This window comes from Trachurus trachurus (genome assembly GCF_905171665.1).
Source record: "Trachurus trachurus genome assembly, chromosome: 16".
In the NCBI taxonomy this organism is placed as follows: Eukaryota; Metazoa; Chordata; class Actinopteri; order Carangiformes; family Carangidae; genus Trachurus; species Trachurus trachurus.
In genome coordinates, this window is record NC_139902.1 from 32,313,349 (window position 1) to 32,430,229 (window position 116,881).

General features: G+C 42.0%; 3 protein-coding genes across 4 annotated transcripts; 1 reads left to right on the forward strand and 2 right to left on the reverse strand.

The window, feature by feature from the left end:
- The first annotated feature begins 964 nt into the window (after positions 1-964).
- aldh5a1 (aldehyde dehydrogenase 5 family, member A1 (succinate-semialdehyde dehydrogenase)) lies at positions 965-14,073 on the forward strand. Of its 2 annotated transcripts, XM_083989322.1 has the most exons (12): positions 965-1,081; positions 1,194-1,460; positions 3,917-4,000; positions 4,931-5,101; positions 5,940-6,056; positions 8,036-8,179; positions 9,356-9,499; positions 10,512-10,670; positions 12,023-12,186; positions 12,935-12,993; positions 13,225-13,698; positions 13,810-14,073. In XM_083989322.1, exons 2-11 carry the CDS (start codon positions 1,215-1,217, stop codon positions 13,434-13,436), a joined length of 1,500 nt encoding a protein of 499 aa, XP_083845448.1. In that variant the 5' UTR covers positions 965-1,081; positions 1,194-1,214; the 3' UTR covers positions 13,437-13,698; positions 13,810-14,073. The 2 variants fall into 2 exon arrangements, with proteins under 2 accessions (XP_083845448.1, XP_083845447.1); XM_083989321.1 differs by lacking the exon at positions 965-1,081 and having other exon boundaries at positions 1,100-1,460.
- A 2,355-nt stretch (positions 14,074-16,428) lies between these two features.
- On the reverse strand, positions 16,429-34,725 carry kiaa0319 (KIAA0319). The gene is made up of 16 exons (XM_083990374.1): positions 34,677-34,725; positions 33,932-34,148; positions 32,287-32,671; positions 30,886-31,036; positions 30,683-30,778; positions 29,385-29,534; positions 28,748-28,895; positions 26,505-26,653; positions 26,258-26,409; positions 25,497-25,635; positions 22,532-22,691; positions 21,438-21,574; positions 19,496-19,618; positions 18,571-18,661; positions 17,801-17,892; positions 16,429-16,963 (listed from the first exon to the last, which is right to left on the reverse strand). The coding sequence occupies exons 1-16, from the start codon at positions 34,717-34,719 to the stop codon at positions 16,806-16,808; spliced, it is 2,391 nt and encodes a 796-aa protein (XP_083846500.1). The 5' UTR covers positions 34,720-34,725; the 3' UTR covers positions 16,429-16,805.
- An 8,353-nt stretch (positions 34,726-43,078) lies between these two features.
- dennd4b (DENN/MADD domain containing 4B) lies at positions 43,079-111,593 on the reverse strand. Its single transcript, XM_083989283.1, has 29 exons — positions 111,460-111,593; positions 89,430-89,807; positions 80,979-81,234; positions 78,678-78,747; positions 77,777-77,946; positions 75,219-75,460; positions 72,978-73,044; positions 71,541-71,599; positions 70,447-70,591; positions 69,125-69,300; positions 68,514-68,614; positions 65,801-66,016; positions 65,038-65,183; positions 63,297-63,430; positions 61,859-61,979; positions 60,465-60,671; positions 59,169-59,297; positions 58,264-58,408; positions 57,648-57,803; positions 57,290-57,533; positions 56,576-56,888; positions 55,937-56,041; positions 54,770-54,945; positions 54,045-54,204; positions 50,326-50,565; positions 46,190-46,286; positions 44,748-44,913; positions 43,880-43,938; positions 43,079-43,342 (listed from the first exon to the last, which is right to left on the reverse strand). Exons 2-29 carry the CDS (start codon positions 89,786-89,788, stop codon positions 43,197-43,199), a joined length of 4,605 nt encoding a protein of 1,534 aa, XP_083845409.1. The 5' UTR covers positions 89,789-89,807; positions 111,460-111,593; the 3' UTR covers positions 43,079-43,196.
- Between the last annotated feature and the right edge of the window lie 5,288 nt (positions 111,594-116,881).

A 116,881-nucleotide genomic window follows, 5' to 3' on the forward strand; every position in this document is an offset into this window, starting at 1 on the left:
CCAATGAATCAATGATACTTTTTGTAATCAATAATAAAGACTTAAAGGGACAACGAGGAGTTTCGTGGACGCCGAATCACCGTTTATGGTCGGAACTACGGCGGTATCTGAACCTCTTTGAATTTCTGACTTTCATTGTTGATGAATGAAAACATTCTTGGCCAGACGTCCGTCTTGCGCCGGTCCAAAAATTTCACCGTGCGCGCGGAGGCTCATGGTAAACACTTCGCTTTCCAAAACTCCTCGTTGTCCCTTTAATGATGAATGATTAATTTTGAACTTGATTGTAATAATAAACATGGGGTATGTAAAACAAAATGTAATATTTGACTTCATCCCACTGTGTCTGTCACGTTCAGATCAATCAGTGAAAGAAAAAATGATCATGTAACCCATATATTCAAAACTAAAAGTGTACATAATATAACCAATCAATAATAAACTTTATAAATTGTTATTTTTTTATGGTCATCATTCTTGTGTTCATCATCTATCACCCAATTATCCTACTGTTCATGTACCTATCCGATCCGATGTTGTGAAACATTCTGCAGTACCGCACTTTGACCAGCAGAGGTCTCTCCACCGACCTGACTTCCGGTAATTAAACCCACAGCTCCACTACTTCCTGAACTTAGACCTAAACAAGCTCCTTTATTTCCTTTCTTACATTATTGACTAATTCATCTCAGCAGTCACAACAATAGTCAGACACACCTGGATTAATCAGTTTGTCCAATAATGTAAGACAGGAAATAAAGGAGCTGGTTTAAGTTCAGGAAGTGGTGGAGCTGTGCATAAAGCCTATTGAAATCACGATTAAAATGCACCAGTGATCTTTGCATGGGGGGGTTGTAGTGTGTGTGTGTGTGTGTGTGTGTGTGTGTGTGTGTGTGTGTGTGTGTGTGTGTGTGTGTGTGTGTGTGTGTGTGTGTGTGTGTTGTGGGTGTAAAGTGCTCTAGGATTGTGTTTGTGAAGTCAGTGTCACGTGGTTAACGCGCCCTCCTCCGGACTGGTTGGAACCGACGGGAAGCAGCTGAGCTCCGGCTGCAGAGGAGGAATAAAACATCGGAGCTGCACCGTGAGACCCGAACACAACACAACACAACAACACACACACCCCGCTGCACACACACACTCCCCCCGGTATGTCGGCTGTCTGTGTGCTGAGGGCTGGCTGCTTCCTCCGGCAGGTTGTCCCGGGCCTGTCCACCATGCAGTCCGCCATGCAGCCTCTGCAGCGCGGCTACAGCCTGGACGTGGCGGCGCCGCTGCTCCGGACGCAGGGCTACGTGGACGGCCGCTGGGTGTCCGCCGCCTCGGCCTCGGTGTTCCCGGTGCTGGACCCGGCCACCGGCCAGGAGCTCTGCCGGGTGGCGGACTGCGGTCCGGCCGAGGCCCAGCAGGCGGTGCAGGCTGCACACCGGGCGTTTCAGTCCTGGAAGCAGACCACGGCCAAGGTAAGAGCTGGTGGCCCGGAGCTCCGCATGGAAACTGGGGGTTTTTAGAATAAAAGCTGAATTTCTGCTCAGAATAACAATAAAACATTGACATGAAGGACATTTTCTGAACGGACGGGAATCAGACTTTAATTCGGCTCAGACAGTTTTCACACAGAAACACACAGTTTGGAACTTTCTCTTTGGTCTCTTATCGTATAACGAGCTGTTTCCTCTAATGACCTCTTCAAAACACTCAGGTTAATGTGAATGTTGTAAGACAGAAAAGGATGAGACAGAAGCTGTTTCCTCCACTGTAATAAACCTCCACGAACTGGAACTCGATCCAATGAAACAGACTCTGCTCCACAAACTATCGATTTAATATTAAACATAAAAATATGAAAACAGTGTAGGCTATGAGAATATTTTCCCCGGAGCTCCGGCTGGAAACGGTCTGATTTTAGATTAAAAGCTGAATTTTTGCTCAGAATGAAAATATAACATTGACATAGACATTTTCTGAACGGACAGGAGACAGACTTTAATTCGGCTCAGACAGTTTTCACACAGAAACACACAGTTTGGATTGAAACACAACTTTCTCTTTGGTGCTGTTTCCTTCCAGGTCTGAACCTATGACTTCTTCATATAAGACTCAGGTTAATGTGAATGTTGTAATAAAGACAGAAAAGGATGAAAACAGTGAGACAGAAGCTGTTTCCTCCATAGTAATGAACCTCCACTGTGTTTTTATATCATTGTCACTTAGGTTGCAATATTTATACACCATATTAGTCACTTTACCTATCAATACTTTTATATCGGGCCACTTTATATCCTTATATCCTCAGTACTTGTTTTTGCACATTGCCTGGTTGAGGGTTGTTTTTGTTTTCATTGTTTATTATTTTCTGTCTGTTGAGTTTGTGTCTTTAGTGTTTTTTAGCCCTCTCTACTTTCTTTTTTAACTTGGCTGATGTAACAACTGAATTTCCCGGTTGTGGGATGAATAAATCTACATCTAATCTAATTCACACAGAGAAACAAACTGGAACTCAAACCCATGAAACAAACTTTTGTCCACAAACTATCAATTTAGATTAAACTCTGCATGTGCATCCATAAAAATATGAAAACAGTGTATGAGAATACTTTTCTCTAACAGTCAGAAACCACAGTTAAATTGTGGCTGAAACAACACTGAGAAGGAAACTCACAGTTTAGATTAAATGTTTACTGATCACCTGTCATTTCTGCTGCACAAATGCAAACTGTGATTAAATAAATAGATCAATAAACAGGTGTGAATATTCACCAATAAACACAACAACATTTTAGTGCAAGTGTTTTGAATGGAGTTATGTTGGTTATCTGTATTTGAACATTATCAGCCTAGAGGTCAAAGGTCGGAGCAATAACCCCGGTGTTGTGAGAACATTAACTTCATGTGTAGAAATGAAACGGTTTAACTGGACCTGAGCTGGTGATTGATTGATTATTAGTTTCCTCAGTTATTAAACTTCATCACTTTCGCTGGTTAATTTTTCCTCCAGAATAAAACACAAAGTCCAGTTGTTGTAGTTGTTGTTTGGTTCCTTAAAGCTACAAAACTAAAACACATTTAATATTAACAGTAAAACATCTGAGCTATTCATTATTGATCAACCTGTTTGTTATTTTCTGATTATAGATAAAAGATAATGTTATTATAACAATGTGACAGTGGTCGTTGCTGTGTTTCAGACTGAAGAGTCTGAAGAGATGTTTATGTCAAAGATGGTCTGTGCTGAGCTGATAACTATGGGATGAATGCATAGTAATACTAATATTTTATATTATTAGTATATTTATAGGTATATTCATATCTATATTTATATCATTGTCACTTATGTTGCAATATTTTTACACCATAGTCACTTTACCTATCAATACTTTTGTTTCAAGCCACCTTATATCCTCACTACTTGTTTTACACATTGCCTGGTTGAAGGTTAATTTGTTTTATTGTCTGTTGAGTTGTGTTGTGTTCTATCTAATCTAATATTGTGAAATTCATATATTTTTAATTTATTTCTTATTTGAGACAGAAAACATGTGATATACAGAGGTGTATGTGTAACCGGTGTGTGTGTGTGTGTACTCTGCGTTGTGAAGTGGAGTTCAGTGAACCACATTATAACCTCTGTTACATATGTGTGTAATAAAATGTTATTTTTTATAGATCATCACATTCAGATTTAAAATTGGTGACTCATTTAAATCTAGTAGTATTATCTATTTCTATATTTACATTGTTGTTAATGACATAGACATTTTGTGTCTCAGATCGGAGGATAATGAGCTGAATATTCACAACCAGATAAAAACAGAAGTTTGATCTTCAGCGTCCGACAGAGAACCAGAGGACAGATGTGTGTTGATGATGTGTTTATTTGTGTGTGTGTGTGTGTGTTGTTGTTGTTGTTGTTGACCAGGAGCGCAGCGTCCTGCTGAGGAAGTGGTTCGACCTGTTGACGCTGCACAAAGACGACCTCGCTAAACTCATCACGTTCGAGTGTGTGAGTATCGATGAGACGAGTCCAACATGAGGCGTTCAAGTGTTCAGTCTGAATGTAGGCCATTGCCATAATCCCTATAGTCATAGCAGTAGGTTCGTTACCTTTAGTTGTCGGTGCAAGCTGTTGGATTTCTTGGTTTCCCTCATCAAACTCATCAAATACACAATCCAACAACTCCAAAACGCTCTGGTGGACAAGTTGTGACCTGCACATTCACCACGCTATGAGATAATAACACAACGTTACCACACAGAGTTGTTTTAGAGGGAAATACATGCAAAACCACTGATGCGTGTTGCCTTCAGGGACAGTTTTTCATCAACAGTCTCTGTATTTACCTCTAAAACAACTCTGTGTGGTAACGTTGTGTTATTATCTCATAGCGTGGTGAATGTGCAGCTCACAACTTGTCCACCAGAGCGTTGTGGAGTTGTTGGATTGTGTATTTGATGAGTTTGATGAGGGAAACCAAGAAATCCCATAATGAGCCTCCGTAGCGTAGCTCTGAGCAGCTCACGGCTCTGCTCCGCCGTTCTAAAAACAGCTTGCACCGACAATTAAAGGTAACGAACCTACTGCTATGACTATAGGGATTATGGCAATGGAACAATTTGACAACATGTTGAACTATCCCTTTAAATCCAGCTGTTTTTCAGTTTCCTTGCCTCTGTCCACTCATCCAAGCGTGTAGTTCAATGTCCTCAGGATTTTAGAAATAACATTTTAACAGCAGCGTGAATCATCCACAGACGGCGGTTTCAGCCGGATCTACTTCCCACCTGAGGAACTAGTTTCTCTCGGTGGAGGAGTGGATGGATCATTGTCTGTGGACGATTTAAACATTAACGTGTGGTCAGTGTGGTCCGATGATGATGATGTCGTCATGGCGCCGAGCGTCCTCAGACTGACCCCGGGTCTGTCTGTTTCCAGGGGAAGCCCCTGAAGGAGTCTCTGGGGGAGATCGGCTACTCGGCCTCGTTCCTGGAGTGGTTCTCTGAGGAGGCGCGCCGAGTCTACGGCGACATCGTCCCCTCGCCCGCCAAGGACCGCAAGATCCTGCTGCTCAAACAGCCGGTGGGCGTGGCCTCCATCATCACGCCGGTGAGCAGCCAATCACAGGCTTCAGAAATTACCGTAATAATCAGTCACAGTTCAGTTGAAGGTGTTGACCGTAGGGATGTCACGATTATACACTGCTCAAAAAAATAAAGGGAACACTTAAACAACACATCTTAGATCTCAATTAATGAAATATAGCAGTTTAAAATCGTTATTCAATATATAGTAGAGTGTGTTGAGAACAAAATAACATACAAATGATCAATGTAAATCAAAATGATCATCCCAGGTTGATTTCACACAGGTGTGATATACTTGGAGTTACAATGTGTTCCCTTTATTTTTTTGAGCAGTGTAGATTTTCGTGGTACAATTATTGTCAGAGAAATAATCACGATGTTACGATTATCACGATTATTATGCATTAATTTCACAACACTATTAATGTGTAAAATCAAATATAGTCAAAATATAATTACATTACTCATTGTTTACACAAAATATTTCAAGTGTTATTATGTCATATAATATATGACTAATTATTAATCCCCCAGGGGAAGTATTTGAAATATTAAGGTCATAAATTGTTATTTATACCAAATGTTTACACTTATTTTAATCATTTTTTTGTTTTTTAATTACAAATGACAAGCCTACCAATTCAATGTTACGTACCTTTATTTTGGCTCACGTCTGCCGATTTGGTTCCAAAATCATCTTTTTTGGACAACGGTATTTAGGAATCTTTACGATTAATTAATTAATTGTGGCGTTTAATACCACGATTAATTGTGACATCCCTAGAAATGACCATAATAATCAGTCACGGTTCAGTTGAAGGAGTTGACCGTGTCCACTCTTCCTGTTGTGTCCGTCTCAGTGGAACTTCCCCAGCGCCATGATCACCAGGAAGGTGGGGGCCGCGCTGGCCGCCGGCTGCACCGTGGTGGTCAAACCGGCCGAGGACACGCCGCTGTCGGCGCTCGCTCTGGCCGAGGTCGGTACAGTAGCTCACTTCCTGTTTCTGTGTCCCCGCCCCCTTTTTTTAATATAAAAAACAATATTTACATGTTTTTAAAGAGGAACTATGCAGGATTTATCGATTAAAGGTCCAGTCTGTAAAATATTGGTAAAACTGTGAACTGTGCCTACTATATGTCTGCTGTTTCCTCCTCCTTCTTCTTCTTCATTGGTTTATGTCTTAAAGCAGAAGTAAGCGATCCGGTCGTTTTGGCTAATGCTGCGTTCCAGGCAGGCTTTTGAAACCGTAAATTACAGCTTCAAGTCACAACTTACGACTTTGTAGCGTTCCAGGCAACCCACTCGTGTTTTTCCGACCTGTTTTACCTGTGAAAGTCACTATAACGGCCACTCGTAACTTCTGACCCGTGAACTCGTACCAGATCGAACTGGTACGACTTCACAGGTCGGAAAAACACGAGTTACGAGTTGCCTTGAACGCACCATAACTTCTTGTCAGCCGATGGAGTTAGCAGCCCCCGCCCTCGTCATGGATCTATTGGTCCTCGTCCCTACGTCACCACATTCACGGCGTCCCTTGGCTGCACACACAGAGAGGACCGCCCCTTTATGCCGTTCTCTCTCCTCATTGGATAAAAACTGTAGGATACGATAAATGTTTTCTCCTCGGCTCAGAGCAGAGCAGAGTGACTGACAGACCCGTGTTTCAGACCAAACACTCTATAGAAGTGATTGCTGTCGGAAGATACAACTATTTAAGACTTATATTAACACAAAAATATCGCTTACTTCTGCTTTAACGTGAAACTCTTGAAACGTGCTCTCTGATTGGCTGGATTTTCCCTTCAGGCTGCCGTACAAACATGGCGGCGCAAGATGGCGACACTCTCTAAAGCCAGACCCTTCTTATATGTAGATATAAAAGAAGAATTATAAGGCTACGGAAACCAAACACATTTTATTTTATAGCGATTATACACTTATACTAATATATTCATGGGGAGTAGATTCAGATTTTAACAATAACCTTTCAAATGAGCTACAGTGTTGGTGGCAATAATATAGAATACACTATGGCTCTACATAAAAAGTCAAAAATGGTCTAAATTGCCGGTACACTTGACTAAAACTTTGGAAAGGAGCGTGGCACTCAATGAGTTAACTCTGCTACACTTTTACCATCCTAGACGACTCATTTTTTGGCAAAATTATAAAACTCTGAGTATATCTGGTTAGTATTAGACAATAATCAATGACATAAGTGGCTTGACATATCAATGGTGAAATCTGGTCGTCTGTGTGAAGAGCAGGGGCCAGAATCTGGCCGACCAATCAAATTAGTCTCAGACAACTTTGGTTAGACGCACTCTGTCATTCAACATGCATTATATTCTGTGCATGCGTGCAAACGTAATCTCTTGTTTATGACAGATGAAACTACACAGATATACATGTGGTAACATCATATATGATATATAAAGTTGTGTACTGCTTTGTTGTAAACAACGCACACGGCCGGGTGAGGGTTAGCAACACGGAGGGAAAGTGACCAGGGCAGCAACTGCAGGAGGAGAAGTAGGAGAGCAGGCATCACTCTGCAGAGCAGGACTCCTACTTGTTGTATCTTAGGTTTTTAATTTTTTTTATTGTACAACAACTACATGTTTTTGAAAATGAAAACGGATAAATTACTGTTTTTCTTGAGAGACTCTCTTTCTTTTCGGTGCAACCAACCAGGCTCTATTTGACTTAAGATAAATGGAACAAGGTACAAACAAATGTTTTTTTCCCTAGTTAAACAGAGAGTTTCCTCTTTCCTTTGAGCTGTTTGCTGTTTTCAGAGTCATAGTACAAAATATTCTCTGGGTCTGGGTCAATATTAACTCAAAATGCCCTGAAACGCTGGCACATGGCACTGAGCATTTTATAAAAAAGGGCTGGCACTCAATGAGTTAATGATGTAGTAACTCTAGTTGTGTGTGTGGTGACTGACAGCTGGCGGAGCAGGCGGGGATCCCAGCCGGGGTCTTCAACGTGGTCCCCTGCTCCAGGGAGAGGACGCCGTCGGTGGGAGAGGTCCTCTGCACCGACCCGCTGGTGGCCAAGATCTCCTTCACCGGCTCCACGGCAACGGGGAAGGTGAGACCAGAACGGCGGGACTACGGACGGAAATGAGACAGGGTTCTTACAGATCCTTAAAAAGTCTTAAAAGGCATTGAATCCATTCATCTAAAAACAAGGCCTTAATTGGCATTAAAATGTCTTAAAGGGACAACGAGGAGTTTTGGAAAAGCGAAGTGTTTCCACACTACATTTATGAGCCTCCGCACCGTGAAATTCTTTTGACCGGCGCAAGACAGACTCATGTTTTCATTCATCAAGAATTAAAGTCAGAGGTTCAAAGAGGTTCACATACCGTCGTAGTTCTGACCATAAACGGCGATTCAGCTGCGTTATTCTCATGATTCGTTGCGAAACCGAAAGTAAAGAAACGCTGGTCGGCTCGACCTGCATCTCCGCCACCACTAATAATAACAAAATAACGATAGAGACAGAACGATATATTTATCGAAAATGGACCATTAACAAGTGTGGGTAGCGGAGATTCATCCACATTAACGTGAGACTTTTTTATAACCGAATAGAAACTCCTCGTTGTCCCTTTAAATCAATTTTTCAAAAGTCTTAATAATGTAAACACATGGTGAGTGGTATTTTATGGTTGTAATTAGTCTCAAATCTCAAAATAATTGGTAACATTTCGACATAGAGAAGTTAGTGGCGGCCGTCAACGCTAAGTTTCTCACCGCCACCAGCTCCTGAGTCAGTGTTTTTTTTTTTTTCAGACTTTTTATGCATTTATTTTGAAAGGACAGCTGGAAAGAGACACAATCCAATGTTCATGTAGCAGTCACTTTACCTTGGATCACATAGGAAAGTGGGTAAAATTGTCCCTAACCCTATGTAATTGATGTGGTGTTTTTTTTATTATGAAGTCGGTCTTAAATTTCATTTCAAGTGGCTTTAAAAAAGTCTTAAAAAGTCTTAATTTTAACTTGGTTTAAGCTGTAGGAACCCTGTTAGCCTCGAGCTAAATCTGCTGTATTTACATTTTGGATGTTCATGAATATGCAGAGTCCCGTTACAAATAAACAAATAAATGAAACAAAAAAGAAAGAAATTAAATGAACGCTCCTGGTCCTGGTCCTGGTCCTGGTTCTGGTTCTGGTCCTGGTCCTGGTGCTGGTCCTGGTTCTGGTCTAGGTCTTGTTCCTTTGTCTCTCTAGAGCCTGACGTGGTCATGTTTCCTCTCAGGTTTTGCTGAAAATGGGCGCCGACACGGTGAAGAAGGCGTCCATGGAGCTGGGAGGCCACGCCCCCTTCATCGTGTTCGACAGCGCCGACGTGGACCAGGCGGTGGGCGGAGCCATGGCCTCCAAGTTCAGGAACTCAGGACAGGTAACAACCAAAAATGAATTAATATTTATTTATTAATATGTAGGATTATCTAAAACTGTTCAAACAAGGAGCGCTTCGTGGACTCGGAGCTCAATAGAGCTGCTCTTTGGAGAGAGAGGGATATGGAGACATAAAAAACTCCAAGTCTCTCTCTTTAAATCAATGAAATGCCTTTATTTATATGGCTTTGTCACAGTGACATTTTTAGTTATATAATATGTGGGGCTGTCAGACGTTTAATTTTTTTTAATCGCATTTTTTCCATAGTTAACTCTGGGGTTTTTTCTATTTTCTGGCCTCAATTGGATCAACATGATTTGTTTCCTCTTCCATTCAAAGTCACAGGGTTTTGACCATCAAGTCATTTATTCTGTGTATTAACCAGACCATAATAAGTAACCTTGGTGAATATGAGCATGTTTCCTCTTTCACAGCCAAACTTACAAATTATTTCAGACTGTCTTTTCTGCCTTTTAAGTAATACACAAAAATGTAACACGTTATTTTTTTCGCATTGATGTTCCCATTTATGGTAATAAAAAGTTGAACCAATCAGAAAATGACCAGGTAGTTGATGTGGACTGAAGCAGAGTACAACACTATCATCTCCTCTGGGTGTCAATAAGCAGAAATGAAACCACACTGCACCCTTGTGGTCAAAAAGTAAAATACATGCACAACATAAAGAATGGCTTCCTAATAACATGTCATTGTGACCATCATCATGCCATATGAATATGCTCCAGTTTCTGCTTTTATTCTGAAGCTGATTTAACCGTCAAAAATATTTATATACTTGAATTTATAATGATAGTAACTCTGAGTCACATCGTCACAGTTTCAGTGTCTGAACGAAGGTGAATGTGTCAGTGTTTGTTGGACATTTTGATGAATAAGAAATCACTTGTGTTTTGACTGTGAACAAGAATAAAAGATAAAACTCCTCCTCCTCCTCCTCCTCCTCCTCCTCCTCCTCCTCCTTCCCCTCCTCCTCCTCTTCCTCCTCCTGCAGACGTGTGTGTGTTCCAACCGGTTCCTGGTTCAGGACGGGATCTACGAGCGCTTCATGGACAAACTGGGCCGAGCGATGGACGCTGAGCTGCGTGTGGGTCACGGCTCGGAGCCCGACACCACGCAGGGACCGCTCATCAACACCAGAGCTGCAGACAAGGTCAGACCTGTAGACCTGCAGAGTCCTGGACCTGCAGAGTCCTAGACCTGCAGAGTCCTAGACCTGCAGAGTCCTGGACCTGCAGAGTCCTAGACCTGCAGAGTCCTAGACCTGCAGAGTCCTAGACCTGCAGAGTCCTAGACCTGCAGACCTGCAGAGTCCTAGACCTGCAGACCTGGGTCTCATTTATCAACCGTGATGGAATTTATCAACTTTATACTTGTGCTTAGGAACGTGTGTAAATTTAAGCACAAGTCTGACCATGCTTACACACAAAATCTAGTGGAAGAACAGTGAAACTACAAATAGAACGCATTAAAGAGTCACAGTGTTCAGCAATCTCAAACTTCACACATGTTCCCTGTTTCCTAATTTAAAAAAAATCCCAATGAGTAATTTAGCAGACATATTGAATGATTGGTGTGACAAGCTATACAAGACAGCTTTTTTATTCCTCAGAGTCATCTTTCTACTGACCCAACAGAATGAACAGCAGTTGTTACTTTCTCCTACGCAGCATTTTATCTTTTGTTGGTCACACCTGTATTTAGTGTTCTAAACTGTATTTTTTGGTTTGTTTTAAAGCAGAAGTGAGTGATATATTTGTGTTAATATAAGTCTTAAATAGTTATATCTTCCGACAGCAATCACTTCTATAGAGTGTTTGGACTGAAACACGGGTCTGTCAGTCACTCTGCTCTGCTCTGAGCCGAAGAGAAAACATTTATCGTATCCTACAGTTTTTATCCAATGAGGAGAGAGAACGGCATGCAGGGCTGTGTGTGCAGCCAAGGGACGCCGTGAATGTGGTGACGTAGCGACGAGGACTGTTATGGTGCGTTCAAGGAAACCCGTAACTCTTGTTTTTCCGACCTGTGAAGTGGTACCAGTTCGATCTGGTACGAGTTCACGGGTCAGAAGTTACGAGTGGTCGTTATAGTGACTTTCACCGGTAAAACAGGTCGGAGAAACACGAGTGGGTTGCCTGAAACGCTACAAAGTCGTAAGTTGTGACTTGAAGCTGTAATTTACGATTTCAAAAGCCTGCCTGGAACGCAGCATTAGCCAAAACGACCGGATCGCTCACTTCTGCTTTAACTTCTTCTACTAGTACCTCAATCTCCGTATCAGAGAAATTCCTCTTCTCCGCCCTCTTTGCCATGGTTTTGGTGTGGGGGGGGGGAATCCATTCACGCATTATTAAAGGGATTGTTGCTACCATATATGGTCAATTGGAGGCGTTTCTGAATGTAAATGACCCGAACATAAGCATGGTAGTTAGGAACAGGTGGGATTTATCATCACTGATTACTTACTGTGTGTGTGTGTGTGTGTGTGTGTGTGTGTGTCAGGTGGTGCAGCAGATTTCCGACGCGGTGTCCCGCGGGGCGACGGTGGTGAAGGGGGGGAAGCGTCTGGAGGGGTCGTTCATGCAGCCCACGCTGCTGGCTGGCGTTACCACGGAGATGCTCTGCACCCGGGAGGAGACGTTCGGACCGCTGCTGCCCGTCATCAGGTCGGTGCAGACACACACACACACACACACACACACACACACACACACACACACTAGTAGGAACCAACGTCTCAGACAGAGGAGCAGTCAGGAAGCTTTTGGAGACGGACCGTCAGGAACATGTTAGTTTAGCTCCTGGTGAACACTATTATCCTGGTATGGCACATTGATTTAATGTGATATTTTATCCTTTGACAACATAAGTTGCTCAGACATAATTGATCTGCAGGTCGTTGATGAGAATCATAGATAAATTTGCTTTACATTGGTCAAACTGAATGAATGCTGACATCAAGCATTAAACATTCAAGTGTAAATCATAAAACTGATTAGATGATGTTTGTTACAAGTGCAGACTACCTGCAGCATCATCAGAGATCATTGACCAATCAGATCGAGAGCTGCAACAATTGATTAATCGATTATTCAATTAATTGTCAACTCTTCTGATAATCTAATAATCAGTTTGAGTTGTTTTTAAAGAAAAAAGTCCAGATTCTCTGATTTCAGCTTCTTCAATGTGAATATTTCTGGTTTCTTTGTTCCTTTATGACAATAAACTGAGACTCTCTTTGGTTTGTGGACAAAACGAGACATTTGAGGACGTCGTCTTCTTCTCAAATTGACATTTTTCAACATTTTATTGTTTAAACAACTAATTGATTAATCGTTTACATAATCAACAGATTAATCGATAATGATAATAATCGTTAGTTGCAGCTCTAAATGGTCTGTTTCTGTCCCACAGGTTCAAGGCGGAGGAGGAGGCTCTGAGCATCGCCAACGCCTCCAACGTTGGACTGGCAGGTGAGGGCGGAGCTACGAGGGGGGCGGGGGGCGGATGTTAATGAATAGACGAATCAGTTCACTTTGTTTTAACAGGGTTTTTATTAAGGTAAAAACACAAAAGTCACAGATTTTCCCCCAAAAAACGTCTAAACAGGGAATAAAAAGTGAGAAGGCCACTTTTGCATGTCCTGTTCAGATGGTTTCCATGTAAACAGCCTCAGTGAAACTGTTTCTCTCTCTCCCTCTCAGGTTACTTCTACTCTCAGGACCTCAGTCAGACGTGGCGCGTGGCCGAGGCGTTGGAGACGGGGATCGTCGGCGTGAACGAGGGTCTGCTGTCCACGCCCGAGGCCACGTTCGGCGGCGTCAAACAGTCCGGTCTGGGCCGCGAGGGCTCCAAGTACGGCATCGACGAGTACCTGGACGTCAAGTACGTCTGCTTCGGTGGCCTGAAGCCCTGAACCCGGACCGAGACCGGGACCGAGCCACCACTTCAGCTACTATTGGTGTTTGTAGATTCAATCCACTGGTCAATAATAAGAAATTTAAAAAAAAAAAACAAGTGGAGGAGGCGGAGTCGACATCTGCAGTACGATAAAGTTTCTAATGCTGCTAATTCAACATTAAAACCACAACTTTAGGAATCTGGTTGAGTAATGTAGTTCAGAGAGAGAACCTGCTCGTCTTATTTCTCATGTTGCCTTTTTCTAAGAAGATGTTCATGTGAAGAAGAAGAAGAAGAAGAAGAAGAAGAAGAAGAAGAAGAAGAAGAAGAAGAAGAAGAAGAAGAAGAAGAAGAAGAAGAAGAAGAAGAAGAAGAAGAAGAAGAAGAAGAAGAAGGGAAAAATATTTCAGGCAATAATCAGCTGTTGCTGTTTGACTGTTGTCGCCTTTTTGTCTAAATCTTTAACTCAATCACATCACACACGAAGGTTGAGCAGAATATTTTTTTGAAGAGACACAAAATACATTTTTATAATCAGTATGTTTCAATCTGAGTAAATGCTTACCTCTGATTGGCTCGACGACAGCCACCATCCACCAATCAAAACAAACTGGTTCGTCATGTTGTTAATTTTTGACTCTACTCATTTCCAACCAGTAACGATGGCAGTTAAACAATGGAAACTCGTGAATTACTTAATTTAACATGTAACATGGATAAAGAGGATGCTCTGTTGCCAAGCAACTTCGTCACCTGAAAATAAGAAATTAGCATTTTCCGTGGCGTGAGTTGGTGCTGTGTGATGATCTGGACGGAGGTGGAGGCTAACAGGCTAAAGCTAACAGTTCCCATGTAAACACTCAGCCTCTTAATCAGTTAAAAACACAGGTAGCTTTTCTTGGTTCTGCTGTTTAAAGGGGAATTTCTGTGTTTTTTTACACATTATTTCTAGCATAAAATACGAAATTAGCTCCAGCCGAGAGCCGCGTATATCCAGCGTATTCATGCTAGAAATAAGATCCAGATTGTAAAAAACGTAAATTCCCCTTTAAGCTAGCTCACCCTGGTACTACAGAGCTTAATACAACAGCTAAGAAACTGTGTGTGTTTTTAAAGCCAATTATCCAGTAGTCGTTTTCCATTTAAATACATAATTTATTTGTACAAGCAAAACAAAAGTTCGATATGTTTTGATTTCCATTTTTCTTTTTCAAGCAACAGGTTTTTTTTTTACTTTTACAAGACAAGTAGATCGGAGAATAATGACCAAGGTGACGACAAAGCCGCTAACTTTAACCCAAACTCTGATTGGATATCGTCCTAAATGTTGGTTGTGAATGAGGCGTTTTTCTTATCCTGCCAAAATAATGTAGTTAAGCGCTAATGTAAGTTAGCGCTGGAAGGTTTTAAGCTAGTTTTAAGCTAGTTAGCACTGACGTTTCTTGTGCTATAACTCGTTTATCTTTGGTTGTTAGGACGAAAAAAGACACAACTCTCCAGAGCCTCACACAGCTGCTGTGCTAAGTAACAGTTGCTAAGCTATGATTGGACAATCAACTGTTGGGGGCGGGGCTTAGCAAACAGTCAGTATAGAAATGTGAAGATGCTACAAAAAGTAGCAAACTTTGAGCCAATCAGCATCTAGCATTCTGTCACCATGGTAAAGGAACATCTAATTGTCTCTATGGCACATAATAATAAACATAAAAGACACTGACTGTGGACGAAAAGGCAAATTTACTGTGATTTAGAAAATAAAAAGCACAAAAACAAAAGCGCCAGATTTTTGTAAATCCATTGTTTGTATTGAACTTCCTTGATGCCCTGTCGCACTCCGCTGAAAATGTTCAAGTCCAGTCTAAAACATCTCATATCGGCCATTTAAAATATTAATTAATAGCTGTATAAAGAACTATCTCTAAAACTTGTTCATGATAGATTAATATGAATATTCCACGGCCTAATGTGAGTGTTTGGAGAAACAGGGTTGAACATGTCTGCATGCTCTTATGTTTTTGTTGCTGTATTTCTGTACGGAGGTAAATTAGGTAAAAACCATTCAAATATGTTATTAATTGTAATATAGTGGTTTAATTTAAAAAAAAAAAACCTTGTTATGTGTCTAATGTTAATTTTCCTGACAGCGTCAAGTGCCATGTAACTGATCTGATTTGATTTTGTTATGAACTGTTTGTACAGCAGATAGTGTTTCTAACATGATTTTGTGTAATTTGTCTTAATTGTAATATATTTTCTTGTAGTCAGCGTTAATGTAAAGAAAGTCTAGATTTTTGTATTTCTGACTCGAAATAAAAAATGATGGAATCTGGAAAATCTGGAGTCCAATTTGTTCAGATTTTAATGTTTTTCATCCATTAGCTTCCTCTTTCTGTTTTAGCTCATTACATCATCAGAGTTGTGGTAAAGTTGGCTTCTACGTCATCATGACCTCTGACCCCACTCACTGACGGACCAGTGAGAAGCTCGTTAGCTAATGAGATACAACATGTAAATCACAAATCCCTGGACTAGTTAGCAGGTGGGTATAGTCTCGGTTGACAATGCTAAAGGGATAGTTCACTCAAAATTGAAATTTCACTCATCTCCTCCCCCTCATGTGGACTAAGGGCTGGGAGAAGTTTCAGAGTCCTCCATGGCTTCTCTGAGTTACAGGGGGTCTCGGCGTAGCAGTGCATGTCCATATAACGGTTGCAAATGGATACCAACTGTCCAAATCTCGCTAGACTTATTTAACTTTTTTCGGAACAATTTCGCATTTCGGGTCTTCAATACAAGACGGACATTACATACGAGCAGCATGGAGGTATTTGGATGTTTTTTGGTGTGTCTTTTTGTTACGAAGACAGTTGGTATCCATTTGCAACCGTTATATGGACATGCACTGCTACGCCGAGACCCCCTGTAACTCAGAGAAGGCACGGAGGACTCTGAAACTTCTCCCAGCCCTTAGTCCACATGAGGGGGAGGAGATAATGAGTGAAATTTGAATTTTGGGTGAACTATTCTTTAAGCTAGCACAGAACTGGACTGGACTGAACCGGTCCTGCACCCAGCTCGTCTCATCTGTCGATTGTTTTTATCCATTTTTCCTGCAACATCTCCACACAGGTTGTAAAATTCCTCCTGCTCTGAAGCGTCGTCCAAACGTTGCAGCGTTCGGCCCAAGTTTTCCCGCCTGTCCGTGTTGTTAAGGACCAGGAGAGTCTGTCCTCTGGTCCTCAAAGAGTCTGAACCCGGTGTGGTTCGTTGTGGTTCGTTGTGGTTCGTTGTGGTTGGACCGAGTCCTTCAACAACCTTTAAGAAGCCTTGTGTGTCTCGGGGCCGCTCGGCTCCTTCCGTCCTTCCTGTCTGCCGGTCCCTCCCGTCATCCGAAGGCGTTCCCGTTGCGGGCGGCGTGGGCGCTGAGCCGCCGGCCGCTCCGTGCCGGTCGGTCCCGGCTGAAGATGGTGTCCTGGTCGCTGTCCAGCTCCGACTCCGACATCATGAGGCTGGAGTTGTGCTCCGTGCTGCGGTGTTTGATGCCTGCACAGGAAGGAGAGGAGGGGGAACACTGAACTCCCAGAATGCACTCTGCCTGACATCCATGCTGAAGCTTTAACTATGTTTTCACAGTATGTATGTATGTATGAACGAATTAATAAAAGTATGTGTTTATGTAAGTTTGTATGTATGTATGTGAGTATGGATGTATGTGTCAATGAAAATATGTATGTAATAATGTACAGTTTTACAGAGTTTTTACTGTATGAATGAAAGTATGTATGTTAGTATGTTTTTATGTTATATATGTATGAATGTATTAAAGCTTTTATGTATAATATACATGTGTATGTAAGTATGTATATATGTATGAAAATATGTAAGTATTTACTGTATGTTTGTATGTATATATGTACCGTAAGTATTTATGAAAGTAAGTAGGTATGTATGTAATTATGTATGTATGAATGAAAGTATGTATGTTTTAATGTAAGTATATATAAATATGTATATATGAACGTATGTATGTATGAAAGTTTTTATGTATATGTATGTCTGTATGTGTATGTAAGTATGTATGTACTGTATGTATGTGTGAATGAAAGTATGTAAGCATGTACAGTATCAAAGTATATATGGATGAATGTATGTATGAATAAAACTATGTATGTATATATGAAAGTATTTATGTATGAATGGAAGTATGCAAATATGTATGAAAGTGTGTGTATTATCAGATATGAAGGTGACTCATTTCAACAGGTTTGAACTAAAACACAGATCTTCCACCACACACACACTCTCTCTCTCTCTCTAACCAGTTTAACCAGTTTAATCAGGTTGATTAATTAAATTAATTAACACTCGGGTCCAACTCACTGAACTTGGGCCTGAGCTCCACTCGCTCCTGTTCATCCATGTTGTCCAGGATGGTGTACTTGGTTTTCTTCCTCACTTTGGTTTGTTTCCTCCTGAACAACAAGTCAACACAACACACACCTTCTGTTCTGTGCTGCTGTAAAACGACAGTATAGGGGATATGTGTACAGTATAATATACAGCTCTGGAAAAAACTAAGAGGCCGCTCCCACAAAAGCATCTCTACATGTATGACAGTCATTCTTTTCTTTTCTTTTTTAAACACAAACACAACTCATACTCCTTAATGAGACACTGATGAGGTCATCACCTGAACCACATCTGGTTTTATAGGAAGATTATAAATAAAAACCACTGCTGGGATTAAACATCGACATTATCCCACTAAAAAAGAGTTAAAATATTATTGCTGTGTTGTTGAGGAATAAATATGAACATGTTTTCTTTGCATTATTATTATTATTATTATTATTCAAGGTCTGAAAAGATTTGATATTTTTGTTATTTAGACTAGTTTAGTCATTAGCCAATAAAAGCTCTAAATGACAATTCTTTTTTTCAATTTTGGGAGAAATGTTGTCGGTAGTTGATAGAATGAAACAAAAGCAAAAAAAATTGAAATTTTACTCAAACACAAACCTATAAACAGTAAAACCAGAGAAACTGATCATTTTGGGAGTGGTCTCTTAATTTTTTCCAGAGCTGTATATAGATGTGTGTCAATATGTGTATATATGCAGTTTATGCAGTAGTATGTGAGTGTGTTTGACCTCCTGCAGCAGCAGATGAAGGTCCAGCTGACCGACAGGATGAAGACCATCAGCATGAAGCTGGTCAGGATCACATACAGGACCCTCCACTCTGACACACACACAGAGACACACACAGAGACACACACACACACACACACACACACACACACACACACACACACACACACACACACACACACACACACACACACACACACACACTCACACACACACACACACACACAGCAGCATCAGTAACACACCTGCACCTGTGTGACATCATCAATGACATCAACCAACCCCTGGCCTTGCAGTCTGTTTATGAGACTTCTGTAATCAGACCGGCCCGTCCCATGTGTTGATCTCGGAATAGGAATTGTTACCCTCAGGGAAACGTTTTAGAGCATCCGCTGCAAAAGCCACCGCCTTAAACTTTCCTTTCTACCCACCTCCATTTCTCTTCTTAACAAATTGCGCCCGTCTACTTAGTAGGGTAGTTACTTACTACTATGTTTTACTTATACAAATACAATGTGTATTATTAACAGTGGTGCCTTATCTTTTATTATAGTACTGTTCAAATTGTCTGCTCTTACTCGTGTATTCTGTGTTGTTCTTGTATATTTTAGCAAGTATCGGGTTGTGCAATAGTTTATTATTGTGTATCGGTGCTGTCTGTCCTTCTTGCTCTCGCTGCCACTGTGTGTCATCGTACGTTTGGTGCTCTGTCGTTATCATGTGCTTGTACTGTGTTGTTGTCATGTGGTTGTTGTGTGCTACCATGTGTTTCCTGTGTTGTGTCTGTTCGTATGGCGATACAGTCTATAGTCTGCACTTCTGCCCACAATGAATTTCCCTCTGGGACAATAAAGTATATCTTATCTTATCTTATCTTATCTTATCTTATCTTATCTTATTATCTTATCTTATCACCAACACTCACCACAGTTGCTCTCCCCGTCTCCAAGGTAACGGCGGACCAGGTTCTCGGTCCAGAAGGGGTCACAGCTGCACTCCTTGGTGAGCGGGTCACACTGGCCTCGGCCCGAACAGCGCAGCAGACACACTGATGCATCATGGGAAAAAAACACAGAGAGTCAGGTGATCGATCAGTTTAATGAGACGATCATTAGTTTTTCTGTCGTCACCGTCAGAAACAAACTAAACATATGAAACTCTGTCAAATAAAAAACTGAGGAGCAGCTCACACTGCACGGTGCGACTGATGAGAAACTACCGGAGAATATTGACTTAGTTTTACGCCGGGAGATTAAATTAAGATTAAATAGCCGATTAGTAATCGATTAGTATCCCGCAATTATTGAATAGTACTTTAGCTTGAAGTGGCCTTCCCTAAAACATAGAAACCTCTTCATTTCACTGTCGTTGTTTTGTTGTTTAACCAATAAAACGTCTTTGATTTGAATTGTTTTCGTTTATAAAGGGACGAGAGAGTTTAGTGTGACACATTTTTCCAGTTTTTCCCTGTTAAAAGGGTTTTCCTGGAGTTTCTCCTCAGTGGATGTGAGGGTCTAAGGACAGAGGATGTTGTCATGACGCCATGTAAAGCCCTTTGAGACAAACTGGTGGTAAAAATGGTCTATACAAATAAAATTGCCTTGCCTTATTTGTGTATTTTCGTCATTTGGATATGAAACGTTTTAAAAATCTGTGAAAATCATGATTTATAAAAATGAATAGAAATGTGTGTGTGTGTGTGTGTGTGTGTGAGTGTGTGTGAGTGTGTGTGTGTGTGAGTGTGTGTGTGTGTGTGTGTGTGTGTGTGTGTGTGTGTGTGTGTGTGTGTGTGTGTGTGTTAGGGCCCGACCGATTTATCGGCCGATTATAGCCCGTTTGAAACTAATCGGTAATCGGCCAAAACTTGCCGATTGTCGCCGATATTTTCAGGAATAAAATGCAGGGAATAAAACTTGGTTTTACTTTGAAAAGATTCCCCCGCACCGGCGCCGACCTCATGACAAACTCCATCCACTACCACCTCAGTCACAGCACACAGCAGAGTGACTGATCTGTCTCAAAACCAGTGTTGCCACTGGCTTTCTGTTTCCCTTTTTTTTTTTTTTTTTTTTACCGCGGTTGGGTTGTGAATTAATTAATTAATGCTCGTCTCCGGCCGTGTTGGGTCCGAGATTCAACAAGCCGGTCGGGGTCGGGTTTTACCGTTATATACCGGCACGGCAGTATGCTCATTTATCACCAATAAACACATAGATGAGGGAGGGAGTGACTGAGCTGAGGCTGCGTGACGGGTGGGGGGGTCCGCGGCGTGGAGCGGTGCGGGACTCTGACTGCAGCGGGGACTATCATGTCTCTGCTCCGTGACACTGTGAGACTGACCGCCGGTGAGCGCTTTGACACGGTGCCGGGCACGGCAGCAACCGCTGATCGCTTTTAATTGAAAAGAGAGAGAGAGAGAGAGAGAGAGAGACGCCGTGCCGTGTAAAAAAAACAACAACAAAAAAGTATCACGTGTCATGACTTCCTGTATTTGGCCCTTCAAAATAAAAGCCCATATTGATTTTGACTTCATTTTGACAAGACAGGGCTTCAAATGTTTGTTTTTTTTCATGCAACCAATCGACCAATGAAATTTTAGTCGGCTAATGATTTTTTGGTCGACCAGGCAGCCCTAATTTATATATAATATAATATATATAGATATATTATTATAGTAATACAATTTTAAAACTTAATAAAAAATAAAAAATAATCGGCCGATTAATCGGTTATCGGGTTTTTTTCCCCCCTAATAATCGTAATCGGCATCGGCCCCAAAAAATCCATATCGGTCGGGCCCTAGTGTGTGTGTGTGTGTGTGTGTGTGTGTGTGTGTGTGTGTGTGTGTGTGTGTGTGTGTGACTCACAGACGGTGTCGACCCTCAGCACTCTGAACAGCAGGTAGTCGCTCTTCTCTCGGAGCAGCTGGTTCCTCAGCAGGACCACCAGTCTGGAGCCGGGGACGGGGCCCGAGGGGCCGCGCACCGAGAACCTCAGCACCGTGCTGCACACACACATATCCTTGTAAATATATCTTTGTGAGGACATGTCATTGACATAATGTATTCCCTAGCCCCTTACCCTAACCTTAAAGCAGAAGTAAGCGATCCGGTCGTTTTGGCTAATGCTGCGTTCCAGGCAGGCTTTTGAAACCGTAAATTACAGCTTCAAGTCACAATTTACGACTTTGTAGCGTTCCAGGCAACCCACTCGTGTTTTTCCGACCTGTTTTACCTGTGAAAGTCACTATAACGGCCACTCGTAACTTCTGACCCGTGAACTCGTACCAGATCGAACTGGTACGACTTCACAGGACGGAAAAACACGAGTTACGGGTTTCCTTGAACGCACCATAACGTCTTGTCAGCAGATGGAGTTAGCAGCCCCCGCCCTCGTCATGGATCTATTGGTCCTCGTCCCTACGTCGCCACATTCACGGCGTTCCTTGGCTGCACACACAGAGAGGACCGCCCCTTTACGCCGTTCTCTCTCCTCATTGGATAAAAATTGTAGGATACGAGAAAAGTTTTCTCCTCGGCTCAGAGCAGAGCAGAGTGACTGACAGACCCGTGTTTCGGTCCAAACACTCTATGTAAGTGATTGCTGTCGGAAGATACAACTATTTTAGACTTATATTAACACAAATATATCACGTACTTCTGCTTTAACCATCCAAAACAAATGCCTAAACTTAACCATCACTCTAAACCTAATTTAAACCTAATTATAATCTAACGTCTTAACCCTCAAACAGCCCTTGGAAAAAGTGAGGACCGGCCAAAATGTCCTCAGTCTGTTGGTTAAAAACTCGTTCCGGTCCTCACAACGTAGCATGTACAAGAACACACACACACAGAGACACACACAGACAGATGTCAGTCAGTCAGTAGCAGTGAAGCGGCGTGAAGCGGCGTGCTGCGGCAGCGGCTGTGTGGCGCAGTGGGTCAGACTGGGCCGGTACCTGAGGTGTGAGTGTCCCTGCAGCGCTCGGACCTGGATGTCCCCGTCCAGGACGTGCAGCAGCGCGGCGAGCTGCCGCAGCACCGTGTCCCTCTGGGCCAGACTGACCTGGGACACCGAGACCAGCATCTCCAGCTCCACCTCCTCCCCCCCGCCCGGCTCTACGAGACAGGAGACACACTGAGGACACTACGGCTGGAGGATGTTAAAGGGATAGTTCACCCAAAATTCAAATTTCACTCATTATCTCCTCCCCCTCATGTGGACTAAGGGCTGGGAGAAGTTTCAGAGTCCTCCGTGGCTTCTCTGAGTTACAGGGGGTCTCGGCGTAGCAGTGCATGTCCATATAACGGTTGCAAATGGATACCAACTGTCTTCGTAACAAAAAGACACACCAAAAAACATCCAAATACCTCCATGCTGCTCGTATGTAATGTCCGTCTTGTATTGAAGCCCCGACATGAGAAACTGTTCCGTCTGACACAGGAAGAGCAGTGAACTGAAACACTGGGAGCTTCCGCTACAAACAAGCTTAAAATATAGACTTATTTAATTTTTTTCAGAACAGTTTCTCATTCCAGGGCTTCAATACAAGAGGGACATTACATACGAGCAGCATGGAGGTATTTGGATGTTTTTTGGTGTGTCTTTTTGTTACGAAGACAGTTGGTATCCATTTGCAACCATCATATGGACATGCACTGCTACGCCGAGACCCCCTGTAACTCAGAGAAGCCACGGAGGACTCTGAAACTTCTCCCAGCCCTTAGTCCACATGAGGGGAAGGAGATCATGAGTGCAATTTGAATTTTGGGTGAACTATCCCTTTAAAGGTCATAGCTACAACTTTTTTCATCAAAAATAATAAATCCACAGAACGTCTAGAGCGGTGCAGAATAAAAGTATTAATGTTAGGAAGGAATTAAACTTGTAGCTATTAACACCTTAGTATCTCAAATGGCAACAATAGACAGAACGTGAGGCTGAAGGAGAGAAAATGACGTCACTGAAACACTCGATGGAGTCTCTGATTAAATACACTGAGCCACCAGCGTCTCATCTCACTAGGTAGAGACGTGAGTTCGATTCCACCTCGCGGCCCCTTTGCTGCGTGTCAATCACTGACATTGATTGGTCTGTTCTGTTCAATAAAACTGCACTTTCCACTTCCTTTGCTGTTATAAAGTCGCTTTTTATTTTGTTTTGTTGAAGAATGCTCAGTTTTCCCTCATGCAACAAAATGAGTCACAGTGATTTTGGTATCAATGTAAAGAGGAGAAATAAGCTTTAAAAAGATACCCTAGTCAAAGTCATACATTGGATAGTTTTCAAGATATGACCATTTATATGAGATATGACCAACATTATGGTCTTCAACTCTCTATTTCTGATTGAAAACCAGAAAAAAGTTGCGTTTATATTTCAAATTTCAAATATTTCAAATAGCCTTTATTGTCATTGCAACAGACAAGTGCAACGAAATTTGTGGTGCCACATCCATTCCAGGGCTAAAACAGACTAAAACAAGCTAAAAAGGACAACCTCAATGACACACATGTACACTCACACAAGAAAAAGATAAATAAGTAAGTCATCCAGTATTAGAAATCTGTACTATAATAAAAACCTGTAGGAATAAATAGATATTGCACAATAACATTAAGAAAGTGCTGTTTGGTGCAGTGGTGCAGGGTTATTTATTTTGGCTGGTTGCTGTGGTTAATAAGTCTGATGGCCCAGGGGTAGAAGCTGTTTCTGTGTCTGTTGGTGCGTGACTTGAGACTTCTGTATCTTCTGCCAGAAGGAAGGAGGGAGAACAGACTGTGGCCTGGGTGTGACTGGTCCTTTCTTATATTCCGGGCTCTGCGGAGGCAGCGAGAGGTTGCAGTGTCTTCCAGGGTGGGCAGAGTGCGGCCGATGGTTCTCTCTGCCATCTTTATCACCTGTAGGGCTTTTTTATCTGCAGCCGAACAGCCACAATACCACAGAGAGATGCATTGCGTCAGCACGCTCTCTATGGTGGAGCGGTAGAAGGTGATATAATATAGAATGTCTCTGGTTTAAAGGCCAGCGGTCTCTGGCGTCTGTTCCTGTACCACGTGATTACACGCACCCTACACGGTCCCTTGTTGTATCATAGAGGCGCCATTCAATGACCCTCGGAAAGCGGAGAATCTCACAATTGAGATGCAGTTTACAGTTTACTCCTGCTAACATTTCCATATTTTGCACATTCTGTGACATAAACTGTAAACTGTTTTCTTGTCTGTAACAACATCTCTGTCCTGGGTGAGGGATCCCTCCTCTGTTGCTCACCCTGAGCTTTCTCCTGGTTTTCCCTGTTAAAAGGGTTTCCATGGAGTTTTTCCTCAGTGGATGTGAGGGTCTAAGGACAGAGGATGTTGTTATGATGCCATGTAAAGCCCTTTGAGACAAACTGTTAAATACAAATAAAATTGCCTTGCCTTGCCTACAGCTCGTCTCTATTTCATGTTGTGCTCGTCTAGAGGGTTAAAAGTTGCAAGTCGACTTTAATCGTCATTTACCTGCCTTTTCTCAATTATCTGGACTATGAAACTTTGGGAGATTGTTTTTGAACGTCATTTCTTTGAAATTAGCTAAAAAAAAATTGTCACTGCTAGGAAAGGTATAGTTGGTAAGGGTAGGTAGGTGAAGTTAGGTAGTTAGTGTGCGTGGTTAGCTGGGGGCTCGTGATCCCAAATTGCATATAAGACGCAAAATGTTTATTTTCAATTTTACTTGTGTTTGTATTGTTGTCTGTGTTGTATGATGAACTCCTTAATAAAAAGAAAAGAGAGATGAAAAAAAATTGAGATTTTTACATTAGCAGCTGATTATCTAAAAAAAGAACGGTGCTACTAACGACTCATTTCGCCAGAGCGCATCAACATATTATTGCATCAATATGGAGATTATGACATGCTGAGGTGCTGGTGGCGTCCTACCTGGACGAACCTCCACGGTGGCGGTGGCGGTGCTGCAGCGACCCTGAGCGTCCGTCACCCGCAGCTGGAACAGGTAGGTTCCCTCCACCAGGTTGGCCAGGTACAGAGACGCCTGGGAGTCTGAGCCGTACAGGACGTCCTGACCACAGAGACACAGCTCAACGGATCATACAACTATGATTGACAATAACAATCTATGTAGTTTTACAGTCCAAGTCTTTAAAGGCCGTTTCCTCAGAAAGAGTTTTTCAGACTCAGACTCTGAGCTAGAAATCTCCACTTCAGCAGCACTTACAGACACCAAACCTTCCACTTTGATCCCTTTCTATATTCTGAAGGTTTTTACAGAGGGGATTGTTGATATATCATTCACAGCCTCATTTATACAACATTTTATTACTAGAACCTTGGAGAAAGTAGATTTTTTTTAGGGCTGGCGACAGTATTTTCTCATTTACAGAGTGATAAAAAGAGATATCGAGAATCCTCTCAGTAAAAACTTCTGATACTAATGTGTCAACAAAATAAAACAAGAATTTTGAAAGTAGCTTTATCTATTATTCAGATTTCTGTTCTGGAAATATATGCAAATTAGCGCATATTTAATGAGATATTACCTCATTTACATATTTAAACATAAAATTTGACAAAACTTGTGATACAAAAAATATTTGTCTTAATGTGAGTGATAAACTTGTGAAGTTTCATGGTGATATCTCCCAGTTAAAGGAGCATTCTGCTGTAATGAGGCGTTCACTGACCCCGGCTGCAGGACTCTGCCGGTCTCGGACCCACAGGAAGTGGACCTCGGTCTGGTCGCCGTCGGTGACGGAGCCTCTGAGCACCAGGGAGTTGTTGGGCAGCGCGAGGCTGTGGCTGCCGCTGCCGTGGGCGACCGGAGGGAGAGTCCGGGCTGCGGGGGGAGGAAGGACGAGGCGTTCAGGTGCCGTCAGAATAAGCAGCGTTCAGATCTGGATCATTAGTTAACAACAGTTAAACCCCGCCCACCTTCCTGCACCCGGACCGCCAGCGCGGCGCTGTCCGTCGCCCCCTGCTGGTCGGAGACCGTCAGTCTGAAGGTGTAGCGCCCCGCCCTCAGGCCTGTCGCCACGGCAACGGCCCGGTCCACGTCCTCCAGCTTCAACCCAGGAGGACCGCTGGAAACACAGAGGAGTCAGTTCACAGCGTGTGAGGTAGGGGTTGAACAGACTAGTCGATAGTACGCCAACTTTTTTTTTTTCTTGTCTTGCCTCACTCCCGAGTCCATGACCAGCAGATAGACACCATCCTTTCAACTGTGCGTGCAGTAACAAGGGAGATACGGGCAGAGTTGGCGCACCACTAATAGTACTAATCAGTCCCTGCAGGATTTCGCGGCCTAAAATGCCTGATTTTGCGGCCACATTTTGAAAAAATTGCGGTGAATGTTGCGATGTTTTAAGCGCTTTTGTTGCGATTAAATTGCGGGAGACAGCGAAAGTTGCAAAAAAAAAGTTGCAGTTTTGTTCTGAATAATTAGAAATCAAAGGAAAATTGAAAATTTTGAAATGTCCCAAAATAATGTGAGGTCCTGTTATACCAGCAATTTTCCACTTGTTAAGAAAGGCACAGGAAAATTAGAGTTGAAAGTTGTTTTACTTTTAATTAAAATGTCTGTTTAAAAATCGTGGTAAAAGAACTGTTTTAAAATGCCATTAAAACAGTCCAGTCTTTGAATAAAAAGGGGAGGGTGGCTACTCAAGTCCAGGGCCAGGGCCTTAGGATGGGGGAAGGGGCACCTGGCCGCCGGCTGCTCCGCTCCGGCCCTGCAGTGGCGCACTCACTGGATTCCCCCTCGGCGAGTGCTGTGGGGTTGACACAGCCTCGGGTGGTCAACCAGGACAACTCACACACTCAACACATTCAACTCAGCTTGTGTTCCTTTACTTATCACTTTGTGCACGTTGTATCAAGTTTCTTGCCGTCAGCCCAGCCACGCTGTTCCTCCGTGGACTCACTTTCAACCACCGCTCCGTCCAGACTCGCACTCTCTGCTGTATAACTCGCGGAAAGCACTGACAATTGGTCTAATTTGCGGAAAAGTTGCGGTGATTGTACAAAATTGCAAGATCGCAAAAATTTGCGGTGATTGGCTGAATTTGCGTTAATTGTTGCAATCGCAACATCGCGAATTCCTGGAGGGACTGACTAATACTACTAGCTTAGCTCAAACACTGGAAGTGTATAGGTAGTGTTAGCCTGCGTCCACCTAAAGTCACTAATTAGCTTAGCTCAAACACTGGAAGTGTATGGGTAGTGTTAGCCTGCCTCCACCTAAAGTCATCAGAGAAACTCTTCAGCAACTCTAAACGGAAACCGGTGGGCCGATCTTCGTCTCAGAGCTGACAAAACTCTCCGGTAAGGCATCTTGAGCGGTCAAATGCCGCTAACGGGACGAGATCGGTCACAAAGACGGTTTATTTTGGTTCAAGCTAGCTACATCGAGGGTAGGTTAGCTTCCTATTTCAAAGTAAAAGCACAAATTCTATCGCCATGGTTTTCTGTATGTAAAGGGCAACGGGTGTTTTATTTTGTGAAAGTAACCAGAAGTGCGTTGGTCACAACGGCTAGCTTGAGTAGCGCCGAATTCGTCTGAACAAAATAGTAAACAGCTGGTATTTAGACAAATTAACGACACACTGCTGATCTAAACGGCTACTTTCTCACCTAAACATGTTTGAAATGATGATAAAGTGATATATTTACAGAGTTTAGAGCTAAAATGAAATCAGCTTCTGACTGCTGATTTCAGCTCAGGTAGCAGGCAGGCTAACACTACCTATACACTTCCAGCGTTTGAGCTAAGCTAATTAGCGACTTTAGGTGGAGGCAGGCTAACACTACCCATACACTTCCAGTGTTTGAGCTAAGCTAATTACGGGCGATACGGCTCTATCTCCCTTGTTACTGCACACACAGTTGAAAGGATGGTGTCTATCTGCTGGTCATGGACTCAGGAGTGAGGCAAGACACAGAAAAAATAATTTTCTTTTACACTTACGTATATAAGAGTGTATATTACTGATTTACAGCTTGTTGTTTATAAACCTGCTGTTCTGTGAACTGTCAGTGACAGATTGTTCCAAAGCGTTTCCCTCCTGTCATTTTATATACACGATTTTACATTAGAGTCGACTTTAAAGTTATGCAGGTGTGTGTGTGTGTGTGTGTGTGTGTGTGTGTGTGTGTGTGTGTGTGTGTGTGTGTGTGACCTGATGGCGTCCCAGTGGAAGCTGACGATGCCGCGGTCGTCGGTGCTTCCGCTGCCGTTGAGCAACAGGCTGGAAACCGGGAGCAGCAACTTCCTGTCTGGACCCACCACGGCAACGGGGCCGCGGTTCGATCCCGTGACCTCCGACACTGGAGGAGAGACGGGTCGTTTAAAACGTTAAAAAAAAACAAAAAAACATGCTGAATTTAAAGGGACAACGAGGAGTTTCTATTTGGTTATAAAAAGTCTCATATTAATGTGGATGAATCTCCGTTACCACTTGTTAATGGTCCATTTTAGATAAATCTATGGTTTTGTCTCTATGGTTATTTTGTTATTATTAGTGGTGGTGGAAATGCTGGTCGAGCCGACCAGCGTTTCTTTACTTTCGGTTTTGTGGCGAGTCATGAGAATAACGCCACCGAATCTCCGTTTATGGTGGGAACTACGACGGTATGTGATCGTCTTCCAACCTCTGACTTTAATTCTTGATGAATGAAAACATGAGTCTGTCTTGCGCCGGTCAAAGAATTTCACGGTGCGGAGGCTCATAAATGTAGTGTGGAGACACTTTGCTTTTCCAAAACTCCTCGTTGTCCCTTTAATTTGACAGAAACAAAGTTTGGTTTCAGATTTACCTGTGGCGGCAGCAGGTGAGGGGGCGGGGCTTGTGGTGGGAGGGGCGGGGCTAAGGGCTGAGGCGGCGGTGGTGGTGGTTTTGGGGTCAGAGGTCGTGGCTCTGGTCTGGTCGGGGGTGGAGCTTCTGCTGCTGGTGGGCGGAGCTCCGGCTGGAATCACAGCAGAATGATGTCATCGTTAAAGCAGAAGTAAGTGATATTTTTGTGTTAATATAAGTCTTAAATAGTTATATCTTCCGACAGCAATCACTTACATAGAGTGTTTGGACTGAAACACGGGTCTGTCAGTCCCTCTGCTCTGCTCTGAGCCGAAGAGAAAACATTTATCGTATCCTACAGTTTTTATCCAATGAGGAGAGAGAACGGCATGAAGGGCTGTGTGTGCAGCCAAGGAACGCCATGAATGTGGCGACGTAGGGACGAGGACTGTTATGGTGCGTTCAAGGAAACTCGTATTTTTCCGACCGTGAAGTGGTACCAGTTCGATCTGGTACGAGTTCACGGGTCAGAAGTTACGAGTGGCCGTTATAGTGACTTTCACCGGTAAAACAGGTCGGAGAAACACGAGTGGGTTGCCTGGAACGCTACAAAGTCGTAAGTTGTGACTTGAAGCTGTAATTTACGATTTCAAAAGCCTGCCTGGAACGCAGCATTAGCCAAAACGACCGGACCACTTACTTCTGCTTTAACTACAGGAAACTACGGAAGCCTCCGAGGGCAAAATGGTAAAACTGTCCCTCAGGGGCTTCCATCCAATCTGTGATTACTGAATACGGAATGAACCAAGAAACAAGAGAAAATATAATTAATTATAAATGATAAAATACTTTTACTCACAGGATTAAAATTAGAACTTAAAGGGATAGTTCACCCAAAATTCAAATTTCACTCATTATCTCCTCCCCCTCATGTGGACTAAGGGCTGGGAGAAGTTTCAGAGTCCTCCGTGGCTTCTCTGAGTTAGCTATTTGTCCATATAATGGTTGTGAATGGGGCTCACTTTTCTTTTTCCAAAAAGACACACCAAAAAACTTCTCCCAGCCCTTAGTTGACATGAGGGGGAGTAGATAATGAGTGAAATTTGAATTTTGGGTGAACTATCCCTTTAAATTAAAAGAAAAATAAAAGTTATTAAAGAAAATTAAAATATTCTGTTTTCAATATTTTAGCTATTATTAATTTGTAATATTTTGATGTGTACATGTATGATTGTGTGTGTGTGTGTGTGTGTGTGTGTGTGTGTGTGTGTGTGTGTGTGTGTGTGTGTGTGTGTGTGTGTGTGTGTGTGTGTGTGTTACCAGGTGTTGTCTCAGGTGAAACTGAAGTTTCAGGTTTAACTGTGGGCGCCGTCTGTTCTACAGGGTTTCCTGTGGACATCACCAGGGGCTGAGGAGCTGGAGGAGGGGAAGAAGAAGAAACTGATTAATCACTTATTGATCGATATCTATTGATTACAACTTTTTTTTTTTTGTGGTGTTTTGTGATGACATCATCCCGTCACCTGGCTGCGAGGTCGTGGTCGTGGTCGTGCTGCTGCTCGGCCAATGGGACGAGGCCTCGGTGGGCGCCAAAGTCCTTATATGGTCTTGTTGGGTGGAGTCGGGGGTCGATGATGTCAGCGATGTTGCCGCGGCGACGCTCTGTGATGTCATCTGAAACCCCAAAACATTGAAAAAATTAAAAGCGTGATTAAAAGAGACAAAGGAACTGATTATAAATTATAAAATGTATTTCTTACTTTATTCATGTTAAATATTGGGGCAATTCAGATTAGTGAGCAAACTTTGTTAAAATGTTTTTATACCGGTAATATAATATTGTATATGATAATATAACAATATAATTTATAGACCATCCTCTGTTAATTTGTCTTGTTTTATTTAAAAGAAACATGTGGTACACATACTAATAATGATGAAATATTAAATCCAATGTGCTTTTAAAGCTTATTATATTATAATTATTTATTACTAAAAACATGGAGACATTTGATTTTTTTTAGGGCTAGTGACAGTATTTTCTCATTTACAGAGTGATAAAAAGAGATATCCACAATCCCCTCTGTAAAAACTAAAGACTCTAATATGTCAACAAAATAAAACAAGACTTTTGAAAGTAGCTTTATCCATAGTTCAGATTTCTGTTCTGGAAATATATGCAAATTAGCGCATATTTAATTAGATATTAGCTCAATTACATATTTAAACATAAAATTTGACAGAACTTGTAATACAAAAAATATTTGTCTTAATGTGAGTGATAAACTTGTGAAGTTTCATGGTGATATCTCCCAGTTAAATGGTCATTCTGCTCTAATGAGGCATTCACTGACCCCGGCTGCAGGACTCTGGCGGGGATATTATAACTGTGACAAAACATGACATATTATATATGTATATTATTAGTTACTAATTATTATAGTTAAAGCCTTTTACAACGATTTACACTGGGTTAAACATGATTCATATTCTTGTATCTCTTCTGTTTTTATGCTGTAGTTTTCACAGTGTTTATGGCAGTGGTTCTCAAAATGTGGTCCCCTAGGGGTCCCTGAGAGGGTTCAAGGGGTCCCCAACTTTTTCTCAAAATTTTACCATTTCTTTTTCTAGAATTTAAAAAACTTTCTTTCTCGAAATTTTACCACTTTTTTCTAGAAATTTTGCTAATTTTTTTTCCAAATATACACAACATCGGCCCTGATTTGAACGTAGATTGACTAAGAAGGTGATGTTATTCAGTCTTAGAACAAATATTTGTGTATTTCTGGTGTTTCTTTCAAAATTCTGTCCAACAGGGCGCCATGGTCTAATTTCTGTCAGTTTCAGGTCCTTGATGTGAAGAAGTTTCAGAGCCGCTGGTTTATGTTACTTGATGTGAACGGGTCAGAAGCAGCTGAACTCACCGTTTCCTCCGCGGCGCCGCTCGGCCTCGTGGCTCCGACCTCGTCTCCTCGGCTCGTGTTCGTTGGCCCCGCCCCCGGCGCCGCCCCCACCTCGGCCTCTGATTGGTTGAACCCGTCTCGTCCCCTCAGCGGCGTCCGGTCGCCCTCACCGGTCTCCTCCGAGTACTCCAGCTCCAGCGGGTCGGAGAAGTCCCGCCGGGCGCCGTCGAACAGCGCCAGGTCCTTGAGCGCCTGCAGGTCGCCGGGCGCCTCGGAGGACACGGGCGCCGCCGCCGGCCGCCAGCGGGCGCCGTACGGCTCGCCGCGCACCAGCGACTGCAGCACCAGCGTCTGGGGCGATGCGCGGCGCAGGAAGGCCAGGAAGGAGTCGGCGCCGGGACGTTCCCTGGTGGTGGACATGCAGTCGTTTCTTCAATTTATATTGAAATACATGCTTTTATTTTGAAATTAGAAAAAAAAACAGGAAGTAGCCTAGCGTCTGTTAGCTCCGTAAGCTTCACACAGAGACAGAGGCGCATGAATTTCATATCCATAAATCCAAATTTCAGAATTCTTCACCATCATTTAAGTTGTTTTGATTGAAGTTGATTATTATTTTAAGTCTTAATTTAATTTACAAACAAGAAATGTATATCAATAATGAACATACAATCAGAAATGTTTAACAAATGATCCGTCACAATAACTATAATTATAATTTTCATGGGATACGAGGTCTGTCACCAAAATGTATTTTCCTTTATTGTTAATTTGATTGTTTTTTTCTTTTGCTTAACCTTTGTTATACTGTCATATAATTGTAACTTTACCGTACTGTTACTGCTGGAAAGACTGAAATGTTGTTGTTTTGCTAAGCAATGCTATTTCTGTGATAACTGCAATAACTGATGTTGTCCTTTATTTTGTCTACTTGACCATTTAGTTCTACGGTGTTGATACGATGTTGGCGTTAAAGGGATAATGGCATTTTTTTTAAAGTGGGGTTGTATGATCTACAAATAGCCCCTAAGTACTTTGATTGCAGTAGAAGACTCTCTGCACTCCTCCCGTTAGCAACGCCAGCCCATAATAGCCCTGCCCAGAGATTTACAACATACAGTGTTGTGAACAGACCCAAAGAAACGGCCTATTTTCGTGGCCTAAAAGAGGTTTTACCTGGAAAGAATACACAGTTCCATTGTTCACTATAATATAATTTTTTCCAGCCCTTCAAAGTGCAGGAAAAACACAGTTTTTATTTGGACCTAACCAACTCACGTATCCCTCCGCCCAGGGTTAGCGCCCGCCGATCAGCAGTTGGTTCGGTCCAAATAAAAACGGTGTTTTTCCTGCACTTTGAAGGGCTGGAAAAAATTATATTATAGCAAACAATAGAACTGTGTATTTTTTTCCAGGTAAAACCTCTTTTAGGCCGTGAAAATAGGCCGTTTCTTTGGGTCTGTTCACAACACTGTATGTTGTAAATCTCTGGGCAGGGCTATTATGGGCTGGCGTTGCTAACGGGAGGAGTGCAGAGAGTCTTCTACTGCAATTAAAGTACTTAGGGGCTATTTGTAGATCATACAGCCCCACTTTAAAAAAAAATGATACTATCCCTTTAATAAACATCTGTGAAAGGAGCCAATCAGTGTGCAGCGTACTGTACCGGGGCTGACAGTTGTCCCTCTGCTGGCAGCTCAGCACGTAGCATCGGCCCTCGAACAGCCAGGCCAGGTCGTAGCCCGGCAGGTCGCAGCAGGCCGCCACGCACTGCGGCAGCGTGGCCACTCCGGGGATCCGCATGATGCCGCTGCTCTCCACCGCCGGAGACACCACCGCCTCCGAGAAGGTCGCCCCCTGCCAGCACCCAGACGCCACTGCAGCTGCAACACAGACACAGAGAGGGACGTTGGAGACTCGGTTCTGCACTGCAAAAACTCAATATCTTACCATGAATATTTGTCTTATTTTTAGTCAAAATGTCCAATTTCTAGTCAAAACTAATCTCATTATACTTAAAATAAGACTCATCACATAAAAAGCAGCTTGTTTTTAGACACTTTTTACTTCTTTCAAGCAGATTTTCACTTTAAATAAGTAGAAGAATCTGATAGTGGAGCAAGTTTTTCATTCTTATTACAAGCACAAAAGAACCTGCTTTCACTGGCAGATTTTTCTATTTATTTCAAATGAAAATTAGTTTGAAACAAGTGAAAATGATCTAAAAACAAGTTAATTTTTAGGTGATGAGTCTTATTTTAAGTGGAAAGAGATTAGTTTTGACTAGAAATGAGACATTTTGACAAGAAATAAGACAAATATTCTTGGAAAGATTTTGAGTTTTTGCAGTGTGGGTTCAGTTGGTTTTATTCAGTGTTAATGAAAACATGAATCATGTTGTTTGTTTTTACCTTCAACACTGTGAAGCAGCAGCAGGAACATCTTCTCCCACATGGTGTGAGTCTGAAACACACAAAACATCTGTAAACTTCTGTACTTCAGCCTGTATGAATAGACAATGACTCATACACATACTGTGTACAAAAGCAAAATTCAATATCTTATCATTAAATATCATTCAATATTTTGTCAATATTTTCAATATCGTACGACCGAGTATTAGGGCCAAATTGAAAAAAAACAAAAAACATACAAACTTAGAGAATAAAGTCATACATTTACCACTTTATTCTCTAAGATTCTCTAAGAGTGATTTTTTTATTTGTCAATGTGGCCCTAATACTCTGTCATAATATCATATTTTTCTCTTACAAAATAAGAGAAAGAATGAAATAGAAACAATTATTGAATAAAACTATTTATATATATATATATAATTGTTTACAGATTTCTACATTTAAATCTGAGGCTGCAGATAAAATTAACTTGTTGCATCAAATACACATTTTTATGATGTGGGACTAAAAGAGACAAAGGAACTGGTTATAAATTTAAAAATCTGCTTCTATTTTATTCATCATGTTAAATATCGCTCAAGGCTGTTTTTAATGTTTATATAATTTAATATTGTATTAAATATGAAAATATAACAATATATCATATAGAGCATCCTCTGTTTTTCATAGCTGGTTGGTATCAATTAAATTAAATAAAACAGTCTGATCAAAAAAAATAGAAAATAGTGAATATTTAGCTTCTTTTTTTCATTTTTAATGTCACAAATTTGAAATAAAGTGAGTTGAACTGAACACACACACACACACACACACACACACACACACACACACACACACACACACACACACACACACACACACACACACACACACACACACACACACAAACACACACACACACACACACTCCTCTCCATGTTCACATATGACAGGTCCAGTTTCAGCACCACGCCGCCGGACAGCTCCACCGGAAGCCCCGCCCGCCCGCTCCGCCCGGGCCTGGAAATAAACGCACCTCGGTCGCTATGACACCGCAGAGATGTGACGTGTTTTTAAATATTAAATACATATTAATTGTCTGTTTGTTTGTTTGTTTGTTTGTTTGTGTGTATAGTTGTACCTGTATCTTCCTGGCTGACCCTCCTCTCCTCTCCTCTCCTCTCAGCAGCGCGATGTCGTCACCACTTCACTCCGATGGAAATTTTACCAATTTAAAGTTTAATCGCTTCTAATTAAAAACATAAAGCTGGCAGCGTGTTGGTTAAAACTGATCCTGGATCTGTATTCATCACTTTTAAATTCGGCCTCAAGTTTTTACTCTTTATTTCACGTCTTAAGGTTGAAACATCCAGCTTTATGAGCAGGTCTCTGCAGCATCTGGTCCAATATCAGCTGTTATGGTCCCGTTCCGAACCCGGAAATGAGTTAAAACCAGGTCCAGTCAACACAATAAAACATATTTAAATAAACCCAATCGATAAGAGTCGACAGGTGCAGGAAAAACCTCCCGGAAACAGCTGCTGTTGCTTGTTTTTGTTTTTTTAAGTATTTTTTTTTTTTTACTTTATTAACAATTTTATGCATAACAAAACTGTTAAAAATAAAGTATAAATAGTATAAAAAAGTGTATAAAAGGATCATGTATACAAAATGCATCGATGTAAAGAAAAGCTTATTAATTAAATAAATTTTTTTCCTAAATAAAGTTTGTTTTTAAAACCTTTGGCATTTTTAGTCCATTGATGTCGGTGCTGTATTGATAAAGTTCCTTAAAAAAAAAAAAAAGTGTAAAATTTGGTTTGCTGTCAGTCCATTTCTTTTTGTGGATATGAAATTTACAAAATAAATTAAATCATTTTCCATTTGGTTGTTTTCAAAGTAAAGAAAAATGTCCTTTTCATGCAGATGTAGCAGATGTAAGAAGCAACTGACTGTTTTTTCAGTTTTCATTTAACCAAAAATCTTTCTAATGTTTTTGTTTTGTTTTGTTTTTTTGCTGGATATAGGCCTATTTTATTGTTTATACAATCTTATTGTTTAGACAAAATTTATTACTGATCAACCACATTTTTTTCCATTCCACATCTCTATAAAGAGATCCCCCCCCCCCCCCCCCCCCCCCCCCCAAAAAAAAAAAAAAATAGCATAAGGAATAGCCTGCATTTACCAAAAGATGTCTAATGTATTTATTTCTAACAGCTGCTGTTGCTGCAGGTTAAAACGAGCGGATTTATGGACGGGGTCCTCCGAGGCGGGCGGTGCTTAGTCCGCTCTCCGCTCTCTGCCATGACAGCGACATGTTCCGCATCATCACCGTGTAAATGACAAACAGCGACAACAACACTGTGGTTTAATCATCTGGGCGCATAAATTCACTATAAATAAACTGAACGCACCTGGTTTCCGTCGCTGCTCCCAGTCCTCTTCCTCCTCCTCTTCCTCCTCCTCCTCCTCCTCCTCTCCGGTTCTCCTCAGCAGGTCCAGTCCGGTCCCGGTCCAGTCGGTTCTGGTGTTCACATCCTGGACCAGAGAGTCTGCCTGGTGCCTGCTGCCTGGTGTCGGTGGTTTAATTGGTTTCACAGCGATGCTGCTGAACTGGAGCCGAGAGAATCACGACTAGTGTCGAGTCAGCGGAAATTACACAGCTGACATCCGGTCAGGACTTTCAGAATAAAAGGTTAAAAAAAAAAAAAAAAACTGTATTTGAGGAGTGAGTGAGTAGGCCCATAATTTTCCAAAATTAAAAAAGGTCGTTTCAGAGGAAAATCAAAGTGATTTCATGACTGGATAATATTTAAAGCAATACTTACCTTTCTGGAACTTTTGCACATTTCTTTGTCTAAGTTAAAATGCTATTAATAATCTGATGATACATTAAAATGTAAGAGAAACCCAACAGGGTTAAAAACTCATCATTTTTTAATTCTCATATAATTCTGAGAAAAGTCTGACCAATAATATTATTCGGTCCGATTAATAAGATTTGACGAGCGACCGAACCTACTTAATATGTAATCACTTTGTGCACCGCTCTCCTCCTCTCCCCCCTCCCGACCAGGAAGAACGCTTATTGACAGAGCAGTAGCAGGACACAGAGAGCAGAGGAGACTAGAGTCACAACACACAAGAAAGAAGGTTTTTGGAAATAAATCGTTTTTTAAAAGACCAATAACTGCAGCCGCAGCTGGTCATGGAGTTTCATGTCTGATATTGTAACGTTATAGTGAGCAGCAGCCCCGAGTCAGAGCGATAGATATACGTAAACACAGGAAGTCACATGTGTCCTACTGTTAGCTCTGTGAGTTCTCAGCGGTCCGGACCCGGTTGAACTCCGGACCGGCGCGGCTCGACTCGGCTCGGTCTGGATTTATTTTCGGCCTGAACCAGCGCATCAGGTGGCGCTGGTCCGGCCGCCAGCCCGGCTCGTTGAGAACTGTAATCTGTAACAATCACTTCCCCTGCGTCTCCAGTAGCAGTAGCCTAGCAACAGTTTATTATAAAACTCATCACTGAGTCCGTTTATACGGTTTAAAACTCCGGTGTTGTGTTTGTTTGTGTTGTTCCCGTTTCACTCGCGTTCCTGTTCTGTTTACCGTTGCCATGCCAACGCATGCAGCAGGGAGGGAGGGGGCTCGTGGAGCTGCGCAGGAGGGAGAGGTGGGTGGGACTTGTGAGGGAGGTGGAGCTGTTGATTTTCAAATGTTTGTGCTGTGCTGAGTGAAATGCCAGATCGGTAAGTATTGCTTTAATTGGTTTCAAAAGGACAAACACTTACAATAATTTAACAATCATCTACTTACCGTCATGCCAAGGAAGGGTTCGGAGAAATTTCGGAGTCATCAAAACCCTTTTTTCCCCCTTTTTAAATTTTTTTTAACATGTCTTTATTAGAGGAATTGCAAAGCATGTGACATGTGAAACGTAACAACAGAAAAAGACTTCCATTTTCCACTTTTCCACAAAAGTAAACACCCTCGCCCCTGTTCCCTTCCACAGTTCCTACTCAAAATAAAGAAGACAGCAGGAACGGGAGAACTGAATTGAGAGAACAATGGGGTTAGACAACAATAATAAAATCAAAAACGCTTTAGTAGTTCCAGGGGGGGTCCGGCTGGTAACGGGTTTTTATATAATGGCGGCGGATAGAGTTCACTTTTGAATCGTCCAAAACACACACTGGTGCTACAACAAGAATAAAAACAAACAGAGATCAATTTTTTTTTTCCCAAACAATTTTTCCATGTGGCGGCTTCAGGACACTTGGGTCAGTACAGACGAGCAGTATGGAGCTATCTGGATGTTTCATAGTGTGTGTTTCCCTTCCCTTTATATCCCTTTAACATTCAACATTTGTTTTTGTTTTTTTCAGAGTCAGCTGTTGTGAAATAGGGGTCACAGGAACTGTTTATATGATGAATAAAGAAGAAATAAAATTGACATTGAAGCACAGTGAGGGCAGAATCATGTTATTAATGTAACATCGTAACAGAAGTGGACCAAGGATCGATCCCTGTGGAGCTCCACGTCTGATCGTGATCACTTTGCTTTGTCATTTAGGTCAATGGACTGGAATTAAAAAAAACACAGACAGAACAAACAGTTAAAGCCATTATGTTGATAAAATATAATGAAATGTATTAATGTGTTTGTTCTGTTTTGTTATGACGGGTAATTCATTCGAGTATAAAAAGAATAGTAACTTAGAAACTAATAGAGGGGTGTGAGAGCTTAATTCTAATGTTATTGTTATTTTTAAATTAATATTTTATATACAGTAGGCCTAAAAAAGCAGGTTGATTATATGAGATTAACAACTAGAAATAACAAACGCATTGATTTCTATGAATACTTTTATTTTGAAGGCGGACTTTCACTTCCGGTTCAGACTGCCCCAGCTGAGTGAAGATGTGATCGGTGCAGAGAGAATGAAAGTAAAGTCATTTACTACACACTAACCCTAACCCTAAATTAATAAAAGAACCAATCAATATTTTTACAAAGACGACAAAAACATTTCACTTCGTCTTTATCTTTTATTTTTGTGTTTTCTTAAAAAAAAAACATTTACAACTGAAATCACAGCCATATATAAATTACAACAGCAAACACAGTTATCTATTTTAAATTACACTCCTCTGCTCTGAAACCATCCCATAAAACAACGAGGTGAGCTGCAGTCGCTGCATTCAAATGTTCAGGTGAAGAAAGAAAACGCCGTTTCAGCTTCACTTCTCTTTCTTCTTTTTCTTCACTCACAGTTCAAATAAAAACAAGAAACTTTTCACTTTTCTCCAGTTTGACTCGACATTTTCACGTAAAATAAGTTTGAATTCTGCTTTTTGTTTGCTCCAGGGCGACTTCTGCTGCAGCGGGGAATCGAACCTGCAACCTGTCAGTCTGCACGCCGCGTCATTCACTCATTATTGATGTGGATCAATAATAATAATGATTAAAATGATCCTAATCTGACCTCAAACAAGCATTTTTAAGATGCTGAATGTTTCTTTTAAAGCGTCACCTGACACTCGGTGATAATGTCACCGTGTCCCTGTGGGCGTGGCCTGCTCGTTGTGACATCATCACCGTGTTACATGTTGTTCGGTTCAGTCAAAGATCGTTTGTCGTCAACGAGATTAAAGAGGAAGAGGAAGTTGTTGAGACAGAACTCAAAGATAATTTTAAATATTGTGTTTCTTGAAATAAAAACGTTCCTTTTTGTTTTATTTTTAATATCTGTAAAGAAATTGAAATTTTGGGTAGAAAATGTTTTTGAAACTGAAACTTGAATGAAACTAAAATAATTATATTCAGGGACAAGATGGAAAAAGAAACTAGTAACACAATATATAATTTCTGTAAATCTGGTTTATGAACCTTCATTATTGCTTCTTTATGTTTCTGTTGATTTCTACTTTTATCTCCATCTTGTCCCTTTAAACCTGTGACTTTGTTTTATTCCGTCGTTCGTTTCTCTGATTTCCATTTATTTCTCAAACCTAATAATGTTCCTTTTTGTTTTCTTTTCAATAACTGTAAATAAATTGAAATTTTGGGTAGAATTTTTTTTTTTTTTAATTGAATTTTAATAAATTGAAGTATTTTTAATGAATGAAACTGTGTGAATGAAACTAAAATAATAATATTCAGGGACTAGATGGAAAAAGAAACTAGTAACACGGTATTTTCATTATTTTATCTGCCCATTATTTTTATTTCCTCTAATATAATTTCTGTAAATCTGATTCATGAACCTTCATTATTGCTTCTTTATGTTTCTACTTTTATCTCCGTCTTGTCCCTTTAAACCTGTGACTCAGTTTTATTCTGCCGTTCGTTTCTCTGGTTTTCTTTTCTTTCTCAAACCTAACGATGTGAATATCAACGGTGTCGGTGCCGTAATTAAAAGTCGTTCACGTGACGACCTTTAGAATGGAAGTGCAGACTGTGTTGACTGAAGCTGAGTGAGCGTGAGTTCGAATCCCGGTGACGCTGCTGCTGCTGCCGCCGCCGCTTTGCCCTGGAGCAAACGGAGAGTGGAGCTGCTGCTGCTGATGATGGACAATCAAACTAATGAGACTTGTTCTGTCCAGTGTTTAAATCCAGTGTTTCACAAACATCACGAGGCGTCGACAGCTGAACGTCTTCCTCTAGTTTCTAAATTTCCCTTTAATCAAATAAAAAAAGAAAAAGAAACAAATTAAAAAACCTTTGACTTCGTCAGTGAGCAGCAGCTGTAACATCGTTAGTCGTTTTTCATCGTGGTTGTTACATGGAAACATAAAATCCTAACCCTGCTGAAAACAACCACCTGACTAACAAACCCCTTAGAGTTAGTTAAGGCTTTCCTTAAAGTCTGAGTTCAGTTTCCTTTAAACAGCTGCACAAACATCCTTAAGTTTCACCCCTTAAATATTTAAGGGTTTCACTCATTAACACTTAATTCAGTTAAAACTGTTTCACAAAAACACCTCAGTGACCAAAGAACTGCAATTCCCCGTGACCGACCGGCAACATGAAGAGTTTAAGGGTGAAATTTAAGGGAGTTCTGTTCAACATTTAAGGAAATGTCACGTTAGACTGTAAGGAAAAGCTTAATTTAAAGGGATAGTTCAACATTTTCTGCAAACTGGCCCTAACTTGCCATAATCCCTATAGTCCTAGCAGTAGGTTCGTTACCTTTAATTGTCGGTGCAAGCTGTTTTTAGAACGGCGGAGCAGAGCCGTGAGCCTACTGCTATGACTATAGGGGATTATGGCAATGGGCCAATTTGCAGAAAATGTTGAACTATCCCTTTAAGTGAGACTTTAAGGAAAATCTTAATTTAAAGGTGTTGGGTGAATATTGATCGTTAACAGGTCGACAGGTTCAGATCTGGAGGAGGATTAATGGACCAAAAAAAAAAGAAAAAAAAAGAAACAACAAACGTTAAACACTCAGTTCTGTTCACAGGAAGAAAGGCCACGCCCCCTCCCTCCATCCTCGGCTCTGATTGGCTCACGCCCCCTCCCTCCATCCTCGGCTCTGATTGGCTCAGCTGTTTCTACAGAACGGTGGTGAGAGGATCCAGGTGTGAAGAAGGTGTGAAACAAAAACCTCGTCAGCTTCCTGTTTGGTTCTGCTCTGCTTCCTGATTGGAGGATTGAGAGCAGGAAAAGGAAAAGGGGGCGGGGCCAGACCCTCGTTCCCTTTAAGCTCCGCCCACACGACACAAACTAACAGACAAAGAAACAAACAGACGACGACGTGTCCCGACGGCGAAGTTTGTTGATCCTTCCCGGTGTTGCACAGTTGCCACGGAAACAGCTGGTTCCTCCTCTTGCACATGCACCCGACAGACAGCTCGCTACAGACGCGCGGTTAAAGGGATACGCCAACATTTTTTTTTTCTTCCTGTCTTGCCTCACTCCCGAGTCCATGACCAGCAGATAGACACCATCCTTTCGACTGTGCGTGCAGTAACAAGGGAGATACGCTTTGCTTATACGTATGCTTTTACTTTGAAATAGGAAGCTAACCTGCCCTCGATGTAGCTAGCTTGAACCAAAATAAACCGTCTTCTTTGCTTGAACCCTCCGTTTTGACCGATCTCGTCCCGTTAGCGGCATTTGACCGCTCAAGATGCCTTACCGGAGAGTTTTGTCAGCTCTGAGACGAAGATCGGTCCGTTTAGAGTTGCTGAAGAGTTTCTCTGATGACTTTAGGTGGAGGCAGGCTAACACTACCCATACACTTCCAGTGTTTGAGCTAAGCTAATTAGCGGTGCGCTTGCTCTGCCCGTATCTCCCTTGTTACTGCACGCACAGTTGAAAGGATGGTGTCTATCTGCTGGTCATGGACTCGGGAGTGAGGCAAGACACGTAAAAAAAATAAAAATATTTCAGTTGGCATATCCCTTTAAGCCCCGCCCACCGCCGCTGGCTCTGACGTCCACCAGGAGGCAGCAGAGAGTGACGACAACAAGCAGGTGAAGGCAGCTCAGTCCTGGCCCCTCCCCCTCCTGAAAGGGGGGCGGCTCAGCACTCGAGGGGGGGGTGGAAGCTCCGTCTGCAGTCGATGGCTTTGGGACTCGGGGGCTGGACTCTCTTCCTCCGCAGCTCATCACGGCCCAGAGAGCTGGAGAGACGAGAGTAGGCCGCTTTGTACTTCTTATCGAAGGCAGCTGGAGGGGGGAGGACAATGGGGGGGGGTTAACCTGTGATCACTGCACCTAGAGCACTGTAAAAGAGAGTAAGAACACCACCATTGACTCCCGTGGTAAGGGTTTAAGGGTTTAAGGGTTTTGCGCCCCTAGTGGCAGGATATGGGTATTGCAAAAGCGCCCAGAAAACCCATTCACTCCAATGTATGTGTGTTGGCCACTTGCTTGTAAATTGATGAAAACTGCCGTGCTTTTGTTTTTAGGTGTCTTGGTCATATCAAATTATACTTATAATTTGTTTATTACAAAATGTAGATTGAAACATTAACGTAGACAACTGTATTTTTTTTACTAGCATATGTGTTAATGTTTATCTGTAAAGGATCCTCAATGATGCTATTAACGTGGGTGATCTATAAATGTCCTTAAATTATTGAAAACAAAAACCCATATTCCTCCATCAGGAGGCGCTTCCATTGGACCAATGCTGTCCTTACTCTCTTTTCCAGTGCTCTAACTGCACCAAGCTGAAAATTACCCAGAATGCTTCAGTCTTACCAACGTGGTCTTTGCCCATAGCTGCCAGAGTGAGGAAGAGGAACTCTCTGTACAGACTCCTGCAACACAAAACACAAACATCTTCATCATTCAGTGCGTTTACATGGAGGTTACGATTATATCCAGGAGCAGTGACGGCTGCTATCAATGGGCTAGCGGGGCTGAGCCCTTCCTGCATTACAGGGACAAACTTCTTTTTGGGCTTGTACACTCAGCTAATGGAAGTGTGAAAAATAAATATTTATTTGGAATACTGAGTCTAGCTGCTAGAAAAGCAATGACAAAGAAATGGCTCAAGCCAGACGTCCTACCTGTAGATGAATGGTATGATATTATATATATGATGTGTATGTAATGGAAAGATTCACTTTTTCAATGAGGCTCCAGCAATCTAAATTCAGTGACATCTGGAAGCAGTGGAAAATGTACATTTCCCTGAAACGCCCTTCTTTTGTTTAAGTTTCTTTTCTATATCAAGATGTACTTGATTGGTTAATCACTTTGCTGTAATATTGTGACAGAAAACACCATGTTGTGTTACTTTATAAAATGCTTTGTAAAGGAAAAACAATAAATATATATATATATAATATAAAAAAAAGCCCTCCCCCCCATTACACAACAAAAGATGAGAAAGAATATTCTCTAAATAATAGAAGAATAAAGAGTAAAAGATTTTTGTAAGTCTTAGTAAAATCAGAAGTGGAAACAATATTAAATAGTTGAAAGAAAAACAGGATATCTCTGGGGGCTAATTTTAAGCAGCCGGTCACAGGTAGCATTCGCCTACTTTACTGCTCTGAACTGTGTTTGCTAACATGAACGAAGTGGAGAATCATCCTCACGCTCGGACCCCCTGTGCTCTCACCTCTGTATCCGTGGCGACCCCGGCTGCTTGGCCAGCGTGTCCAGCAGCAGCGTGACGGCCTTGTGCACCTCGTTCATGCCGACCCAGCGCAGCACCTCCTCCAGGAAGGAGAGGGTGAACGGGTGGTTGTGTCTCCTCCAGCCGTAGCTCCGCATCGGAACGCCGCCTGAAGGAACGCACACACACGTTAACACGCGTTAATTAACACGCGTTAACATCCTTATTCATGTTAGTAACATCGGCTCAGTACGACACATTTACAACAGTCGCTTAGTCTGCGTTTTTCTAATCCGACACCCGACGCAGTCTGATGTGTTTTATTACCATGCATTTTTATTTTCTGTTCCAAACATCGTAAAGGAGACGATCGTTGTTATGTGTTGAGGATGACTTTGTAAAAAGGGAAAAAGAAAATGTTGTGTCCATCCGAGAGTTGATTGTTACTGAGCTGCAGAATCATCCATAGTTTATTTCAGGATGTCGGTGCTCCAGTTTGATAGATTATTGATTATTAGCTCAACTGGAGCCACACATTAAAAAGAAGACGACCAATTTCCATGATTCTGAACAGCAGCTGGCGGTATGTTTAGTACACATACACACACACACACTGATGTGATTGGTCAGAATCAGAAAAGCTTTTTTGTTTTTACAGATGCGAAAAACAGATGCGAAAATCAAACCTGTTCTTAAAACTTTAAAGACGGACGAAAGTTTCAGAGTCGGTGTAGAAACAAGATCGACACAACATGAGGCCGAATTTATTTTGAAACGCGCAGCAATTTAGGACAAAAACAAAAACCCGTCCTTGGTGTGTGGAGACCGTTAGTGTGACGTGAGCAACATGAGCCGAGTTGAGTTAGTAAGTAGTGAGTTAACCACATTAACATTCTGAACGCTGTCATCCTGAGCGACCTGAGTGGGTCGGTGTCTTACAAGGGGGCAGTTGTCGGTCTGAGAAGTGAAGCTCACTTCCGCATTCAAAAAGCTGCAATCCCCCCGGCTTCCTCTGGGGGCTGGTACCAGAAGGGAACAACTCCAATCGAGCCCCATGTTAAAATAGCCGATTTTACAGCTTAAAAAAACATATTTACAGCCTGGTACATTTTATTTTTTTGGTCTCAACCGATAGTTTCTACCCCCGCACACACTCTGAGGGGGGTGAATTTTTTTTTAACTCTACCGTTTTACTGTTATTAGGTTTAAAGTTCTGGCCAATTAGGGCGCAGAACCGTTGAGTGACAGGTCCGGAGACCGCTGCTACGAGGCCAGTGGGCGGGCTCTCGGCCGGCCAACGGCCGCACCGCTCCAAATATGGCAAGTAGAATCCAACATGGCGCAGCTCAAACCCCCGTAGTAGCGGCACAAAACAGACTCCTCCAAACCAATGGGTGACGTCACGGACGCTACGTCCATTCTTTTTACAGTCTATGGTGTCTTACTGTGGATCCTCCAGAGGATGTAGAGGGGGGGCCACTGGTCGGTGTCGGGGGTCAGAGTGTCCCACAGCAGCCGCACCCGCACTGCTGAGCTGTCAGTCTGAGAAACAACACAACAACAACACAACAACAACACCGTTAGTGTTAACATGCAACATTTTCAACTTTGTGCAAAGATACATGTGACTGTTTTGTTCTGCGTATTTTGTGCATTTTCCACAGAAATCGGCGATTTTCCGACTGACCTGGCTTCACTTGCTAACTGCCCCTTTAAATTGTCCCCCACAGGCTTCACCTACCTTGGGATAAAAGTCTCACCAGACCTGACTGAGCTATGGAAGCTTAACTTTTCTCCCATAGTAACTAAAATAAAGAAGGACCATTCGTAAAAAAAACACACACAAAAAAACATCCAAATACCTCCATGATGCTCGTATGTAATGTCCGTCTTGTGCTGAAGCCCCAAATTGCGGAATTGTCCCGAAAAAAATTAAATAAGTCCACATTCCAAGCATGTTTGTAGCATTAGCTCCCAGTGTTGTTGTCCGGTCTTCCGCTGCCAGCGCGCATGCGCAAGAGCACATGAGAGCACTGAGACCGACTCGAGTCTCAGTGCGAACGTTGCGCATGCGCGCTGGCAGCGGAAGACCGGACAACAACACTGGGAGCTAATGCTACAAACATGCTTGGAATGTGGACTTATTTAATTTTTTTCGGGACAATTCCGCAATTTGGGGCTTCAGCACAAGACGGACATTACATACGAGCATCATGGAGGTATTTGGATGTTTTTTTGTGTGTGTTTTTTTTACGAAGAGCTCTGGTGTCCCTTTGCTACCATGGCATTGAAATGCACTGCTACGCTAAGACCCCCTGTAACTCAGAGAAGGGACGGTGGGCTCCGAAACTTCTTCCAGCCCTTAGTCAACATGAGGGTGAGTAGATAATGAGCGAAATATCATTCTAGGGTGAACTATCCCTTTAAGTGTCCTTGTTTGCAGTGTGGCATTTACACCAGAGGAGGCTGGTCCATTGAGGCAGAGGAGGTTGGTCCTCCTCTATTTTTGAGAGGCAAAAGGAAAATTTATTTTTTATTTAAGAAAGAGTAACTGGTTGAAATAAATCATTACCAAATCTCAGTATAATTTATAAAATATTATATATGTATTTTATCATAAAAAAAGTTTGTTTTTTGGAAGAAAATCCACTTAAAACGGCTCAACTGCGCCGCCAGCAGGCTCAGGAGACAGAGCAGGCTGTGTGAGGAGCAGGGAGCAGGAAGGTGGGGGCTCTACGGAGGTGGCAAGATTTTTACCTCCCTAACTGGCCTCGGGGCGGGATCTTCTTCCATTGACTCAATGCATTTAGGATGTCTTCATCCTGACCTGTGATTGGCTAAGACACGTAAAATGACGTCATGACGGAGGAGGCTCTTCTGTACCAATCAGCAATCAGAACACAAGATTGACAGCAGGTTGGTCCAATGACAGTTCTCCAACCCCCCTTGGTTACTGTTGCTATGTGCGCCAAACTTTCACTCCCAGCCGTGCTGCTTATGCTGCTCCTAGCACAAGAAATACGGAGTTTTCAGAGATATTGGCATCGATTTGAAAGGAAATATCAGCAGATTTCTGGATAAACTGTTAGGAGATATCAGAGAGAAGCAGTCAGAGAGATTGTTAATAGTTTTCAGTTACGTGACCTGGGCAGCTGGAGGGTAAACAAAGACACGACCGGACTTTTTTTTTTTTTCTCCGCCATCAGCTCAGGTAAAAGCATAGCTATATCTAAGAGGTAAAAGCCAAATATGTATGTAATTTGAGTGGAACACTTTGTTTTGTTATTAATAATTACAGATTTTCATGGTTTTTGTTTTTCCTTTTTAAATCAGAGGGTGTAAATCCCCACTGTGGCATTTACAGGTGTTGAACACTGGCCTGCTTTTTTTTTTTTTTACATCCCACATCCAAGATCATGGCTCTGTCTTTTTCATTAGGCCTGTGTTAATCTGAAAACAGTAAGATTTAATAAAATTATGTTGTTTTTAAGAAATCTTGTAAGACATTGTTTTACTGTTTAATTTTCATTGAATATAATAAAGTAGGGAGAAGTAGTGCTATAAAATAAAATGAGGCCGTGGACTGGTGTTCCTCCTGTCCTCCCTAATTTTTTCGGTCACCAGCCGCCACTGATTTACACACTACCATATTGTTTTGTTTTTAATCTGTTTGATTTATCACTGCTTACTGCATAGGATACTGATATGACTGTGACTACATTAATGGGTGAAATCTGTGTGTACGCGGAGCAATATGGGGAGGGGCACCAATATATGTTGTGAGGGTGTATAGGGGGCGGTCGGCTAGAAGAATTGATGGATGGCAATACTGTATTTTATTTTATTTTATTTTATTTTATCTATTTCTGTAACTGACATGATGGCAAATTGTATGTTCTGTGTCTTTGTTGAAAAACAATAAAAAATTTGTTCAAAAAAAAAAAAAAGAAATCGGCGATTTATGCAGCAAAAGTGCAGCGAAAAAATGCAACTGGCTGATTTTATGCATCTCACATCAGGTTTTCCTGGAGGGACTGTGTCATATATTTTAAACATGTGGATTATATTATTCATTTTCATTTTCATTGTGACACAAAACAGTTTCCCTCGGGAGATTAATTAAGTATTTCTGATTCTATCAAGAACTGTGGGTTCAAATTTCTTACTCAAACTCAGACTCCAGAAACAATAAGTTTGATAATAAATATTGACCTTCTCTCATGTTTCATCATCTTGTAAAAGTCTGTGAATGTTTCTACTAAACTTCCTGTCTGGTGTTATGTAAAATATTTGTGTTATTTTATTTTATACAACAGTTAGTTCCGACCGGTCCCAACCGAGCAATTTGATTGGACAACGAGACATTCCATAGTGCTGATATACAGTATAACAGCACTGGGACTTTTCACAGACATAATCACTCCGCTGTTCAGCTGGACAGGAGCTAAGTCAGAGCTACGCTCCCCATACAGGAGCTGCCCCATCTCTCTGCTGCTGCAGTTATAAACGGACCTGAACATTAAAACCTGGACCTGACCTGGTCCGTCTAATTGGAGATAAATCTCTACTAAACCCGGCTGGAAAAAAAATCGCCGCGGGGGCAACTACGTTTTGACAGTGATGTGTTTTGATATTAGCGTTAGCTGTTGTTAGCCACGTAGCTCAGCTACTTAGCTTCAACTGTGTTTATATTGATTACATAGATGATAAACAAATGTAATACGGTATCGATAACGTCTCTGTGTCTTCACGCTGGTCCTGTTGCTGCGGTGCTAATCAGACACGGGCTCAGAACCAGAACCAGCACTGGAAGCAGCTCGGTGGAGAAGCTTGTAGCTCGTAGCAAGCTAGTATGAAATGTTTATGTGTTGCCTGGCAACAGCCTTGTCTCCCTTCCAGTTGCGGAACTATTTCTGTTGGCGGAGCCAAATAAATGATTAAATAAACAAACAAATCATAATCTCTTGTAGTTTATTACTGTTCTAAAATGTGCTCGTAGCACTGTTGTATAAAAGCAATATCACACTCGAGGTCGTGCTGTTGTACTGTATATCAGCACGGTGGGATTATCTGCGGCACTCGGCCTGCGGCCTCGTGCCTACGACCGAATCACAGCCGTGCTGATATACAGTACAACAGCACTCCCTCTCGTGTGATATTGCTTAAATCAGACATGAATGAGACCTGTACTATTTTAGTTTTATGTTCTCATTTCTTTTGGTGCTACTTCATTTGCATTCATGTTCTGAATTGTTCTAAAAATATAAAAATATATAATATTATAGACTTGAACTGATACTATTAGTGTATTTTATCATTTATTTATTTATTGGTTTATTTGGGTGGGACAATGCACATTAATGGACATATAAAAACATGTAAATGTGCCGGATTGTAGCAGCTGGTGCTAGTTTCCATCCGGTTAGTTTAGAGCTCTTTTTGCTTTTCCTTTTGCAAGTATCAGAGTATACGTGTTGCATAAGTGTTTTTATGTTTAACTTCTGCATCAATTCTTATTACTTCATTGTTATATCTTAGGGTTAAATGGTCATCATATATGCTCCAATGGGCCTCTCGTCACCTGTGTGAAGCTGCTGGCCAGCGTGGAGGCTCGGACCAGCTGCAGCAGGTTGTTGGGGAGGCCGAGGCGCTGGAAGAACCAGACCAGGTTCCAGAAGATGATGGAGTGGCTGTCGAGGAACTGAGGCTGAGCCAGGACCGCCTCGCCCTCGTTCTCCAGAAGACTCTCCAGCTCCTTCCTCAGGACCAGAGGGCTCAGGTAGGCCACGGTCACCTGGGGGGCTCCGCCCACCGAGGACGCCTGAGGGAGGAGAAGAGTTGTGTTCTCGTTTGTCTTTTTATTATCATTTTATTGTATTTTTTATCTTATTTTATTCCTTTTTTATTGTTATTTTTAAATGTGTTCATTCCTTTTTTTTCTTTTTAAAGCCCCAGTGTGTAACTTATTTGGCTTTTTATTATCAAAAATCAAACATGTCTTTCATAAATCCGTATTTCACTGAAGGTGAATCACAGCTGCTACAAATGAAAGCTTTCTGGTTCCTTAGAATGAGTTGTTACAAGTCGTTACAAATACATAAGTGGGCGACGCACCGAACCGAGGCGGCCATGTTGCATCGTGACCGTAGGTAACCACGGAAACGGCCTGTTAAAACTGTCACCACTGTGTAGTGTGAGGAAGGACGGAGGCACTGGTGTTGCATTCAGGTGCAGTCAGGCAGACGGCCGTCGGCAAACCAACCGGATGTCATTTTACTCCACCAGAGAAAGACGGTAAAACAATACCACATAATACCACATCACCATGACAACATGTTGTCACTTGTTTAGACGCTTGTTTATCCTGTTACATGCAGCGTCTGTTGTCTGTCTGACGTCTGCCCCATTTCACCTGAATGCAACATCAAGAATACGTTCAGATATGCAACCGCACCGCTAGATGGGGGGAATTCCTACATACTAGGGCTGTTCGATTTTGCCCAAAAATAAAATCTCGATTTTCTTCTCTCAAAAATCGATTTCCGATTCCGATTCCGATTTTTTTGTTAAATGACAAACTATTTTGTGAGTGTCTTTTTAAATGGACCTAGAGTCTAATTTTTAAAAAAAAATCTATCTATCTATTTGTCTGTCTGTCTCTCCGTCCATAAACGTGACGTCAACTGACTGCTTTCCACTGATTGGCCAGAGCGTTGTCACCGGAAGAGTCGCAAGCGCGACGTCCGACCATGCGTCCGTCACGAGAATCAATACCGCTCATTTTACAGTAAAAACACACCGACAAACTGTTATTCTGTCACCTGAGTTAAATGTCTGCTGTGTGGAAAACCACGCGGCCCGTAATCGAGACGACACGGCCGTAGCCGCTGTTATATGACGACCCCGCCCCCGCTGAAGAACTCAGCTGTAGAAGACCTAATCCTTGTCATATCACAGCTGACGGCCGAGTCGAGCCGAGCCGAACCGAGTAGACCTGTAACTGTGTAGTGGAAAAGGGCCGTTGGTCTTTTTGGCAACGAAATCCTCGCTGGTCATAGCAGAATGCCGACATGCTTGTTTCCAGTGTGTGGGGAGAGCAGTGGGAGAGCGTGATGGGAGGAAGGAGGCGGCAGTCATTACGGTAATTCAGCGCAGCGCAGATTCATGAACGGGGGCATACCGTAATTACCCTAGTTAGAGTAAAAAATCGATTTTTAGGATTTCACGTTTTTAACATCGTCTTAGCCAAATAATCGCGATTACGATTTTAAATCGATTAATTGAACAGCCCTACTGGGGCTTTAACCCTGTGGGGTCCATGATCACGCCGGCGTGATCTGATCACATGACCTCTTCACTGCGTAGTGAAAAAAAAAAGTAGGTCACCAGAGCGCTGCCATCAACTTTACTCGAAAGTGCGGACGTGAAACTCTCTCCTACTTTTTATTTGACTTGAATTGACCAAGTAAAACCGGAGATATGATCATTTTCATTTGATAGTTTTTAATTTACAAAAATGTTTTGATCCGAACGTAAAAGGGGGCGGCATGGGAGGAGCGGGCGCTGCATTTCTTTCTATATCTTCGTCATTTTTTGTCATTTTACAAAACGGAAAAAAGTGGTCGAATCTGCTGATACTAATCTAAGGGATCAATATACCAGAGACGTCCGACGTCGCTCGGGGGAGGGGTCAAAATCGCCGAACCGGAAGCCCAGCTGGGAGACAGGAGTTAGCAGCAGGGGCTAGCGGAGCTAGCGGAGCTAAGACGTCTTACTAGGAGGAATAAAAAGTGTTTGAAAGTCGGAAAAAAACAAGGAGACGCAGTGTTTCGAGGCGAAAACGAGGCGTTTAGTGAATATCCATCAAGCCCTCAGGCTGTTTTATGGCGAGGAAGACCCCGAGGGTGAGGTGACTTCATCTTCATCGTCTGAAGAGGAGAGTGGAGTTGAAGGGGGGGGGGGATAGACGGACCCCCGAAGATGTCGCCGGTGATGAGAAGTAGGTCAAACTAATCATGATTTTATAGCCTTTGTTTGTTTACTGCTGTATTGTAAATGTTATAAACTACCTAAACTAACTAGTTTTATATGTATATAACGGTGTATATTTAGGTAGAGTTATGTGTAGAGAAGAGCAGGGCTGAAATAGGATACAGAGATGGGTAAATGTTCAGCATTTTATTTTTCCCTTTCCTGACCTCTCATACTCATTTTCAAAAGATGATATACTGATTTCCATAGGGTTTATTTAGTGTTATAGCTTTTATTATTGTTATTTTATTATTTATGTATTTATTATTTGTAAGGTTTTCTTTACATGATGTGTTGTAGGCTAGGAAGCCAGAGAATTACAATTTAGTGCCCACATTTGAATTCACTATTTATCATGTGCATGTGAACACTAACCTGAACAATCTCTAATTTTTATATATACTGTATATTATTGTCATGTGTATATACAGGTATGAGGATAATGGACCCTACACTGAGGCCTACCCAGAGAGGGCATGGGAGGAGGAGACAGATGAGGTCCAGATCTCCACAGGCCCAGCCACACCTTCGCTTGGAGCCCTGGAGAACTGTGAACGACCCTTACTGTATATTGTTTGAAATATTTGTAGTGTGATTACATCTTAGTGTGATTACATCTCAATTTTACCTCTTATGTTACATTTGCACTATTTTAGACTCTGGGAAGGGAACACAAAGCACTGGTGTAGCCCTCTGTATAATTTTGCACTCTGTTTTGAAGAGCTGCAGCTGACAAGGTAAAAAAACGCCTATAAATATACATGCTTTTTATGGTAAATATTTGTATTAAATAATATTTTATTTAAATTTTACATTCATATGTTCATATTTGCAACCTATATTTGCCTTTTCAAGTTCCAAAACAGTTCATTAAGCATGTTTGTGTTTTTTATTGAAATAAATAGTACATTTTTTCAACTCGGATTTAATATTTTTTGTGTATTTTGGGCTCAATGTGTTAAGAAAATAAGGTTCAAGTGAAAAATTAATAATCAGATCAAATAGATGAAGTTGTGCTGAAAAAAAAGATACCAAGCATTGGCATGTTAAACATTTTTTATGTGGTATATAAAGGCAAAATCAAAAGTATTCAAAAACGGCCAAAATAGGCTTAGACCCCTAAGGGTTAAGGTAAAACTGTAGCGTAGCCACGGGAGAAATCCTGTGTAGTTCCTCTTTAAAGCTGTATTAAAGAGGAATGTATCCTCCTGTTTTTTGGGGATTTCTTTTGTCCCAAGAAAAAATCTTAAAAACTTCAGCAACAGCTACCGTGGTGGTTCTGCTGTTCTCCGAGTAGCTGCTGGTCTCGGAGCTCGAGTCCTCGCTCAGCCCGTTACAGTGATGCTGCTGCTGTGGAGCGTCCTGACCACTGGGGGGCCGCACCGCGCTCTCCACCTCGTCCTCCGCGTTCCAGTTGCTGCGCTCCGCACTGAGGAACAAAGACCGAGTTCATACACGTTTTAGACAACAAACTGGAAATACGACTTGGCAGCAAGTTTCCATGACAGCTGTTCCTCTCCTGACCACTAGAGGGGGTCAGTCTCCATAGACTCCCATGTTAAAATGTCCCTTAAAGGTCCAGTGTGTAATAATTGTCAAGGTTTATTGTTAAAATCTGAATCTACTACCCATGAATATATTTGTATAAGTGTATAATCGCTATAAAATAAAATTGGTTTGGTTTTCATAGCCTTATAATTCATATTTTATATCTACATATAACAAGGGTCTTGCTTTAGAGAGCGTCTCCATCTTGCGCCGCCATGTTTGTACGGCAGCCTGAACGCCAAGGCATAGTATAGTGAGATGTTTTTGAGTTGTAAATCATTTCCGCACAAGGTATTTTGGTCCTCGGAGGCCACCGTCACTTTGCCGAGTGCTGCAATCTAGAATCTGAACGCTAGATGTCGCTGTTTCCCCTCCATTTTACACACTGGACCTTTAATTTTACAGCCGATATAAACCTGGTTCTGGTTCTGGTTCTGGTTCAGTACCTGCTGACGGGTCCGAGGTCGCAGATCTCAGCGTTGAGGAAGGGGACGAAGGAGGCGGAGCAAAAAGGACACGAGGAGTTGAGGTTGGAGTCATCTGACGTCCAGCCCGCCATGATCTCCTCATCGTACACCAACGAGTTGCAGCTGCGACACAGAGAGCAGCTGGACATCAACACCTGGACACAGAAAGAGGAGGAGGGGGGGGGGGGGGAGGGGGGTCAGAGAGAGCACAGCTGGATACACAGATACAAATTTATACGTACGCGGTTATTTTTAAAAATGGAGACATTAACCATCGTTTGCATCCTCCGTTTAGACGCAAACGGAGAATTTGCCCCCAGAAAACGATGCTTTTTAAAAACTCCGGCCAGGGTGGAGATTTTGGAAAACTCAGTTTGCACGTTTGCATGTAAACAGAGAAAAACAGAGATTTAGGTAGCTAACGTCTAACCGTAACCAAAATGAGTAGTGGAGTATCTTTGCTGTGTACCCTAACCATAACTTAATAAAATAAATAATAATAATAACATGTAATGCAGACTGATGTGTTCATTGTAAAACATTTATTTATTGATGTAACGTTAAATGTGGTGATTTCTGTACGTACAGAGCCCCGAGGAAGCGCTGCTCTTCTGTCCAATACACACATGAAGCTTCACTTTTCATTCAAACAAACTAATGCTACTGACACAATTGTTAGATTTCATCAATGAGACCAACATCTATCTCCTAAAAATAATTTAACCAGCCGGTGGTAAACCTCTAAAAACCTGCAGGTAAGTTAATTAGCGATGGTTTTCTCCCCCCGGGATGACGACGGAGGTTGGCCGACCGAGCAGCTCTGCAGAGCGGCTACTGTCTCTGTGATGTTGCGGTCATTGCAGAGCTTCACTTCTCCGAAAAACATCGGAGCAAACTTCTAAACAGCCGTCATTTGGATAAACTGGCCGTAGATTTGGGATCTAAACAGTGCGGGATTCTGATTGGCTACGTGGCCTTGAGCTTCTCGCTACACTGCCACCTACAGGTTTGGCATGATCTTGACGGCATATACGTATACACGGGTTAGTGTAAACCAAAACTTTTCTGAAAACGGACTGGTGTGCACAGTGTTTTTGTAAAGAGAGAGGGTGAAATGTCCGTTCGGGTGGTGGTGATACTACTCACCTCTAGCCCCACCCCCTCCTGATTGGCGTCCCAGGACCGGCGTAGAGGATAGGCCGGCGTGGGCGTGTCCGTCAGGTCCAGGTCGCTTCCCACAGACAGAGAACTCTGAGAGGAGGAAACATGGAGGCTGATTAATGAACAAACATCTGGAGAGGAAACATCTGGACTAAAGATTTCCAAATACCGTCACTTTCCAAAATAGATTATGTTGGAAACACAGAGGCAGATGTGTCACCAAAGTGAAGGTAAATGTAAGAAATACTGGTCCATTTACCTAATGTAACATACGATTGGTAGGAATTTAAATGTTAGCGAGTCATTTGTGCTAAAAAACAAACAATGATAAACTTAAACATTTGGTGTCGATGACAATTAATGACTTGAATATTTATAACACTTCCCCTGCAGGATTAATAACTGGTTAATGGTTATATATTAATACTAGACTCTTAAAATATTTGGTGTAAATGATTAATTGTAATTATATTTTGTATTTGATTTTACACATTCATATGATGTAAATTCATTAATGCATAATAATCATGATAATCGTAACACCGTGATTATTTCTCTGACAATAATCGTACAAAGAAAATCTATAACCGTGACGTCACTAATCTGGACTCCTCCCCCTCTGACCTCTGAGGTGGCGTTCACCAGTCGCTCCTTCGCCTTCAGCAGCGTCTCGGCCACCTGAGCTTTCCTGGAATGTCTCTGGTCGGACACTCTTCGTCCTATCGCTCCTCCTCCTCCTCCTCCTCCTCCTCCTCCTCCTCCTCCTCCCGGCCTCCTGTCGTCCACGCTGGCGGCCCGGCGCACCGACACTCGGTGCCGCGTAGGCGTGAGGAGCTGCTGGAGTTTCCCCGCCAGGCCGCCGCGGCTCGGAGACGCCACGTGGTTGGAGTTCTCGTCTACGCCTTTGTTCCTGCTGGAGTCTCTGACGGCCGCCGACCTGGGACGAGAATGAAGTTGTCATGCGCTTGAGATGTGGTTGCGATGCGGTTGTGGTGCGGCTGCAATGCGGTTGCGATGTGGCTGCGATGTGGTTGCAGTGCAGTTGTGATGCAGCTGTGATGCGGTTGCAACGTGGTTGCAGTGCGGTTGTGGTGCAGCTGCGATGCGGTTGTGATGCGGTTGCGACGCAGCTGTGGTGAAGTTGTCATGCAGCTCTGATGCGGTTGCAACGTGGTTGCAGTGCGATTGTGATGCCGCTGTGATGCAGTTGCGATGTGATTGCGAGGCGGTTGCGATGCGGCTGTGATGCGGTTGTGTTATTGTTGTGATGCGGTTGCAATGCAGCTGCGTTGTGGTTGTGATGCGGCTCCTCCTCCTCCTCCTCCTCCTCCTCCTCACCTGCCGTCCCTCTCCGCCGGCTGGCAGCTGCTGCAGTCCGGCTCTGAATCGGCTGACTCGGCGCACTCCTTGTAGAAGTTGGAGAGACAGATCTGACTGCGCCGCACCAGGACGCCACCGGGCGGCGCCCCCGGTGGGGGGGTGGAGGCGGCGTCCCTCAGGCCCAGGGGGGGTTTACGAGACACGGCGTCGCTGCAGCCGTTGGTCCCGGCGTGACGGAGGAGAGTCTTCGACGGCCGGGGCTCTGACAGAGCGTCACAGCAGGTTCACAGGTTATTAAAACATAAAAACTATAAAAACTTTATGTATCAATAAACACTGATCAGGTATCAATAAGTGTGAAGTGTGTGAGTCTCACTGTCGGCCGGCGTCTTCATGCTGCTCAGGCTGTTGCTCTTCACCAGGGGGCTGGTCAGAGACTCGTGGCTGGAGCTCTCCGATAGGCCGCTCCAACTGGACTGACGAATCAGAGCCGAGTGGGGGCGGAGCCTCTGGTCAGGATCCAACATGGCTTCTTATTGATGAAAGGAAGAGAAAAGAGAAAAATTAAAAAATGAAAGAAAAGAGAAAAAAGAAAAAGAAATAAAAGAAAAGAGAAAAGGTAAAGAAAATAGAAAAAATGAGAAAAGAGAAATAAAAGAAAAAAAGAAAAGTAAAGAGAAAAAAAGAAAAAGAAAGAAAAGAAAAAAAGAAGAGAAAAAAGGAAATAAAAGAAAAGAGAAAAAAGAAAAGTGAAAAAGAAATAAAAGAAAAAATGAAAGAAAAGAGAAAAAAAGAAAAGAGAAAAAAGAAAATAAAAGAGAAAGAAAAGAGAAAAGAAATACAAGAAAAATTGAAAGAAAAGAGAAAAAATAAAGAAAAGAGAAAAGAGAAAAGAGAAAAGAAAACGTAACGATCAGATTTCCCCAAATCTGGTAATCAATTGATGACAAACTGAAAAACTGATAAAGGTGATAGATTAGAGTTCCTCTGACCTCCCTGTGACCCCACTGAGCCGCTCTTCTGGCGCCGTTTGATTGGCTGTCGGAACTGGGCCACGGCCAATAGGACGTTCCTCAGCTTGGCCCAGCGGAGACGCCCTCCCTGATTGGTCGACGGCCACTTGCTCTCCAGCACGGCCTGAGAGACGAGGGACAGACAGGAGGGGATCAGATCATCGATCAATAACTCAATAACTCAATAACTCCTCCACCATTGTGGATTTATTGACTAGATATTAATCCCTATAGTCATAGCAGTAGGTTCGTTTCCTTTAATTGTCGGTGCAAGCTGTTTTTAGAACGGTGGAGCAGAGCCGTGAGCTGCTCAGAGCTACGCTACGGAGGCTCATTATGGGATTTCTTGGTTTCCCTCATCAAACTCATCAAATACACAATCCAACAACTCCACAACGCTCTGGTGGACAAGTTGTGACCTGCACATTCACCACGCTATGAGATAATAACACAACGTTACCAGACAGAGTTGTTTTAGAGGGAAATTCATGCAAAACCACTGATGCGCGTTGCCTTCAGGGACAGTTTTTCATCAACAGTCTCTGTATTTCCCTCTAAAACAACTCTGTGTGGTAACGTTGTGTTATTATCTCATAGCGTGGTGAATGTGCAGCTCACAACTTGTCCACCAGAGCGTTGTGGAGTTGTTGGATTGTGTATTTGATGAGTTTGATGATGAGGGAAACCAAGAAATCCCATAATGAGCCTCCGTAGCGTAGCTCTGAGCAGCTCACGGCTCTGCTCCGCCGTTCTAAAAATAGCTTGCACCAACAATTAAAGGTAACGAACCTACTGCTACGACTATAGGGATTATGGCAATGGGCCAATTTGACAAAATGTTGAACTATCCCTTTAACTAAGTGTATGTCAGGTGTGTGTGTGACCTTGTTGTAGTATCCGTAGGTGATGGTGTTGGGTGTGACTCCGGCCTTCTTCATCTCCAGCAGGACTCGGACGGCGAGGACCGGCTGACCGTACTGACCACACAGCTGCATCAGGATCCTGTAGCACACCTGACACACACACACACACACACACACACACACACACACACACACACACACACACAGATATACGTAATCCAGTTTTAGTTTTAATCTGGATCAAATCCTCAGTTTGTGTTGATCAGAACTTTTTAGTCGGGTCAGGAAAACTTTGATCCAGAACATCTGGATTATTCTGATCCAACAGTTTGGTGGATTCAGGAATAAAATGGGATTTCAATTAATTTGAAACTGGTCCAATAAACAACATTTATAATACAGTATATATATACATTTATTGATTTATATTTTGCACCTGATTTAACGTAAATAAAGTTAACATTTGATTATTCTACAATTTAACAACTTTTCCCCAACTATTGGATAATTTTCTATTTTTTTTTATTTTTATTTTTCTCTTTTCTTTTCTTCTCTTTTCATCAATAAGAAGCCATGTCCTGATCAGAGGCTACTGGCTAATTTGACGTTTCAATTTGAAACACATGGAAAAATATTCACAATGTCTTTGACTAATGTATTGTACTGTAGATTGGCTTTTTTAATTTATTTAAACATCCAGACCAGACCAGTTAAGATCAGGTCTGGCTGTTTAAAAGACACTGAAGAAACAACAAAGAGCACAGAAAACAACATATACACCACATTTTCAAATGAACCCACTCTGGTTGACCTCATGCTGCTGTTCTACCTGTTGTTTACAGACCAATCAGCCTTCAGTCTGACACACAGTCACATTTAAAGGTACAGTATGTAAGAAATCTAAAGCAACTGGCCGTAAACTCCTCCTAATATGTCACAGAGACTCAGGAATAATGTTCATATAACATGATGAACTCACCAACAACAATAGTACAGCCAGAGTATTCGTACTAAAATCTTTTTTTGCAGACTGCAAACTGCACTGATTTAGGTGTTTACATGTTGCGCCCCCTAGCCCTCTCTCCCAGTCACGGCAGCGTCAGTGGCGTTTCAGCCTCCGGTCGCCTCCACTGAGCTGCCGCTACGACTGGGAGAAAAAATGAGATCACTGTGTTTTGAATTTGACTGCAGTAACCGTTTTTGGCCACATTTTTACATATTGCACCTTTAACACTCTAGTCTGTATCTAGAACAGACTGATCCAATAATCCACCTGAGCTTTGAACCACTGGGATAAAGTAAAGATGGAGGCCTCACCTCGTCGGGCAGCACCACCTTGCGGTTCTCCATGTGCTTCAGGACGTCGTAGGCCGTGTGCAGCGCGCGGACCTTGGCGGTCTCGGCCCGGACGAAGGTGGGCAGGTAGATGAACCAGAGGCCGTAGCAGTGGCCCAGCAGACACTTGGACCACATGTCCGGCACCGCCGAGTACTTCTGGGCCCGTTTCTGGGCCAGCTTGATCTCCTGCAGAGAAGGAAACAATAAATAAACCAATATCAATGTCACAATATGATGGCATTGATATATTTATGACATCCTGAGTGTCACAGCAACATGTCGTTATAACACAACTGTGAATTAAAATGATAACCTTCAAGTGAAAACTTTACTGTTTATCTCAATTTAATCATTTTTATTCCTGATCAATGTGATCGGACTCAACGACGCAGTCAGGAAAAACTTCAGATTGATACAATGAGCAATGATCCATAACGTCTGAGTATTGACACAATATTATCACAGAACAGATCCAGATGCTGCGCTGATGTTTTCACCACCACTGGACTGTATGGTTTTATTTTTAAATGTTCAACAGAGTAAGAAAAGGAAAGGAAGACAGAAAGGAAAGGAAAAGAAAAAAAGAGGAAAAAAGAAAAGAAAATAAAAGAAAAAAGAGAAAAAAGGAAGAAAAAAGAAAAGAAAGGTTAAAGGAGAAAAAAGAAAAGAAAAGAAAAAAGAGAAAAAAGGAAGAAAAAAGAAAAGAAAAGTTAAAGGAGAAAAAAGAAAAGAAAAGAAAAGAAAAGAAAAAAGAAAAGAAAAGTTAAAGGAGAAAAAAGAAAAGTAAAAAGAGAGAAAAGAAAAAAAGAAAAAAGATAAATAAGAGAAAAGAAAAGTTAAAGGAGAAAGAAAAAAGAAAAAAGAAAAAAAATGGAAGAAAAAAAAAGAAAAGAAAAAAAGGAGGAGAGAAAGGAAAAGACAAAAGAGAAGAAAGAAAAGAAAAGAAAACACAACACAACGTTCACCATTGATGAACCTGCTGGACCTTGTTGATCAACAGTTTGTCCCTTCAGGTCCGTCACTGTTTCCTGTCCCCTGAAACACGTGCAGCGTGTTGAGCCCTCTGGGCCACCGTACTTTAGACTCATCTTTACATCTCTGTTGTATAAAAACCTGCTCATTGTTTCTTTTCCTCGTCTGTTCCAGGATCAGAGGACGAAACCGTCTGTGACTTTAAATATTAGATGATCGGAGCTGAAATATTGATCACGACTCATTAAAATGAATCGAGGTTCGTTCATTCAGGAGGAAACTGGGTCAGAAACCGGCTCAGGGTCTAGAGGGGAGGAGGGGGAAGGAGGGGGAGGGGCTTGTTGTACCTGCTTGGTGCAGCGGGGCTTGTTGTACCTATGGGGGGGGGGGGCTTGTTGTACCTGCTTGGTGCGGCGGGGGGCGGGGCTACTGGGGGCGCTGCCCTTGGCGGGAACACGGAGCTGATCCTGGTCCTGCGGCTGGTCGAACAGATCTGGCTTCAGGGTCGGGAACGTCTCGTAGCTGCAACCAGGAAGAGGAAACACAACGGCTGCATGAGAAACCGCATATTATAATAATAATAATGAATAATGGTTTACATTTATATAGCGCTTTTCACAATACCCAAAGCACTTTACAGAAACCATTATTCATTCATACCACATTCACACGTCTGTAGCCACAGCTGCCCTGGGGCAGACTGACGGAAGCGTGGCTGCCATTTCGCGCCAAACGGCCCCTCCGACCACCACCATGATCATTCATACGCATTCACACGAGGCAAGTTGGGTTAGGTGTCTTGCCCAAGGACACTACGACAGCGACTGGGACAGAGCGGGATTTGAACCGCCGACCCTCTGATCATTGGACGACCCGCTCTACCGCCTGAGCCACTGCCGCCCCGCCCCATTATACTGCTAGCACGTACTGATTTGGCCAAAATGCAGTATGCAGTATGCAAACAAAAGCTGATTCAGGAAATATCTCCAGTATGCATCTAACCAGTCTACATTGCGTACTGTATCCCACAATGCAATGCACAATGCGCCCCTGGCGTCTAACCGTAACCAAAGACGGTAGTGAAGTATCTTTTGCCTTGGACTGTAAAAATAAAACTTAATGCAGACTGACTTATTCATTGTAAAACATGTATTTATTGATGTAAATGTGGTGGTTTGTGTCCGTAGGCTCCAGAGCCCCGAGGCAGCGCTGCTCTTCTGTCCAATACACACAGGAAGCTTCACTTTTCATTCAGACTAACTAATGCTACTGCCACAATTGTTAGATTTCATCAATGAGACCAACATTTACCTCCTAAAAATAATTTAACCAGCCGGTGGTAGACCTCTAAAAACCTGCGGGTAAGTTAATTAGCGATTGTTTTCTCCCCCGGGATGACGACGGAGGTTGGCCGGCCGAGCAGCTCTGCAGACTTCTAAGAAAAACATCGGAGCAAACTTCTAAACAGCCGTCATTTGGATAAACTGGCCGTATATTTGGGATCTTAACAGTTACTTTCTCACATGAAAACATATTAAAACTTAATAAAGTTACGTAATAACAGCACTAGAGCGGGAAATAAAACAGCTGCACGCCGGGCCAGCTACCGCTACCGGTTGCAGCGAAATGCATTCTGGGAAACTCGTATACTGCATCTGCGGTGTGAACGGTGTCGGTCTGCTGAAGTAGTATACTGAATCCCACATTCAATATACAGTATACAGTACATACTAACGCAGTATGTAGTATGCGGTTTTGAAAACAGCCAACCTGTCAATCAATCAATCAATCAACCAACCAATCGGTGCAGAGGGGGCGGAGTCAGGCGGCGGTAGCTACCTGTAATGCGCGGCGCACTCGGAGCCGTCGGGTTCCTGCGGCTCCTCCGGCGGCATGATGAAGACGGTGTGTTCTCCGCTGTGAGTCTCGTCCAGGTCGATCAGACGCACGTCCTCCGGCTTCTCCACGTCCACCTGAGGACGAGACACCATGACATCACAGCTGCATCATCATCGTCATCATCAGCATCATCCACGACCTTCCTGCTGCAGCTTTTAGCTTTTTTTCCTCCATGTTTTTATTAAATACAAGTTTGTTTCTAATTCCTGATCCACCGTGACCACTAGGCGGCCCCAAAGAGCAATTCACCGTGTTAAAGCTAAAACGACTTTGTAACTTCTGTCGATCCCTGGAGAAATCCTGCGTAATTACAAAAACTCTAAAAAAAAATAAAAAACAGACAATATGTTTACAGCAAATGCAATTATTTATTGGCCTGTTTTGTTATTTTTAGTTTTAGGCCTAGATGACATTCAGTATCCCACTGAATACTATAGCACTTTGAATATTAAGTGTAAATCGACCCCAGGCTGCACTTTTAGCTGAATTTGCGACAATTTCAGGTGTGTAAATGATCAATAATCAGTATTATTGGCAGTAATAGAGGGCCCCAAAATAAGATTTTGCTTAGGGCCCCATAGAGGCTTTTGGTCGACCCTGGTCTTTGTTCTTCTTTCTTTACAGTTTTTATTAAAATCTAAAAAAAATTTAAATGTTTAACTTTAAATTATTAAGTTAAGTTATTTTCTACAGGAAACATCTTTTTTTTTTCTTTTTTTCTTTTTTTAAAGCAGATATCAGTGGAATGTTTTTGTTAATATAAGTCCTAAATAGTCCTATTTTCCGTCAGCAATCACTTACATGAAGTATTTCAGCCTAAACACGAGTCTCTCCGTCATTCTGCTCTGCTGTAACCCGAGGAGAAAATTTTCCTTGTGGGATACAAGTGTTATCCAATGAGGAGAGAGAACGGCATGAAGGGCTGTGTGTGCAGCCAAGGGATGCGCGTGAATGTGGTGACGTAGCACGAGGACCAATTGATGCCTGACAAGGGCGGGGGCTGCTAACTCATGGTGCGTTCAAAGAAACTCGTACTTTGTGTTTTTCCTTCCTGTGAAGTCATACCAGTTCGATCTGGTACGAGTTCACGGGTCGGAAGTTACGAGTGGCCGTTATAGGGAACTTTCACAGACAACAGGATGGTAAAAACACGAGCTACGGGTTACCTGGAACGCTACCAAGTCGTAGTTGTGACTTGAAGCTGTAACTTACGGTTTCAAAAGCCTGCCTTGAACGCAGCATTAGCCGAAACGGCCGTGAAGCTGATATCTGCTTTAATACATATAGCCTAGTAAAACATTTTTGATGCTTGAGCTGCTGTTTCATGAACATCAATAAAGTCTAATTAATCTTATCTCATCTTAATTCAACATCATGGAACAAAAGTGAACTGATCAATCAGCTGATTAGTTAATGAACAGAAAAAGTATCTGTAATAATATTGATAACTGAATTGTTTCTGTGCAAATGTGAAACTGTGACTATTTGCTGTTTTGCTGTAATAGTGAATTAACTATCTTATGTTATTTATGAATGATAACTGTGAGCCGAACGCTGGACGTGTCTATTTCCTGGTTTTTGATCACAGTCATAAAGCTCAGGAGATAAAAGGAGCAGGAATATTATCAATAATAAATATAATATATCGATAATAATACAGTCAATCCAACAGGTTTCCGACCTTCTGGACGCACTCGTCGAAGAACTCGAGGCAGGCGTGTCGGTCGCTGACGAAGGAGCACTCCTCTATGAACTGAGTGAACATCTGGGTTCTGGTCAGCTGGGTGTAGAACTTCTGCTGCGTCCGGTCACGGGACTTCAGGAAACCTGCAGAGAGGTGGGGGGGGGGGGGGGGTCGTTAGTGATGGATATTTTTAGTTTTAATGATGGATATTTTTAGTTTTAATGTATTTTTCTGCAACAACACATACACACACACACACATTATATATATATATATATATATATATATATATATATATATATATATTATCCAACTATAATAACTAACTTGATCACTGTTTCATTGTTTTTTTTTTCAGTTTTCATTTCGTAATTTTCTAATAAAAATAAAAAAATTCTGTCTTTTACAGTGAATTTGAGGATTTACTTTCTCATACGGACAATGGAAACGAGAAAATTATTTTTCTTTTTTTACTATTTTATGACGTTTGATAGTCAAAATAATAATAATATTAATAGTAAAAATCAGCAGGTGACAATAATCATCAACTGCAGCTTTAATTTTAACATTAACGTGCATTTCGAAAGTGTTAGTATTAGCACTGAGACCACTTTTTACTTGTTTAAAATGTTTCAAGTCTAATTAAAATGTTTCTTCCCTATTTTTTGGCTGCTTCTGTTTAATTTTGTTTTTGTCACGACCTCGTCTCTTCCCTGAGCAGCTTTTATTGTGAAGGCGGGACAGGAAGCGCGGGGCTCACCCTGCAGGTTGAAGAGGGAGCTGCAGTCGGTGGTGGTGTCGGACGGCGCCTGAGTGATGGGCAGCAGGAAGGTGCGGTAACCTCGCAGCAGGCAGCTCATGAAGCGCAGGAAAACCTCCTGGATCTCCAGCTCCAGCTGCTTCTGGCGCCGGTAGATCTGGTCGTAGTCGGTCAGCAGGAACTCCAGCGTCGCCTCCTCCTGGCCCGGCGTGCAGACTGCAGGGGAGGGAGACACAGAGGGCAGAGGTGAGCTTTATTTTGAAAATCCACAGTGAGATTAAGGAGTTTAGAGTGTCGAAGCGGAAGCAGGAAGTAACGTCGCCATTGGTCCTCAATTCGAAAAAAGTCTCCATACAAATGAACGGGAGTCAAAGTTTTATTTCGTGATCCGTTTGAATTGTAACATGACAAAAAAATGTGTCCAAAACATCACGTTTCATGAAGAGAAATCAGCAGTTTGTTGTAAAGCTATTGTAAAATAAAATTCCGAAGAATCCGTAACCAGAAAGACTACAGGTTGCGTAGGTGATGTCACACACTTTCATTCCCCCTTTCATTCAAGAGTTACAGTATTGTCATTGTTTATTTTATTTTTTGTTTTTATGCTTGATAAATGAATGAAATAAATAAATAAACTAAACACACCAAATGCCGCCCTTTCCCATGTCAGTTGGTGACGTATTTTTATCTGTAGTCCTAGAGCGTCGTCACACTAAATACATTCTTCTGTTGCCGTTTTACGATAAACTGCTGGTTTCTCTTCATGAAACGTGATGTTTGAAACAGGTAGAGGACATATTTTTTTGTCATGGCGCAATTCAAATAGATCACGAAATAAATCTTTGACTCCCGTTCATTTGTATGGAGACTTTTTTCAAATTGAGGTCCAATGGGGCCGTTACTTCCTGCTTCCGCTTCGGCTCTCTATGGTGGATTTTGCGACACTACGGAAACAGGAAATAGATCTACAACGGGGAAACGCTACAACGCGCGGTTCAGGTGAGTGGATTAAATGGTTCTCGTTGTATTTTTGAAATGAAACACGTCTTCTTTTTTAATCGTTTGAAATAAAGCGTATAAAAATATGCACATGTCTTTTCGTTATGCTCTGTACCTGTACTTGGCATAATGATAAATACAAATACATCTGAATAATCTAATCTAATCTAATATTAACAATTTCCCATTTCCCCTTAAAGCTAAAGTGAGTATAGTCAACATGGTAAATCTAAATTCTTAGATTTGTTTAGTTTTTAGTTTTATTTATTTAGCACAAGTTAAAAAAAACGTCATATAAAAGCAAAAACTCTTAGTGTGAAATTAAATTGCCATTTAACTCATTGAGTGCCAACCACGTAATTTCTCGTTTTTCGTTCCCATGCGTTGAGTGCCAAAAAAGAGATTTTTCGTTTTTTGCTTTTTTTTATATTATGAAAATAGACACTTTAATACACATTATATGTAAATTTGGGGATTCTACGACGAGGAGAACTGAAATAGATGACGATCAAAGTCACATGACAGCTCATGATCTGGAAGTTTTTATCATAACTCGGCTTCTGCAAACGAGTTCTGCATGCAGATGCAGCAGCTGCTGCAGCGCAGCTGCTCTGCTCTCACCCGCGCTGCTGCTCCAGCTGCTCGAGCTGCTCGGAGCTGAACCAGGAAGCTCTCAGCCGACAGTCCGCCCGGTCTTCATCTGGAGCAACACCGTGTCCTCCCCAAAGTCCTCCCGCGGTAAAATCTGATGGTCTCTGGGCCAAAGCAGACCGGCATCACCGACCCGAACCACAGAAGGACCGCGACCACCGGCGGGACCGGTCTTCCCGAGCCGCGGTGGCCGACTGACCCTCACGCTCCGCGGCGAGAAGCTGTGACACGGCACGGTGCGTCTGTGTTATTGTTGTTTAGTGGCGCCCCCCCCGCCCCCGCTGGTGGTTTTGTGAATAGAACAACCATTGTTGTATATATTTATCTTATACGAGCCCTTTGATCCAGAAATGCGAGTGTCAGAAGAGCGACAGACACAAACAGCGCACCTTTCATAAAAGACGCTCTATCTCCTTTTCTAGAAAAAAAGGAGGGATTTTGGTGAAACCCAGCCATGTTTAGCTTGACTTTTCTCAGGAACAGAGGCACGTAGAAACAAACGGATTGTGGCCACTTGAAGCATTAAGTTAAACCTTTCAATTGAGCCACAGTATGTGTTGGTGGCAATAATATAGAATACACTGTGGCTCTACATAAAAAGTCAAAAATGGTCTAAATTGCCGGTACACTTGACTAAAACTTTGGAAAGGAGCGCGGCACTCAATGAGTTAAGCACCGGACCCTGAGTCCCAAACCAATGTGACAGAAATAGAAGTAGCCTTTTTAATTGCATCATCGCATCTTTATTAACCGTTCTGAAGGCAAATATGTGATTTCAATGCTATGTTTTTCAGATAATATCTGTAATATAACTGCTACATTATATACTTTCTTGAAGGTAAATAACAAATTACAACAAATATAAGTTGAAAAGTTTATTTTTAAAAGTCGCTGAACACTGAACTTTGATCGTTATTGAGTTTTACACCATCTTCCTGTGTGATATTTCACAATAAAAGCCTCAATAAAAGAGGGAACTTGTAGTAACGACCTAATGCAGTTATATAATAATAATAATAATGAGTCTCTGCTCAGTAAACTGGTGTTTTACAGTCGTACTCACTCTTCTCCAGCGTCTTGTGCAGGTTGGTGAGGGTGTTGAACAGGATCTTGCCGTGTTTCCTGGGCAACGATCGCCACGTCAACGGCTTCTTGTCCTCCAACCTGAAGGAGAAACGTGAGGAAGAAATGTTTGTTTTTCATTGTCTGGACATGATGATGACATCACTGTCTAGGGGGGGGGATATTTTGACATTTGAACCAATATGGTACCGATACTGTGTACTATTAAAACAAATAAGGCAGAAAAGAAAACTCGCAACACTGTCTTCTCCTGAAGTAAAAAAAAAAATTTATTCAAGGGCTACATATTAATATGTGTATCCCTTGAATAAATATACATTTTTTTTACTTTGGGGGAAGACAGTGTTGAGTTGTCTTTTCTGCCAGTTGTTTAACTTTCTTGGGCTCAGCACCTGGCTGCATGTTGGATTTGCATGAGCTTTTTTTTTCTTTTTTATTAGAAAAATAGTCAAAACTTCTGAATTTTGAATATCTATTTCTTAACAACATCACAACTCCTCAGCCTTTAAGAGTATTTTATGTTTTAGGGATGGGCAATGACTTTCAAATAATTTAATAATCATTCAATGAAGAAAAAAAAAAAGGCCTCACTGGAAGATGGTGTTGGTGTCCAGGTCGACACACACCACGTCGGTGGGGGGGTCGTACAGGTCGAAGTAGCTGGAGTGGACGCCCACGATGAAGGGCATCGGCGCCAGCAGCACGTCGGCCATCTGCAGCGGACACAGCGGGATGTAGGGACACAGCCAGCGCAGCGGGAAGCTCATCTGGAGACCGAGAGGAGGAGGGGACGAGAGGACGAGAGGGGGCGGAGCTTAGTGCAACAGGTCACAGCATCACAGCAAAGATATTCAATATACGGAAAGATCCTCCATGAGCGGCTGCTCCAATGATAGAAACGGTTTCACTTCCTGTCTCTCTAAATGGGCGTGGCCAACCGTTAGGGCTGGGACGATACGCTTTTCTCCCGATTCGATTCTTCTACGATTTTTTGGATGGCGATTCGATTTTTAAATTGCGATTCTACGATATCGCCGATTCTCTCGATTTTTAGTCTTTAGCATTTTTAACATTTATCTGCACACAAATACTGTAGGAGCCTAGAAATTAACATACTCCATTATAAAGTGAACTTAATACCCTTATAACCCTTTTAAAAACCTGTACTCTCTGTATGTAAAAAAAGGCGAACAAATGCACATTGCATAATATAAAATTTTTTTTTTTTTTTTTTTTTTCAAAAATTGATTTAAAAATTGTCAAAAAAGACATCGCGATATGTATGTGAATCGATTTTTTCTCCCACCCCTACCAACTGTCACCACCGTCTGTGAACGTGTGTGTGGATTTCTACAATTTGTAGGTCGATGAAAGTGAGATATTTATATTTTCTTATAACATTAAATATTTACACTACTAACAGTCATATTTAGCATGACGAAAATAATTTAAATCATTTTCACGGGAGTTCGCGGCCGTTTGTTTGACGTTGCCATGGAGATCTGTGGCCAAATCTGGCGAGAGTGTGTCGTAGAGACAGAGACAGGTCGTGAACAAAGTGGATTTTCTCCGGATCTCTCCGTCTGAAAGTTTCCATTTTGGTGTCAAACTGTTCAGAAGAGATGTGGCTTGTGAAAAATGAGTCCAACATTTACTTCAGTGACTGTGGGGAGAAAGGACAGACCATAATCTGTGTTCACGTTAAATTGTCCCATTGGAGTCAATACACTCCAGGCTGCCTCTGGTCTCCCTAAAGGGGCGTGGCCGAGCAGAAGCCTAGTGACATCATACAGGAAGCTGACTCCTCATGGAAGCTCTTGGTTTATAAACCGTCTTTGATCACATCTACAAGGTGTGTGTGTGTGTGTGTGTGTGTGTGTGTGTGTGTGTGTGTGTGTGTGTGTGTGTCTCACCGAGACGAGCGCCTCGCTGACGGAGGTGAGGACGTCGGGCCTCAGCGAGTGCAGCAGCAGCTTGTGCTCGGTGAGGACGGCGAGCAGCAGCGTGCAGGCGTTCTCCGGACCCAGGTTCTGCAGCAGCTTCAGGTAACTCGCACCGCTAGACACAGATACATTAAAGGGATAGTTCAACATTTTTGGCAAATTGGCCCATTGCCATAACCCCTATAGTCATAGCAGTAGGTTCGTTACCTTTAATTGTCGGTGCAAGCTGTTTTTAGAACGGCGGAGCAGAGCCGTGAGCTGCTCAGAGCTACGCTACGGAGGCTCATTATGGGATTTCTTGGTTTCAAACTCATCAAACTCATCAAATACACAATCCAACAACTCCACAACGCTCTGGTGGACAAGTTGTGAGCTGCACATTCACCACGCTATGAGATAATAACACAACGTTACCACACAGAGTTGTTTTAGAGGGAAATTCATGCAAAACCGCTGATGCACGTTGCCTTCAGGGACAGTTTTTCATCAACAGTCTCTGTATTTCCCTCTAAAACAACTCTGTGTGGTAACGTTGTGTTATTATCTCATAGCGTGGTACCACTGTGTTGCTAACCCTCCTTCCGGTCGTGTGCATTTGTTTTCAACAAAACCTTTTTATAATCAATCAGTGGAGTCATTTATCTAACGTCACAATTAGTCCCAAGCTGTTTAATGAAGGTAAAAATCCAACCGACTGCTGGAATAATGTTTCTGTTGTTGCACTTCCCATCTCGAGCCACTAGGTGGTGGTGTCCTGCTCATTCTCCACTGACTCAACGTATTCAACCTTTAATTTGTAAATCTCCAAACGTATTTATTAGGTGAAGCCTGTCAAAATAAAAGCTCTGGAATCGAAACCTTTTCTTCAGCCGTTATCTTTCAACTTTTATTCTGAAAAGCTGGCTTGACCATGTAATGGGCCGAATCATCTCGTTCTCATGGATACGACTTTGACAGATCATTTTTTAAATTTGGCTCAAATGTTAAACTGGGACATGAGGAGGAAGTGATTTGATGTTTGGCGGCTAAAGGTCAAAGGTCAAGGTCAGTATGACATCACCAACCTGATGGGGAGGGGGGAGGAGACGGGCTGACACAGCAGCAGGTTGTCGTACGGAGAGAGCTGCAACACACACACACACACACACACACACACACACACACACACACACACACACACACACACACACACACACACACACACACACACACACACACACACACACACACACACACACAGTTGAGTCAGTTTCAGTTATGACACAATCTTGTTTTCGCTTTGATCCTGGAAGATAAATATAAATTAATCAAACAGGTGAGTGATGATCAGGTGCAGCTCTGGCCTCTGATTGGTCGAGAAGCTGTTTTCCTCTGGGTGTATATTTCAGAGTAATTAAGTCTTATAAACTTCTCATGATGAAAGTGCTTCAGGGTTTTATTCTCTTACACAAACAATCAGGAGTCGTCAAACTGGTTTTAAAAGAGTTTTAAAATTAAAAGTGAAACTAAACGTCTGTTTCAGGTTTAACATTCTGGATGTGACACCTGGACGAACTGATCTGATTCTGCTCATATTAAAACTGAAACAACTAAAAATAATAATTATAATATTTACACATTTAGATTCCCCTCCATAGAGACATAAAACACATAAATCCAGCATCAGACCACCTGATCGATCATCAGTCAATTATCTCAAATTAACGTCATCATCACGGCCAATAACATGCTGCTTTAACATCTTCAGCTGAGTGAATTATTGGGAGAATTATTATTAAATTTCTCTGCTGATTAGAAATGATCAATAACTGGACTGATTCTGATTGGGCGTCGTTACCCAGCTCAAGTCTGCAACCAGATCCCACCCACTTCCTGTAGGAGGAGGAAGTGGAAAAACATCAATGTCAAAATAAAAGTATGGACATTTTTAGTCATTTTTTATGTCAAGTGTTATTTTACTAATTATTTTCTGATCAAGATTTAAACTTTTTCTACATTTTATTAGTTGTTTTGTCTCTTTAACAACAGGACGTGAGGTGTGGAGTTCCTCAGGGCTCAATCCTCAGACCTCTTCCATTTTCTTCAATATGTAATTATTGTAGGGATGTCACGATTACTTGTTTTCACAATTAATCGCGGTATTAAACGCCACAATTAATTAATCGTGAAGGTTCCTAAATACCGTCACTTTCCAAAAAAGATTATGTATGAACCGTATCGGCAGATTAATAGATACTTAAAATATTTTGTTTAAATACTTATTAATGTTACTATAATTTGACTATATTTGATTTTACACATTCATAGTGTTGTGAAATTAATTGATGCAAAAAAAATCGATAATCGTAATACCATGATTATTTCTCTGATAATAATCGTACCAAGAAAATCTATAATCGTGACATCCTTAAATTATTGTAAAATAAAAAGTAATTTGCTTTGTTTAAAACCAAACACCTGAGCACCAGAACGTGATCGCAGGTCTGAGTCCCGGTCTGTACCTGAACGAGGATGCGAGGTCTCTGGGGTGACGGGAACGGGACGTTGTGCATGAAACTGGAGATGTGTCTGCAGGAAACAGAGATAAGAGAGATAATCAATCAATAACAAATCAAATCAAATATCTAAAATCTAAATCTAAATATCGATAAATATGAAAAAGTCTCTAAATCCCGTTTAAGAAAATATTTATGCACATTTTGAAGAATTCAGTTCAAATGTCTCATTAGAAAAACTTGACTTGAAATAAATAATTAGTGAGTTGTTAAAGGGATACGCCAACTTTTTTTTTTCGTGTCTTGCCTCACTCCCGAGTCCATGACCAGCAGATAGACACCATCCTTTCGACTGTGCGTGCAGTAACAAGGGAGATAGAGCCGTATCGCCTGTAATTAGCTTAGCTCAAACACTGGAAGTGTATGGGTAGTGTTAGCCTGCCTCCTACCTGAGCCGAAATCAGCAGTCAGAAGCTGATTTCATTTTAGCTCTAAACTCTGTAAATATATCACTTTATCGACATTTGAAACATGTTTAGGTGAGAAAGTAGCCGTTTATATCAGCAGTGTGTCGTTAATTTGTCTAAATACCAGCTGTTTACAATTTTGTTCGGATGAATTTGGCGCTACTCAAGCTAGCCGTTGTGACCAACGCACTTCCGGTTACTTTCACAAAATAAAACACCCGTTGCCCTTTACATACAGAAAACCATGACGATAGAATTAATGCTTTTACTTTGAAATAGGAAGCTACCCTCGATGTAGCTAGCTTGAACCAAAATAAAGTGTCTTTGCTTGAACCCTCCGTTTTGACCGATCTCGTCCCGTTAGCGGCATTTGACCGCTCAAGATGCCTTACCGGAGAGTTTTGTCAGCTCTGAGACGAAGATCGGCCCGCGGATTTCCGTTTAGAGTTGCTGAAGAGTTTCTCTGATGACTTTAGGTGGAGGCAGGCTAACACTACCTATACACTTCCAGCGTTTGAGCTAAGCTAATTAGCGACTTTAGGTGGGAGGCAGGCTAACACTACCTATACACTTCCAGTGTTTGAGCTAAGCTAATTAGAGACTTTAGGTGGAGGCAGGCTAACACTACACTTCCAGCGTTTGAGCTAAGCTAATTAGCGACTTTAGGTGGGAGGCAGGCTAACACTACCTATACACTTCCAGCGTTTGAGCTAAGCTAATTAGCGACTTTAGGTGGAGGCAGGCTAACACTACCCATACACTTCCAGCGTTTGAGCTAAGCTAATTAGCGACTTTAGGTAAAGGCAGGCTAACACTACCTATACACTTCCAGTGTTTGAGCTAAGCTAATTAGCGACTTTAGGTAAAGGCAGGCTAACACTACTTATACGACGAATCTCCTTGTTGATTACAACTACTTCCAGGTAGAAAACCAGCGTGAGAACAATAGTGACGGACGAGAGTTTCTCTATATCTAATTCTTCATGTCACTATATCGCCGTTTAGACTAATCTGATGTTTGTAAAGTCTATAAAACCAATGTTTGGAGAAACATTACTATTTCACATTTCTGTAAATAGTCATGGTTATCATAGATTAGCCGGGCTAACGGTTAGCTACCTGTTTAACTTTAATAACTCAGTGACTCAATAAACGGTCCATGAAAAAATATTTTCTCCAGCGGATATCTGAGTTCCAACATGACTGAGCTAACTGGAGTAGTTTCATGTCGTGTCCCACAACGGGAGGGTTTTAACAGCTGACGTCCTGGTGTTAGCTTAGCTACCGCTGTTAGCTTAGCTACCGTTAGCTTAGCTGCTGTTAGCTTAGCTACCGCCGTTAGCTGTCCCTGTCAGCTGCAGCCACTGATGCTTTCTAGACACTGTGATTCCCCCAAACTGAATAAATACAACACATAGCAACACAAAACACACACACAGAAATAGTAATGTTTCTTCAATCATTTCAGATTTGTCTAAATGGTGATAGGGCGTGAAAAACCTGATATATAGCTAAACTCTCGTGATCTCATTCAAATTACGTGCTGGTTTTCCACCCGGAAGTAGAATGTAAACAACAAGGCGATTCGGTCTATATACTTCCAGCGTTTGAGCTGAGCTAATTACGGGCGATACGGCTCTATCTCCCTTGTTACTGCACGCACAGTTGAAAGGATGGTGTCTATCTGCTGGTCATGGACTCTGGAGTGAGGCAAGACACGTTAAAAAAAAAAAAAATGTTTGCGTATACATCCCTTTAACAGAGTTTAAAACTGACTGACTTCTCGAGCGGCAGCACGTGCGGCCCGGAGATGGAGTATCGGTAGACGAAGGTGAGGAACTTCTGGAAGACGGTGAAGAAGGGCCAGTGGGACAGGACACAGATGCTCTTCTTGACCTGGAGGCTGCGGTTGGTGATGGGCCGCCGGTCCACCACGCTGAGCAGGCCCAGCCGCACGCACTGACGCTCCGACAGCAGCTCGCGGGGAAACGACTCGTAGAACTGGATGGCCGCTCCGTAAACCTGCAGCGGGAAGAGACGGAGCGCCAGAAAAACATCTTTATTCATCCATTCATTCATTCACTCATTCATTCATTCATCCATTCATTCATTCAGAGAAACTGATCAAACATGAGCTCTCAACTGTGTCTCATCACTTTATATAATTCCTTTCTCCCATACTTCTTTCCACCATCCTTTTCCCTTCCTTCATTCCTTCCTTTTTGACCCAATCTGTTCCCCTCCTCCATCTTTTCTTTCCTTCCTTCCTCCCTCCCTTCTTTCCTTTCGTCCTTACTTCTTCCATCCTTGACCCAATCTGTTCCCTTCCTCCATCCTTCTTTTCTCCCTTTCTCCCTTACTTCTTTCCACCATCCTTTTCCCCTTCCTTCCTTCCATCCTTCTTTACTTCTTCCTTCCTTTTTGACCCAATTGACCCAATCTGTTCCCCTCCTCCAACTTTCTTTCCTTCCTTTTCCCTTCCTTCCTTCCTTCCTTCCTTCCTTCCTTCCTTCCTTCCTTCATTCCTTCATTCCTTCCTTCCTTCCTTCCTTCCTTCCTTCCTTCCTTCCTTCCTTCCTTCCTTCCTTCCTTCCTTCCTTCCTTCCTTCATCCTTAATTCTTCTTCCTTCCTTGGCCCAATCTGTTCCTTCCCTCCACCCTTCTTTTCTTCCTTTCTCCCTTATTTCTTTCCACCATCCTTTTCCCTTACTTCCCTTCGTCCTTACTTCTTCTTGCTTCCTTCCTTTTTGACCCAATTAACCCAATCTGTTCCTTCCCTCCATCTTTCTTTCCTTCCTTTTTCCCTTACTTCTTTCCACAATCCCTTTTCCCTTCCTTCCTCTCTTCTTTCCCTTCGTCCTTAATTCTTCTTCCTTCCTTCCTTTTTGACCCAATCTGTTCCCTTCCTCCATCTTTCTTTCCTTCCTTCTTCCCTTCCTTCTTTCCACAATCCCTTTTCCCTCTTCCTTCCTTCCTTCCTGACCCAATCTGTTCCCTTCCTCCATCTTTCTTTCCTCTCCTTTTCCCTTATTTCTTTCCACCATCCTTTTTCCCTTCCTTCCTTCCCTTCGTCCTTACTTCTTCTTCCTTCCTTCCTTCCTTCCTTCCTTCCTTCCTGACCCAATCTGTTCCCCTCTTCCATCTTTTTTCCTTCCCTTTTCCTCTACTTCTTTCCAAAATCCCTTTTCCCTTCCTTCCTTCCTTCTTCTTCCTTCCTTTTTGACCCAATCTGTTCCCTTCCTCCATCTTTCTTTCCTTCCTTTCTCCCTTTCTTCTTTCCACCATACCTTTTCCCTTCCTTCCTCTCTTCTTTCCCTTCGTCCTTAATTCTTCTTCCTTCCTTCCTTTTTGACCCAATCTGTTCCCTTCCTCCATCTTTCGTTCCTTCCCTTTTCCCTTCCTTCTTTCCACCATACCTTTTCCCTTCCTTCCTCCCTTCTTTCCCTTCGTCTTTACTTCTTCCTTCCTTGACCCAATCTGTTCCCTTCCTCCATCCCTCTTTTCTTCCTTTCTGCCTTACTTCTTTCCACCATCCTTTTCCCCTTCCTTCCTTCCTTCTTGACCCAATTGACCCAATCTGTTCCCTTCCTCCATCTTTCTTTCCTTCCTTCCTTCCCCTTCGTCCTACCTTCCTTGACCCAGGAGGACAACATGAGGGTTAAGATTAAGATTTAGACATTTTAACATTTAACCAATCAAACTACTTCTCCTCCGGCTGTTAGAGGAAATACAGAAGTTTGAATTTCCTTTTCCGAGAACCTTAAACACATCTCTGCAAGTTTATCAGATCTTTTATTGTATTGCAGCTGCTAAAATAAGAGTCGGTTTGACTTCTGCAAAATGTAGAGGCTGTTGATTATTATCAGTTAATCTGATCATTTAACTGATTAAACTGATAAATCATCTGGTTTATAAAACTTCTATATAAAAGTATAAAATGTCAGAGAATCCAAATATAGAAAGGTATTAAACTGTCACTTTAGAGAAGCTGCACACAGTGAATGTTGATTATTTCTGCTTTAAATTATCCAAAACAATGAAACACTGAAGTTTCTATCAATAAACTGATTGATTATTTGATATATATCCTTCTTTATTGAATTGTTCTGCACCAGTTCATCCAGTCTCCTATAAACTGGAACCACAAAACTCTCAACAACTTCAATAAGAAAACATCGGTGACTTGTCAAATACACACATTATATCAATTATGTCTTACGAATCGATGAATAAATAAATGTGTGTGTGTGTGTGTGTGTGTGTGTGTGTGTGTGTGTGTGTGTGTGTGTGTGTGTGTGTGTGTGTGTGTGTGTGTGTGTGTGTGTGTTGCTGCTCCACCTTGTCCCCGCAGGCGGAGGTGAGGACGAAGGTGGAGAAGACGGGCAGCTGGTACTTGGTGTTGAGCGGCCAGCTCTCCACGGTGACGCCCATCGGCAGACAGAAGACCGGCACCGACTCGGGCAGAGGAAACGTCTCCAGGTCGTCGTCCGGGTAGCGGCTAATCAGACCTGAGGAGGACACACACACACACACACACACACACACACACACACACACACACACACACACACACACACACACACACACACACACACACACACACACACACACACACACACACTTTATATATGTACACACTTCATACAGATCAATACAAACTTTATACATATTAAATGTAAATTTTAAAGTGGGGTTGTATGATCTACAAATAGCCCCAAAGAAACGGCCTATTTTCACGGCCTAAAAGAGGTTTTACCTGAAAAAAAAATGCACAGTTCCATTGTTCGCTATAATATAATTTTTTCCAGCCCTTCAAAGTGCAGGAAAAACACAGTTTTTATTTGGACCGAACCAACTGCTGATCGGCGGGCGCTAACCCTGGGCGGAGGGATACGTGAGTTGGTTAGGTCCAAATAAAAACTGTGTTTTTCCTGCACTTTGAAGAGCTGGAAAAAATTATATTATAGCGAACAATGGAACTGTGTATTTTTTTTCAGATAAAACCTCTTTTAGGCCGTGAAAATAGGCCGTTTCTTTGGGTCTGTTCACAACAATGTATGTTGTAAATCTCTGGGCAGGGCTATTATGGGCTGGCGTTGCTAACGGGAGGAGTGCAGAGAGTCTTCTACTGCAATTAAAGTACTTAGGGGCTATTTGTAGATCATACAACCCCACTTTAAAAAAAAATGCTACTATCCCTTTAATGCTGTGTTGTCAGTGTTTATGTGCAGATACTCACTGGCTTCGTAGACCAGGGCGTTGGCTTTGGCCACAGCTCTCTTATAGCACATGTAGAGGGCCGGACCCCACTGACACACACAATATACATATATATTAATATTTATCCAAACGATCAATCATAGTAATAACTATATCAATCAATCAATCAATCAATCAATCAATCAATCAATCAATCAATCAATCAATCAATCAATCAATCAATTTTATTTATATAGCACCTTTCAAAGCAAATAAATGCCATTCAAAGTGCTTTACATTGATTGAAAAAGTATAAGAGGTGAATGACATGGAGACTAATGCACGAAGATTAAAAACAAAATATATAAAATATAACAATAGTAAAAAATAACAACTTTTAACAACACTAAAATTTAATAAAATAGTATAAAATGCAGGATAGAAATAAAGGTCAAAATATAAAAACACTCAAAAGAAAGATAACAATAAGAGAGAAGAAAGTGACAAATGGAAGAATGTGAAACTGGAGAATAGAATAAGATAACTATGAGACTATAATGACATAAAAGCCAGATTAAAGAGATGGGTTTTTAGCCGACGTTTGTAACTTAACTATAATAACTATTAAAGGGATAGTTCAACATTTTGGCAAATTGGCCCATTGCCATAATCGCTATAGTCATAGCAGTAGGTTCATTACCTTTAATTGTAGGTGTAAGCTATTTTCAGAACGGCGGAGCGCAGCAGCTGGCTGCTCAGAGCTACGCTATGGAGGCTAATGGAATTTCTTGGTTTCCCTCATTAAACTCATCAAATTCAACATCCCAAAACTCCACAGCGCTTTTGTAGACAAGTTGTGACCTGCACATTCACCACGCTATGAGATAATGACGGAACGATACGAAACGGAGCCGTTTTCGAGGTAAATACAGGGTAAATACGGAGACTGCTTGCTGAAAGACTGTCCCTGAACGCAACGCGCATCAGCGGTTTTGTATGAATTTACCTCGAAAACGGCTCCGTTTCGTATCGTTCCGTCATTATCTCATAGCGTGGTGGTTGTGCAGCTAACAACTTGTCTACAAAAGCGCTGTGGAGTTTTGGGATTTTGTATTTGATGAGTTTGATGAGGGAAACCAAGAAATTCCCTTAGCCTCCATAGCGTAGCTCTGAGCAGCCTGCTGCTGCGCTCCGCTGTACTAAAAATAGCTTACACCTACAATTAAAGGTAACGAACCTACTGCTAAGACTATAGCAATTATGGCAATGGGCCAATTTGCCAAAATGTTGAACTATCCCTTTAAGATGACTGACTGATGTTGTAATTTTCTAATCAAAATGTCAAATATTAGTTTTTTACAGATTCTCTAATGTGTGAATTTGCGGATTCACTTTGTCGTACAGACGGTGGACATTTTTTTCAGCATCATCAGCCGGTAAAAATAATCATTTTCTGCAGCTTTTTCAAAAGTGCTAGCGTTAGAAATAACACAGTTTTTTACAGAGTGGGTTGTCTGTTATCAGAAGATCGGTGGTTCGATTCCCGGCTCTTGACTTAAAATGTTTCTTCCTTTTTTTTTTTTGTGGTTGCTTCAGTTTAACTTTGCTGTTTCTGCAGCTGTTTTTCATCACGGCAGGAAGTGTTGGATAGTTATTTACAGCAGCTTCAAATCAAAAAGCAGAATGAAAACCTTCAGTACCAACAGAACAGTGGTTAAAGGGATAGTTCAACATTTTGGCAAATTGGCCCATTGCCATAATCCCTATAGTCATAGCAGTAGGTTTGTTACCTTTGATTGTTGGTGCAAGCTGTTCTTAGAACGGCGGAGCAGAGCCGTGAGCTGCTCAGAGCTACGCTACGGAGGCTCATTATGGGATTTTTTTTGGTTTCCCTCATCAAACTCATCAAATACAGAGACTGCTTGATGAAAAACTGTCCCTGAAGGCAACGTGCATCAGTGGTTTTGCATGAATTTCCCTCTAAAACAACTCTGTGTGGTAACGTTGTGTTATTATCTCATAGCGTGGTGAATGTGCAGCTCACAACTTGTCCACCAGAGCGTTGTGGAGTTGTTGGATTGTGTATTTGATGAGTTTGATGAGGGAAACCAAGAAATCCCATAATGAGCCTCCGTAGCGTAGCTCTGAGCAGCTCACGGCTCTGCTCCGCCGTTCTAAAAATATCTTGCACCGACAATTAAAGGTAACGAACCTACTGCTATGACTATAGGGATTATGGCAATGGGCCAATTTGCCAAAATGTTAAACTATCCCTCTAATATAGTTATAATAAACGTTCCATCAGACATGTATGGTCCCTCTCTCTTGCCGTAGTCCTCACCATGCCCGTGTTGAGGTTCTTGTCCACGCGGCAGAAGGTGTGCGGCGCCACCTCGGCCTTGCTGGGCAGCAGCAGAGCGATGTCGGTGACGCCCAGCGTGTGCAGCGCCTGCGACTCCAGCGCGCGGCGGTAGGTGAGGAAGACGCGGTGGGCCGTGGGCGCTCCGCCGGCGCTCAGGCTGGCCGAGCGGCTGTAGGGCGTGGTCTCGATGACGTACCAGCCCTGCTTCACCTGCTCCTTCCCCTCGTACAGAACCCTGAGGACACACAGGCATGGCAACGGCCGTGGTTTTAATGTTTTAACAAAGTCTCAGACAATAGGATGAATCTCCTTGTTGTTTACAACTACTTCCGGGTAGAAAACCAGCATGAGAACAATAGTGACGGACGAGAGTTTCGTTCTATATATCTAAGTTTTCATGTCACATCACCATTTAGACTAATCTGATGTTTGTAAAGTTTATAAAACCAATGATTGGACAAACATTACTATTTATGTGTGCACATTTTTGTAATTAGTCATGGTCATCATAGATTAGCCGGGCTAACGGTTAGCTACCTGTTTAACTTTAATAACTCAGTGACTCAATAAACGCTCCATGAAAAAATATTTTCTCCAGCGGATATCTGAGTTACAACATGACTGAGCTAACTGGAGTAGTTTCATGTCGTGTCCCACAACGGGAGGGTTTTAACAGCTGACGTCCTGCTGTTAGCTTAGCTACCGCCATTAGCTTAGCTACCGCCGTTAGTTTAGCTGCCGTTAGCTTAGCTACCGTTAGCTGTCCCTGTCAGCTGAGCCACTGATGCTTTCTAGACACCGTGATTCCCCCAAACTGAATAAATACAACACATAGCAACACAAAACACACACAGAAATAGTAATGTTTCTTCAACCATTTCAGATTTGTCTAAACGGTGATAGGGCGTGAAAAATATGATATATATAGCTAAACTCTCGTTCGTTACTACGATCTCATTCAAATTACGTGCTGGTTTTCTACCCGGAAGTAGAATGTAAACAACAAGGCGATTCGGTCTATAAGGAGAAACTGTGTCTCACCACTTCTTGTTTGACAACCATCCCCACCCCTGTCAGTCACTGTTGGACCAGCAACATTTACGTATGAAATGACTCATATTTCACCTAAAAAACCTGCTCTTTCATCCTATAAGTTACCTAATTCAAACTTCAACGGTATCGATACTAGTCAAAATTTAGACTTGGTCCAAAATATTAGTTTTTGACCTTAAAAAAAATGTGTTTTGGCTGTAAAACCTACACACTTCTTCGCACAGCCATGCGAATTCACATGCAATGTCAGAGAGTGAGTGGGTACACATGATATTGATCACATAACGCTAAGGTTATCCCTTATTGGTGAAAGTGATGCTGTTACAACCATCCCCAGTCTCCCCTAAATAAAAATGTTGTGAATGAAGAAGGGCTCTCCCTCCTTACAAAAGCCAATTTAACCACTGTTGACAACCACGACTAAAGACAACTGAGGCAATATCTACGAAAATATGCGCAAATTTGCATTACTTTTCCAAAACAGAAATCTGAACAATGGATAAAGCTACAAAAAATTCTAGTTGACATAGAGTCAGAAGTTTTTACAGAGGGGATTCTGGATATCTCTTTTTATCACTCTGTAAATGAGAAAATACTGTCACCAATTTCTCAATGTATTCAGGAATAAAATGTTGTATTTATGAGGCTTTGAATGATATCAACAATCCCCTCTGTAAAAACCTTCAGAATATAGAAAGGGATCGAAGTGGAAGGTTTGGTGTCTGTAAGTGCTGCTGAAGTGGAGATTTCTAGCTCAGAGTCTGAGTCTGAAAAACTCTTTCTGAGAAAACGGCCTTTAAAGACTTGGACGGTAAAATTACATAGATTGTTATTGTCAATCCTACTTTTATGATTTGTTGCTGATACAAAGGAAATGACCATTTTTGGAGCACACATGGTTGTTCAGGAGAGAGAGCTTTGCAACGATACCTGACATGACATGGGTCAGACTAACTTTTGGTGAATTTAGGAGAAATTTACAGTTGAAATAAACAAAATAAGGTACAATTAAATTTAAAAAAAAACACCTTAATGTGCATTTTCTACCATTTCTTTCCACTATTCTGAAAGAAGACATAATGAAGCAAAATAGCCCATCGGCAGACAGACAGAAGACCAGCATCTCTGTCTCAGCACTTCCTGTTTGACAATCATGACTAAAGAAAACTCCTCTGAAACCTGATGATCCTCAGTGAGTTAGTGACTTTTATTTTGCTGTGGACATCTGGGATAATAATATAATCAGGAAGTGTAAGTCACACTGAGGCTAAAAATACACGTGTGACTGTGTTCAGAGGAACGAGGCCAAGAAGAAGAAGACAACGAACGTCCACTCAGCTCGTTAACGCTAACGTGATGATTTTACTATGATCAGTGAAATAATCTTCATCATGACTCAAAGTGTTTCCACCTGGAACCAGTGGCCGTCTCATTAACACGTTCACACAGACCAATCCTGGCAGCCTGTGAGGAGAGGGGGCGGGGCTAAACACACCTGAGAGAGTTAGCATTAGCACAACTGCTAACACTGTGTCACCCAGTGCCGGTAACAAGCTAACAAACAAAATTAACAAATAAAAGATTCTTACTATAAGCAGATAAATGCTAACTGTGCTAACAGGATGCTGATTGTCCTGAAGATTCTGAAATCTGCTGATGATGTTCTAATAAAGATGCTAAAAACAGCAACCTTTCTAAATGCTAATGACACCAACCATCATATCCACGACTACTGAAACCATGGAAACATAAACATACAATTCCACTAGAAGAGCAAAACTGGCAATTTTTTGACGTTCGGCTACGTTCCAACCGGTAACCATAGGAACAGGTCGGAAAAACAAGAGTTACGGGTTGCCTGGAACGCACCATAAGTGTTCTGAAAACAGCTAACTGTGCTAAGTTCTGGAAATGTCATTTTTCAAGAGGTTAGGCTACTGTTGTTAGCATCTTTATTGAAACAAGTAGCCAACCATCTTTAGCAATTTCTGAATTTTCAGGACAATTATCATCCTGTTAGCACAGAGGATTGTAACTGGAGGAACTCTAAAACCTCTGATCTACTGACACCTGATGCTCTCAGTGTGTCGGACTGATAAAGATGAACTCATGAACCAGTTTCCTCCTCCTCCTCCTCCTCCTCCTCAGCTCTGAGCTTCTGGTCCATTTGTTTCCTCCCCGTTCATCACAGAACATAAAACAAAAGGAGAGCAGCTGTAATCTGATGTCTGCTCTGCTCTGAGAGGATTCACCTCGTTATCTCCCAACACGAGTGTGTAATCCACAGTAATTAAATAATTCAACAGGAACAATAGAAGAGAATCAGTGTGTGTGTGTGTGTGTAGAGTCCAGGACACGACGTTTGCCCACCACCACCACCACATTCACCATGTTACATAACCAGCTCTTATATAAACGGAGCTTTAACATGCAGCTCCAGCTCCACCGCTCTGTGACGAGACGTTTCAGAGGGAAACGGCAGAATAATCCACAGCAGCAAACATCACTAACCGACTGTAGAAAGAGCAAATAATCCCTCAGAGCGAGATGGGAGAGGAGAGGAGGGGAGGGGGGGGGGGGGCACAGGGTGAGGGTTCAGGTTTATTCTGGGAGCGTCACATCATCACAGCAAAGAGGAGCCAGAGGAGTTACGGTCGGTGACTCTGATGTCTGTGAATGAACGCAGCTCAGTCTGAAACGTTTGAACCTTTTTCTCATCAGCACCTGAAGTTCAAACTCTTCAAACTAACTCAGATACTTCAGAGTAAAGTAGGAAACAACAGTTGGGTCATTCTACGAAACGGGTGCCATTTGTGTCCGCAATGTTTGATGAGATGCACAAGACAAGGCACAAAAAATGCATCCAAGTGTGTTTTCAAAGTTTAAATCAAGTGTTATTATTAACATGATAGATGGGGTTCGTCAAGCATGACCTTACCACCCCGTCACGCAAATTAGACAGGGAAAACCGTTTTTATTCAGTTTTTTTCAATATTAATAGAAAGAAAATTATATTTCAAATTGAATGCATGTACTTTAGTTCTTGGAACTTGACCATATGGAGAATTACAGTCATTTTGGCATGAAATGTACCACCCCGTCACGTTTTAGTGTGACACGAGTGGTATGTGACGGGGTGGTAATGGGTGGTAGGCATAGTACTGGCATAGTACTGTATTTAGCAATTAAAGCTGGGGTCTGTAATCCTGTTCAGAAGCACTTTTCGTTATACTGGGGGAAATGGCCCGTCTAATTTCAGAGGAATCAGTGCATTATGTCATCAGGAAAAGGAACGGAGAAAAACAGAGCTCTGTGACAGCCGCAGGACTGAGAAAACTCCGCCCAATCTGTATCCTTCAGACCGAAGGGCACGGATTGGTCGAAGTTTGCTCGGAGAGTAAAGAACCAATCAGATGCCTCCGTGTCTCGTTCTGCACCCGCCCCCCTCCTACGCGCGCGTGCACTGTCTTCACGTCTCGCTGTTGTTGCCGGCTGGAAAAAGTCAGCACTGCTCTGCAGAAGAACGGATTTCATGCTCATTTCTGAGCAATGGCTGAGAAAACGCAGCCCAAATCACCACTTCCACGGTTACTTGTAACGACTCGCCCCGAGAAAAAGGCAAGGAAGAGAAAGCCGGAGGAAGAAAAGGCTGGCTGCGGACAAAACGGCTCGGGATCAGTCTATGCTCTGGATGCGGCAAGAGGCTAAACCAGAGTACATCGGTGTAGCTTCAGGTCGGTGGAAACAACTGAGGGATCTGGGCCTGAAAAGTGATGCCGAGGTTGCTGTCTTCTGCTGGACAGGTAATTATTTGTTTTGCTTCGGGGAGGATTTCTTATTTTCATGAAATATGTAGGCTAACTTTTGCTAACGTAGCTATTGTAGCTTGTATTAGCCAAATGCTAATATTAGCTTCTCTGTGGGTTTAAAACTGGTCGGTGGCGCTAGTATTGAATAGATTCTACCATAGTCGTCAGTGTCTGCATTATTATTGTGATAAAAGACGCACATATGTTGGCTTTTACGTTTTACAACTGTTGCGTATTTATGTTTTCATAGTCATGACATGAGAAGGATCGATCAACCTCGACGCAGTCTGAACGGATTGATTAGGCCCCGCTAGCTTCAACTACTGTTTCCAAGTCTCTGTCCACGGTGAGTTCAACTTGCTGCTGCTGCTGCTGCTGCTGCTGCTGCTGCTATTGCTATGAATATGAATTTGACCAACGTTGTCTTTGGTGTGGTGTAAAAATCTGTCTTTCATATCTAGCCCTTTCTGTTTTATGTGGCTCAAAGTGCTATTTGAGGTACTTCAGAAAAGTATTATTGCACATATAGTATATATACATTATATGAAGTGATATCTGCCGTATCATTATACAGACATTGAGTAAATGTTAGTGATTATCTTTTGAGAAATATGATGGCCTGAGGATAACACCTGTCCTTCACCTTAGGAGGTCCAGCACTCCACACAGAGTTGTTAACATCAACTACAACAACCACCAACACTAAAATAAAACACAGCTACCATAGGTACCTCTAACTTTGTGTGGTGTTGGTGGAGTAATTGATAATGTTACAAGCTTGTCTATGGACTATACTCTGTTAGCTGCTATGCAGAGAGGATAGGGGAAAACTGAGGATCTTCTCAACAGTTTATATAAATCTTTATGCCTTTTTGTTCTGTCAAAACATCTTCCTTTCAACTGCCAAACCCAAGATTTCTATTTCTACATATAAACAGTTCTGTGTTTTGTGCTCTATGAATGAAGGGTAAATGTATGTTGATGCTGCACTGACAGTATTCTCTAATTCTGCAATCTTCACAGAGATGATGACTTCTCAGTAGCTGGGGTTCAGGAATCAGACATTAGCTGCCCAGAGGAGACAGCTCTTCAGCAATTGGATGCAAGGTATGTTACTGTGACAACCATCCCTGCTGCCTTGCTCTCTCTCTCCTCACAGCATCAGGGTGGTCAGTGGCCGAAGCTGCACCTGGGCTCTGGGGAGGCTGTGGTCTACAACTCCCTCCTGGAGTCAGCTGCTCTCCCTCTCTCCTGCCTGCAACACCTCCTGCTCTTTGGTTGATGTTTTGGTTCTGTTTTTACACTCTATAACACCCCACACACACACATACTCTTCCATCCATACACCCACTTACATCACTGATCTTACAGACCACACACGCCATGCTTAGTTTGTTCTTTTTCAATCCTTTTTAATCAGGAAAAAAAGGGGCAAAAAATATTATTGGCATTTTTGAAGAGGACACTTTTGTCCCTAAATGATAAGAACGTATGTTTTTCATAAGGGTGTAGGTTATAGGTTGTATCACAGCCACCACACTAGACAGGAGTTACCTCCTGCTCCTTATGATGTTGCTCCTTTCAGACGTTGTTCAACTGGGGCAGAGCTTTATGCTTCAGACCTTGACGCATAAAACTCCACCCCGAGTAAACTGTAAGCTAATATGAATGTATCACACAAAGCTTATTATCTTTTCTCTTATTACAGATACGGCAAGGTGTACAATAAAAAGTCGAAGAAGTGGAGCCTTTCCACAGAAAAGGTGGAGATGGACTACAGTTACATTGCAGATCAACAGAGCTGACAAAACACTCCTCATACACAGCCTGACCTGTCTGCCTTCCCTGGAAACACCTTTTCCATGTAAACACCTTCTCCAATGTGTAGATATACTCATGTTGAAAATGTACAGATACTTATGTAACAATAAAGGGTTATACCAACTTTGTTGTAATTTTTCTGTAATCACTTATTTTTGTTGTGGTGGTGAGAAAATGTATAGCTTCTTTTGCAGAAATACTAAAATGAAAGGCATTCATCACTTTCAAATTTTTATTAAAAACAATATAAATAACAAAAGACAAAATTTAAATATAAGTCAAAAATATAAATAAGAATAATAAAATAACTTTGGAATGTACAGACTGTAAACCTCAGTGTAAATTTGACAGGAATCTAATGTAGAACACAGTATAAACGGCAGGGCTCTAGTAAATCTTACAGTGTGTTTACACTCTACAAGGGACAAAACCTTTATACTGTCCATGAGGATCTGGGTAGCGGTCTCTTTATTTTCCAGACACAGGAACTAGGTAGATGTGGAGCTGGAGGGCCTGGTGGAGGAGCATCTCCTGATGCTGACATCTGCAGGTATCAAACAGGAGGTTTGGGTTGATGAGATTCTTCCAAGCTCAAGTCGTTCATTTCTAGCCTGTGAAGAGAATAGTTCATCAAGGAGATTAGACTTTCTCATCATGTTGTCCTTTATTATTACTAATATTACTGGAATTTCATTTATTATTTTTTGTATGTTTATATTTTTCCCTTTACAGTTTATGAATGACAATGAACTCTCTAACAGAAATGTTGTGTTCACAGTAAATGGCATGTCATTGTTTACAGTTGTTTACAGTTCTTGATTATGTTGAGATCAAGAGAAAAAAAAGGCTCAGACTGTAGCTCGGTCTGAGCCAGTGCTGTCATCGTGTAAACTAACAATCAAACAACAAAGATATCGTTATCCTATTAGCATATCTGCCTAACTAATTCATGTAGCCAAATTGAGATATTGGCCTAAATTTACTTTCCTAACACTTCTGCATCACCCTGCATCATTTTCAATGAAAAACTGAGTTAGGCAGATATGCTATGTGACTATTAAAAACACTAAATACACGTTTGTCAGTGAAAAACACATCACAATCAGGCTAACTGTTACAATGTAATTTAGCTGATGGGTCTGAATCCAGCCGGATCCTCGGGAAGATTCAGCAGATTCAGACCTTCAGACCCGACCTGCCCCTGGGTCTGCACAGACTGATGTGCTATAAAACAAACAAAAATAATAATAATATAGTTTACTTACAGGTACGGTAAGTGAGACATGACTGTTTGTTGTCGTCCAAAACTACTCCTAGCTCGTTAGCTCGTAGCTCGTAGCCCTTAGCTCGTAGCTGTCCTCTCCTCCGTGCTGCTTCTGTGCGCGTGCGAGTTTGTGGGGGCGTGGCTTGGACGGACTCACTGACGGGAGGGGGAGCAGGGGGGAGGAACTTTAGGAGGTGCTTTTTTCAAATCTTGCTCGCTCTCTTGCTAGTTTTCCAGGATTACAGACCCTAGCTTTAATGAATATGGGCAGGGCTATTATGGGCTGGCGTTGCTAACGGGAGGAGTGTAGAGAGTCTTCTACTGCAATTAAAGTACTTAGGGGCTATTTGTAGATCATACAACCCCACTTTAAAAAAAAATGCTACTATCCCTTTAATATTAATGTGCGATGTAGTGGCTCAGCCTGTGACATCACAACATGATGTTTACATTGGGTGTAAACTGAAGGAGCGGTTGTCTCACCCCAGGTCGAGGACGGGCGGCTTGTCCCTCCCTCTCCGGTAGCAGAGGAAGAGGTGAGGGTTGTTGATGAGGCCGGCGCTCAGCTCGGCCGAGTGTCCCCCCAGCGTCTTCTCGATGCAGGTGAAGCCCTCGGGCACCTCCTCCCCCAGCCCCTTGGCGATGACGGCCAGGTCCGTCACCGGCTCCACGGCCCGGCCCGACGAGGACGAGGAGGACGAGGAGGAGGAGGAGGAGGAAGAGGAGTAGGAGGAGTAGGAGGAGGTCTTCCCGTCCTCATCCAGGGGCCTCCAGGGGCCCGCGGGGTCCAGACCCGCCACCACGAAGTAGTCCACCAGCTGGGGACATTTCTCCTCCGTCATGCCGCCGCTCTGCCCTCCACTGGGGGAGAGAGAGAGAGAGAACAACATTTATTTAGTGGAGAACAGGAAACAGCAGCGTTTTCTTTCCTCAGCGCCATAAAACAACGATCAGCAGTTGAGTTTTTAAAGGGATAGTTCACCCAAAATTCAAATTTCACTCATTATCTCCTCCTCAGAGTCCTCCGTTCCTTCTCTGAGTTACAGGGGGTCTCGGCGCAGCAGTGCATTTCCATATAATGGTTGTCAATGGATACCAACTTTCTTCGTAACAAAAAGACACACCAAAAAACATCCAAATACCTCCATGCTGCTCGTATGTAATGTCCCTCTTGTATTGAAGCCCCAATGAGAATTTTTTTTTAATAAGTTTATATTTTAAGCTTGTTTGTAGCGGAAGCTCCCAGTGTCTCAGTTCACTGCTCTTCCTGTGTCAGTGCAAATCTCGCGTGATTTGCACTGACACAGGAACAATTTCTCATGTTGGGGCTTCAATACAAGAGGGACATTATGGACGAGCAGCATGGAGGTATCTGGATGTTTTTTGGTGTGTCTTTTTGGACGAAGAAAGTTGGTATCCATTGACAACCATTATATGGATAAATACTGCTGCACGGAGCCCCCCGTAACTCAGAGAAGGAACGGAGGACTCTGAAACTTCTCCCAGCTCTTAGTCCACATGAGGGTGAGTAGATAATGAGTGAAAATAGAATTTTGGGTGAACTATCCCTTTAAAAAGATAATACAGTATAAAGGTAGATGTTTGTGTCAAAGCTCCATACAGTATAAAGGTAGATGTTTGTGTTAAAGCTCCATACAGTATAAAGGTAGATGTTTGTATTAAAGCTCCATACAGTATAAAGGTAGATGTTTGTGTTAAAGCTCCATACAGTATAAAGGTAGATGTTTGTGTTAAAGCTCCATACGGTATAAAGGTAGATGTTTGTGTTAAAGCTCCATACAGTATAAAGGTAGATGTCCATGTGTAGTGTGATTATAAAGCAGCTCTAGGTTCTATATTAATACTGTGAAAGTATCAAAGCCTCAGTCCACAGAGAAATGCACACAGCCTGTATTCAGAAACTGAGCCTTAAAACCAGCCGTCAGGACTTCCTGTACCTTTGTGATGTCACAACTAAGCCCCGCCCCCTCACCACCACCTGGACAACACCATCCAACAACAAGAACTTTGCAGGATTTGGTTTCTCTGAGTGTTTTATTCTGAAACAGAGAGGCTCAGAGTCTCCTCCTCTCTTCTGTTGTTACTAGAGCTCCAGAGACTGGATTTATTTTGCAAACAGTTTGTCGACTCGTCAGCGGCTCAGAGATAATCTGACTGAGACGTTTCTCTGTCTCTACTGCTTCTGCTGCTCATCACCGTTTTCAAACAAACCAGAGACAAATGAGACGAATCTGAAAACCACTCAAATCTGCTGAGTCACTAATTAAACAACAGGTTGTCTGCAGATCTTCATCATCACTCACATCGTTTCACACACACACACACACACACACACACATCAGAGTCTCATTTGTCTCGTTAACGCCACGTTCACGCTTCACTACGGTCTGCTGCTTCGTCAACGTCGTCGACAAAAACTGTTGTATGAATAAAGTTAATTGTGGCGAAGCTGAGAAGTGAAACTGAAAACAAGACACACACACATATACACACACACACACACACACACACACACACACACACACACACACACACACACACACACACACACACACACACACACACACACACACACACACACACACACAAGCTGCAAACCATGACTCAGAGTCCTGGAGGTCAAGCCACTGAGTCACTGCCCTGGATCTCATCAGCCAATCAGAGGACAGAGAGAGAGAGAGAGAGGAAGCTCCTTTAATATCCGACCTGACTCGTCCCTTTTTGGGAAATTTTTACGTATTTTTCTTTGTTTAAATAAATTCTGAATAATGAGCTGGAGAGATCACGACCGGTCGCCATGACGATGCAATATGTGATTAAGCTGCAGCAGCACAGAGGGCAGCATGTGTGTGTGTGTGTGTGTGTGTGTGTGTGTGTGTGTGTGTGTGTGTGTGTGTGTGTGTGTGTGTGTGTGTGTGTGTGTGTGTGGTATAAAAATAGGCCGTGCACCGATGATGATGATGATGATGCTGTGCGATGCTGAAAGCTCTTATGTAACTAAATGTCCGCTGCCCTCTCTCACCCTTCATCCTCCTCCTCCTCCTCCTCCTCCTCTGGAGAGCGAGAGGGAAAACAGAGGAGACAGTGAATGCATCACAATGAAACAACCCCCACCCCCCCCCCCCCCCCCCCACCCCCTCCTCCTTTTGGCAGCCATCTGAAAAGCTGAACTTTGACGGATCAACAGTCTGAGTCTGAAACATTTTGCTGCATCACAGTCTCCAGCCTCTAAGAGGGAAAGGCTTCATCGTCTTTTCTGGTTTTTAAAATTTAATGTTGAATCTGTTTTTTTTTTCATTTTGGTGTTCTACTGGTTTTACTTTTGCTGTCAGAAACTTTAAAGTGCTGAATAAAATATTAATATGATGATAAACTTGCTGTAAGTTATGTTACGTTACACCGGCTTCGTAATGTTATGTTATGTCATGTTACGTTATGCTTTGTCATGTTATGTTATGCTTTGTCATGTTACATTGTGCTTTGTAATGTTATGTTATGTCATGTTACGTTATGCTTTGTTATACCTTGTCATGTTATGCTTTGTCATGTTGTTATATTATGTTATGTTATGCCTTGTCATGTTATGTTATGCTTTGTCATGTTATGTTTTGTCCCATCATGTTATGTTTTGTCATGTTACATTATGCTTTGGCATGTTATGCTATGCTATGTCCTGTTATGTCATGTTATGTTATGTTATTCGGTGCTTTGTCATGTTACGTTAAGCTTTGTCATGTTATATTGATATTTAGCTGCACTGTATTGAGATATTAAATTATAGATATCTGAACCTCCTCCTCTAATTCTTTATGGTTCACAGACATTTTTTTATTTAGTTAAAATCACCAAAATTTGATTAGATCAGATTTGATCTCCATCCATGTGTCAGGTTTTATTTTATGTGTTTCCTACTATCTTGTAATTTTTTTTTATTTTGACATCTGTTTTGTTCTGTTTTCTTTTAGTACAAGGTGTATGAAACGTCCTGTTGGTTTTATTTGACACAATAATGCAACTGTTTGGTTTTTTAACTGTTGTAAAATCCAGAAATAAACTCAAACTGTGGTTTCAGCAGGTTTTTGCTCTGTGGTTTAAAAAGTCGTTGCCGTCGTCTCATGATGAGCAGAAGAAGCTGAATCTTCGACTCAGATGTTTCTGACAGATTAAACTTTTTAGTTTCCTTCCTTTTCTGTAAAAGGTTGTATTTCCATCCTGGTGGAGGAGGGCGAGGCCGGATCATCATCACAGGGAGAAAGTGACAGAGCGGCGTTAAAGAGGACGGAGAGGAAGAAGTCGGACCAGCCGGGGTCAAAGATCGGCGAGCAAACAGGACGAGAGCGAGCGGCCTGTTTCCTGATCGACTCGACTCGTCACGACTTCCTGGTGACGCCGCAGCAGCAGCAGCAGCAGCAGCAGCTACAGCAGCAGCAGCAGCAGCAGCAGCAGCAGCAGCTTCTCTCCCCGTGGTGATAAAACACCGTTTTACTCTCTAACACTCTCTAACTCTCTAACAACACGTAGACTACAACACACACACGTGTCTGAGTCAGTGTGTGGACACAGGTTCAGGTTCTGACCTGGTTTCACTTCTACTAAGCTGCAGCATCTTCTGTCAAAGGGTTAATATCACACTTACAACAAACATCTGCAATTTTCTTTTCTATATTTTCCTTATTTATAAAGGTTTAAGTAAAAATTCAAAGCTAGTTCTGTTGTTTTTCTTATTTTTTGGACCATTAATCTTTATAAAACTGCACACACGTCCTCGCTGAGTGATAATATTATAAACTGAGGTTTTAAAAGTTACAGTTTTATTAGGAAAAACACAGAAGTATTAAAGAAGGAAAAGGTCTAATTGTGGATCTAAGACGGTTAAAAATATACTGTATATTGGTCCCTCGCTTTATTGACTGGTCCCTCGCTTTATTGACTGGTCCCTCGCTTTATTGTGACTGGTCCCTCGCTTTATTGTGACCGGTCCCTCGCTTTATTGTGACCGGTCCCTCACTTTATTGACTGGTCCTTCGCTTTATTGTGACCGGTCCTTCACTTTATTGTGACCGGTCCCTCGCTTTATTGTGACTGGTCCCTCGCTTTATTGTGACCGGTCCTTCACTTTATTGTGACCGGTCCCTCGCTTTATTGTGACCGGTCCCTCGCTTTATTGTGACCGGTCCCTCGCTTTATTGACTGGTCCCTCGCTTTATTGTGACCAGTCCCTCGCTTTATTGACTGGTCCCTCGCTTTATTGTGACTGGTCACTCACTTTATTGTGACCGGTCCCTCGCTTTATTGTGACTGGTCCTTCACTTCATTGACTGGTCCCTCGCTTTATTGATTGGTCCCTCGCTTTATTGACTGGTCCCTCGCTTTATTGTGACCGGTCCCTCGCTTTATTGATTGGTCCCTCGCTTTATTGACTGGTCCCTCGCTTTATTGACTGGTCCCTCGCTTTATTGTGACTGGTCCCTCGCTTTATTGACTGGTCCCTCGCTTTATTGTGACCGGTCCTTCGCTTTATTGTGACCGGTCCCTCGCTTTATTGACTGGTCCCTCGCTTTATTGTGACCGGTCCTTCGCTTTATTGTGACCGGTCCCTCGCTTTATTGTGACTGGTCCCTCGCTTTATTGTGACTGGTCCCTCGCTTTATTGACTGGTCCCTCACTCTATTGTGACCGGTCCCTCGCTTTATTGTGACCGGTCCCTCGCTTTATTGTGACTGGTCCCTCGCTTTATTGTGACCGGTCCCTCTCTTTATTGTGACCGGTCCCTCGCTTTATTGTGACCGGTCCCTGGCTTTATTGTGTCGGGACGTTCAAGTCTGAACCAGAGTGTTGGAAAACTGAGCGTTCACAGACACCGACCTAAAATAACCTCGGTAGATGAGGATGTGGCTCACACACGTCAAACTGAAAACATAACAGAAGTACAGATGTTGTAGTAAATGTCAGATCTGCAGCGTGTCGGCTGCTGCGAGCTGATTGGACGACGCTCTGATCCAAAACTCCGCTGTCAGCGAAAAAAAAGCCCAGGAGGTGAAAGGTCGACGCCTCGGTGACAGAAAAGTGTCGAAACTAGAAATCAAGAGTTGCTGGTGGTTCACTTCTGTTTTCTATAGTTTCATGTGAAGTGAGGAGCAGCTGGGTTTTACTGCGCTCCGTCCGCTCCTCTGAACGCATCACGACTTCATAAGAAGAAGGTTTTTTTTTCTGTTTTGTTTTTTAATTTTATTTCCAGTAACGACGAGTTCAGCTTTGTTCGACGCCCGAGGGAGTTTCTGCTCGCCGGCAAAATTTAGCTGCAACAGCTGATTTCATCACAGTCACTTCCTCTTTTAAATGGACAATGTGCAATAATGGAAACCTCACACACACACACACACACACACACACACACACACACACACACACACACACACACACACACACACACACACACACACACACACACACACACACACACACACACACACACACACACACACACACACACATCCATCCACACACACACACACACACACACACACTGGAAAGCCCAGAGAAGTGTACCAACCAAGTTTCCTCACTGAGCTTCACTTCGACAGTTCACTTGGAGTCAAATCAAACAGATTTCTCTTAAATTCATTGTTTCTGGTTTTCTCTGTTTTCTCTGACTTCCTGTCGTCACTCGGTCGTCCTCCTCTGACTTCAAAGCAACGGAAAAAAAAATCTTCACGTTTCATCAGAGAAAAGAGAAAAATAAAAAGTCTAGAGTCTGAAAACCCACATCTTCATAAATCTAAACCACTGAAAGCGACATGAGATCAGTAAAAAGTTGACAAATCCTAACACACATAACAACTTCTCCTTCTGAAACAGTTTCTCATCCATTACGTCTTTGTGGAAAAGTTTGACACTAAAAACACCTTGCTGTTGCCATAGCAACCTGATGTGATGAACAACCGGAGTCTTTCTTGATAGTTTTAGGTGACGTTACATAACTGATTGGTTATTTCCGCCTGCAGTGCTGGCTGTGGTGGTTACTGTGGTGCGTTCAAGTGCAACGCTGCAACAAAGGCAATGTGTTACGTTGTGTTGTGTTGTGTTGTGTTTGAAGGCAATAGTAGATTGTGTAAATGAAAACCTGAATGGTGGTGAGTAAAAGTGTGACAAGTTTTTAGCATCAAAGATTAAAATACAGAGAGAAATAGCCCAGAAATAACGGCCAATCGGGTGCGTTGGGAGCGGTTTGGACTTCTGTGTTTGTGTTTTCATGTACAGTATATCTTGAAAAATGCTGAAAATAAAATACTCTAAAAAAAGAAAAAGAAAAAGAAATTACGGCCAATTGCAAGGACTTGGTGGAGAAAGATTCTGGCCTTTCCCAAAAAATTCAAAGCATGAGTAATCTTCTGCCTTTATGATAAACATGACATTACTATGAAATTGACCGTTATTTCGGCTATTTCTTGACATCATCGTGTAAATTAAAGAGTTACCCAATTCTATTCATTATTGATTAATGTCATAAGTTATTTTCTTGACAGATTGTTTGGTTTATAAAACATTAATCCATTCATGGTTCTCCTGACGACTCTGCTGTTGCTCTGCACTCAAACTGACGTATTTTATTATTAGCATTAACAGCAAACACTCGTTATCTCTGCCGTCTAATGTCATGCAGACAATTAACACCAGTGTTTATTGATCTAAGCTGCTGTTTCTCTGTCAATCAGTTCAGTTGGAGATGCAGCGTAAAGTGGAAGTGAGACACACGAGGGGAAGTTTCTCTGTCAACTTCACACAGACATTACAGATGTTATTAATAATAATGAACGACAGCTGCAGCAGCGACCTGAACCTCGGCTCTGGTGGTTTCCCTTTTTTTTTTTTTTTGTTAAACCAACTTCTGTTTCTGAGAAACCAAAAAAAAAAAAAACGGTTAAAAAACCAAAACGATTTCACGACGTGTCGTCTCTCTCCATCTCCACCTGCCTCGGCCTCACCTGTCCGACCAGAAGCAGACGGTGAGACTGGACCGCAGTTAAATACGGAAACGAGGCCGCAGACGTTCGTTTCAGATGCAGCTTGAATTAAAAACCATCAGACAGAGACAGAAACAGAGACAGAGAGTCTACAGAGACCAGATCAACACAGGTCTAGTTTAAGCCTCACAGATAACAGATACACCTGGGCCAGGTGGACAACATGGGGTTAAAAAGAAGAGGATGTAGCAGCAGAAAAAGCACAAACACACAAGACGACAGAGTGTGTGAGGTCGACTGAGAGCAGCAACAGCAGGAAGGAAAAGACCTGTGGTATCTGAGCTGCACCGCAACAAGGACACAGCTGAAGAACGACAGCAGAGTTTAGACTGAAACTAAACTACTACTGTCATTTAGTAATGTTAAAGCTCCATAGGTATAAAGGTAGATGTTTGTGTTAAAGCTCCATACAGTATAAAGGTAGATGTTTGTGTTAAAGCTCCATACAGTATAAAGGTAGATGTTTGTGTTAAAGCTCCATACAGTATAAAGGTAGATGTTTGTGTTAAAGCTCCATACAGTATAAAGGTAGATGTTTGTGTTAAAGCTCCATACAGTATAAAGGTAGATGTTTGTATTAAAGCTCCATACAGTATAAAGGTAGATGTTTGTGTTAAAGCTCCATACAGTATAAAGGTAGATGTTTGTATTAAAGCTCCATACAGTATAAAGGTAGATGTTTGTATTAAAGCTCCATACAGTATAAAGGTAGATGTTTGTGTTAAAGCTCCATACAGTATAAAGGTAGATGTTTGTGTTAAAGCTCCATACAGTATAAAGGTAGATGTTTGTGTTAAAGCTCCATACAGTATAAAGGCAGATGTCCATGTGTAGTGTGATTATAAAGCAGCTCTAGGTTCTATATTAATACTGTGAAAGTATCAAAGCCTCAGTCCACAGAGAAATGCACACAGCCTGGATTCAGAAACTGAGCCTTAAAACCAGCCGTCAGGACTTCCTGTCACTTTGTGATGTCACAACAAAGCCCCGCCCCCTCACCACCTGGACAACACCATCCAACAACTTTGCAGGATTTGGTTTCTCTGAGGCTGTGTCCTAAATCCCCCCCTACTCACTATATAGTGACCAGGCCATTAGTGGTGTCCGAATGTTTAGTGATTATTAATGTTCACTATATAATGTATATAGTAATAATATGTAAGTATAGTGTAACGGTACATGTATTTGTATTGAACCGATTCGGTACGGGGCGTTCGGTTCAGTACAACGCTGAGAACGAGTGCGTTTCGGTACAGGAGTTGTGTGTGTTTACAGTCCGCCTGCAGCTACACGTGCAGCCCGTTTACGTCGTGGCTATCGCTAATGCTACCGCTAATACTACCGCTAGCGAGAAAACAGAGGCTTGAAGACCCTCCTGCTTGTAGGAGGAGTGGAGGTGGGGGCTGTGGCTCCTATCTCCTCTCTGTCTGTCTGTCTGTCTGTCTGTCTGTCTCTATCTCTCTCTCTCTCTCTTCTCTGTGTGTGTCTGTGTTGCGCACTAGCTCCAGCAGCTGTGGGTCTGCTGCAGATGCGCCCAGAGCAGGCGCATGTCGCTGCTGTGTTGACACTACTGTACGCACTGTGCCGATCGTGATGATCCGCGTTATTCATTCATTTATTTATTTGCGGCCGAGCGGTTGCATCGTCAGGCAGCCGTTGTGGCATTTGCCCACATTGCCCTATGAGCAGTCCGTCACTTGCATGTAAAAAAAAAAAGTTGTGTTGAGAATTTTTTTTTAAATCATATTTTATGTTTTGTTTATTTGTGAATATTTTATTCATTGTAAGGCTTATTTTATACGTTTAGTTAATTTGAGAATAATTTGTTGAACTTATTAGGCAGCACTTTGCAACAGTATTATATATTTTTTCATATTTTGTATAATGGTTTAGTTTAGCTTAATAAGTTTATTTGTATCAGGGACAGAATGTACCTATATCATAACATTAGTAGGTGAGTAAAATAATTACATTTGACTAAAACATGTAAATTTGGTTTAGAAAAATTCCTAATAAACAACAAGCAAATTTATGTTTTGCATTTGGTTCTCTTACTGTACCGAAAATGAACCGAACCGAGACCTCAAAACCGAGGTACGTACCGAACCGTGACTTTTGTGTATCGTTACACCCCTACTATATAGTGACTGAATCTATCCCACAATTCACCGCGAAATGTAGTGAGCATCCGATGGTCACTAACCGGAGCAAGATATCCCATCATGCATTGCGGTCACGGATCGACGCCGTTACCACAGCGGCCCAGAGCGACCGGTGTAGCTACCAAATAAATGCAAGTAGTGACCGGTGTAGCTACCAAATAAATGAAGTAGTGACCGGTGTAGCTACCAAATAAATGAAGTAGTGACCGGTGTAGCTACCAAATAAATGCAAGTAGTGACCGGTGTAGCTACCAAATAAATGAAGTAGCGACTGGTGTAGCTACCAAATAAATGCAGTAGTGACCGCCGGTGTAGCTACCAAATAAATGAAGTAGTGACCGGTGTAGCTACCAAATAAATGCAGTAGTGACCGGTGTAGCTACCAAATAAATGCAAGTAGTGACCGGTGTAGCTACCAAATAAATGAAGTAGCGACCGGTGTAGCTACCAAATAAATGCAGTAGTGACCGGTGTAGCTACCAAATAAATGAAGTAGCGACCGGTGTAGCTACCAAATAAATGCAGTAGTGACCGGTGTAGCTACCAAATAAATGCAGTAGTGACCGGTGTAGCTACCAAATAAATGCAAGTAGCGACCGGTGTAGCTACCAAATAAATGCAAGTAGTGACCGGTGTAGCTACCAAATAAATGAAGTAGCGACCGGTGTAGCTACCAAATAAATGCAGTAGTGACCGGTGTAGCTACCAAATAAATGCAAGTAGCGACCGGTGTAGCTACCAAATAAATGCAAGTAGTGACCGGTGTAGCTACCAAATAAATGAAGTAGCGACCGGTGTAGCTACCAAATAAATGCAGTAGTGACCGGTGTAGCTACCAAATAAATGAAGTAGTGACCGGTGTAGCTACCAAATAAATGAAGTAGCGACCGGTGTAGCTACCAAATAAATGCAGTAGCGACCGGTGTAGCTACCAAATAAATGCAGTAGTGACCGGTGTAGCTACCAAATAAATGCAAGTAGTGACCGGTGTAGCTACCAAATAAATGCAGTAGTGCAGCAGCCTCAATAAATGTGTCCGGGCTGCCAGAGTTTGGACCACAGACTCCCACAACAAACGTCGGAGCAAATTTCCTAACAAGCGTTATAAACTGACCACAGACTCTGGATAGCGAGGCTAATTTCTGTTAGCCCGTCTATGGTGTTTTACATTAACGTTAGCATTAAGTTAGCGGACGTTATGCTTAGTTGTGACACTGGCTGTGTGTGTTTTGAATGTTGTTTCAAACTATGTGGGTTTGATTGAACATCTCTGATGCTTAAATATAAATATTTATATTACCGCTTAATATATTGCTTTACTCCTCTACACCGGCCGTTACCATGGTTGTATCCATGGTACCTGCACTGGCCGTTACGATCGCGGTCAGAACGTTTTAATTACGCAACGTAATACGTCATTAACTGTGCGGCGGAGTAGTGTCCGAAAGTGTTTTTTTATTTGGCCATTGAGTCACTATATAGTCACTATATTGAATTCACTATAGTGAGTAGGGAGGAGGGAATGAGGGAGTGATTTAGGACACAACCAGAGTGTTTTATTCTGAAATCTGCTCTGTTTTTTATTGGATCATTTTAGGAAACAGTCAGCCAATCAGAAGAGAGACTCAGAGCCTCCTCCTCTCTTCTGATTGGCTGACACCGACCTGTTGTTACTAGAGCTCCAGAGAGAAGCTGATAAAAGAGAGAGGAGATGGAAAACTACACTGAGATGGTTTTTAGATTTTCAGTTAAACAGCCGATCAGTCGAGTAAAGAGAGAGAAGTCTAAACTGACAGGATGTAGACGAGGTCAGAAAATCACACCACAGTTTGTCTGTTTGTTTGTTTGTTTGTGGTTGTGATGATGATGCAGCTCTGTCACTACCCAGAATGCCCTTCACCTTCACCGCGTCCTCTCACACGGACACGATGAGCTGCTGCTGCTGCTGCTGCTGCTGCTGCTTCACAGTTTCTATAAGGAAGGAGGTTTGTTCTTTACTGAGAACTGAAGGTGACATCGCCACCACACACACACACAGAGAGAGTGGTGTGTGTGTGTGTGTGTGTGTGTGTGTGTGTGTGTGTGTGTGTGTGTGTGTGTGTGTGTGTGTGTGTGTGTGTGTGTGTGTGTGTGTGTGTGTGGAGCTGTGTGTTCTCTGGTACGAGGAGACAACTGCTCTCTGTCTCTCTGTCACAGTGTCTCTTCATCTTGGTGATGACATCAGTCACATGATGATGATGTCATGACCCTGATTGACAGCTACTACTACTACTCTCTCATCCACAGGTTAGAAAACCAAAACGATAGATAGATAGATAGATAGATAGATAGATAGATAGATAGATAGATAGATAGATAGATAGATAGATAGATAGATAGATAGATAGATAGATAAATAGATAGATAGAACAAGAGATAGATAGATAGAACGATAGATAGAACGATAGATAGATAGATAGATAGATAGATAGATAGATAGATAGATAGATAGATAGATAGATAGATAGATAGAACGATAGATAGAACGATAGATAGAACGATAGAACGATAGATAGAACGATAGAACGATAGATAGAACGATAGATAGAACGATAGATAGAACGATAGAACGATAGAACGATAGAACGATAGATAGATAGATAGATAGATAGATAGATAGATAGATAGATAGATAGATAGATAGATAGATAGATAGTAAGTAGGGCTGACCCAAAAAATTCGAAGCTTCGTCCGTTGCCATGGTAATCGATCATGAAGTCCGTGATCGATTTTTTTTTTCTCCCTTTTTGACACTGGCCGTCGAAGCTTCGATTTAAATCGATTTTATGTCCGCGAAGCTTCGATTATCAAAATATGATAATCGGGTCAGCCCTAATAGATAGATAGATAGATAGATAGATAGATAGAAGACTCCGCCCCCTGCTGTTCTGGAGGCGGAGTCATTTCTAGAGTTATTTCTGACAACAACACTGTAAACACTGGTCCTGGTTCTGGTCCTGGTTCTGGTTCTGCAGCTGAAAGTGGAGGAGCTGAGACTCCTGGAGGAGATTTAAATATCCAGCGTCTAAATATAGAGGAGGCCACAGAGGAGGAGGAGGGAGGGGGGCTGTGGGGGACTAGGGGGGGCTGTGGGGGGCTGAGACCACTCAGCTGCTGCACCACAGGAGACCACCATGACACCATGATGACATGACACCATTAGGACGACAACAAACAAGCTCAGCCTGCAGCATGACATCAGCAAAATGCAGCCATGGAAACACAAAAATCTTGGAAAAAATTTGACTACATTTTCTTTTCAATCCACAGCCGGTTCATATTCCTCATCCTCACAGGTTACATTACTTGACGACGCCTGCTAAACAAATAACACAATATGTTAAAAATGTGAGATTCAGCACCACTCATACATACAGTTGGACGAATCTCCTTGTTGTTTACAACTACTTCCGGGTAGAAAACCAGCATGAGAACAATAGTGACCGACGAGAGTTTAACTATATATATCTACTTTTTCATGTCACTATATCGCCGTTTAGACTAATCTGATGTTTGTAAAGTCTATAAAACCAATGATTGGACAAACATTACTATTTATTTGTGCACATTTTTGTAATTAGTCATGGTTATCAGAGATTAGCTGGGCTAACGGTTAGCTACCTGTTTAACTTTAATAACTCAGTGACTCAATAAACGCTCCATGAAAAAATATTTTCTCCAGCGGATATCTGAGTTCCAACATGACTGAGCTAACTGGAGTAGTTTCATGTCGTGTCCCACAACGGGAGGGTTTTAACAGCTGACGTCCTGGTGTTAGCTTAGCTACCGCCGTTAGCTTAGCTACCGCTGTTAGCTTAGCTACCGCTGTTAGCTTAGCTGCTGCCGTTACTGTCCCTGAAACTGAATAAATACAACACATAGCAACACAAAACACACAGAAATAGTAATGTTTCTTCAATCATTTCAGATTTGTCTAAATGGTGATAGGGCGTGAACAACATGATACCTATATAGCTAAACTCTCGTTCGTTACTATTGATCTCGTTCAAATTACGTGCTGGTTTTCTACCCGGAAGTAGAATGTAAACAACATGGAGATTCGGTCTATACAGACTCTTATAAAGTCCGTGAAGGGCCTTGCGATTAAAACATTAAAGGGGAACTGTGCAAGTCTGCTCGCTTTTCCTCTGTTCTGGTTACACTCCTCTCCTCCATGTGCATTTTTTTACAACAAAGTCTGCGAAACATCAATAAATGGAGCGGTGGAAAACGTTACATAACATATACGATGTTACGGCGCGTGTGTTTATGTAGTCTTAACCGTCATTGAGTTTGAGTTTATTTATTTAGCACACATTTAAATTCAACGGTGCACGGAGGGAACGAAGCCGGTTGGCTTGTAGCTACATAAGTTCCATCCCTATAACAAATTACAAGACAATTTTCTATGGCTAACAAATAAACATGGGGAAAAAAAGAGATAAAGTGCACTGCACACATAATCAACGTTATATGAGCAAAATGAACAAATATTAGGAAAAAAAATGGAGAGATAAAGAGCAAAGTGATTCAATAACAAATAGAGACAATAGAAACAAGGTACAAAAAGTTCATTAATTGAAATCATACAAAGACAAAGTAAGGATGTGGGATATGGAGAGAGGGAGAGAGAGAGAGAGAGAGAGAGAGAGAGGAAAGAGCGGGAAATTCAAGAGAAGTTGAGATGTATTTTTAGCTGCTTTTTAAAAAGTGAATAAGAAGAAATGGATCTTAATGAAGGAGGTAGTCCATTCCATTCATGAACAAAAGATTACGGGTTACGGAGCGCGTTTGTGTCTTGGTGCAGCAGAGACGAGAGCTGGGACACCGGGGCGGGGGGAAAAGTAGCGGCTTATAGTCTGGAAAGTAGCTACGGTAAGAAAGAAAAACATTTAAATTCTTTGAAATGTTTTTCAATCCACAGTCGGTTCATTTTCCTCATCCAAAGTGTCAGCACCACTCCAGATGTAACGATGCTGCTGTTCTGCCATCAAGTTTAAATTCTAATAGTTGTTTTTTTCTAAACTGACTCTTATAAAGTCTTGCGTGTGATTTTATTCGCTCTGCAAGTCAGTCTGAAACCATGGAGCCAACGTTTCCCTCAGAGAGGAGGGAGCCAATCACAGAACAGGGCAGCAAGACGATGACTTTGTTGACAGCTTGTCGATCCAACATGGCGGCAGAGGCTTTACTACTTTCGTTTTAAGTAGTTTAGACCGCAAGTTTATTTAGAAAAAAGAGCAACATTTAGCAATTTTTGATTGATTGATTGATTGATTGATTGATTGATACTTTATTGATCCCATTGCCGGGAAATTACAGTTTGAAAGAAATACAGAATAACATGAGGATTGATCTGATTGGCTATAAACTACATACAGACCCAAATAGTCGACCAAAAGTCATGTGACCTGCTGGTTAGTGGCAGCATCACTGTCATGCTCTTTTTAAAGCTCAAAGCTTCTGGATGATCCTGTTTCCACATGTTTGTTTTCTTATTTAATAGAATAATTATTTTTAAAAAAAGAAAGAAATCCCCCAAATATTTCACTGTTATATTAATTAAACTGATGAGCTCGTTAAGATGATGACAAAGAACGAGACAGAGAGAGACGGAGACGGCTGAGGGATTCTGTGGACATCCTGAAACTGGATCTCAGTGTGTGTGTGTGTGTGTGTGTGTGTGTGTGTGTAGGTCAAGGTGGCCGGTGCAGATCTGCAGCCTCAGCACTAACGTGGAGAGTGATTCACAGAGGAGATGAACCAGCAGCAGCAGCAGCAGCAGAACAACCAGCGCTCAGTAACAACAAATAACACAACCATCAATAACAACTATAGATTATAGTGAGTTAGTGAAGCTTCAGGCCTGAAAGAGCAGAACATGTTGAAGTTTAGTGTAAACTATGCAATATGCAGACCTGGTTGGTTTGGAGCAGTTGTTCTGAAACAACGACATCAGCAGAATGTGTAACAGCGCTGCACGATTAATCTCATCACAATCGTAATTGGTTGAACAAAGCAAACGGTGGTGGAGCAGGAAAGGGATAGTTCAACATTTTGTCAAACTGGCCCATTGCCATAACCCCTATAGTCATAGCAGTAGGTTCGTTACCTTTAATTGTCGGTGCAAGCTGTTTTTAGAACGACGGAGCAGAGCCGTGAGCTGCTCAGAGCTACGCTACGGAGGCTCATTATGGGATTTCTTGGTTTCCCTCATCAAACTCATCAAATACACAATCCAACAACTCCACAACGCTCTGGTGGACAAGTTGTGAGCTGCACATTCACCACGCTATGAGATAATAACACAACGTTACCACACAGAGTTGTTTTAGAGGGAAATACAGAGACTGATGATGAAAAACTGTCCCTGAAGGCGACACGCATCAATGGTTTTGCATGAATTTCCCTCTAAAACAACTCTGTGTGGTAACGTTGTGTTATTATCTCATAGCGTGGTGAATGTGCAGCTCACAACTTGTCCACCAGAGCATTGTGGAGTTGTTGGATTGTGTATTTGATGAGTTTGATGAGGGAAACCAAGAAATCCCGTAATGAGCCTCCGTAGCGTAGCTCTGAGCAGCTCACAGCTCTGCTCCGCCGTTCTAAAAACAGCTTGCACCGACAATTAAAGGTAACGAACCTACTGCTATGACTATAGGGATTATGGCAATGGGCCAATTTGCCAAAATGTTGAACTATCCCTTTAATAATAATCCAGTAATGAGTGTAAATGCTGAAGGCATTTAAAGCATCATGTTAGAGTGAAACCAGCTCTGAGTTCTTTATCTCAACATGCAGCCCGTTCACAGAGACTGATCAATCAATCAATATCATTATTAACTCATCAGCTGATTATTGATTTACTTCTTTACTTCATAAAAAACTGTTGAAAAATGAACAAAATAATTCTCACAATGTAAAAATGTTCAGTTTAGTGCAGCTACTCAGCTTTCACATGGACATAAAGGACAAATTAAACTGATAATCAATGTCAGAATGATCTGGTTTTAATCGATCGATCGATAAAAAATGAAGAGCGAGGAGCCGGGGGCGAGCGAGGCCTGGCATGGCTCAGTCACAGATGGTGAGAGAGGACACACACACACACACACACACACACACACACACACACACACACACACACACACACACACACACACACACACACACACACACACACACACACACACACACACACACACACACACACACACACACACACACACACACACTGATGATCTCATGCAGAGTGAAACACAACGAGGCCTCAGCAGCAACAGTAAACAGAAAACTCAAGTTTCTTCATTTCTAATCGGGTGATAAAATCTGTGTGTGTGTGTGTGTGTGTGTGTGTGTGTGTGTGTGTGTGTGTGTGTGTGTGTGTGTGTGTGTGTGTGTGTGTGTGTGTGTGTGTGTGTGTGTGTGTGTGTGAACCCTGTGTGATGATGTGCAGCAGCAGAAATGTTTCAGGGTGTGTTGAGTTATGAACTCGTCTGCTCGGCACGTGAGGTTTGTTACGCAACCTCCTGTGTGTGTGTGTGTGTGTGTGTGTCTGTCTGTGTATATGTGTGTGTGTGTGTGTGTGTGTGTGTGTGTGTGTGTGTGTGTGTGTGTGTGTGTGTGTGTGTGTGTGTGTGTGTGTGTGTGTGACAGTGAACGCATCGCTGCAGGAATGTCGGTGAGCGAGCAGCGAGACGTGAGACAGTTTGATAGCGACTGTAGATTTTACGGTGTTGTTGTTCTGTGGGTCTGTGTTGCTGCTGCTGCTGCTGCTGCCAGTCTCTGCCCCGGTGCATGCTGGGACATGCTGCAGTGCATGCTGGGACATGCTGCGGGGCCGCCGCTGCTGCAGCCACCACCACGACGAGACGACGAGCTGCTGCAGAGACGGAGCGATGAACAACAGCAGTGGAAAGAGAAACTACAGTCTGACAGTCTGATCTCTTTTGTATTGAGATGTAGGTTATCTAGTCACATGTATCTGTAGCAGGGCTGTTGGTCTGTCCCCAGATCAGATTCACTTTTCTAATGTTTCTTATGTTAAAGCAGAAGTAAGCGATCCGGTCGTTTTGGCTAATGCTGCGTCACGACTTACGACTTTGTAGCGTTCCAGGCAACCCACTCGTGTTTCTCCGACCTGTTTTACCTGTGAAAGTCACTATAACGGCCACTCGTAACTTCTGACCCGTGAACTCGTACCAGATCGAACTGGTACGACTTCACGGGTTGGAAAAACACGAGTTACGAGTTTCCTTGAACGCACCATACCGTCTTGTCAGCCGATGGAGTTAGCAGCCCCCGCCCTCGTCATGGATCTATTGGTCCTCGTCCCTACGTCACCACATTCAGGCGCATCCCTTGGCTGCACACACAGAGAGGACTGCCCCTTCATGCCGTTCTCTCTCCTCATTGGATAAAACTTGTAGGATACGAGAAATGTTTTCTCCTCGGCTCAGAGCAGAGCAGAGTGACTGACAGACCCGTGTTTCAGACCAAACACTCTATGTAAGTGATTGCTGTCGGAAGATACAACTATTTAAGACTTATATTAACACAAAAATATCGCTTACTTCTTGCTTTAAGCTTTGTTTTAAAAACCCCGATAGAACAGGCCTGCCTGATGTCCAAAGGGAGATTGTTCCACAGTGTTGGAGCACGATAGGAAAAGACACGCTCACCAACCGTCTTCTTCCTAACCTTTGAAACACAAAGAGACACACTCTCCTGGGAGCGTAGAGGCCGTGTGGGCACATACACATTAATTAAATCACTCAAGTAAAAAGGTGCCAAGCCGTTTAAGATTTTAAATGTTAGTAAAAGCACCTTAAAATCTGCTCTAAACTGAATAGGGAGCCAATGAAGAGAAGCCAGCACTGGTGTAATGTGCTCATACCTAGATGAGCCAGACTAGATACGAGCTGCTGTGTTCTGAACCATTTGTAATCCATGAAGGCTCTTCTTGGATAGTCCAGACAAGAGGACATTACAGTCATCAATCCTAGATGTAACAAAGCCGTGAATAAGGACCTCGGCATCTTTCATTGACAGAATTTGTCTGATCTTGGCTATATTTCGTAGGTGAAGAAATGCAACACGTGTCACCTCTTTTATATGTAGATCAAATGAAAGGGACTGATCCAGGACAACACCCAGATTCTTTACTCTATCTGTAGAATGTATGATATCGTTGTCCAAGGATAGATAGAAATGATCAAACTGTTGTCTGTAAGTCCGGTCGGGGGTCCAATAGCTATCGCCTCAGTTTTAGCTGAGTTTAGTAGCAGGAAGTCGGTTGATAGCCAAGACTTCACATGTAGTTTAGTGTAAAAAACAAAGACGTTACAAGACGGTAAAGGAGAGGTGAATGCAGAGACTGCTTGCTGAAAAACTGTCCCCGACGGGAACACGGATAAAATAAACGGTCAGAGATATCTTGGACAAGAAATCATCACAACAAGGACAAAGTGTTAGTTTCTGTGGCGGGGAGAGCAGGCGCTCTGTGATGGGATAGTAATGTCTTTCCAGGATGTTTCAGAGTTCAGCTATCTGATGCAAAAACACAAAGTTTATACTGTTTCTACTGTACACTATATGAGTTCAGTCAATTTCAGTCAGCAATTTTAGTCGCCTTTTTTGCCCCCCCCCCCCAACACTGGGTGACCATCAGGACAGCGATTTAGGGGTCAAAAATGACCGGAATTCTCCTTTAAGCTTTACCAACTCAATATAAAACGTCAAGAAGGTAAATGAGAAGCATCAACTTAAAGCTCTTCAGACAAAGTTCAGTCCTCTTGTCTCTCTGTCTCACCTGGAGCCGGCAGGTGGAGGTGGGCGGGGCTTAAGGCCTTTTCTTTTTAAAAATATATAAATAAAGTTATTCCAAAAATATATAAATAAAGTTATTCCAAAAATATATAAATAAAGTTATTCCAAAGTGAAACCATCTTGTCGGCCGTCTCTGTGACCTGGTACAGCGACACATTCTCTACATGAGGCGACTCGTCAGGTTCTTATCTCAGGTACGAGGCCGGCGCTGCCAACACAAACACACACACCTGCAGAGAGAGAGAGTGTAAGTGTGTGTGTGTGTGTGTGTGTGTGTGTGTGTGTGTGTGTGTGTGTGTGTGTGTGTGTGTGTGTGTGTGTGTGTGTGTGTGTGTGTGTGTGTGTCCTGCAGCTCACACACATTCAAAAATCGGTTTGTGAACACTTTGCATTCGGAGCAGTCGACCAATCAGAGCGTCGAGATCTACATGAAACTTATTTAAAAGTTCATTTTTGTATGTTGTTGTTGTTAAAGATGTAAAGTGCATTACAAATAAAATGTATTAGAATTATTATCATTGAGGCTAACACACCTTATTTTTTATGTTTTGTGTGTCTGACTCTGACCTCAGTAGTCACAACAATACTCAGACACACCTGATTAATCAGTTTGTCCAATAATCCAAGACAGGAAATAAAGGAGTTGGCTTAAAGGGACAACAAGGAGTTTCTCCAGCGGCAGAACGAAAAATTCTGCAACAATAAAAAAGTCTCATATTAATGTGGATGAATCTACGTTACCACTTGTTAATGGTCCATTTTAGATAAATCTATGGTTTTGTCTCTATGGTTATTTTGTTATTATTAGTGGTGGTGGAAATGCTGGTCGAGCCGACCAGCGTTTCTTTACTTTCGGTTTCGTGGCGAGTCATGAGAATAACGCTGCCGAATCTCCGTTTATGGTAGGAACTACGACGGTATGTGATCGTCTTCCAACCTCTGACTTTAATTCTTGATGAATGAAAACATGAGTCTGTCTTGCGCCGGTCAAAGAATTTCACGGTGCGCGTTGGCTCATGTAGTGTGAAAACACTTAGCTTTTCCAAAACTCCTCGTTGTCCCTTTAAGTTCAGGAAGTAGTGGAGCTCTGCATAAAGCCTATTGGTGAATAATCAATTTTGGGTAAAGTATCCCTTTAAGGGACAAATGGAGCAGAGTGAAGGTGGAAATCCTAAAGAGTTCCTTCCTTCCTCTTGTAATAAAAACATAATTTGTTGTTGTTGGCATCGTTATTAACCTCAGTGATGGAGAGAGAGGCTACTAGTGAAAGCAACAGACCATAATAATAACCACAACAGTGATGCTCCAGTGTGCAGGAATCCCGTGGTTGCATATCCAACCATATCGTTAGTTTAGGCGGCAGGAAAAGGGAAAGCGCTGCGGGAAACCCTGATATCTGAACGTATTCTTGATGTTGCATTCACGTGAAATCGGGCAGACGTCAGACAGACAACAGACGCTGCATGTAACAGGATAAACAAGTGGTCCGCCAATATGTTGTCATGGCGATGCAACATGGCCGCCTCGGTAACGACTTGTAACAACTCATTCTAAGGTACGAGAAAGCTTTCATTTGTATGCGGCCACTTGAAAATACGGATTTATGAAAGACATGTTTGATTTTTTGCGAATAAAAAGCCGAATAAGTGACATAGGCTACTGCTGCATGGGGCTTTAACCTCAGTGATGGATACTAGTGAAACAAGCAGACCATAATAATAATAATAATAACCACAACAGTGAGTGATGCTCCAGTCAGTGTGCAGGAATCCCGTGGAGGAGCTGCACTGCAACAAACCAACAAACCAACAACAACAACAGGCCCAACGAGCAGCTGCTGGAGCTTTAAACCTCCTCCTCCTCCTCCTCCTCCTCCAGCAGCAGCAGCTCTGGTTCCATTATCGGACGCAGACATTCAGCCCGTCTTGGTTTCAGGCTCGATTCCGATCCCAGTTCTGTCTTTCTGTGTTTATGTTTTGACAGATAAACCGACTGAAACTCATTTTTAATTTCCCACCAACCAGCAGCAGCAGCAGCAGGAACCAGCTGCTCTCTCCTCTCCGCTGCAGCAGCTCAGCTCGTTTCTATTTTAAACAATGTGCACGCACCGTTTATTTATGTGTCAACGGAAAACAACGAGTGAAACCGAACCAAGCCGAGCCGAGCCGAGCTGAGCCGAACCGGACAGGACAGAGCCATGGTTCATTAATTAAACCAAGGAGAAGGAGAAGGAGAAGAGGATGAATAAAGGAAAGAGGCTTCAGTGTGTCCGACAATGGGCGCTGCTGCTGCTGCTGCTGCTGCTGCCGCGAGCTCTCCCCGTTAACCGGAGGCTCGCGGGCCTGTTACGTATAAATAACTGACAGACCGGAGTAACGGCAGCAGCGGCTCGTGCCACCGGAGAGACCGACTAGACGCGTCGGTACCGGAGAAGCGGACTCGTACCTGGTCGTGTGCGCTGGTTTTCCCTCTGCGGACTGCGCGGACCATGTTTAGGTCATTCTCATGCATGTGACGTCCATGTTGCTCTGAGCGGCGCGCGAGGAGGAGCCGCAGCGTGAGTGACGTCAAGCTGCAAACAAACTACCGACAACCGGCACCGACAGCTTCCGCTACCGACCGGACTTCAAAATAAAAGTCGTGAAAAGTCTAGAGGACTCGAGTTTGAGGGTTTGAACTGAAGGAATGTTATTTTCTGTATCCCGTCACATTCATGTGTATTTGCACTAATTTAAACCTGTTTTTAATCTTGTATCTTGTTTTTATTGTTTAGGCCAGAGGTCTTCAACAAGAGGTCTGTGACCCCTAGGGGGTCCGCAGAGGTAGGTGCAAGGGGGTCATGAACTTTATGGTTGATTATACTATTTTGTATATTTTTTTCATTTCCACATTTATGCTTAAAATAAAAATGTCAATTTAAATAGCTTGTATGCATGATTATCATGCAATTAACAGATGTACAGACATTTGATATAACAAAGTGTGTTTATGAATGACTGAATGAATGGCCACCCTACTCACTGTACCTTTAAAATAAAAATATGAATTATACCTGTGTATTATTTGAATAGCTTAGTACTGAATTAAAGCAGAAGTAAGTGATATATTTGTGTTAATATAAGTCTTAAATAGTTATATCTTCCGACAGCAATCACTTACATAGAGTGTTTGGTCTGAAACACGGGTCTGTCAGTCCCTCTGCTCTGCTCTGAGCCGAGGAGAAAACATTTATCGTATCCTACAGTTTTTATCCAATGAGGAGAGAGAACGGCATGCAGGGCTGTGTGTGCAGCCAAGGAACGCCGTGAATGTGGTGACGTAGCGACGAGGACTGTTATGGTGCGTTCAAGGAAACTCGTATTTTTCCGACCGTGAAGTCGTACCAGTTCGATCTGGTACGAGTTCACGGGTCGGAAGTTACGAGTGACCGTTATAGTGACTTTCACAGGTAAAACAGGTCGGAAAAACACGAGTGTGTTGCCTGGAACGCTACAAGGTCGTAAGTTGTGACTTGAAGCTGTAATTTACGGTTTCAAAAGCCTGCCTGGAACGCAGCATTAGCGAAAACGACCGGACCACTTACTTCTGCTTTAAGGTGATATTAGGCCCAGTTTACAGTTTTTCTCTGTTGGTTTGGCTCATTTCTTGAAACAGAAATTACATTCTTAAAACTATAAGACCATTTGGCCAAACAGTCTTACAGTTCTGCACAACATTACAGCTCACTAGCAAAAGCGCATATCTCTCCCAAAACTGTTCACACCTGCTTCAAAACTAGATTCCTTTACCATGTAAAGTGTCAGTACCATCAAAATGGCAAAGATCTTTCTCAATTGCTTTTGGCTCATTTGCATTCACTTAGTGCTTTTACCAAAAATAAACTGGATGGTTCAGCATAACACCATGGATGAGCTGCAGAACCTCATATCTCTCCCAAAACAGTTTACTTATGTGTCAAAACCAAACTTCTTTCTCATGTAAGTAGTCAGTGCCCCCAAAATGCATCATCCCTGTGGCATTCTGTGAGCACTGCAAGTCAAAATGCTTAGATGTTTTGTCACTATGGCAGAGACGTATAAAACCTAAGAAAAGGACTTTACAGTAAGAGCAGCCTCCAAAGTTTGACATCACACACACTGCACTCATATTGCCAAGGAAATTGTAACCATTTGTATTCACATATAGCCTACATAAAGTAACTCAAGATTATGTACTGTAAAAACAAAATGTATAGGCCTACAGTTCTCTGTACATGTATGAAATATGAACACAAAAAAAAACAGAAAAAATATACCAAGCCTAATAGTGCAGTAAACAAAGTTTCACGAGTAGAGACATTTTCACTGGTCATGATAATTTTCTTGGCCAGGTACCTCCATGTTTATACTGCAAAATGTACAGGCCCTAGCCAAGCTCTATATATACGCGTTTGGCAGCATTCACAATCATAGACAGCACCAGTCAGGTAGCTAAACAGCTGATTGATTGGTCATCTGAGATGTAGGAACTCCTCCTTCATTAGTCAAGTTCTAATTTCACCTGACTGTCAATTACTGTCATGAATTTATGAAATGCTGCAAGAAATTCATATGGTTTTCATGGTATTAGCCTACAGTATGTTGACTAATTTTGACAGTTGAACAGACTATTGTGCATATGATGATTTACACAGTGAAATCATGCTGACATGTTTTGGAGAGAGCAACCATTAGACTGAGAATCAACTAATCAGCTTAGATCAGCAAGATCTATTCATTTGGAAAATGTGCTAAATGTATGCTCATTGTGCTAACTCAAGGGTACTTGTACATAACCATTTGCAAAGATGCACTAAGACACTTGAGACATGTACTAAGACATTTGCAATTTGATGAAATCAATGAGAAATGCCATTCTGTTGTGAACATTTGCAAGGTGGTTTGGAGATTTGTCCATGTTATTTTGAGAATGTAATTTCTGTTTCAAGAATTGAGCCAAACCAATAGAGAAAAACTGTAATACAAAATGATATGAAAATATTTAGCAGGGGTCCCTGCTCCATCTCTCCAGTAGTTTGGGGGTCCTTGGCCTAGTCGAGGATTCGAGTTTGAATTACAGTTTTTCTCAGTTGGTTTGGCTCATTTCTCTTAACAGAAATTACATTACATTTACAACTCTAAGATCATTTGGTAAAACAGTGTTACAGTTCAGCACAACACCACAGAGATCACTGGAAAAAGCTCACCTCTCTCTCAAAACAGTTCACTCATGTGTCAAAACTAAATTTCCTTCTCGTAGAAATAGTTGCCCTCAAAATGCATCGTCCCTTTGGCATCGTGGGAGTCAAAATGTTTAGATGTTTTGTCACTGTGGCAGAGGAGCATTGAAATGTCCCTCGTGTCCAACTCTCAGTCTGAGCCCAGTGCTTCATTCACTATAGTTACTGGCCTAGTTTGTTTGTTTTTTGTCTACCTAACAGAATATAATTGTGTATATAATGTATGAAATAAATAAATAAAACAGGATGTTAGGGTAAGAGTAGCACATTGCACTCATACTGTCAAGGAAAGGTCGCCATTTTTATTCACACGTAAAGTAACTTCCATTCATCAGAGTAAGAAAATGTAAACAGCATAATATATTGTAATATAAAACACACAAACAAAAACTATGTACATTAGACTATAGTGCTGTAAATAAATCTATGGTATTCATGGTTTTATGTTCTTGACTCATTTAGACAACTGAACAGACTATTGTACATGTGATGACTTATAGAATGAAATGATGCTGACATGTTTTGGAGAGAACAACCATTAGACTGAGAATCAATCAATCAGTTTAGATCAATAACATCTATTCACTTGGAAACTGTGCTACAGTAACTGCAGCTCTCTGTACTTAATCATTTACAAAGATGTACAAAGACATTTGCAGTTTGATGAAATGAATGAGAAATACAATTCTGTTGTGAACTATTGCCAAGTGGTTTGGAGGTTTGTCCATGTTGTTTTGAGAAATGAGCCAAACCAACGGAGAAAAACTGTAAAGGCTAATAATGTTATTTTCTGTATCCTGTAACATTCATGTGAATTTATACTGTTTAATTTTAACCTGTTTTTAATCTTGTGTAGCCTACTATTTTTATTGTTTAGGCTATTTTGCACCTCTTTGTCCTTGAGTGACAGAAAGGTGCCTATGAAATAAAATGTATTATTGTTATAGTTTATGATAATTTATATAACAAATACTGTCCCCTGACTTTAACTTTAACATTTGCTACCATATTGTTAGTCCCGATTCTTTATATTGGAAGCCCGAGAACAAACCAGAGAAGTCTTTCGTACAAAAGTAGTAGAGTTTACTCAGGTCACAGATAAAGTACATCAGCGCTGGACTCGGAGGGACAGAGCTCTTGCAGGATCTCGGCCAGGAGCGAGTCCAGATTTCAGGAAATGGGTCACATTTATCTTCTTGGGCTGGGCCTGCCCCGCACAGAGGTTGGATGTTCTCAGCATGTTCTCAGAATGTGATAAGCAACATGTGTGTGTGTGTTGTTGATCAGGCGTCTAATGCAACAGACCTAACTGACAGACTAAGAGAACTCAGCAGTTACATTATGTTCTTGTTTATCAGGCTAGAGTCACACTATCTGGCTTCATGTTCACACACATCAGGTTATGTGCGTTCAAGTACTAAAATAGAATACATGATATCTCAAAACATACATCACGTCATTCAAGTATAAAAAGTACATAACGCCCCAGAACATATCTAATTGTAACAATATGCACTATATTTTGGACTACAGCTTAGTGTTGTAGTCAAGACCACCGAACACGAGACCGAGTCAAAACCAAAGCTAATGTGAGACCATCTCCAAGACCATCACTGTCTCCAGTCCCAGTCCTCATAATAACCACGTGTCTTGATATTTACATTTACAAAAGAAAAGATGATTTGATCTAAGATCTAAACCATATTTAATGTGAACAAAGTTTGGATTGAACAGAACACAGTACAGAACCTGCTGCTGCTTTAACATTTATGGTTAAAAAAGAAAAAGAAAAAGCTTGATAACACTACAACAGCCACTGATGTAGCTACATAATATGGTTTTATATATATTATGCATTATATTTTATGGGTATTTTCTAGAGCCAAGGCATTCGATTGAGTTGACTCATTTGTCTTTTACTTGTATTTTATCTGTTTATTTATAGCTCATTTATATTCTGTTGCACTGCACTTTACTTATTAATTTTATTATAGTTATAGTATTTTAATGAAGGTATGTTTTTATTGATCTGTACAGCACTTTGGTCAACTTCGGTTGATTTTAAAGCACTCTATAAATAAAGTTTGAGTTGAGTTGAGTTGAGTTGAGTTGAGTTGAGTTGAGTTGAGTTGAGTTGAGTTAATTTATATCTATAATATATTTTTTTAAATCTTCTGTAAATAGTAGATGAACTGCCAGACAAATGAATTTGCTTTGAGGATTTACAAAGTCAAAGTCAAAGAAAATTTATTGCCATGTCAACCAGTGACAAGGAATTTGTCTTGGTTTGCTCTCCAGTACATACAACACGACACGACCCCACATGAAAAACACATGCGGGGGACAGAATAAATTACAAAATACAATACAATTTACAAATGACAGGGAACAGTACCCAGCGACATCATGTACACAGTATGGTGCAAAGTGCAATAGTGCAAGTCAATGTGACTAAAAAATGATTAATAAAGTAATTCATCATAATTCATATTCTCATGTAGAGAATTAACAATAAAAGTCTTTGAATCTTAAATTTTCATTTTATAATATATATATTTAAAAAAAAATTATATTCAAAACATCTTTCAGTTCATGTGTTCACAC

Bases quoted from the DNA above. Each gene is read 5' to 3' on its own strand.
- aldh5a1 (XM_083989321.1), top strand. From the start codon at position 1,149: ATGTCGGCTGTCTGTGTGCTGAGGGCTGGCTGCTTCCTCCGGCAGGTT. The intron at 5,102-5,939 runs GTGAGCAGCCAA...TGTCCGTCTCAG, and splicing joins TGGCCTCCATCATCACGCCG to TGGAACTTCCCCAGCGCCAT. The intron at 9,500-10,511 runs GTAACAACCAAA...CTCCTCCTGCAG, and splicing joins AGTTCAGGAACTCAGGACAG to ACGTGTGTGTGTTCCAACCG.
- kiaa0319 (XM_083990374.1), bottom strand. From the start codon at position 34,719: ATGTGGGAGAAGATGTTCCTGCTGCTGCTTCACAGTGTTGAAG. The intron at 26,654-28,747 runs GTCACACACACA...CTGTGTTTCCAG, and splicing joins TTCCACTGGGACGCCATCAG to CGGTCCTCCTGGGTTGAAGC. The intron at 21,575-22,531 runs GTACCGGCCCAG...GTGTGTGTGCAG, and splicing joins CAGGGACACTCACACCTCAG to CACGGTGCTGAGGTTCTCGG.
- dennd4b (XM_083989283.1), bottom strand. From the start codon at position 89,788: ATGACGGAGGAGAAATGTCCCCAGCTGGTGGACTACTTCGTGGTGGCG. The intron at 78,748-80,978 runs GTGAGGACTACG...TGTGTGTGTCAG, and splicing joins AGAACCTCAACACGGGCATG to TGGGGTCCGGCCCTCTACAT. The intron at 46,287-50,325 runs GTGACGAGAGGC...GTTGTTTCTCAG, and splicing joins TGGCCAGCAGCTTCACACAG to ACTGACAGCTCAGCAGTGCG.